Source organism: Notamacropus eugenii, chromosome 1, assembly GCF_028372415.1.
Source record: "Notamacropus eugenii isolate mMacEug1 chromosome 1, mMacEug1.pri_v2, whole genome shotgun sequence".
Lineage (NCBI taxonomy): Eukaryota > Metazoa > Chordata > Mammalia > Diprotodontia > Macropodidae > Notamacropus > Notamacropus eugenii.
Window position 1 is genome coordinate 740420162 of NC_092872.1, and position 135893 is coordinate 740556054.

Consider the following 135893-nt stretch of genomic DNA (forward strand, 5'->3'; position numbering starts at 1 on the left):
TCTATATAAGAAGCCCCATGCCCTGAACCCTGAGTAGAGGGTTAGTCTGGAAAGCTTGGTCAGTTTCACCAGATTATGTCCCTGTGAGAAGTACCACCATTCCCAGAAAATCGTCTCAATGGCTCTGGTCTTGCCTTCTAGCACCCCTGGGAAAGGATTCAGTCTCAGCTGATTTGCATTGGCTCATGCTATTCTCATGGATTGGATACAACCCTTTGGTATAGGGTAGAGGGACTTACCCAAATCAGTCACCAAGTTGTGATTCAGTCCCAGGAAGCTACTGAAGGCAACCACAGAGAGATGGTGACCAAGTCTCTCAATCACATGATCCTCTGTGGAAGCATGGTTGTCACCATCTTCCCTCTACCCCTCCCCATAGATCTGCTCTTAGTACTGCTTGACTTCTTTATTGACTTACTCTAGTAGTTAGGTCTGGCATGGACACCCCAAACCATCAAGTAAATGAAACTTTAGTGATCCACTGTCTACCTAGATACTGGAGAGGGGCTGCCTTCTTCCTTCTTCAGCGTGGGGTTAATCATTTCCCCCTTGCTCTCTCACTTCCCCAACACACACACACACACACACACACACACACACACACACAATTCCAAACAGTTGAGATTACAGGTCTAAGGAAAGAATAGATTAGTCAAGATGCTGGGTATAGAACTCAGGATGTGGTTGAGCCCTGGAATCAGAGTCTGAAGTCCTGAGCCCATGTTTCAACTTAGCCAGTTAGGAGATACATGCCCTTAAGAAAGTTACATAGCCTCTAACATCATATGAAAGGGTAGAACGGAAAGATCTTCAAAGTCCACCTCATTTCTAATATTCTACAATCCCACACCCTTAATTAAGTAAGCAAGTAGTTATTTAGCACTTACTGTATGCCAAGTATTGTGTTAATTACTGGAAATACAAAATATAAGCAGGAAGAAAGATAGTTCCTGACTTAGAAGAGCTTACATTCCTCATCGGGGGAAAGCACTCACAAAAGACAGCTGAAAAGCAGGGGTGAGGGTATCCAGAGAGGGAGAAAGCCCATGAGAGTCAGGACTACAGCCTGGAGAGGAATGCCAGAATGCCTGGCTTGAGTCTTCTCCTTTGAATGGAGGTTCTGGGAGAAAGCAGTCAATTAGAAGGAGAAGCTGAAGCAGCAGAAAGTATTTCCAGTGGATGAGGTCCAAGGCTGAGGTCCAGGGGTAGCCTGAGTTTCCAGCATCTTCCTGGGCATTGTAGCCAGAGACCAGAGGAGTTAGGAGTGCAGATGGAGGTGAAATTTGGACTCAGTATCTCTGACATTCCCCACACAATGCTCTTTCCACTAATGAAAAGCTTGCAGATGGTGGGTAATAACTGCCGAAATCAAACATAGCCCAATGATTTGAGCCCCCACTCAATGTGTTACTGTATATAACAAAGACACACGGATACAATAGCAAAAACCTATTAGGCATGTATAATGTAGAAAAATCAAAAGGAAAAAATTAAGAAGCAAAACATTCTTGATATCCACATGGGAATCTTCTATACCTCCAGTAAATTTATAGGCTAATTCCTGGTCATTTCCTCTGCATTTTTGATCAATAGTGGGAGTTCACATTCAATTTGCTATTCACCGCCAAGTGGAAGGCACTTAGACTGTGGTACAGTTAACTTCTAGGAGTCTTTCCCTGAGTCCCTTGGGTAAGGCTGAAGAATGGCCAAAAGCCCTTATCTTTGTCATTGTAACATTTCAAATGTATACTGGACACCACAACAGATACCCCACACAATCATCTTCGATTATTTGTCCCAAACATAATCCTTGTCTTGCCATACCTATCCATTCACTACCCCCATGGCCCTGAAATTCTATACTATAAAATTTCCACCTTCTAGAGCAGGGGTGGGGAATCTGTCCTCAATGATGCACTTCAGGTTCTTCTCTCCTATTCTAGAGTCTCGTTGCCCATCAGTCTTGTCCTGGTGAAGTCCCTGGGTCATACAGCCCAAGTATTGTAGTGAAGAGATCTGGCGATGTCTCATACACCCAGGATACACAAGTTTCTGACCTATCCCAGTATCTGTCCATCTTTTTATATGAACATGTGGCCTTGAGTAGATTGGACTCAATAGCTGATGAGGTGCCTCCCAAGTATCAAATTTTGGGATTGTGAGATTCTATAAAAGTCATTTCCCTTATTTGGATGTCAGTTTCCTCATGTTGAAAATTAGGAGAGTAGACTCAGTGAAGTCTAAAAATCCTTTCAGCTGTGACATTCAGTAATTCCTCTCCCATTCCCAATCATGTAATATTAGACCATGAAAAGATCTTAGAGATCATATAGCCCAAATATTTCATTTTTAACAGGAAGTAACTGAGACTGCAAGAGAGAAGTGATTTGCCCAAGGTCACCCAGCCAGCAAAAGCAAAGCCAAGATTTGACCCAACTCTTCTCACTCAAAATTCAGCCCTTTTTTCTAGCTTTTGGCCCCAGTTTTTATATAAGATAAGGTCACTCCACTCCCCAGCCTAAGCTATCCTGACCTGGTGATCAAACGCCTTGGCATCATTCACTCCTGGATACAATACCCTATCTATATCCTTCATGTAGATATGGTAAGAGGCAACTTTACTGTCAAAACCCATCTTTTTCAAGACTCAGGGAGGGCCCCTGTATCCCTAAAACCTCCAGTTTCTTTTCCCATTCTCTGAGCTTTATGCCTGCAAACCAAATGACTAGAGAATTCTCCAGTGGAGTTTGGTTCACTCATCTGCACTAACACTCAAGTACAAAAACATTTTGCCTGGGCCTAATTTTAGGCCCTCTATGATATGACCCTTTCTGCTTAACCTACCTTTGTCTTACTGTGTACATTAACCCACTAGTCAAGGTGATCAGTGCTCAGGCTAAAACTGTGGTGTGCTAGAAATGATTATGAGTTACAAAGAGAGATTTATTCCAAGGTCACTTAGGAATTGATGAAGATAAACTTTCTCCCACTACTGAAGGCTTTGATACAGGTGGCTCCCTCAGCCTTATATCTCATTCCAGACCTTAGCTTCCCAATTCTGAGGTCCATAGAAGTGGGCATGATTCCGGGATTTTAAGGCAACTGACTGGCTACCATTCCTTTAATGAATGAGCATTGTCCCTTCACAAGCCCATAAACTTATAGATTTAGACCTGGAACTGACTTTGGAAGTAATCTAGTCAAATCCTCATATTTTATAGATGAGGAAACTGAGGACAAAGATGTCAGGGATATTACAATAGCTTTTTGGCAGTCTCCCTGCCTCAAGTCTCTCTTCACTCCAGTGCAGCCTTCATGGAGCTGTCAAATTGATTCTCCTAGAGCACAGGTCTGACTGTACCACCTCTCCCCCTTATGCAATAAATTCTAGGGGCTCCCAATTACTTCCTGAATCAAATATAAAATCCTCCCTTTGGTTTTTAAAGCCCTTTATCACCTGTCTCCTTCCTACCTTTCCAATCTTCTTACATCTTAATTGCTTCTACATACTCTGCCATCCAGTGACACTGACCTCCTCAAATACACACAAGACATTTCATCTCTGGACATGGACTGCACATTTTCACTGGCTGTCAACCATGCCTGTGATTCTCTCTCTTTCCATCTCCATCTCCTGACTTCCCTGACTTCCTTCAACTTTACTCTCTCCTGGAATATTGGTTGCATCCCTACTGCCTACACACATGCCCATGTCTCCCATGTCCTTAAAAAAAATCTCACTCAACCTGTCCATCCCTATTTATCTATTCTACATGTCTCTTCCTTTTGTTTGAAAAAACAACCAAATTGAAAAAAACCAAAGACAATAGGTGTCTCTTTTGCTTTCCTCTTACTCTCCTCTTAACTCACTGAAGTCTGGCTTCTGACCTCATCATTCAATAGAAACTGTTCTTTACAAAGTTACCAGTGATCTCTTAATTGAAATGTTTCATGACTTTTTCTCAATCCTGTCCATTAAAGAAAATAAGGTGTAAGAAGGTCAGGCTGGTTGTGAAAGCCCTCCAGCTTCTCCCTCCTCGAGGGCATCTTCTCTCAGCTGCCAAATGATCTTCTGCAAGCTAAATCAACTCCGGTGACTTCCAAAGTTCAATGGAAAGACTCCAGAATTCAATATAAAATTCTTAGTTTGGTTTTTAAGGTCTTTCACATCTTGATCCCTTTCTCCTTTTCCAATCTCCTTACACCTCTCTTCCCTGATTCCTTAGTCACCTAGAGACACTGGCCTTGCTGCTGAAATACACACAAGACACCCCTTCCCTGCTCTGAGCATTCCCTAGCTCTCCCCCAGGCCTGGAATACTGTCCCTCCTCATCCCTGCCAAGACTCAGCTCAAAACCTATCTCTGTAAGAAGTCTTTCCCAATGCCTCTCAATATTACTGCCTTCCCTCTGAGATTACCTCCAGTTTTGCAGACACACACACATTTATGCACATGTGTATATCATGTACATTATGTGTATATGTGTACTAGCAGTTTCAATGGAAAGATTGTTCTCATTTATTAATAGACCCAGGTGACCTGCTTAAATCACCTGGAAACCTAAGACACATGTCTTAGGAGAGAGGATGCAGGCAGGCAGGTAGGGCAAGGCTCACACTCATGAGTGTTTGCTTGGAAGAAGGCCCTTGCAGAGGGGGGAGCCTTGGGAATGGCTTTGCCTCCTGTGGAGATCATGTTTATTAACTTCTTAAGCACCATGAAAGATTTTGCTTTCTGGTTCTGGAATCTGGCTTTCTGGTGTCTAAATAAATGTTTTTCTTCTGCCTTCTATGTGAAGAGTCTTTTATATTTTGCGATTGAGAACTATGCTGGCATATTCATAGTCACCTCCTGTGCTGGAATGTTGCCTTGGGGATACAATATGCATATATATTTATATAACATTTCTTTGTACGTACTTGTTTGTGTGTTGTCTCCCATATTAGTATATGAGTTCTGTGGGTAGTTTTTGCCATTCTTTGGATTTAGCGCTATGGTTGGCACATAATAAGTGCTAGCTGGCTTGCACTTGACCCCTGACAAAGAGCCATTTAAGGTGGAAGGAAAGCTCTCAGTTTATACTTTGGCTTCCTGTCCCCCCTCTTTTTCCCAGAGGAAGCATTTGCAAACCCTGAAGATGCAAAGGGTGCAAAGGATATAGACTTCCATTGTCCTATCACTGTCCTAGCCATATATTCTGATTAACTGACAGCAGTATCTACACTGAGAACCAAAGACAGACACAGGCTCCCTGTGCTTAAGGGAAGCTTCTTGAGGACCCCATGAATAGAAAGAAAAGGCTTCCAGCAACATAGAACTGTGATTTGTCCCTTTACCCTAAGTGTCCTCTAAACCTCAGCCCACATTCTCCTGAACCTTTTATGTTCTTGTGGGGGAGTATTTCATACATTTACTTTTCCCAGCTAACTCTTCACTTTCCATCAGCAGTTATACTTGGTTTTGACTCCATGAAATGGTACCCCAGTACCAGGTAGCCCCTGGTGGCCTCCTCCCCAACCACCCTTGAGAGTAGAGACATTTTATGTATCCCCAGAACTTACCATGATGCCTGACACATAGTAGTTACTTAAGAGATGTTTATTGAATTGAACTGAATTAAATTTGGGGGCAGATGTTTTGTATCTAATGTTCTTTCTCAGTAGTCAGTTAATAAGCATTTATTAAACACTCACTATGTAAGATGGAAGATTTTCAGTTTTGTCCTTCTCAAAGTGTTCTGGTGCGTTGTTTCAAACCAAAATGATATTACTATGTTGAGACTCACTGTGGATGGCCACACTAAGATGAGTTCAGAAGATTCTATCAGAGGTCAGGCAAAATAATCCATATGAACATTTGGTAAAATGGTATGGGTGATTTCTTTTGACCTGTGCATAAATTTGATTTAAGTGAGGCATAGCTGCACAAAGTGTTGGTCCTCAATGTCTCTTCCTGAGTCAGCAAAGTCCAATATAAAGAAAAAAACCAAGATAACTGGCAATGGCTTGGGATACAGTGAATGACCTTGACTTCTTTGAAGTCTAACCAAGTTCTGAGCACTCTACAGCGCCTGCTTCAGCCAGTTTCATGAACTTTGGAGCAAACTGTTCTCATCTACCTATTCTGCCAGGGGATATTGTTACATGCTTGAGGTAGACACCCCTGTAACTCACCAATGAGTCTGAGACCCCTTGGTCACTTTCAACCTGATTTAGACTGCTTGTCAAAATGATTTGCCAAGGTGTGGCCACTGCATGTGCAAGGGCTTCTGTGAAGAACAGGTGAGAGTTGGGCAGATTAGGTGGATGCCAAAGGAAGAAAGCAGCCCTGAAAAGAACTAGATAACCCTCATATCAGAGGTACTGCTCTTACGTGAGTACGCTATACCAGGGGTGGAGGACAAATTCTATTATGAAGACAATTTGTCCTTTGACATTTGGACTCAGTCAAAGCACCTCACTTGAGGGTCTAGAGGCCCACATGTGACTTTGAGACCTCATATTCCCCACACCTGTGCCAATACCTTACACCAGGCACTATACTAAGCATGGAAAACACACTTTTCAAAAGACAGCTTAAGAACAGCTAACTAAATGACTCAACTGATTACTTTGGTCAGGGATGGGGAAGAAGTAAACCATGAAGGAACAGAGCTGATGACATTTGAGAATCACCCATGAGCCCTCAGAGATACCCCTAAAACCTTAAGGGGGAGATATAGCCAAGCTCTAACGCCATAACTTGTCTTTAGGAGGGGGAGTCAGCATAAAGATCTCCAGAATGTACATGGACCACGTACATGTGGAGGACAGACAGCACAAAGGTGCACAAAAAAACCAATGTTGCTGACGTATATAGGTGTGGAGAAGAATAAAGGACAAGAATTCTAAAAAGGGAGGAACGCATTGGTTATAAAGAACTTTAAATGCCAAAAAGAGGACTTTTTTATCCTCTACCCATCTCTCCATTCAAACACTCCATGTTCAGGAAGACACCTCTAATCTCTGTGCTCTTTACAAAGCCAGCTCTCTGCTCCAAAGTTCAAGGGTTCTGTCATTTAGAGAATCTGTGCCTACTCAGACATCACTTATGTGCATATTTATGATTTAGAATCGTAGAATCATGGACCAGAAGGAAGATTATATACCTAGATAGGAATTCCAAAATTACAGAATCTCAGGGTTAGAAAAGATCTCACGGACAATGTAGTTCAGAGGTTTCCAAACTTATTTAGCCTATGCCCCCTTTAAAAAAAAAAACAAAATAGTAGCTCATGGGTAGGTGGAGCCAATATAATAAAAATGACAATTCTACCTAAATTAATTTACTTATTTAGTGCCATACCAGTTAAACTATCAGATAGTTATTTTCTAGAGCTGGATAAAATAATATCAAAATTCATCTGGAAGAACAAAAGGTCCAGAATATCAAAGGGATGAAAGAAAAGAAATGCTAGGGAAGGTTGCCTTGTGCTACCAGATCTCAAATTGTAATATAAGGCAGCAATTATCAAAACCACTTGGTACTGGCTAAGAAACAAAAGGATAGACAAGTGGAATACGCTAGGTACTCAAAACACAGTAGGCAATAAATACAGTAATCTCCTGTTTGATAAACCCAAGGACCTCAGCTTCTGGGATAAGAATTCACTGTTTGACAAAAATTGCTGGGAAAACTGGATAACAGTGTGGTGGAAACTAGGCATAGACATGTGCCTGACACACTACACAAGAATAAAATCCAAATGGGTATATGATCTAGGTATAAAGATTGATATCATTCACAAACTGGAGGAGGAAAGGATAATGTATTTATCAGATTTATGGAGAAAGGAAGAATTTTTGACTAAAGAAGACATTGAAAGCATTATAAAGTACAAGATGGATAATTTTGATTACATTCAACTGAAAAATTTTTGCACAACCAAATCCAATGCAACCAAAATTCGGAGGGATGTAGCATACTGGGAAAAAAAAATTTATAGCTAATTTTAGGGATAAAAGCCTCATTTCTAGAATATATAGAGAACTGAGTCAAATGTACAAGAATACAAGTCATTCCCCAATTGATAAATGGTCAAAGGATATGAACAGGCAATTTTCAGAGGAAGAAATTAAAGATATCTATAATCATATGAAAAAAATGCTCTAAGTCACTTCTGATTAGAGAGAAGCAAATCAAAACAACTCTGAGGTACCACATCACACCTATTAGATTGGCAAACATGACAGAACAGGAAAATGATAAATGTTGGAGAGTATGTGGGAGAGTTGGAACACTAATTCATTGTTGGTGGGCCTGTGAACTGATACAGCCATTCTGGAGAGCAGTTTGAAACTATGCCCAAAGGGCTACAAAAATGTGCTTACCCTTTGACCCAGTAATATCGCTTCTAGGACTGTATCCCAAAGAGATCATAAAAATGCAGAAAGGTCCTACATGTACAAAAATATTTATAGCAACACTCTTTGTAGGGGCCAAGCACTGGAAATCGAGGGGATGCCCATCTATTGGGGAGTGGCTGAACAAGCTGTGGCATATGAATGTAATGGAATACTATTGTGCTACAAGAAATGATGAACAGGAAGACTTCAGAGAGGCCTAGAAAGACTTATATGATCTGATGCTGAGTGAAAGGAGAAGAACTAGGAGAACTTTGTGCACAGCAATGACCACAGTGTGTGAGAGTATTTTCTGGTAGACTTGGATCTTCATAGCAATGCAAGGACATTAAAAAAAAATTCCCAGTGGTCTTCTAAGGCAAAGTGCCTTCCACATTCAGAGAAAAAACTATGGAATTTAATCACAGAATGTAGCAGATCGTGTGTCTGTGTGTGTGTATTGTGTTTTGGTTTGTTATATGATTTCTTCCATTTATTTAGTTCTTCTACACAGCATGACTATAATGGAAATATATTCAATAGAAATGTATGTGTAGATCCTACATAGAATTGTATGCCATCTTGGGGAGGGAGAGGGGCGGTGGGGGTAGGTAGGGGGAAAAAAATCTAAGTTTTATGGTAGTGATTGTACAGTATTAAAAATAAACAAAATGAATATAAAAATAAGAAACTTAGTTCTCCCCTGTAAATCTACATTCTTTAACCCTTTAATGTTTTCCCTTAAATGGGCATCATTTCAAAAAACTCATATTTTTTGAAATGATGCATATTACTTTTAATAATTTATTACTAATTTGTGAGGTTTTTCCTGCACTGAAATTTTAATGATGCAATATTGTGTCATGTAACTACATAGCGTCTTATTGTAAACAAGTCATAACACAAATATATTCTTGCTAATGTCAAGACTTTCAGACAATGTGGGGCAGGCTCACCTGCCAACATTTGTTTGTTAAGACCTGTTGGCAGACTTGAGTACTGATGGGTTATAACTTGCATTTTGTGTGTTTATTTGGAAAAATAATGTAATCACTATGACTTTAACACAACAGATGAAACATGTCCAGTTTGTCTCAATTTTCTCATCTTTTCTTCCTTCCTTATGCTTCCATTGCCCCCTTATTTTTATTCAATGCCCCTCAGTTGCACCAGAGACTACAACTATCCTCCTGAATCTTTCCAGTGACCCACAGAGGGTGATATCACCTACTTTGGGAACCTCTGAATTCTAGTACAACACATGCCTTTATGAAAAATACTCTCGATAATATACTTGACAAGCATCACCAAGGCTTTCCCTGAAGAACCCCTCTGATGGGGAACCCATTCCCTCCCAGAGTTACTTATCTGACTCTGGGACACATCTAGTTTTTAGCAAGTTTTTTTCTATGTGACTCTTTACAACTGGAAGGTTGATCAGGGGACTCCCAGACCATTTTGATGGAGTCTCCAATCAACTTGATGAGAAGACATGGTAAAGACCTTCGTGTGAAGGTGAACTCTCATAGAGGTAGACATGAGCTCTGGAAACTTACCAAGAGGGCACAAAGAACTCCTCTAATGGTGTCCAATGCCTGAGCTTCTTGCTAGATGAATGGGGACTAAGACTCATGAGGTCCTTGTCAGAAGTGAGGCCTCAAGATAGATTCATGGCTTCTCCCCTGCCCATTCTCCTCCCCATCCAGCCTTCCCTTGAACATTTCAAAGGAAAGAAATGGTTCTAGCTTTTAGGAAGTTTTTCCTGTGGTAATCTTGCTCTTTGCAAATCCCACCTACAACTCCTGGTTCTCCTCTCTGAAGTCAAAAAGGAGTATTCTAATCCTTCCATAGGCCAATTCAACTCTTTAAATATGGCTAGCATGTCATTCCCAACCCCCAAGTCTAACCTTCTCCAGGATAAATACCACAGTTCCTTCAATCAAAACTCATTTGGTATAATCTTCAGGCCCTTCACCACCCTAGTGACCAACCTCCATGAATCCTCCAGCTTCTGAAAGGCCTTCCCACAATTTCAGTCTCTTTTTGTCTCTGTTAACCTTCTTTTAGTCTCTGAAAGACTATTTTTCTCTCGTGTTTGGGACCCAATCCCTCTGATCCAATCCCTCTGGCTTCTGGTCTAAATTGGCAACCAAGTATCCACCTCCATTTACCAATTTCTCCAGTTTCAGCCAGTGTCTTCCTAATGTAAAGGGTGAATTCCAATCAACTCTTCAAGCTCAATACTTCAGGGTTTAGGAAGGAAACATGTGTTCAAGGATCCACTGAGGATGTTTCCTTTCTTTGTGAACTGAGCCTGCTTGTCCTTCTGTCAAGTACATTTATCTCCATTTGTTTTGCCCAATGCACTCTCAGCACTTTTGGAGATATTTTGTAGTCTTCCATCTGTACAGCTCTTTGTGTTTTTAGGGAATATATTGGGATAACACAGTAGGTTGACATTTTTGAGTCAAAAGGATTCATGGAAGAATTTTTACCCGGGGACAGTGAATTTTCACATCCAAAGGTGAGAGAGAAATTTTCAGTATATCCCAGGTCCCAAAGCCCTATTGGGAGCATTTGCCTCCACAAGTTCTAAAACCTCTACAAGGATTAAAGTTTTTCTCTGAGAAGAGAAGCTCAGTTTTTCTTTTTGCCTGCATTTTTTCACTTTTGTGAGGCTTTTTTTGTTTAATTTCATTTTTTCTCATTTTATTTTCTTTATAGTTGCTTCCATTGGGACAGGAACTTTGTAAATACTAGACACAGTAACTTAACATAAGCCATGAAAAATGACCCTTGTTTTGGAATTTGCATAGCATTCTATGGGGATGAATGAATTAATAAATGAACAAACCAACAGAGAAAGAGAGAGAGAGAGAGAGAGAGAGAGAGAGAGAGAGAGAGAGAGAGAGAGAGAGAGAGAGAGAGAGAGAGAAAGGATAGAATCACAATGACTCAAGACAAAATCCTTTGTATTTAAGGATGATTAGAAGCTGTGGTAATTCTAGCCCCTCCCAGAAAACTTTTTGCTTCTAGCCGTACTCAGTGGGGCACATCTGTTTTCCTTTGCTTCTGGGAAAGATGAGCATAGTGGATTACTTGAGTTCAGAAGTTCAAAACTGAAAGAAGGCTAAAGGCAAGCGTGGGTTTCCACACTAAGAGCATGATCTCTACTAGGCAAAGGGCCACCACGCTGTCTAAGGAGAACCCAGATAACCCAGGTTAAAGCCCATTTGAAGATTAGCATTGGGATCAGGACTCCAAGGGGCTACCACACTTCTAGCCTGGGTGAGGTAAGGAGATACAGTCACCCAAACAACAATGACCATTCTTGTTTGGGAGATTATCTAAGGATGGTGCTTAATGGACTTTCTGGGGTTCGTCCTACTGTCATTAAGAGGTCATTTAGAAAAATGCCAGTTTTGGTTGAAACTCTAGTGTACATGGCATTAGAGGGACATGTTCAAGAGGACAGTGTTTGACTCTTTCCAGAGAACCTTGTGAAATTGAGGATACAGACATCTGTGCCAAATATACCCAAGGTTTTGTGGAAGACAGAAAATACTTAAAGGGTTGGGGGAGAGGAAAGTGTAATGGGTATAAATGTAATCACCATCTAGACCAGGAAAATCCTTATTATTCTCCCTTGAGGTATTGAAAATACAGGATACTCCCACAGTGACTTTTTAATAATAGAACTCCCTTTCTCTGTGATTTTTTCTCAATCCAAAATGATTTTTGGGTAAGAGCTTTTTGCAATAAGGAAATAACCAGTCAAGAATGGCAGGAAAGTCAACAACCTTTAATAAGCACAGCACACTGTGATAGATCCCACTAACAAAACCATGAAGGAATGAGAGACATGGAGAGGTTGGGGTAAGGGACAGTCATGCCTGGGGGGAAAAATCACATTGGTAATGCCAAACTGAGAGGAAACCTAGCCACCAGTTCAAGTAATACCCTGTTTCATGGGATTTCCAAAAGCCAAGACTTTCATAAACTCGGTGAGCTGGGTGATTGGAGCAGGTAGTCTCAAGGACCACTCCGTCGTACCCCTGATCCCGGGCAAACTGCAGCACAGTCCGCACCAAGGTCCTGGCCATCCCTTTGCCTCGGAAACTCCTCTTCACAGACAAGCGGACCAATTCCTGATATTTCCCTCCTCCAATCAGCGTCTTTGCTGGACGGGCACCGATGATGCCCACTATCTGATGCTCAGACTCTGCCACCCAAAAGCTGGAGTCTCTCCCACTCAGAAAGGATTTCTGAATATCCAACAGGTCAGTATTCAAGGAATTATATACATACTGTTTTATAACATGCCTAAAATACAGCCAGAGGCCAGCTAAGAGGCCAAATAAAGACAGGAGACACAAGACAAGGGAGCCAGACCACAAGACCACAGCAAAGGGTACCCCCAGAAATACCAAGATTACTCTTGTCTTCTTCAGTATAGGCCAGAAGTCATAAGACACATTCTCCAGCATTCCTTTAGAGAATAATTCCCTCACAGTCTCCCAGTCATGGTCTTGGTATCTCCTGATGTCATAGGGAGCCATTGGTGTTCCTATCTCCAAATCCTAGAGACCCCATAGAAGAAATCAGATTGAGTCCATAGCACTTCCTCCTGCCCATCTTAGCTACACCACTGAGCTCACTTCATGCCCTTAGAATTGAAATACACCTCTGCCTGAATGGGGGAAGCTACCCCAATTCTCCCCTCTGCTGACCCTAGCTCTTTGTCAATCCATCTGGGAAACAGCTACTTGGAGACTGAAGGAGAGAAGTCACATCAAAGAACCACAGTTAGTGACTATTTTGAGACTCAGAGATTGTTTTTCAGCCTCTTATTTTTTCAGGACAAGAAAATGAAGCAGAAAGGCTCTTAGACAGGCTACCTAGTATAACTCCTTCACTTCATAGATGAGGAAACTGAGACTCAGTGTGGTTAATTGACTCCCCCAGGGTCAAAGAGTTTGTCAGAGAAAAGCTTTGAACCTAGTTCATCGCACTCCTTATCTAGCCTTTTCTTCCTCTGGAGGAGCTGACTTCACCAAAGTAAGCGGGGAAAAGAAGAAAGGACTAGGGAAGCCCAGAAATCCCCTTAGACTACCACAGGATGGGAAGGAGATGCCTTCAGCCCAATCCAGAGGTTCAACAAGCCCTAGGTCGATTGAGCAAGGAAAATATGCCCTAGTTCTGGGCCTTCTTCCTTCTTTTCTCTCTCTTTCATGCCTCCCTTCTCTCTCCCTCTCTCTCCCTCTCTCTCTCTCTCTCTCTGCTTCTTTCCCTGTCTGTCTCTTGTCTTTCCCTCCTTCTCTCTTCCCTTACCTCCCCTTCTCTCCTTGTCTCTTTCTCTGTCTCTGTCTCCCCCTCCTTCTCTTTCTCTCTCTCTCTCTCTCTCTCTCTCTCTGTCTCTCTCTGTCTCTCTGTCTCTCTGTCTCTCTCTCTCTCTCTCTCTCTCTCTTTCTCTCTCATTTTCCCTCTGTCTCTCTTCTCTCTGCCTCTTTCCCTCCCTCTCTCTTCCCGTACCTCTCCCTCTCTCCATGTCTCTTTCTCTGTCTTTGTGTCTCTGTCTCACCCTCCTTCTCTACCTCTCCCTCTCTCCCCCTCCTTCTCTCCCCCTTCTTCTTTCCCTTCCATACCTGCTGTATTTTCAAGTCCTAGTTGTTTGCTGCCAGTCCTCTTCCTAAATCGCTGAGTGTGTTGCACCACATTCTAAGCCCTATAAAACCTAAGAACCTATAAAAGGTTCCATTCTATGATTAAACCATCACGTGTCCTATCAAAAGGACTATGACTTTCCCTTAGGTATACAGTAACTTGCTGATTGAGAAATCCAAGGTTTCACCTTTCATTCTTTTTTAAAGACTCTGTCTCCTCCTCACTGCTTAATAGATATAATCTTAGGAGACAGTATGAACGCTGATTCCCTCAAATGTGAAGATGAGATTGTCTCAATTTGATCCCATTTCAGAGTGTCTGACTATGGCTGATCAAACCAAAATGAACTTGGAATGCTGTGCCATAGGTTGGGCACAGATAGTCTGTGTGAATATTTGGGGTGAATATCCCAAATTTGTGCATCCTGTGTTTACTTTGTGCTGTCTCGATTCTGCTTTGCTCAAAGGGCACAGCATCTTTTCTTTGGTGGGCACGCCATGCTGAAGGGTCCTGTGCCAGTGTCTCCCATGTTGCACAGTCAAATCCAAAGTTCTAGAGAGAGACTTTGAGAGTATCCTTGTATCGTTTCTTCTGACCACCATGTGATGGCCTGCCCCATACAAGTTCTCCATAAAATAGTCTTTTCGGTGAGTGTACATTTGGCATTCGAACAATGTGGCCAGCCCATCAGAGTTGTGTTCTCTGAAGCATAATTTGAATACTTTAACAGTTTAACTCGAGCAAGGACTTCAGTGTCTGGGACCTTATCCTGCCAGGTGATTCTCAGAATCTTCCTAAGACAGTTCAAATTTAAGTGATTCAGTTTCCTGGCATAGCACTGGTAGACTGTCCATGTTTCACAAGCATATAACAGTGAGGTCAGCACAATGGCTCTGTAGACCTTCAGTTTGGTAGTCAGTCTAATATGTCTTCTCTCCCAAACTTTTCTTCAGAGCTTCCCAAACACTGAGCTAGCTCTGGCAATGGCTGCATCAACCTCATTATCAATGTGTGCCTTCCTGGAAAGTACACTACCAAGGTAAGTGAACTTATCCACAACATTCAAAACTTCTTCATTTGTTGTAACTGATGGTTCCACAAACGGATGGTGTGGTGGTGGCTGATGGAGCACCTGTGTTTTTTTAGTGTTAATTATTAGGCCAAAATTAGCACAGGCAGCAGAGAATTAATTCATACTTTGTTGCATCTCAGCCTCAGAGGCTGCATTGAGTGCACAACCATTTGCAAACAGAAAATCATGCACCAACACTCCTTCCATTTTTGTCTTGGCTTGCAACCTTTTCAAATTGAAGAACCTGACATCAGTACAGTAGTTGACCTTGATGCTGTGTTCATCCTCATTGAAAACATTTGTCAACATGGCTGAAAATGTCATGCTAAAAAGCATGGGAGCAATCACACAGTCCTGTTTCACTCCACTGGTGACTGGGAAGGCACGAGAGCTTTCTCCATTATCTAGAACCTGGACAAACATGCCACCATGAAATTGACATACAATATTGATGAACTTCTCTGGGCAACCAAATTTTGACATAATTTACCATAAGCCCTCATGACTAACAGTGTCCAAGGCCTTGATCAGATCTACAGACATTGTATACAGACCTCTGTTCTGCTCCTGGTATTTCTCCTGGAGTTGTCAGGCAGCAAACACCATATCAACTGTTCCTCGGCCCTTTCTGAAGCCACACTGGCTCTCAGGTATATGACCATCTTGCAGGTGAAGGAACAGCTTATTAACGAGGACTCTAGCAAGAATTTTGCCAAAAAAGACTGAGAGATGCCCCTGTGATTGTCACAGGACAATCTATTCCCTTTACCTTTATGGAGATGGACAATAGACACATCCTTGAACTCCTGGGGGATAACCTCCTCTTGCCATATAACCTGGAAAATGTCAGTCAGCTTTTGTATGAGCAGTGGTCCCCCTACCTTGTAAATCTCAACTGGAATAGAATCAGCACCAGGTGCTTTGCCACATGAAAGGAGCCTAATATCCCTCAAAACCTGTTCTTCAGTTGAAAGTTCAGCTAAGGAGGGATTGACTTAGGTAAACGGTCAATGGCCTCAGTATTGATTGATGATGATCTGTTGAGAATACTTTGTCAGTGTTCGTCCCATCTCTCTAAGATCATGTCCTTATCATTAATCAATGTGGCTCCTTCAGCACTGAGTAGTTGTGATGCCCCATAGATTTTTGGTCCATAAATAGCTTTCAGGGAATAGTAAAGTGCTTTGGATTGTTACTATCAGCATAAAACTGAATTTCATCTGCCTTCTTACTGAGTCAGGAATGCTGCATCTCTCTAAGCTTTGCTTGTATTTTCCTTTTGATGGAATTAAATGGTGCCTTCTTAGAGGTGGATGAAGTATCCTGCTGGTAAATCCTGTGGAGTTCTCATTTTTCATTTAGCAGCTTCTGAATTTCCCCATCATTTTCATCAAACCAGTCTTGGTGTTTGTGAGTGTTCTCATCCAGGTTAGCAAATGCAGTGCTGAGAGCAAATCTCTGAGAGCTGCCCACTCTTTTTCTGCTCCACTGTTGTCAACTGTGTGTTGGCTCAACTTTCCCTCCAAGTCAGCAACAAACTGTTCACGCTCAGAGAAAAGCTCTAATTTGTTGACATTAATTCTTTTGGCAGTCATTTTGCCTTGGGGGCAGCACTTGATGAATGGGAATATTTAACTTAGAAAGGATAGGTCTATGATCAGTCCAGCACTCTGCATCACACATTGCCTTTATCACTCTCACTTCTTGTCTGTCTCTTTTCCTTACAATCACATAGTCTATTAGATGCCAGTGTTTGCTGCAAGCTTCTATCCATGAAGTTTTATTGTGTTTACGTAAACAGAAGACAATGTTGGTGATAAGAAGGTCATGCGATGCACAAGTCTTCAGCAGTAAATGACCATTGTTGTTGCTGTTTCCAACTCCATTCCTCCCTAGGACTCCCTGCCAAGTCTGAAAGTCTGAGCCTACTATAGCATTAAAGTCATCCAGAATTATAAGCTTGTCCTCTTTGGGCACATTGACAATAAGTGTCTCTAGGTCGTCATAAAGTTTTTCTTTGACTTCATCAGGGTTTGTCATGGTGGGAGCATAGGCACTGATGATAGTGGCATGGTGTTTTCCTGCAAGTTGCAATCGCATTGCCATGAGCCTGTCATTCGCTCCTTTTGCAGGCATACCAGCTTGCTGATTAGATTAGTTTTGATTGCAAAGCCCACACCAGCTTCACAGTGCTCCCCTTCATTGTGCCCACTCCAGAAAAAGGTGTATCCAGCTCCAACTTCAGTAAGCTGGCCTTCATTTGCCAGTCTTGTTTCACTTAGGGCTGCTATTTGGATGTGATACCTGTTGAGCTCTCTTGCAACAAGAGCAGTTCTTCTTTCAGGTGTACTGGATTTTGTGTTGTCTACTACGATCTATATGTTCCATGTCCTGATGGTGAGTGGAATCATCTTTGCAGATGTTTTCCTACATTTTGTACATTTTTGTGTGTTTTGACCACATAGTGGGATTCCCTGCCTGCCATGGTAATCAGGCCAGGGTTGGGTAAGTAGACAATGTTTAGGGCACCTTTTCTAACCCCCTTCTTCACACCAGGAGGTGAGCAGTGTGATCCCTAAAAGGCTGCTCAGATACCCAGGGGGCTGCCAAGTCCCACTGCAGCTTCCAGTGAGAAACAACCCTATGCTCTGGGTCGCCTGTGTGTAAGGTTGTGGCTACAACTCCCAGCGTATCTGCACCTGCTGCTTCATCACTTGTCTGTCACCAAAGGACTTTGAGGCATAACAGTGAAATGATATGGGTGGCATCTTTTGATTTGTGCATAAATTGGATTTAAGTGAAGCAGAGTTGCACAAAGTCGTCAGCCTCACTCTCTCCTCCAGTCATCAATAGTCCAGTGGCAAGACAGAGTCAAGATGACTGGCGATGGCTCAGGATGTAGTGGATGACCTTGGCATCTTTGGTGTTTAACCAAGTTCTAAGTGCTCCACATCGCCTGCTTCATCTGCCTTCTTGGCCATTGGAACAAATTGTTCTCTTCCACCCATTCCACCAGAGGAAGTCTTCACATGCTTGGGGTAGACACCCTCCTAACTCACCAATGGGTTTGAAAACCCTTGGTTACCCTCAACCTACCTTGGCCCATCTGCCAAAACAGTTTACCAGGGTGTGGCTGCTGTGCATGTTGCAGCTTCTTGGAGCCACAGGTGAGAGTTAGGTGTAACAGTGGACACGAAAGGTGGAAAGAACCCTGAGAAGGGCTTGGCAACCATCACACTAAAGGTGTTAGTCCTCCCTGAACACATCCTTTTTTGGTAATTTAATTGGGATGGAAGTTTTCCTGAGGTCATGTTGCTCTTTGCAATTCCAGCTCACAACTCCTGGTTTTGCCATCTGGGGCTAAACAGCAGTATTCTAATCCCTCCTCCATAGGCCAACTGGACCCTTTACATATAGCTAGCATGGCATTTCCAACCCCCAATTCTTCCCTTTTCCAGACTTAATACCCACAGTTCCTTCAACTTCCCGCAATGGCTTTCCTCCAGGTATCCTCCAGCTCATGAAGGTCCTTCCTACAATTTCATACTCTCTTTTTTGTCTCTGTTAACCTTCTTTCAGTCTCAAGAAGACTGTTTTCCTCTCATGTTTGGAACCCAGTGTCCCTGATTCATTCCCTGTGGTTTCTGGTCTAAATTAACCCCCAAGTATCCACCTCCATTAGTCAACTTCTTCACTGTTATCAGTCAATGTCTTCCAAGTGCAATGGGTGGATTCCAATCAGCTCTTCAGGCTCAATCTCTTGGGGGGTAGGGGGAGGAAATATGTATTCAGGGGTCCACTGAGGACGTTTCCTTTCTTTTTGAACTGAGCCTGCTTTTCCTTCTGTCAAGTATATTTGATCCTCCCTTTGTTTTGTCAGGTGCATTGCCAGCACACCTGGAGATCTTTTCTTTAATTTTACACCTGCACAGCCCTAAACAATTTTAGAGGATCTATTGGGGAAACACAAAGAATTGCCTTTAGTGCTAAAGGGGTTCATGGGGGAATTTCTGTCCAGGGCCAGTCAATTTTTCTCACCCCAAAGTGAGGAGGCATTTTCCAGTATATCCCACATTCAAAATTCTCTACTGGGAGCACTCAATAAATTCTACAAACTCATCTAAAACTAGCATTTTCTCTGAGAGCAGATCATGTTTTTCCTTTCCCTTTTGACTACATTTTGACTTCTGTGAATTGCTTGTTTAATTTCAATTATCTTGAGTACTAGGCACAGTAACCTAGAATAAACCTTGCAAAATGTCTCTTCTTTTTTTGAATTTGCATAACTTTGTAATTGAGGGGTGAATGAATGAATAAACAAATAAACCAAGAGAGATACAGAGACAGAGGAGAGATAGGTAGATTATAGAGTCACATCAACTCTCTCAAAACAAAATCCTTTGTAATTAGGAATGGTTAGAATGTCTAGATCTACCAGCTATGCTAAACCTGTCCCCCTCCTCTGCCGAAGACTGTTTATTTCTACCCATACTCGATGGGGCACATCTATATTCCTTTGCTCCTAGGAAAGATGAACTTGAGTTCAGGAGTTCAGAACTGAAGGAAGGATAAAGGTAAACTTGGGTTTCCGCACTAACAGCATAATCCACACCTGACAAAGGGCCACTAGGCAAATGGCCCAGGTTAAAGCTTCTCTGAAGACTGGCATTGGGACCAGGCCCTCCAAGGGGCTGCTACACTTCTAACCTAGATGAGGTAGAGAGACACACTCACCCAAACAACAACAATGACCAGTATTGTTTGGAAGATTATATAAGGATTATGCTGAATGGATTTCTTAGGGCTGTTCTTACTGTACTTAATAGGTCATTTAGAAAAAATGCCAAAGAGTTTTGGTTGAAACGCAAGTGTACACAGCACTAGAGAGAGACACTCAAAAGGATAGTGTTTGAGCCTTTCCAGAGAATCCAGTGGAACTGGGGATACAGACACGTATGCCAAATACACCCAATGATTTCCTGAAGACAGAAAACATTTAAGGCGTTGGGGAAGAAGAAAGTGTAATGGGTATAAATGTAATTACCATCTAGACCAGGGAAATCCTTATTATTCTCCCTTGAAATATTTAACATACAGGATACTCCCATACTTTTTAATGCATAACTCCTTTTCTCTCTGATTCTTCCTCAATCCTAAATGCTTTTTACAACAATGAAATAGCCAGTCAGGGATAGCAGGAAAGTCAATAGTAAGCACAGAACACTGTTGTGGACCTTGTAGGGGTGTATAGGTCCCTACTAGGGACCTACCCAGGGACTGAAGGAGAGAAGTCACATCAAAGAATCAGCTTTAGTGTGGAAAGAGACCTAAGAGACTATTTTGGCCAGTCCTTTAATTTTTTTTAGGGCAGGAAAATGAAGAAGAGAGGCTCTATAGAGGTCATCTAATCCAACTCCTCATGCAGGACACTGAGGCTCAGAGAGGTTAATTGACTTCCCCATGGTCAAAGAGTCTTTGTCTAGCTTTCTGCTGCTCTAGAGGAAGTGATTTCATCAAGGTAAAGGGAGGCAGAAGGAGAAAGGGCTAGAGAAGCCCAGGAGTCCTCTTAGACTACCAGAGAATGGGAATGATATGCCTTCCTGCCCATTCCAGAGGCTCAGCAAGCCCTGGGTTAGTAGAACAGGGAAGCTATGCTCTGACTCTGGACTAAGGGAGCTTCAAAAGTTCTCTGTCTGTCTCTCTCTCTGTCTGTCTGTCTGTCTCTTTCCCATTTCCTTTCTTCCCTCCCTCTTTTCTTCCTCTTTTCTCTGACTTTTTCTCTCCCTCCTTTTCATTGCTCTCACTTCTTTCTCTTGTCTCTTATTTCTCTCTCTTTTCTCTCTCTCTCTTTCCCTCTCTCTCTTTCCCTCTCTCTTTCTCTCTCTCTCTCTCTCTCTCTCTCTCTCTCTCTCTCTCTCTCTCTCTCTCTCTCTCTTTCCCTCTCTCTCTCTCTTTCCCTCTCTCTCTTTCTCTCTCTCTCTCTCTCTCTCTCTCTCTCTCTCTCTCTCTCTCTCTCTCTCTCTCTCTCTCTCTCTCTCTCTCCCTCACCTGTTGTGTTTATAACCTCCAGTTCTTTGCTGCCAGTCCTCTTGCTTCCTGAACCCCTGAGTGTGCTGCAGCATACTCTCTACCCTCTCCTATAGAAGGCTCCATTCTATGACTCAAACACCATGCATCCTACCAAAAGGACAATTGCCCTTCTTTAGGTGCACAGGTAGCTTGCTGATTGAGAAATCCAAATCTTCACATTTCACTCTTTCTGAAGGTCCAGCTCTTCCCACTCCTTAGCAGACATAATATGAGGAGATAGCATGATACCTTATAACTTCAAATGCGAAGGCTATATTGACACAGAACAACTACTGTCTCTCATGACAGGAGGTCATAGAATTATAGTATCAAAGAATCATAGATGTACACCCAGAAAGGACCTCAAAGGCCATCTGGCCCTATGCTTCTATTTTCCAGATGAAGAAATTGAGGGCTTGCCCAAAGTGACACAGATGGTGTTAGAACAATTATTTGAATCCAGGTTTTCTGAATCTGGAAAGTGCTTCATCCATCCATGAAATCAATCAATCAATAAAAAATGTATTGTTTTTCAGGGGTCATGAAGAGTGTGATATGACCAAAAAAGACTAAGCAACAACAACAACAAAACAGCATAATGATCTTTTGTGCAAAGATTTTTATTGATAGCCATGAAGAAATGGCTTGAGCTACACCCTCATTGGTAATCCTCATCAAATTCCTAGACTGAAGAGAAATAACTTGGGACACCACCTGTGAAATGAGTTCAACTGATGGAGGTACCACCCATTCCATGAAGCAATGTGGAGAGAAGGCATCAGGAGATAGAATCCAAAGCCATGCTAGCATCAGAGTAATGAGCGAGGGAGAATAGGGCAGCACAAGAAGCTTAAGACTGGCATTCCAGACACAGATGTGTTACCATTGTAACAAGTTTCCTTTACCCAATCTCTCAAACTAACTTTTTAAAAATATGTAACAGGTAAAAAGTATGTGGGAAGGGAGTAGGGTAGTTACCTATACCGTAGTGACGCAGACCTCTCATCCAAAGGATAAGGTTCCCTACTCATTCTCTGGACTGTCTTGTTCATTCCAGACTGTTCCATTTTGGCAAATCTAGGTTTCCTGGGAAAACCCACTACCACATTTACACTCAAATTCTTTTGGGGTCTTAGGTATTTCTCTGATTTCCCTACTCATCACTTTAACAATTCAGCCCCCACCAATGTGCTTCCTTGTACAAAAAAGAAGCCATACAATAATGATATTTTTAGATATTAATTATAAAGACATACATAATAATAAGGAAAGAGAATAATAATATTATGGTTTTTCACATACTACAGAAAATGTAGAAATAATAAATGCAGAATAATCTCAACGTAACCCTAGTTCCAAAGTCCATTGGCATGGAACTCTCTCCTCCCTACTTCAGTTGTATGGCAGAGTTATTGAGAGCTATAGACAGGAGAACTCTTCCTCAAGGACTTTGGGCACTTCTAGAGTCTGACTTTGAGAGGGAAGATGGAAGAAGCCAATCTTACTTCAGGTTACTGAAAGAAAAGATTCTGGGAAGACAAAGGAATATCTGTCTCTACCATATCCTTGTTCCCAGATTGTTATGCTAGAGACTTTGGAGAGTTTACCCTTATGGCGCAGTAAAGAGAGTTCCACGGACTGGATTCAAGAAGACTTGAACTAAAATCTGGTCTCAGACATTTGTTAACTATGTGACCTTGGCCAAGTCACTTAACCTTCTTTGCCTCGGTCTTCTCATTATAAAATGAGCTAGAGAAGAAAATGGCAAACCACTCTAGTATCTTTGCCAAGAAAATTCCAAATGGAGTTATGAAGTCAGACACAACAGAAAAAATAATTTCCCTCCTGGATCACTGCCTTGTCATATCAGAGGGACTAGTTTAGCTCAGTGAAACTATGAGCTATGCATTGTAGGGTTACCCAACACAAGAAAGTCATAATGGACAGTTCTTACAAAAGATGATTCACTGGAGAAGAAAATGGCAAACCATTCTGGTATCTTACCACACTTGTGCTTTTTGTTTTCAATTTTTTTGATCTATGTTTTCTTTCACAACATGACTAATACGGATATATGTTTTCCATGACTGCACATGTATAACCCCTGTCAAATTGCTTGCCTTCTCAGTGAGAGGGGAGAGAAGGGAGGGAGAAAAGGAGGGTGGGAGAGAGAGAATTTTGCACTCCAAGTTTTAAGAAACAAATGTTTAAAATTATTTTTACACACAATTGAGGAAAAATAAAATGTTAAATAAATAATTCAAAAAATAAATGATACTTGGTAGACTGGGGGAAAAAAGAAAAGAAAACTCCATGGATATATAAAAATTATCAGAGGTGACACTGGAAGATTAGACCCTCAGGTCAGACATTGTCCAACACTCTACTGCAGAGAAGTGTAAGACAACTCCAAGTAGCTCCAGAAAGAAAGAAGACTGGGCCAAAGCTGAAAGGAAGTTCAGTGGTGTATCTGTCTGGTGATGAAAGGAAAGTCTGGTACTATAAAAATCAATATTGCATGGGGACCTGGGATGTAAGATCTGTGAGTCAAGGTAAGCTTCATGTGGCCAAACAGGAGATGGAAAGGTCAAACATTAATATGTTGGGTGTCAGTAAACTTAAATGGATGGGAATGTGTGAATTTAAAACAAGTGATCAAGTATATACTACTCTGGGCAAGAAATGCTTTGAAGAAATGGAAGAGCCTTCCTACTCAAGACAATGGTGATAAAAGCAGTACTGGGGTGTAATCTCAAAAGTGACCAAATTAGATCTGTTTGAATCCAAGGCAAACCACCCAACATCGTACAAGTCTATGCTTCAACCACTAATGTTAAAGAGGTCAAAGTTGATCAGTTCTATGAACACCTGTAACATTTTCCAGAAATAACACTGAGAACAGAATTAGAATGCTAAAGTAGGAAATCAAAACATAATTGGAATAACAGGCAAGTCTGGCCTTGCAGCACAAATGAAGCAGGGCAGAGACTAATAGAGTTCTGTCAAAATAACTCACTGGTCCCAACAGACAGCTCTGCACATGGACATCACCAGATGGTCAATACTAAAATCACAATGATTATGTACCTTGCAGACAAAGGTGAGGAGGCTCTAGATAGTCAATTAAAACAAGGCCTAAGGCAGACTGTGGCTTAGATCTTAATCTTTGCATTGCAAAATTCAGACTTAAAGGCAGAGCCAAGATGGCAGAGTAGAAGGATGCATATACACTAGCACTTCCCCCACAGCCAAAAAAATACCTGTAAAAAATGACTCTCAACAAATTCTAGAGGAGCAGAAGACAGAGAACAACAGAGTGAAAGAGGTTTCCAGCCAAAGGTAACCTGGAAGGCCAACAGGAAAGGTCTATCTCATGGGACACTGAGTAGAGCAGAGCCCAGCCCTGGCCATGCTGCACTGGGAGGAACAGGACCTGAACAGACCTCCAGGGCAGAATTCTCAGCAGGGAGGGCCCCAGATCCCTCAACCCACAAGCAACAAAGAAAGCTTCAAAGGTCTGTGTGGGAGGTATTTTGTGAGCTGTGGGGGAAGTGCTAGAGTATATGAGTCTTTCTACTCTGTCATCTTCAGCATTTCTATATATTACTAACAAAGCTCAACAGCAAGAAATAGAAAGAGAAATTTCACTTAAAGTTATTGTAAGCACTCTAAAATATTTGGGAATCTATTTACCAAAACAAATCCAGAACTATATGAATATAATTACAAAACACTTTTCACACAAATAAAGTCAGATCTAAATAATTAGAAAAACATCAATTGCTCATAGGTAGACTGAGCTAATATAATGATAAATGACAATTCTACATTAATTTACTTATTCAGTGACATACCAGTCAAACTACCAGAAAATATTTTATAGAGCTAGAAAAAAATAACAAAATTCATCTCAAAGAACAAAAAGTTTAAAATTTCAAGGGAATTAATGAAAAGAAATGATAGGGAAGGAAACCTGGACATACCAGATGTTAAATTGTATTATAATGTAGCAATCATCAAAACTACTTGCTACTGACTAAGAAATAGATTAGTGGATCTGTGGAATAGGTTAAGTACACAAGACACAGTAATCAGTGGATAGTAATCTACCATTTGATCAAACCCAAAGACCCTAACTTCTGGGATAAGAACTCACTATGTGACAAAAACTGCTAAGAAGGCTGGAGTATAATATGGCAGGAACTGGACATAGACTAATATCTTAGGCCAAATACCAAAATAAAGTAAAAATGAGTACACAATTTAGATATGAAGGCAGATAATATAAGTAAACTGGAAGAGCAAGGAATCTGTCAGATTTATGGAAAATGGAAGAATTTGTGATCAAACAAGAGATAGAGAACATGATGAAATGCAAAATGAATAATTTTGATCACATTAATTTGAAAAGTTTTACACAAACAAAGCCAATGCAACCAAGATTAGGAGGGAAGCAGAAAACTGGGAAAGAATTTTTACTACCAGTGTCTCTGATAAAAGCCTCATTTCTAAAATATATACAGAACTGAGTCAAATTTACAAGAATACAAGTCATTCCCCAATTGATAAATGGTCAAAGGATATGAAAAGGCAGTTTTCAGATGAAGAAATTAAAGCTGTCTATAGTCATATGAAAAGTTGCTCTAAATCACTATTGATTAGAGAAACGCCAATCAAAACAACTCTTAGGTACTACATCACACCTGTCAGATTGGCCAACAAGACAAAACAGGAAAATGATGAATGCTGGAGAAGATGTGGGAAAACTGGAATACTAACACATTGTTTGTTGAGTTGCAAACTGATCCAACCACTCTGGAGAGCAATTTGGAACTATGACCAAAGGGGTACAAAAATGTGTATATCCTTTGACCCAACAATATCATTTCCAGGTTTGTATCCCAAAGAGATCATAAAAATAGGGAAAGGTCTCACATGTACAAAAATATTTAAAGCAGCTCTTTTTGTGGTGGCCAAGAACTGGAAATCAAGGGAATGCCCATCAATTGGGGAATGGCTGAACAAGTTGTGGTATATGAATGTAATGGAATAATATTGTGCTATAAAAAATGATGAGTGGTCAGACTTCAGAAAAACCTGAAAAGACTTATATGAACTGATGCTGAGTGAAATGAGCAGAACTAGGAGAACTTTATACACAGTAACAGCCATAGTGTGCAAGGACTGTTTCTGATAGACTCAACCCTTCACAGCAATGCCAGAACCCAAAACATTCCCAAAACACTCATGAAGGAAAATGTCATCCACATCCAGAGAAAGAACTATGGAATCAGAACACAGAATGAAGCACACTATTTTCTTGCATTGTTTTGGTTTAGTTTGGTTTTTCTCACGGTTTCTCCCATTCGTTTTACTTCTTCTATACAACATGACTAGTGTGAAAATGTGTTTAATAAGAATATAAGTGTAGAACCCATCTGGCATTGCACACCATCTCAGGGAGGCAGGAGAGAAGTAGGGGGAGAAAATTTAAAACTTGTGGAAGTCATTGTTGAAAACTGAAAACAAAGAAATTAATTGCATTTAAGAAAATGATGAGCAGGCAGATTTCATAAAAACCTGGAATATATGAAGTAGTGCTGAGTGAGGTGAGCAGAACCAGGAGAACCTTGTACACAGTTACACCCACATAGTGCGATGATTAACTTTGATAGACATAGCTGTTCTCAGCAATGCAAGGACCTAAAACAACTCCAAAAGGCTTATGATGGAAAATGCTATCCACATCCAAAGAACTACAGACTCTAAATGCAGATTAAAGCATACTATTTGCTTTCCCTCTTTTTTATTTTGTTTCATTTTGTTTCTTCTTTTTTGTGATTCACATCCCATTGGTCATAATTCTTCTTTGCAGCATGAGTAATGTGAAAATATGTTTGATATAAATGTATATGTAGAACCTATATCAGATTGCACACTGTTTTGGGGGTGGGGCCAAGCAGAGAAAATTTAAAACTTGTGGAACTGAATGTTGAAAACTAAAAATAAGTAAATAAATTTTTAAAAATTATTTTAAAAAACCAAGTGGCAGTTTGTCTTCCCATTCTGGAAAATACTTTTCATTTTAATTCTTTCCTTTAGTTTTTCTTCAAAGGAAGTAAAATTTGGTTTTAGAGTCACAAACAATTTTGTTTCTTCCCAGTTATATTTGAAATTTTTTCAATGTAAATCAAATTTTTTTATTGGTTTTTGGTGGGGTAACCAGTTTATCTAAACTAGCTTCTTGTCATCCTACTATTAAGAAATTTCTGTATTTATTGATATAGTGCGCTTCTTAAAAGTGTCAATATTACTGTATTTATAATTACTTGCTATATGTTGATACATAGAAAAGCCATTGGTACTGTTTCCGTGGTTTGATTTCGTGTCTGAACGGGAACAGATTCAGTGCAAACTTCTCAGGAATGTGGATTCTTCTCCCAGGGTAAAGTAGACCGAAAGCCTCAGGTTACAATGCCTTCAGAGTCAGGCAATTCCCATGTAAGGATATAAGCTATGTAGTGTATTAGGATCAATGATTGGATAAAACTCACTAACTCTTCAATGCCTAATTTGCATGTGCATGAGCAGTTGGCAGTCCTCGCACAGGTCCACCTCATTTGCATATACTCTCAATGCTTTATTTGCGTATACTGACTTTCACAGGCTTTGTAATGGACAGGGAGTAGGAAATTCGAACCAAACGTAGGATCAGATTGGTTAGATTTCACGCCCAGAATGTAAGACCACGTTTCTCAGCCAATGAGAATAATGGTCAGTGGTGGGAGGGGGCTTCCGCGTTAGGGTCTGTATAAACCACTGTTTTGCGTCTGTGCAGTGGCTTCCCTGCTCCAGACTATGTGGTGGAGGAATTGCCCCACTTCTCGCGAGAATCAAATAAAGGAACTTTCTGTTAACACTTTGAGACGCCTCTGAGTAGTCAATTTGAGTAGGGGGGGTCTTGCCATCCCATACGTGTCTTTAGCTGAACTATTATGCTGTTTAAGAACAGTATATTAATCCAATAGAACATTGTTGCCTCAATATTGTACAGTTACGAATTGCATTAATATTTGCATATTAATTTGATCACAATGGAGCAATCTTTAGAAAAGATGGGACCTAAGATACTTGTTGTATCTTGCTTTTGCAGGTGAAAAGTGCAAAGATCTCCTATTATCAGAGCAAACCCAGACTGAAGACATTTTAAGGATGTTACCCAGAAAAATGAAAGGGTTAGAAGAGTGTACAATGAAGACCACTGATGTTAAGGCAAGCTGATGTTAAAGCAGCTCAGGAAGTTTTTCTAATCTTGCCTGAATATTGTGACCATGGAGATATACCCATTAAGAGACAATAAGAAGCTATCCTTAAGAATTTTAGACTCATCCATCCTTTGAGGATGAGGAACTACTTAGAGTTAGTAGCCCTTCCAATCAAAGGACACATTCCTATAGAGGGCTTAAATGTTACAATTAAACTCAAGAATTTCACTCTATCCATGAGTAAGGTAGAAGCCCTATCCATTGTGGTCGTCAGATACTATTATTGAAAGTTAGGCTAAGTCAGTGAACCATAGCTCCCAGTCCTGCTTGTCAGTCAATGTTGGGAAAGGATCAGTTGGGGAAAGGCAGCTTTTTATTGCCTGCCATTTGTCACATACCTATGATGTTTGTACCCTCCCTGCTAATCATCTGATATCTTCTGCCTTGGGGAGGAGTTGAGTTGCAGTGACCCATGCCCTTTTACTGACAGGGACCTATCTGAATTGTCTTTATCTCATAGCAAAACTTACCAGTAAAAGCTGGTACCATCTAATATTTTGGTATTTTGACATATTTTTAATAAACTCCTTTTAATTAAATTATTTTAACATATAAAAATCTGCCTCCCCATATTCAGGGTCTAGTGTCAATGCTGAGGAACGTGGCTGGCTCCAGTCTGCTAAGCAACTGGCATGTGCTGCTTAATAAATCAATTTTCTTTGCAGGCCAAGTCTTTACTTCCTCAGACCTTTTATTCTTTCACTCTCCACAATTTTTGGCAGAGCCAACTAGACTGAGCCTGGACTCTGGCCCTAGAGGTGACAGTCTTCCAGGAAAGCTCACTAGAGCCCTCTGGTTAACCTTTCACCGAGGTACTTTTCCAGTGGAAGACTGCCTACAAAGGTTGGACTCATCCTCTAGAGCCCTATTCTGATCCGTGGTAAGATTTCCATTTGAGTTTGGAGTTAAGGTTAAATTTTAGCACTAAATTTAAGTTAAAGTTAAATTTAATTTAGTTTCCCCTAGGAATTAGATCTCCAGGAGAGGGGAATTTAGGGTTTAGTTTAGGATTAAGTCAAAGTTAAATTCAAATTAAGGATTAGAGAGAGAAAGATTATGGGTTCCAGTGGTATTTTGTAGAACCAACAGTTAGATTACTGCTCAAGAAGTCAAATCATATTAATCTTAACATTTTCCCTACAAACCAGATGTACAGAGAAAGTCATTAATAGCTAATATGTACATAGCACTTATGTGCCAGGCATTGTGCTAAGTACTTTCTAATTATTATCTGATTTGATCTTCACAATAGGTCTGTGAGGGGGTGCTATCATTATATTCATTTTACAGATGAGAAAACCAAGGCAAACAGAAGTTAAGTGATTTGCCCAAAGTCACACAGCTAGTAAGTGATTGAGGCTGGATTTGAATTCAGGTCTTCCTGACTTGAGGACCAACATTCTATCCACTCTGTCCATTCTATCCACTATCCCCCAGGGGCTCTATCACCCACTTTGGGAACTGATGGTGGACAATCTCAAAATTCATTTCTTTGATAACAACCCCAGCACCCTCTCCACTATGCTATGCTGAGAGGAATGTTTGTTCTTGCCCTGTCTGGTTGAGAACCAGACAGATTCCTCCTCACTCCAAATATGGGAAGAGCAACTTTTTCTCCCAGAGTTATTAGGGTCAGTGTATTTTCTGAACATCTACAGAGTGCTAGGGCCAGTAGAAAACAAGAGAACAAGAGACAGAGGAAAATTAGGTCTGTCCTGGCAGTGAAACTGTGGGTTTCACCTTCTTGGGAAGTAATCTGGAATTGTATCACCCAAGTCACTAAACTATGTACACCCTTTGATACAGAGATAGGAGCACATTAGGCATGTGCTCCAAAGAAGTCAGAGAAAGAATGAAAGAACTGTGGAAACATTCCCAATAAAGGAATGGGATGCTGGTAAATGTTTAACAGTCTTCTCTCTAAAGAAAAAAATAACATGCATGGTACACTTTTCAATCTAATCCGCATTTTAACATTTTCTTAAACCCAGACATGCCCTGGTTTGTAGCATTTGCTTAGTTCTGAGATGTAAGTTTTCACATTAAAATGTAACCACCATCTCCCATGCTGGCTGCAGCAGACTCATGAAATAAGGTCATCTTCTTTATATGGACAGATTAAGAAACAATATTATTTCAGTGTCCTTGTTTTGATATTTTAAAAGTTTGAGAGACATAGTTTCTGGGTAATTAATCATTTCGTTAATAATGCTAGCATATTACCAATAAAATGGGTCAATGTCACTCTCAAAAGCCAGAGACTCCTCATGGTGGTAGGCTCACAGTTTGTTTGCCCTTGAAAGAGTATGTGTTCCCCTAGCGGGCAATCACAAAAAATTGCCCCAGTGGTTAACAATTAAGAAGAATGAATATTACAATAAGGGTGGACCTATTCTAATGAGGGGCTGGGAGAGTGTGACTTTATGTTATTTATCTCCAAATCACCCCCACCGCCTTGGGAAATTTAATCAAAGAATTTATCCCCACCCAAACATGTGTTACACAATGGACTTTTCCACCTGGGTGGGCTCTGAACAAGACAGAGGAGAAAATTAATCTTATCTGCCATCATTAGTCTTTGGAGGCTGAACCTTGAAATGAAGACTGTAGAAAAAGAGGGAGAACTCTGCATCTGCTAAAATTATTGGTCAGTAATAGTCACTTCTCTCATTTTCTAAGGTACCTCATCTATTCAAACACCTAATTGGCATTTGTGGTAGAAGGATCATTGAGGGTCAGGAAAGAATTATGACTCTCTGAAATCGGTTATCAAGGTAGTCAGATGAAGAGCAGGAATAACTATTGATTCTTCCAATTAAAAGCAGTTACTCTTTTGCCATACTGGACTGGATTGAGTAGTTTCAAGAAGATAATTCTCCAGGATTTAAACACACTGACATTTAAAACATTGTTTGACTTGAGCAAAGCAAAACCCCTAAAACTGAATTTTCTGTCCTTTCTGAAAATCTCTGTAGAATTTTGTCTTTTTATTTCTGATCACTCTAAACATGTGATCCAAGCCTACATGGTTTGTTTGGTTCAGAGAGAATTACAACAAAAAAAGGAATTTCTGCCTTTGGTTCATTTGTCTCTCTCTAAAAGTGTCAATGCCTAGATAATAAATCATCTCTGACAGATTTGTTCTAAAAAAGCAGAGTAATCAGGTTTTCTTCCTCATCTAGATGTCAAAAAAGATATTATATTAAAAAAAAGCTTATAGAAGCCACGAGAGCTGTTCCTCTTTGAAACACTTCATATTGAATGAAATAGAGATCAGGGTCCTTTTGAAAATCTGAAGAATTTTTTTCTTCAGAATTTAGATGCCTAATATTGCTGGTTTGTCATATAGACTCCAGGGTCAGTTAGGTGGCACAGTGCGCAGAGTGATGAATTTGGAGTTAGGAAGACCAGAGTTCAAATTCAGCCTCAGACACTTAGTAACTGTGTGATCCTTTGCAAGTTACTTAATCCTGTTTGTCTCTGTTTTCTCATCTGTAAAACGAGCTAGAGAAGGAAATGGCAAACCACTCCAGTGTCTTGCATAGAAACCCCAAATTTGATCAAGAAGAGTTGAACACAACTGAAAAATGATTAAGCAAAAACAACCACATTTAGGCTAATGACACCTGACAGCACAGGGGAATGGTCAGAGCCACTCAGAGGTGATTATTTGTGTTCCTTTCTATGTTTATGTCAGTAGTTGCCTTACCTAAGCCCTACCAGTATCAGTTTTTTTCTATAATGCTGTATTACTAACTTAGCACAGTATTGAAATGGATACAGATATGGCACCCTGGGGGTTAAATAGACCATGGAGGGCTGCTTTTCCAGTATTTTGTGAGGCCCCTCCTGAGTGGGACTCATTCGGTAACTTGAGAGCATTCTAAAGTCCTTTTACCCTTATCTTGAAACACCATATAACTCCTCCTTATCCTGTACCATAATTCCTCCTTGTCTTGAACTACCATAAAATTACATCCTCATCTGGAACATCTATAGGCTGTATGACTTTCTGCCAGAATTTTGTTGTATAAGGCCAGCTCCGTCAAATACCAGTTGCTTTACTTAGCCGTAGCACAGGACCATGGCTTTTGCATCAATGAAGCTCCTGGTGACTAAGACAAAGTCCAAGTGAATTCTTTCACATCAGAACCTGCTCTCCTACATTCCAACCTCATCAACAAGGGCTACAAAAATATAGCTGAGCAGCAGGAATAAGACCAGGTTGTCTCTAACCTGAGTGAGTCTGTCAAGCAGTCAATCAATGAAGTCTAGAAGCAAAGGTATGCTGGTAAATGTTTAACTACCAACTCTTCAAAAATGCATGACATGCTTTGTTATTTACATTTTCTCCACCATTTTCTGAAGTCTAGAGTAAAATAATAAAAGAAACGATTGTGAACATTTATTTTCTAATAAACAATTGATCAGTTTTATATTTCCATGTTTTATGATAAATAATCAATCAATAAAAATTTATTAAGGAGCTACTAACTTTATTAAGTGCTAAAATGATAAATCAAGCTCTGATTTGTAGTGTTTGTTTATTTCTACTGCGTGTCAATCTTCAGGGCTTGGTCTAAGAAAGACAAACAGAATTTGGTTGTATAGCATTTATTTCTCTCAAAGCAGGTGGATATGCATATGAATGCATGGGAGCTGCAGTCAATAACTGAGCTCCCCTTTGGGTTTAGGCTGCAGTTATATCTTCTTCCAGCAGGGGCTGATGTCATTCCAACATCATTTCAACTAGACAGAAAACAGCTCTATACCAGACCATTCCCAGCTATACCCAACCACTCCCAGCCATGGGCTACCTAGACCAGGGTTTCTCGAACTTTTTCCGCTCACCACCCCTTTTCACCCAAGAATTTGTTACATGACCCCTGGGCATACTGGTATATAAAATAGGTATATAAATCAAACATTTATTGATAACATATCATAAGGAAATGTATTTTAAAACAATTCTTTGGTATCATATAATTTTATCTACATTAAAGATGAAAGCAAATTTGCATACTAATGAGATGAATGTGCTTGTTTATTTTTACATAAAGAATTAAATTTTAATGGAGTATTTGATACTGCAGGTCATAGAACATCTTCAATGTTTTTCAGAGTCGATGAATATTTCAATTTTATAATCATCAGTGCTGAGAATGCTCCTTTGCATAAATTTGTTGTACAAAATGACAGAAGTCTGTTTCGAGCCATTTCAGAAATTGTTGGAAATTTTGTCCTAATCGCAAGCCAAAATTTATTTAATGATTTTTTTTTTTTTTTTTTAGAAAACTCAAGTTTTTCCATCACTTGATAACTCAGCAAATTCTTCTTGAACTTTTAATGGCAGATGACGGACATTTTTTTATTTCACTTGAGTATGGTTTATGAACCCAACTTAGTTTTTTAGAATCAAAATTTGAAGGGAAGTATTTCTGAAACTGTGTCTCTAGGCAATTCAGATGATCAATTATAACTCCCATCATTAAATCTTTGGGAAGGTTATTTTCAATTATAAAATCATCTGTAGCTGGAAACATTTCTAAAGAACCATTTTCCACCCTGTTCTTCCATGTGTTAACATTTTTAGTAAAACTAAAATTTTTTTTTATCTTTGAACAATTTTATCTTTTAACATAAATGTTACATTTTTTCCTTGAAGCAATATGTTTAAATCAATGAGTTTTTTGAAGACATCTGACAAATAGTACAGTTTTGAAAGCCATCAGTTGTTACCAAAAAAAAAAAATAACAAAACCAGATTTCTGCTCAAAATATGACTTCATCTTTCAATTTCAACAGTCTGTTTAAACTTTGCCCTCTTGAGAGCCACCTTACCTCTGCATGTAGTAATAAACCTTTGTAATCAGTCTGTGTCTTTCCAAAAGGTTTGAAAACAAACAACTGTTAAGGGCATAGTTTTTAATGAAGTTAATGATTTTGATAGTATCACGAAGCACAACATGTAACTCTGGAGATGTTTTTTGTTTTGGGCTAAGAGTGCCTTCCATGATCATGCAGTGAGTAAAAGTGATATATTTATTGCCATCGCTTTAACTTTTGCTTATAAATCCAACATTCTCACCCATCACTGCTTCAGCACTGTCTGCACAGACTCCAATGCAACTTTTACACTGTAAAACTTCATCTGTGGAAAATTCATTGACCTTAAAATATTTATCTTCCCCTCTTGTGTGCCCTTCCAAAGGGTGACAAAATGTATCCTTATGTATGCTTCCTTAACAAACATCTTACGTAAAATAACTGTACCATGTTAGAAATATCAATTGTTTCAACTAACTGAATTGCAAATTTTGGACTGCCCTTAAGCGTAGTAATAACTTCCTGGATTGGTCATGACTAATTTCAGAAATTCTTTTGGAAATAGTAACATTCAATAAAGGAAGTTCATGAATTTCATCCCCATACTTTTTCCTATGAACGATTTCTGACAATTTAATAGCAGCAGGTAACATGAGCTTTTCTCCTGTTGCATAGGGCTTTTTAGTTTTTGCAGTAAAATAAGAAGTTTCACAAAATTCAAGTAAATACTTTTTATTGGCAGTAACAAATTTCTCAAAACACTGTTTTTCTTTACCAGAAGATTTTAAGAGTCAACCAAAATATTCCTTTGGTTTATTGCAGTACTTTGAATGTTTGGTATTAAGATGCCATTTTAATTTAGCTGGTTTCACACTCTCCACAGTCAAAACTTCATTACAAATTAAGCAAGGAGGTTTTTCCACACCATCATCTTTATTAGAAGCAAATCTATATTGCAAACATGACTAGGCATATTTTCTTTTTCTTGTCAATTTAGGTGTACTACAACCTGGTATTGAAGACTCTGCTGCATAATCATCAGTATTTTTACTTCTTCTGTCTAAATTTAGCCACTTATCCACAACTGAAAAATATTTCCATCCTAAAATATGAATAAATATTGCTAATAATTTCTCAAATAAATACTAACTTCAGTTTATGAAATTACATTTGTTTGTGCTTAATTTTCATACACATACAATGGTGACTGCTGCAATTAAACACTCATGTTTCTGAAAAAGAAGGGGGTAACAGAAATTTTTAAAAGCAAACATTCTAACACAATACAATCCAAAGATATACTAATTTGATACTTCCATACTAAGAAATGACAATAGGAAAATATTAAAAATCTTTATTTTCCATAATTATACTATTATGTTTCTATAAGAGCAGAAAACTTTGCAGGCACAGTAAAAACACTGCAATTCATAACATACAGTAGTCTTGAATCTGAGTGAAGGTGTTTCTGGCAGCGTTCATTGGCATTGAGTGGCATGAAAGCATGCACAATGCAAAGTGCACGTTATGTGTTCAGAATCAAGGTTGAAGTGAAGTCACAAGTACTTGTTTGATTTTGAATTAATTGTTTTTGTTGTTCTGCATTCAGAAACATTTTTACTGATACCAATTTTTTCTCAAACCCCGCCCCCATATTCAGTTATAGGGCCTCAGGAACCAAAGAAGCTTTGATATAGACAAAAGAATCTGTCTCCACCCAAGCTCGTGAAGAACAAAATGAGTTTCCCCACTTTAGAGTAAAAGGTTGAGTCTGACCAGGCTAAGGAGAGGCAAAGCAATCTCATCAGTAATGTCCTTCTGAAGAAAAACCAAACTTAAAGTCAGGACTTTGGAAGGGGTGGGGAGGGAAAGGCTCTGAAATTCCAAGATATTGATTGTTAATAATAATTTTTCACAGTGTAATTTAACAATCAACTCTCATGAGCTGGTACAGTTGGCTCTGGCTTATACCTGTTAGAAGTATATACGTTTGGTCAATAAGATCTAAGGTCAGATCTCCCAGGTAGGTAGAGATCAAATGAGACTTCTGTGGATGGGTAAGATTTAAAGACAGATTTTCCACTGTCTGGGTGAAGTCAGAATGGACTATGTAATGGAAAAGGCTGAAAGAACTTCCAGGGAGGGAAATCAATGCTCTGAGGGTAAAAATAGTTCTGTTCCAAGAAAGGCCAGCATTTTATACAAACCTATTGAAGAAGGAACTTTCAAATTGGCCTATCAAATTATTAAAGTTTTCAAAGGAAGGATCCTTTGACTTTGAAAAAATAGTACACTCTGTAATCTTAAAACACTTTGTAAATGCTAGGCATTATTCTTTTCATCATTATTATTTTAGAACGAGGCAGACAGAAGTTAGAAGGTTGGTTTTTTCTCTCTACCTTCTCCTACTCAATTTCCTCTCCTTGAACTTCCAATATTCACAATGTTGGGTTTTCTCTCAGTAATTCAATTATTAGTATGTTGTTGGTGAGTGATTCTGGATTCTTTGCTGATAATGTTGAATATAAAATTTTGGAATAATCTCTTTGTTCTCTCTGAAGCAAACTCAGAGAATGCCTCTTCCTATGTCAACAAAAGCCAGCCAAGGCTGACTTAACATTCCTTAAGAGACCTTTAATCTAAGATACTATCTTGAGTAATGGGACTTTTTCCATATCTTAATATAGACATATACTATGTTATGGCATATTAATGGTAAAGAAAATACAGACATCTTAGGTCGTAATTTCTATTTGAACTTTGTTTACCCTTTCCTATGTCAGCTATTTCAAATATCTGTTTAGGACAGGAAGTCTGCCACTCACTAGTGGTGGGATTTCCTTTCTTGTCGTATGTCACCGTGACATATGTTTACCCAGCCTGGAATCGCAAGGCTCAACTGACATTGCTCTATTAATTGTCTTGTCTTACTGAATTTATGATTTGTTCAACTAAGAGAGTTCCTTTCTCATGGCAAAATGTATATAAGCCAGAAGATTTCTGCACTGGGTAGCCACATTTTTCTGGCTCCATTATGCATTATGTTACCGTTTTCTTTAATAGGGAATTGATTAATTAATTAATTAAATCCTAAAATGTATGCATTTAGCCTGTTGCCTTTTCTTTAACCAAGTTTTCAGGTCAACATTGTTTAACGTATTAAGTTCCAAAATGACTTTGGTAAAAGCCTTCTTTGCCTAGATCCAGCTTCTTTCAGGACAAGTTGGTTATATCTTCTTTTTGCTAATTTCAAAGGCTTCTCAAAATGCTTACTATGATTGATCACTAAGTCACTAATGCTCACCATAGTTGCTTTTCATTTTCAAATAGAAAATTTTGCTTTCTGCTTAATGATGCATTAGGAAATAAAAACTGTCCCAGTAGAGTAAGTACATCATTGTAAATACCTCTTTACATGGTTTGAATTTCCTTCTATTCTCAGACCACCTGCTATTTTTCTGAGCACCTTCAATCTTTCAGGGACACTTGAGATGACCTTCCAAGATGAGCTTTGGCTTCCTACATTCTTGGAAGTATTGACGGACAATTCCTCCCCTAAATGAACATTTCAGTTCCTTGCTTTGTTATAGACCTCATGCAGGCTGCCATGTCATCATCATACTGGCCAGCTCCGCGAATTTGGCGTCAGGACCAGCTCATTTTTATCATTTACTGAGATTCATAATTTTTCTCTTGGTTCCTCAGGGTCTAGGACCCTCACTCCATCTAGCATAGACAGCATTTCAGCAACATATGAGGTCTATCAAAGTCTACCTTCCCCTTCCTTCTCCTTGCCCACATTTCCTCCTACCCTAACACTTCTCTTACCTTGCCCCTTGCTGCAGTCAAATCCAACTCTAACTACTAAAAAAAAAAAAAAAAAAAAAGCATTACATTTTTCTTTAAAAGCTTTTACTTGATTTTTCTTTTTAATCTCTTTGGGTCACTTCTTTTCCTCGAGGCTCTCTTCTAAGATTTAAAAAGATAAGCCTATTTCTTCAAGGTACAACAAGGGAAAAAAAGTTAAGGAGGTAGAAGGGGAGGAACCAAGCATTTATTAAGCACCTACTATGTGCCATGCACCATTCTAAGCACTTTTTACCAATATTATCTCTGCAAGGTAGGTACAATTTACAGATGAGGGAATTAAGCTGACTGAGGTTGTCATTTTCCTAACCCCTCTTAATTCCAGTTTCTTGTCTGTTCATGATTTCCTATTTCTCCTCTATGTAGCTACACTTCAGAGACCGCATATCTTATAATTCATGGACTTCACTGAGAAAATAACTTGATGCTTATAAGAACCAGAGGCAGACGTTTAGACAAGTTAAGAAGAAAATATGCATTGACCCCAAATCTATACAAAATCCCTTTCAATTCCATTTCCTCAGTTTCCACTTTGCTTCCTTGTGAATCTGCCTGTTAACAGGGAATAAATGACTATTCTGAAATGAAAGATGTATGGTATACACACACACACACATCTCGTTTCACACATCTGTCTCTGTATCTCCACATCTGTATGTGTGCACACATTATTAATTTTTTTTTTCTGGAACAAAACCGAATTTCCATAGTCCATACTTTTCAGACCCCAGACATAACCATCTTATTTTTTACAATCAGGAGTTTTATCATTAGGATTCGCCAACAGCCGTCCCATTGGCTCTGCCGCCTGGCTCCGAGCTAAGCCTGGGCATACTGGAAAGAGCATGTGGCGTCTGGAGTCAGAAGACGTGAGTTCGAATTCAGCCTGGGCCACTCAGTGTCTGCGCAGCTGTTGGAGAGATGCTTTCCAGGCTCCAACCAGTGCACCGCGGAGGCATCTGGGAAATAGAGGCCTTGAGGCGCGGAGGATTCTGGGCATCGTAGTTCGTGAGCCGTCTGCGCAAGCGTGCTTCCTCAGGGAGATGGAGCGCCGGCCTGCTTTGTTGGCTCGAAGCCGGCTCCGCTCGCTCGGAAGGTGAGTCCGGACCCGTGGGGCGGTGCGTGCTAGTTTAGGTGTGTTTGTGCGTGTGTGTGTCGTGTGTGCGAGCTACGTGCTTCTTCAGGAGTGAGCGTGCTTCTTGGGTTTGCGTGCTGGACGGTGCGCGCGCGCACGTGTGGGTGCCTGAGCGGGGGCGCGCCCGAGGAGGCGGGGCCGAGAGCAGAGCTGGCGCATGCGCGGCGGTGGCAGGCGTGTGCAGTTGTAAACTCTTCCCCCTCGCTGTGGGTTGCCAGAGACCCTCTGTCTGTGGTTCCCAGGGCAGAGCGCGTGAAGCCGCCCACGTGACCCTGCGGGATACAGTAATACCTAACACGTGCGCAAAGCCGTGGATAGACAGATACGTTAAGTTATTTCATGCTTCTGCGGTTGGCACTAAGAGGTGATTTTACTTCTTCCCCTTTCGGTGAAATTTCCAGGAATGAGAGCCTACAGCAGACATGACCAGAGGGCATACTCATCGGTTACAGATTTATAGTTTCTCCCTTTTTTTTCACCTGTGCAGCAGTCCAGCCTTCTCATCCTTATTATAAATATTTTTAACAGAAATTTAATTCCACCATGATTCTAAACTTCCTTCAGTATTTCATTTTCAGTCAAGCTCACTGGCCTGTAGTTTGTTAGACTTCTCTTTCCTTTTGTAAAATTGGGACATTTTCCCCTCTTCAGCCTCACAGTCCTTGTCCCACTTTCTATGGTCTTTTGGACGAATGTGACTCAGCAGTCACAGCCAAGGGCATCATGAAGTCCCTGAGTCAGATGATTTGGTGGGAGGGGGAAATCTAAGAGCTCTTATGTTGGGTATCAACTCTCTAGTATAGTCATGTTTGTTCTGTTATTTCCATTGTAAAGGTCATTGTAATTTGTAAAAGAGACAGATACAGAATAAGAAAGGAGTAGCTCTGCCTTCTCTTTTGTGACTTATCATTGTCTCTTCCACCACAGACACATGTCTTAGCCCTTTTTTGATCCTGCTTTTTTCTTCTGGCATAGCTTTAAAAAAAAAAACAAACCTTTTTGTTGTCCTTAACACCATTCACCCTTGAGACTAATGCCTTCCCTCTGCTGATTATCTCCAAAGTGTCCTGCATGTATCTTTTTTGTACTGATAACTCCTTAAAAGCATACTATCTTTTGCCTTTTTCTGTATACCTAGTGCTTGGCACACGGTAAATGCTTTAATAAATACTTATTGACTCACTCACCAGTTTTAGCATTATATACTATTTCTATAGCCATGTGCCACAGTCATGTTTATTCTTCATTACTTGATATTTCCTGCATATCCAACCCTTGTCTTTGCCCTAAGCTCCAGTCTCCCTTAACAAACAAACTTAACAAATGCATATCCTAGAAGCATCTCAAACTAAATTTAATCAAAATACAATGTATCCTCTTTTCTCTTCTCAGTTTTCCTATTATTGTTGGGGACTCCACCATCCTCACAGATACACAGGCATTAAGCTTCAGTGTCATCCCAGACTCCTCACTGTCATTTACCACGTACAGCCATTCTTTTGCCAAATATTGTTATTTCTACCTTTACCCCTCCTTCCAATCACATAGCCACCACCCTAGTTTGGGCCCACATTACCTCTCAGATGAATTACTATACTCTTGTTCCAATTGAGTTCTCTTCCTACAGGCTCTCATCATTAATTCATCTTCCGTTCAGCTGCCAAAGTGCTTCTCTTAAAAACTTATGTCTGACCATGTCACCACCCTCCTCAACAAGCTCCCTCTTACCTTCAGAATCAAATATAAACTCCTTTGTTTGGCATTTAAAGTTCATAATACTTTGGTCCTTTTCTGCTTTTCCAATCTTCTAACACTTTACTTTCCTACACACAAGAACACTGTCCCTCTTATACCTCATTAGATTCCATTTCCCATATCCATGCCTTTTCACTCAACATTTCCATGGCTGACATCCTCTACTTCCTCATTTCTACCCTTAGCTTCCCAGTCTTCATTAGAGCATAATTTAAATCCCACCTATTTCTGAACGCCTTTCAGAGTTTCACCAAATGATAATACCTTCCCGCTCAGAGCATCTTTCATATACCCTATATGTGTAGTGTATCTATCTAGTTTTTTTTTTTTAATGTTGTCTCCCTAATTAGATTGTAAACTCTTTGGGGGCAGGGACTATGTTTGTTGTCTATCTTTGTATCCCCATTGCTGAACAGTGCCTGGCACAAAGTAAGTGCTTAATAAATACTTCTTGATTTGACTTGACATGTCCATTTCTTTTTAAAATTTAATTTAGTTGATAAATTTCCCATGATTCCACATTGCTCTTTTCAAACAAATCCCATTTTTTGTCCTCATTGAAATTGTTTTCCTTTTAGAGTTGCTTTCTTGAATATCTTCCATACCCTTTGGACTGACCAGTATGGTTCTGTACCACCAAAAATGAAACACAGGGTAAAGCCTGTCAAAGAACCCCAGTTAGGAACCAAAATTGAGAAGATGAGTCAGAGAAAATACTGAGCAGGATCAAAAATTGTTGCAAATATAGAGATCTCCCAAAAGAACTGCAAACAGAGGCTCAAAAGAAAACATTATTTTCCCCAAGAACCTAGAGGAAATGAATCAAGAGATAAAATGAAACAAAATCTCAAGAAGAAAGAATTGGAAGGAGAATGAGTAGCTTAGAAGATAGACCCAGTTCCTCAGGCTAACAGCCTAGGCATCATCCTGGACTCCTCACTCTCTCTCACCCTTTCCCTCTCCCCTGCATCCAAGCTGTTGCCAAGGCATGTGGATTGCACCTCTGCAACATCTTTTGGCAATTTCACCTCTACATCTATTGTTGATTTCACCTCTGCAGCATCTCTGCAATATCTCTTGTAGATTTCACCTTTACAGCAGCTCTCCTGTATTTCACCTCTACACCATCTGTCTCTTGTAGAGTTCACCTCTGCAACATCTCTCCTAGATTTCACTTTTGTGCCATGTATCTCTTGTTGATTTCACCTCTGCAACATCGCTTGTAGATTTCACCTGTACAGCATCTCTGCAGTATCCGCCCCCCATCTTTCCTCTGATACTGCTCCCTCCCTGATGTAGGTCCTCATAACCTTACACCTGGGCTATTGCAATAGCTATTGGGAGGTCTGCCCATCTCAAGCCTCTCCCCACTCCATTAAGCCACTAAAGTGATTTTCTTAAAGCACATGTCCAATCATGTCAACCTCATTCCCCTCACTCCAGTGATTCCTTGTTGCCTCTAGGAGCAAATATAGAAATGCTGTTTGGCATTCAAAGCCCTTTATAACCTAGCTCCCTCCTCCCTTTCCAGTCTTCTTATACTTTATTCCCCGACATGTACTCTTTGATTGAATAACACTGGCGTCCTGGCTACTTCACAAAGAAGACTCTCCATCTCTTAATTCTGGACATTCTGTCTAGCTGACCTCTATTCCCGGAGTGCTTTACCTCCTCCACTTTGACTACTGACCTCTGGCTTCCTTTAAGTTCCACTTAAATTCCTGCCTCCTACAGGAAGCCTTTCCCAACCACTTAATTCCAGTGCCTTCCCTCTATTTCCTGTTTGTCCAGTATATAATTTGCTTTGTATATATTTGCAGCTTGTCCCCCTCATTAAATTGTAAGCTCCTTGAGGACAGGGAATATCTTTTACCTTTTTTTGTATTTCCAGTACTTAGCACAATGCCTTGCACGTAAGTACTTAACAGATGTTTATGAATTGATTGATTACCCAAGAAATGGACTCCTTGAAACTAAAATAAGCCAAACAGAAGCCTGTGATATTTAGAAGACAGCAAGAAATCTTGGGGAAAAATCAGATGATTAGATGAAAATGTAAGCTATCTGATATAAAAAACAACTGACTTGGTCAAGGAGAAATAATTTAATTGTCATTGAACTTCCTGAAAACCATAATAATAATAAAAACTCAGACTCTATATATCAAGAAATCATAAGTGAAAACTGCTTAGATTCAAAGGGCAACATAAAGGTAGAAAGACTACCAATCACCTTACAAAGAGGAACTTTAGACGGAAAAGTCTCAGGAAATGTCATAACTAATATACAGAGCTCCTATTGAAAGAAAAAAATATTACAACTATCCAGAAAGAAACAGTTCACATACCAGCAAATTAAAATTAAGATCACATAGGATCTGGAAGCCTCTACCTTGATGAGAGACCTTGGAATACAATATTGGAGGTAAGAAAAAAAAAAAAAACTATGGGAAACATTTAAATATGGAAACCAACAGGAATAAGGGGAAAACACAGGGCTTTCAACCAAGAATACTTTACCCTGAAAAGTCAAGTACAATTTTACAGGGGTAAAAATGGATCTTTAGTGGAATAGAGGATTTTCAAATGATGATGAAAAGACTACAGCTAAATATGAACATTGAAATACAAATGCAGGAATCCAGAGAAACTTCAAAAAGTTAAATTTTTGAGCAACTGGATGATATGTTGCTAAGACTGCATTAGAAGAAACAAGTGTACCTTTTGAACCTAATGTCTCCAAAGAATATTGAGGAAATTGAATAAGAAAAGGTTTCTTGAGATGAATTGGTTCTTTCTGTGGGTTTGAAGAAGGGATAGAGAAAGAAAATACACCAATGTATTTCTAATAATTGTCATTCATGAGAAGAAGAGTCTACAAATGTAGAGGAAAAGTGTGGAGGAAATGAGTATCAGAAGGACCTCACTCTTATCTGAAATAGATAAGGGAGGTTTGAATAGACAAACACACACAAATAGATTATAAAACTCCTCAAACTCCACCTGGCAACACGTGAGGATTAAGATGGGAGAGTGATTCCCGTCAGTAAGTGCATTTACTAGGTGTCTAGCATTTGTGCTAGGGTTGTTGTTGTTGTTGAAGAGAGCCAGTGATAATAGGAAGATGATGCCATGACGTGCAAATTGAGTTTAAGTGAAGCAGGACTATGCAAAGTCGCCACCCCTCACTTTTTTCTCCAGAGCCCTCTGGGTCTGCTGGCCAGATATCCTGGTCAGGATAACTGGAGGTGACCCCCAAATGTGGTAGGAGACCTTGGCTTTTTTAGGTTAAGGTCTTTCCCAGGTCTCAGTTTGTCTGAGGCAACACCTATTCAGTGACTAAGGCTAGGTATATTCTGAATGGAAAGAAAGAGTGAAGTAGCATGGTTTTCATGACGAATGATGAAGCAGCAGACTTAGATAAAGAAGAATGAAGAAGATAAAGTTCATAGCCTAGGATTAGTTTTAAATGACATGGAAAAGTTGGGATTTCATCATGTAAACACTGAGGAGATGTTAAAAACATTGTGTACTAAGAAGAAATTACTGTTCTTAGCAGAACTAAATGATGTTAAATTACTATTCAAGAAAGATCAAACTATTGATGATAGCTACCAGATGAGCCAAAAAGAAATTGGAACCTGTGGTGTTATCACAATTTACAATTATTACAATAATTCAAGAGTGGGGTAATAAGGGCCTTAGGGTAGTAGCAGAGAGCACTTCCAAAAATATTATCCCCTTGTTATCTCAGATATTCTTCCCTGGAATAGCTAAGTGGGACAGTGAATTGAGTACAGAACTTGGAGTCAGAAAGATAAGAATTGAAATCCTGTCTTAGATAATTACTAATTACATGAAGCCAGACAATTCTTTTGACTTCTCTAAACTTGTTTATTTATATATGTATGTATGCACATGTGTTTACATACTTAGACACATATAAACACATATACATCTAGACATACATATGCATATGTGTGTATACATGTACGTATACATACTTTCCTGTATATATATGCTTATACACATACCACTACCTCTCAAGGTTGTCATGAGGGAATAGTGAATTAATATACGTAAAGTATTTTGCAAACCTTAAAGGCTGTATAAATATTACCCACTGGGGCACAATCACTCCCCTCTCATTCTACTTAACCTTGGTTTGTTTTTTTGGTCACTCTTTTCACCATCTGATCTTTTCATTCTCTTTGGTCATCTTAACTTTGGTAGAGGTACCACTCTATTTTCTCACTTTTCCTTTTATATTACCATCCTTCTTATGTGAAAAATGGCCAATGCATATACTCCCTGTAATTTTTCTATTCACTTTCATTACTTGCTCAGTACAACTTCTCAGTTTTCCTAGCATGGAAATGATTTGGTATGTGTATTTTTAAAAAATTCTTTCCAATCATATTTAAGATGCTATTTCTGAAACTAAGACATCATCTCAGATTGTGGTAATAGAAAGATTTACACAGAATGAATATTCCCTGGTGCTCCAAAAGTTTAGAGCAGTTTGATTAACAAAATAATAAGGAAATCTGGAGAGACATTCGAGACAAGCAATAGTCATTACAAGAATATTGTCACTAAAGAAAAAGGTCATCAGCATGGTTGTTTTTGGGGAAAAAAATTTAGTTGAGGCCCATTCTTGCTATGCAGCAGAAAGTTCTTTTAGAAAAGAGATTAAATAAATTTCTTATATACAAAAAAAACCTTCAAATATAATTCAGACATTAAATATTAGGGGAAAACGGGGAAAACTTACAAATGTAGTGAATATGGAAAACATCTTTAGTGACTGCTCAGCCTTTACTCAGCATTATATCATTCATTCTGGAAAAGAAACTCTACAAAAGTAATGATAGTGCAAAAGCTTTCAGCTAGGGCTCATGCACTGATAATCATCAGAGAATTCATGCTGGAGAGAAATCCTATGCGTGTAATGAATTGTGAAAGCATTTATTCAGAGTGACCCTTACTGAACATCTTTTATTGAAGAAAAACCTATGAAAGTATTAAATGTGGGAAATGTTCATTTGCAAGTCCTCTTATTAAACATTAGTTCATTCACACTGGAGAGAACCCTATAAATATAATGAAGGTGGGAATACCATGAGCCAGAGGTCATTTCTGTCCAAGCTTCACTGAAAAAGTCCATTGAATTTAATGACTGTATGGAATCATTCGTGTTTACCTAGGTCCTCATCAAATATCTGATAACCCATACTGTAGGATGCTGCGGGCAATATCATTAGTACAGGGAAAGCTCCATCAGACTTTTCACTTTGGCAAATCCCTGAGAGTCAAGGCAGCACAGATTGCCATCAACTGTGATGTTTTTAGGGGTTTCATCCTCTCTCCTTTACATCCTCCCCCCAACATATCTTGCCCTCCTACAAAACATTGTCATTGTAGGACACCCAGGCCATGGAAGCAGTGACCAAGTAGAGAGCTAGATTTGCTGATGAACATGGATGGCATGTTTGATGATTTTAAAGGTATTCTCCTATTAAACTTTTGTCTCCACTTGTCTTGCAAGCCATATGTGGCACTAAAGAAATGTTAAGATTTTTTTCAGTCTGGGAACAATATGGAGCCCTGCAGCCCAATTTAGCAGATGTTTCATATGCATATGAAGCATCTGTGTGTGTGTTCATCCTTCATTGCTGAAGAAGTCCATGCCATCGGAGAAATAATGACATGACTGGCACTTGACTTTGTTTTGAGTGAGGGAGGGCTGTGCAGGTCACCAGCCTCACTTCTCCTCCAGAGCCATCTGAATCCAGTGACCAGATATTCATCAGGATGACTGGAGATGACCCAGGATGGGGCAATTGGGGTTAAGTGACTTGCCCACGGTCACACAGCTAGTGAGTGTCAAGTGTCTGAGGTGAGATTTGAACTCAGGTCCTCCTGACTCCTGCAATGGTGCTCTATCCACTGCACCACCTAGCTGCCCAACATATGAAGCACCTAGGCTTTTCTTAAAGTTGGAGCCTGTTCCATGAACCTTAGAAGTCACATACAGGAATTTAGCTTCATGAAGGAATCTAAAGCTTTCATTTGCACAAGCTCACTACTACATTAATAAGAAGGTCAAGAAGAATCCACACTAGAAGAACATCTTATTCACTTGCTGTCACAACTGACACCTCACAAAAAGAAACTTCATTTCTAAAGACATCTTAGGTAGGTAGCAAGCAAAAGTAAGCCCAGGACAGGACTGAAAAGTGTAGGAACACATAGAGATCACAGATCTATAAGTCTTGTCAACCCAAATAGGGAAGACTGACTTCAAACAGAAAGGATAAAGGAGTAGAGCTGAGGGAAGCTTAGGTAGACCTTTAGTCCATGTGATCCCTATCTTTGGCACAGATCCAACCATCACACACCTCCAGAAATATCATGGTAACAATACGGGACTGTGAGTTAGGGTGAATAAAACCTTTTTTCTTTGAAAAAATGTTACCATTGTCATGGTAGTGCAATCCTACAAATATCAGAAAGTTATGCTTCGATGAAATACAAAATGGCCAGTAAGTGCTAGAAATGTTAACAGAACTGAAAAAACCAAAGAGTTGGATTGTGCTGCATTGCTCATGTATTCTCTTTATTCTCTTTAATCATCTTCACTTTGCATCAGCCATCACTCCCTTTTATCACCTTTCTTCTTGCCAGATTGTAAAACCATCTAGATGATATAGCGAATGCATATGCTCCTTATAGAAATTCTTTTGAGTCACATTATCTTCTCCTATACCTTTTCTCCGGCATTGGAAAAATTTGCCAACTGATTTTTTTTGTTTTTCAGACTGGGAGACTAGGTCTGAGGTTAATAAATCAACTCCAAAGAAATAAACTTCTGAAAAAGGATCATTTCAGATGGTAGTAATGGAGTCCCAGGATAGTCTGTCTGATTCCAAGTTAGGAGAAACCCAGGAATGTGGTGCTTGGTTAAAGAAGCAACTGGTAAATGAGGAGAGACATCTGAGGGAAGCAGTAGTCCCCCACAATGAAACTCCTGGAGAAAGAAGTCATGAATGTAGTCAGTTTGGGAGAAAATATAGTCTAAAGTCAACCCTTGTTACAACACAGAAAGTTCCTATAGAAAAAACACTATGTGATATATATGGAAGGAGCTTCAAACAAAATTCAGATATAATTAATCACCAGGGAAACACAGAGAAGAAAACATACAAATGTAATGAATGTGAAAAAGTTTACAGTGATCACTCAACCCTTACTCAGCATTATATAATTCATACTGGAGAGAAACCCTACAAATGTAATGATTGTGGAAAAGCATTCAGTCGGAGCTCATCCCTTAATAAGCATCAGAGGATACATACTGGAGAAAAACCCTACGAGTGTAACGAATGTGGGAAAGCCTTTCTTCAGAGCACACACTTTATTCAACATCAGAGAATTCATACAGGAGAGAAACCTTATGGATGCAATGAATGTGGGAAATCCTTCAGTCAAAGCTCCTATCTTAATCAACACCAGAGAATTCATACTGGAGAGAAACCCTATGAATGTAACGATTGTGGGAAGACATTCAGCCGGAGCGCACACCTTACTCAGCATCAAAGAATTCATACTGGAGAAAAACCATTCAAATGTGATGAATGTGGAAGAGCCTTCAGCCGCAACTCTTCCCTTTTTGAACATCAGAAAATTCACACTGGAGAAAAACCCTATGAGTGTAGTGAATGCGGCAAGGCATTCAGCCAAAGCACACTCCTTACTCAACATCAGAGAATTCATACTAATGATAAATCATATAAATGTAATGAATGTGGAAAAGCATTCAGCCGGGGTTCATGCCTTTCTAAACACCAGAGAATCCACACTGGAGAGAAACCTTATAATTGTAATGAATGTGGGAAAGCTTTTAGCCAAAGTTCATGCCTTTCTAAACATCAGAGAATTCATACTGGAGAGAAACCCTATGGATGTGATATATGTGGGAAAGCCTTTAGTCAGAGCACACACCTTACCGAACATCAGCTTATTCATACTGGAGAAAAACCTTATGATTGTATTACATGTGGGAAAATGTTTAGTCGTAAGTCATCTCTTCTTGAACATCAGTTTATTCACACTGGAGAAAAACCTTATGAATGCATTAAATGTGGAAAAACATTTAGCCGAAAATCATCTCTTATTGAGCATCAGTTTATTCACACTGGAGAGAAACCTTATAAATGTAATGAATGTGGGAAAACCTTTAGCCAGAGGTCATGCCTTTCTAAACATCAGAGAAGTCATACTGAAGGAAAGGACTGTGAATTTAATGATTCATGAAATTGATGTGTAGATATAATCTCATAAAATTTCAAGTAATTCACATTTGAGAATAACATTGGGAATCCAGTAACTGTGGGGAGTACTCAGTTAGACTTATCATTTTGTTAAATACCTGAGAGTCCAAGCAGCACAGTTTGTTACCAACTGTGATGATGTGTAGAAGTGTGAAAAAAGATAAATGTTCTTCTGTAAAACATTAGCTGTCATTTCATGGTTAATCATTCAACTCTAATTGAGCAAAATGCAAAATAGCAACAACTAAATACCAAGCTATCTAATAGTAAAATTTAAAAGATTCAGTATATTTAATTTTAAGCAAACTAATGAAATATGAAGAAAGCCCTTTGTAGTGAAAGAAATATTAAACACATTCAAGTCTGTGTTCAAAACATTGTGTTTCTATAAATCTACCTGCTTATCCTCTCTAGCATTAAAGCCTGTCTATAGCTTTTATGTATATATGTATTCAACTTAAAAATATACCAACTCACTCCGGGCTTATCTTTGGATTCAGAACTGTAGCCCTTTGTTTTGTGTAAGTTCTTGTCCTTTTATTCCAATCACACCTTCTAAGCAGTATTTTTAAGCCATGCAAGGTTCAGGAGACCCTCATTTATTCTACGTGAATCCTAACTCATAGTGCTCAAGGTTTTCCTACGCTTCTTACTTTTCCCTCCTTTTCTTATCTTTTTACATATAATGAGATGACTTGAAGCATCACAGAGCAGAAAATTAATGTTATGTTAAATTGTCCATATTAAAGACTCACATTTTTTCTGATTTTTGAAGTTTTGCTGAGCGCTCTCTTCACACCTCCCCTGTCAGATAGGACATACAATATTACTGTTCATCAGAGTGGTGTTGCATACACTTGTCCCAATAATTACAGAAGACTTTCTTGGGGCAGCTAGATGGTGCAGCGGATAAAGCACCAGTGCAGGAGTCAGAATTACCTGAGTTCAAATCTCACCTCAGATACTTGACACTCACTAGCTGTGTGACCTTGGGCACGTCACTTAACCCCAATTGCCTCATCCTGGGTCATCTCCAGTCATCCTGATGAATATCTTGTCACTGGATTCAGATGGCTCTGGAGAAGAAATGAGGCTGGTGACCTGCACAGCCCTCCTTCATTCAAAACAAAGTCAAGTACAAGTCATGTCATTATTTCTCTAATAGCATGATCTTCTTTGGCAATGAAGGGCAAACACACAGACACACACACACACAGACACACACACACACAGACTTTCTAGTTGAATGAATCAGAGGTATGAGCAAGACGTGGATATTTTTATTGAATCAATCATCCCACCTTATTCAAAGTGAATACCTTAACCAGGTGAGAATACCTATTAATCAGTCAAGGGCATTTGATTATGTTTGAGAAGTCAGTTCATAGGAGTGAAAGCCACTGGACACAAAAAAATCAATGCTGCATAGGAGTATTGGGGTTGGCTGAAGAGACTCGGTTATACCCTGTGAATCCTATATAAAAGAGCAAACCAGTTTCAACCCAGGATTTGAGTGTCTGGAAGCATAGAGAGGAATTATAACCAAGTCTCTGAGAAAGAATTATTGTGGGTGGGGGATAGGGGGAAGATGATGTTGGAGAGTGAAGGAAAAGGATCCTGTTTCCTCCCTCTCCCATAACTTTAACAAGAGGAAGACCTTGTGAACTTTGAAAGATTGGAGGACATGGGCATCCTACACAATATACCCAGAAAATCAATAACTGATGGCAGTGTCTACTTTGGAGATAACCACAAACTAGACTAGCTTCAGGACTCTATGGGATGCCTAGCAAAAAGATACACCATTCTTACAAACCCCCTGAGGCCATACAGAGGAGAAAGTACTTCCATGAAAATTACTCCAGACCTGTGAGATTTCCCTTTTCTGTGTCATGTGGTCTTGCTCATTTTCCCCTGGTTCCATGTGTGCTTATGATAGTGTACCCCCACTCAGAGGAGCTGTTTTATACCAACTGCTTTTAATATACCGCCTTGCAAATACCTGTTTCTAAAAGCTAATTACATTTGTCTGGCTGATTGATATTAGTAACCAATGGAAAGCTACTGTTAGGGGTTTGAGTTCTAGTACAAGAGAGACACAACAGCAGCACCTCCCAACCCTTCAGTATGTCTTAGAATTCCTAGTTGAGCAGTTGCCCTCTGGAGCCCAGCCCACCAGTGGGAGTGGGAGTGAGAGTTTGACATAGTAGCCCAAGAACATGTGCAATAATTCCCATTTTACCCCAGCTCTGAAGAGTTGAGACTTACCTAAGGTCACACAGATAATGTCAATGAGCAAATCTTTAAGTTTCAAAACTGAAAATAACTAAAAAGTAAAGAATTTTTGTTCACAAAAGGTGGTATTTGAAATTGTTGAAATGTTTGAAATGTTTAGAAATTCTAGGAAACCCAGAAGATTCTGGGAAGCAGTTAAATTAAAAGAACAAAGAATAATCTATTGTATTGGAGTGCTTCCTATTAAAGAGTCTGTATGAACTTAAAACATTTTCACCAAGGGACACAAATCTCAGTCCAAATCTTTCAGTTTTCCCAAACCTCCTCCAGGCTCCTTAAAAGGGCCTCCAAGTGACTGAAGCTACTTCTTAATATAAGAGTTTACATGCCTTCCAGTACCTGTCATATATATATGTATATATGTATGCATGCATGTATGTATGTATGTATGTATGTATGTATGTATGTATGTATATATTCAAGGACCTCATTCCTTGGTTGATGAAGGTCCGTCTTGAATAGTGAATTTTTCACAGAGGTGCTGGTCAGAAATCCTGCCAACTGTGCCAGGATGTTGAAGTTAGTCTCTTCTACCCTCCCACTCCTTTTTGAGGATTGGCCCCTTCACTCAAATGTCTCCCATTTCAGGTTTTCATATGACAGTGTTTTCTCTGGTTGTTCCCTTAGTGCTTGAAAGCACACCACCACTTTCACCCTGCCTGTCTTTCTTCAGCTTTTCTTGCTTAGACGCTGTGGTTCGAGTACACATTTCGGCTAAAGCGATGTGCATAAATTGTTAAGAGTAAATTGTGAAGAAAGGGCCTCAATAAAATGTTGAAACTCATTTGAATAATTTAATGTTTTTATTTATTGTTTACGTGTTGTTTATTTAATGTTGCTCAGTCCTTCAGTTGAATCTAACTCTTTATGGCCCCGTGGACCATACTGTCCATGAGGTTTGACTGGCAAAAATACTAGAGTGGTTTGACATTTCCTTCTCCAGTGGATAAAGGCAAGCAGAGGTGAAGTGACTTGCCCAAGGTTACACAGCTAGTAGGTGTCTGAGGTTAGATGTGAGTTTACGTCTTCCTGACTCCAGGCCTGACTCCAGGATAGTACTCTATCCTCAGAGCCATCTAGATGCTACTATATATTTAATGTGGGTGGGAAGTTTTTTCTCAGCATTTTACTATCCTACATATCAAATTTTGCTAGATCATATGGCTTTAAATGCAAATTGTTTTTACTGATCCACTGTTAATAAAAAGGGATTAATTTGGCTTTAATGTAATGAACTACATTGTTTTCAAAATTTGTTGAATTTTTCAAGTTATCCAATAATGGGAAGACTGAATGGCCTTTGCAATTTTGGAGAACTACTTCTAGACCCCAATTTTCAAAATTGTCTAACAAAGAGGAATTGAATACAATTTCAGTTGCTATGAGGCAGTTTAGTTCCAAATGGATATATTTATCAAGCTATAACTGGGAAAATGAGATTTAGCCTGATTTTAAAGATGAAACTGAAAGAGGAGAAATTAAAATTACCTAGGTCCATGAGGGGACAGTAGTTGATCAATATAGCCATTCATCTTTTTAGGGACTTCTTGCCTCTAAATTCCTTGACAAGTGCCAGGAGGATAATCTTGGGGTGTTCTCTCCACTGGAAGCCAAAGACTTTATTATTAAAGTCCAGAATTATAGGCCTTCCTCCCTTTAGATTCTATATTAAACTGAGATTGTAACTGAGATTCTATACAAAAGGGAGAAATAAGCTTCCAAGACACAAAAATTGTAACATGAGGGAAGAGATGAGTGAGTAGTTATAGCGATGCCAAAAAAAAAAAAAAAAAGCAGCAAAGAAAAGCAGCAATGAAACTTATTTTTTTTTTTTTTTTTAGTGAAAGCAGAAAATGGTTCATAAGGGGATCCAGATAAACAGGGCGGTGTTGGAACTATTCAATTAAATTTAAAAAGCAGAATCCAACAATATGTTGTTCAGAAGAAACACACCTGAAACATCAACGATTCAAAAAGAGTTAAAATAAAGTACCAGGGCAAAATCTATTATGCTTCAGCTGACGTGAAAAAAAAATGTGGGGGAGGTAGCAATCATAATATCAGACAAGAAATAGCAAAGATAGATGATTAAAAGAGATGAACAAAGAAAGTACTGTATGCTGAAAGACAATAGGCAATGAATTAGAAGATGGAAACAATGAATTAATGTCAATATTTTACATCTTTTTATAGTCATTTTAAAAATTTTGAATTTCAAATTCTCTCCATCCTCCCAGCTCCTCTCCCACCCGTTGAGAAGGGAAGCAATAAGACATCTATTATATACTTATGTTGTCATTCGGTCACGTCTGACTTTTTGTGACCCCGTGGACCATAGCACACCAGTCCCTTCTATCTTCTACTTTCTTGAAATCTGTCCAGATTCATTGTTTCCATGACATTATCCATCCATCTCATCGTCTGCTGTCCCCTTTTCCTTTTGTCTTCAGTCTTTCACAACATCAGGGTCTTGTCCAGTGAGTCCTGTCTTCTCATTATGTGTCCAAAGTATTTAAGCTTCCAGTGAATAGCCTGAATCGATTTAAGTATTGATTTGTTAACTGTATATGTGAAGTCATACAAAACATAGTTCCATATTAGCCATGTTGCCAGAAATAAAGAAAATGAAAAAAATGCTTCAATATACATTCAGAGTTTCTCAGTTCTGTCTCTCTGTGTCTTGTTCTCTCTCTGTCTCTCTGCCTGTGTGTATGTGTATGAGAAAACATTTTTATTGCGAGTTCTTTGGAATTTTCATGGATCATTGTATTGATCAGAGTATCTAAGTCTTTCACAGTTGATCATTATAACAATATTGCTACTTAACATTTTTCCAACGAATGGCATAATATCTAAATATTTAAAAGGAAAGCTAAATGAATTATAGACGGTAAACCTGTAATAACAAAGGACTTCAGTGCATCCCTTTCAGATGTAGATGAATCTAAACAAAAATTTTAAAAATTAGCAAGAAGACTACAGAATGATATCACAAAGATTATATGCTATGCCTATGTTAAATTTATACCACAAATATAGAATTGTTTCAACATAAAGAAAACTATCGATATGATCGATTATATTAACAATAAGAACAAAAAACATCATATGGATGTATCAGTAGATCAGACAAAACTTTAGACAAGCTTCAACACATTCCTGTTCATTTTTAATGGGAACTTCCAATATTTTACTAAGGAAAAAAAAGAATAAATGTATTTTATTATGATAAGTAGGATCCATCTAAAACCAAGAGCCAACATTATTTGTAATGGGGATAATATGGAATTTCAGATAAGATTGGAGCTAAAGCAAGGATGCCCATGGGCATATTATTATTTAATATAGTACTTAAAATGCTACCTATAGAAATAGGAAGAAAAAGAAATTGAGGAAATAAGCATGAACCAAGAGAAAACATTTTCACATTTTGCAGGTGATATGATGGTTTACTTAAATGACTCTAGAGAGTCTACTAAAAATTAATTGAAATATTAACTTTATCAAAGATAAAGGATATAATTGTCAATATTTAGTTACATACATATTTCCAACTCAGGTGAAAGAGATAAAAGAAAAATTGTATTTAAAATAAGCACAAAATATATAAAATGTTTGAGAATTTACCTGCCAAGACACACACAGGAACTATATGAACATAACTATAAAGCACTCTTTACACAAATACAGACTTACATAATTGGAAAAAATATTATTTGCTCATGGGTAATATAGTAAAGATGACAGTACTACCTAAATTAATATATTTATTGTCAAGCCAATCAGACATCCAAAAGATTACCTTATAGAAAAATATAAAACAATTTTTCTAGAAAAAAAATAATTCTAATTTGGTTCTAAAGGAACCAAAAATGTCAAGAATTCGGTAGATTAAAAGAAACACAGAAAATCGTTTAATTAGCCACTATTGAACAGTGATTTAACTGTCAGTTTATTGCTCCCAAACAAGAAGAAATGCCATTTGTTTTCTAAGGGCTTGAACAGATATTAAAATTATTTTGTATTTTGATATCACTTCAAGCTCTATCCTCACACTACTCTGTAAGGATTATGGTTGTTGTTGAGTCTTTTCATTTGTGTCCAACTCTCTGTTACCCCATTTGGGTTTTTCTTGGCAGAGATACTGGAGTGGTTTGCTGTTTCCTTCTCCAACTCATTTTATAGAGGAGGAAATGGAGGCAAGCAAGATTAAGTGACTTGCTGAGGGTCACACAGCTAGTTAAGTGTTTGAGGTCATATTCGAACTCAAGTCCTCCTGACTCCAGGGCTCGATTAGTATCCTCAGTGTCAGAGAGGGGAAGTGATTTGTCTTGAGTCACAGAACTAGCAGAGTTGACCTGGGAATCATGTTCTCACTCCCAAACCTGTGCTCACTCCTGGACTGTGCTCTTTCTGCTACAGCATAGTCTTTCCTTGAGGACAGATTACATCTTCATGAATCTCCACTGATGACAAATCATGAAGCCAGCCTCCATCTATAATCCCAGTGCCCATCAGAGATCATTTACAGCTCAAACTGTTCAGGACAGAAGCATTCTTCCAGTCACAAGGCTCATCCTTGCGTCTTCACTCTCCCTCACCTGTCATATCCCATTTGATGTGGCTTCCTACTTAGTCTCCCGGTCTCCAAATTGCCCCACCCCTTCTAGCTCATCCTCCCTCCACCCAAGGATTTGTCTTGATATGTGTTCTCTCACCGTTACCCACACTAGCTAGTTATGTCCACATTCAGTTGTGGGACTGAAAACTGCTGGTTTGGCTGCATTGTCATTTCCAAAAAGCCATTTAAAACCAAATCATTTACATAAATATGACTCCCTTCGAGATGGGATGTAGAAGGTGGGGAGCCTTTTCAGGAAGCCACCCTCAAAGCAATTGGAAGATGATGACTAGTAGCCCTGCACTGGCTGCACTCTGCTCCATTCCCTATTTCAGTCCCTCTTGGACCAAATCCAATCTGCACTATTTTCTCTGCTGAAACCTGAAAAATTACTCCCACTCTCTACCTCTGCTCTTAGCCATGTGCTGCTGAATAAAGTTGGGGAAAAAAAATCACAAGATGGAGTTGACTGAGTCCATTACAAGTTTACATTACCTAATCTTAACTGGGCCCTTTTACAGGAAGGCAATCATTTTATTCCTCCCCAAATCCAGTCTCTATCCAGCTCTCCCCAGTGGCTCTTCTCATCTTCCCACACACTCTCGTCTGAAATACCTGAGTCATTCACCAACACGTTCACCAAGAACTCTTCCTCCTTTTCCTGTCTCTCAGCATTCAGACATCTACCCCCACTATCTCCTTCTTCATTCCTTTCTCAAATGAAGTGGTGTTCCTTCTATTTGCCAAGACTCACCCTTCTACTGCCTCCTTGATCCCATGCACTCTTATCATCTCCAGCAGCTCAGCCCTACCATCATCTCTGTGTGTGTGTGTGTGTGTGTGTGTGTGTGTGTGTGTGTTCACTCATTTTCGGTAATATCCACCTCTTCCTGAGCCTTTTGGGGTTTTCTTGGCAATAATACTGGAATAGTTTGCCATTTTTCTTCTACAGTTCATTTTACAAATGAGGAAACTGAGATAAACAGGGTTAAAGCATTTGCGCAGCTAGTAAGTATCTGAGGCTGGATGTGTAGTCTTCCTAACTACAAGGCCAGTACTCTATCCGCTGAGCCATCTGGCTGCCCTGTTATCATACCTATTCTCTCTTTTGTCTTAAATCTCTCCCTCTCTCCTGGATCCTTCCCTGTTTGCTACAAACATGCTTGTGTCTGTCTTATCCTTAAAACACCCTCCCTGGAAGTTACCATGCCTACTAGCTATCATCCTACAGCTCCCTTCCTCTTCTTAGCTGATCTAGGGAGAGCTATCTAAACATGACCTCCATGTCTTCTCTCCTCTCCATTCCTCTTGTTTAAACCTCTGCAGTCTGACTTCTGACCTTACCATTCAGCTGAAAATGTTCTCCCTAAATTTATCTCTTAACAGCCAAATCTAAGAAGGAAATGGCAAACCCTTAACTGCAACAAAAGTGGTCTTCTCTCAAACTTCATCCTTTCTGACCACCAACAATCACCTTCTCCTTTCTCAGCTGTGCTGATGTTGCTGTCTCCTGGCTCTCCTTTCTGTATGTCTGCCTCTTCTCAGGCTCCTTTGCTGGATTTTGGCCCAGGTCAGGTCCACTAATGACACATTGCCCTGCAAGACTCTGCCCTGGGACTTCTTTGCTCCCTCTGTGCTATCTCCTCTGCTCCTCAAAGATCATCTCTATGCAGATGACTCTTAAACATATATATATATATATCTCATATATTATATAAACATATATTATAAATGTATATTAAATATATAAATATAGATATAGTTAGATCTCCAACCCTAGTTTCTCCTGACCTCTAGTCTTGTATCTCCAACAGCCATTTGGACATAATAATTGTTGAGGTTGTTCAGTCCCTTTTCAGTCATGTCTGACTCTTCATGACCCTATTTGGTGTTTTCTTGGCAAAGATACTGGAATGCTTTGCTAATTCCTTCTCCAGCTCATTTTACAGATGAGGAAACTGAGGCAAACAAGGTGAAGTGATTTGCTCAGGGTCACACGGTTAGTGTCAGGTTGGACTTGAAATCAAGTGGATGAGTCTTCCAGACCAAAGGTGTGACACATTTTGCACTATGGTGCCACCCAGCAACCCTCAGACGTATTAATAAGCAACATTTATATAGTGCATAAAAATTTGCAAAAGGCTTTACATATATTATCTCATTTGATGCACATAAAAACCCTATGCAGTATGTGCTATTACCCCATTTTACATGTAGAAAACTGAGGCTGAGAAAGATAAACTGACTCCAGTCTTCCTGCCCCCGAGTCCCACAACCTGATCTCTACCATCATGTTGTAGGCATCTTTAACTCAGTGCATCTATTCCACAAAACCCTTCTCTCTTCTGAATGGAATTCCCTCTTGCCATGAGGGGCCCTGCAATCCATCTGGTCCCTTACAAACTCATTGCCATCCTCACCTCTTCACACAAACCCTCCCTATAAACCTAGATTATCATTAATACCTGCATAGAATCTTTCCTATACACCTCCTCCTCTGCTCTGGCATGGCTACCACCCTAGGACAGGATGCTGACCCTCACCCCCTCACCCTTAGATCACTGCACTGCCTTTGGTTGGCACTTCTGCCTCCAGGCTCACCCTACTTCAATCTACCCTCCACTCAGCTGGCAAAGAGATTTCCCTAAAGCACAGAGCCCATTCATTCCCCATTCAATATTCTTCAGTGGTTCCTTATTAGGGATACCTTGAGGCAGCAGGGTACTTCCGCAAGTAGCATGTGGGACTGGAGTCAGAAAGAGCTGAATCGGAATCCAGCCCTACTAGCTTATGACCTTGGACAAATCACCGAACCTCTGTTTCCTCATCTGTTATACTAGCAAGCACTGATGTGAGGATCAAATGAGTTAACGTATGAAAAGTACATTATACAAGCTCTGTCTGTCTTCTACAGATGCCAGCTATTCTTATAACTGTCCCCACAATCAAGCATGAAGTCCTCTGGTTGGCATGGAAAGCCCTTCCCTGCCTATTCCCTTTCATAAGGGTTCTTATGAACCAGGCTTCTCACACATCATGCCTCCGCAACAAACTGTGATGCATCCATGTTGGTCTCACTTGTCATTCCTTGCATGGGACACCATCTCAGTACTCTCTGTTTTGGCATGGGCTCTCTCCTGTGCCCAAAATGTTCTCCCTCCTGTCCTCCTCCTCCATGTCTCTGTCTTCCTTCCCAGCTCACTTAAAATCTCGCTCCTAACCCTCCCTCCCACCGCCAAAGAGATGCTGGTGTCTTCCCTGCAAAGATCACCTTCCCTCTACCCTCTCTGTATCTAGTTTGTACCAATTTGTTTGCAAATTGTCACCCCACCTGGACTGCAAATTCATGGAGGACAGCGGCTCAGTCTTTCTTGGTAAGTCTAGCAAAGTACCAGTCAATTCCAAATTTGAATTGATTGTGTGACATGGGAGATGCCAGCACAGGACTGCCCAGCATGGAATGCCCTCATCACAGAAGGTGCTGTCCTCTATGAGCAAAACAGAATCTAAGAAATTAAGTAGCTCAAAAGAAACTCGAGATGTGCAAATTCAGAGAATCCACAGGGGCAGTTAGGCAGTGTAGTGGATAAAGTACTCACCCTGGAGTCAGGAGGACATGAGTTCAAATACTTGGTGCGTGACCCCTGGCAAGTCACTTAGCCCTGAGTGCTTCACCCAAGGGAGAGGGGGAGAGAGAGAGAGAGAGAGAGAGAGAGAGAGAGAGAGAGAGAGAGAGACAAAGAGAGAGAGTCCCAAATGTGCACGTGGACTATTTGTGCCTAACCTGTGGTAGAACTTTTGGAACTTGTATTGGTCTGATCAGCCACAGTTGGACACACTGTAACTTGACTCTAACATCATGATGTCATTTTGGTCCTCTTTGACAACAAGGAACCAGCCAACCAGCAGAATACCGGGAGCAGAGTGGGCACTTAATAAATGCTTGTTGACTGTCTGAAAGAAGACTGTACTTAGATTTCATCACTGCTAATGTATAAATTGCCCCATTAACACTAGAGTCTGACCCTAACGAATCATCTAGCTAACCCAGAAGAATCACTCCTCTGAAAACTCTTAGAAACAATGCAAGCTGAGGAAAACTTCCCCAGGCTAATTAGACCTTTAGATTAGGAACCTAAAATACATACCCAAATGAGTATTCATAAATCCTTACATCTTGCAATGAAGCCATAAATGGAATAGGATTGGACCTTCCTTTTTATTTTTTGATTTAAAATTAAGCAAAATTCAAATTTGGCAGCAACACATTTTCCTAATGTTCTGGGAAACAGTTGGGAAAGCTAGATAAAGAACTATCCTTAAAAAAAATCTTCTGCTATGTAATGTGGGAGGGAAGGGGGAGGATCCAGGATGGGGGGAACGGGTTTAGCTAGACCAACCAATAAACCTCCATTAGTCAATTTGGGAAGAAAAGAGATGTGGAGAGAGAAGATAGGGAAAAAACAATTTTCTTTACAACCTATCAGTTTCTGTAAGATAGAAAGGGCAACAGGGAAGACTGATGAATAAGGATTATTATTGGGTGCTTGTATTGTTTGGAAGAAGGAGGACAGTAATAAAATATCATCTTTGGGTCATTTGTGGGGAGCTTCAACAAATTCCTGGGAATTTGAAGTCAAGTTGTTGACCTGGCAACCCACAACCGAAAAAAGGGATTAACATTCCCTTGGAAATGAAGGGGTCATCAGAGCACCCTTACCCTCAGCACCTAAAAATAAAGCAGGTGGAGTGGTGGTCATTAGACAATGCCTAGAAATGGAGGCTTCCTCTGGAAGCCCTCTCTCCCAAAGTTGCTAGTGATGCAGTTGCATACATGTGTGTGACATATGTGTATGTGTATATATACAAAAATGTTAATATGTATCTATACATACATGTCTCCTTCAATAGAAGGTAAACTCCTTCAAAATATGAACTCTTCCATTTTTGGTTTTTTCTCTCCCAAAGTTTGGCACAAAGGAAGCATTTGACTGTTGATCGATTGACCTTACTCACTTCCTTCTCTGTACTGTACTTAGCCCCACGTGAGGGGATCTTGGAGATACTATTAAGAATATGCTGCCTTCATTCTTCAATTTTCTCTTAATTATAAAAATTTTTTATCAAATTTAAAAAGCTTTATATAGTCTAACACTGATCAAACTTCCTAATATCAGTGGCAAAATTTCAGATGATTATTATATTGCCCCAACTAATCTAGCAAAAAAAAAAAGTTGCTAATTCTATATAGAGTAGAAAAAGGTCTACAATATCAACAGAGAGTAGGAGATGACTCCCAGAGAAAGTAAAGGGGGAATCCCAGATTTTAGGCCTATGGTGTGCTCAATTTAATACCCGGGGTCTGTCTGACAGCTATTTAATGTCAGGTAAGATTAAAATCCTGCTCTGATTGTAAACCTTGCCCTCCCTGCATTCTATGATCCTTCCTCTCCTCCAGATCCTATAGATCTGTCATCTCCTTGATGTGGATCCACAACCCCCACTGCCTGAAGGAGGAAACGTGAAAGGGAGATAATCTCTCCAACTGGCCAGCCACAGAAACACTTCTCCCCTTCAAGCAGAGATTCTTAACTTGTTCTCCATCTCCCTTCTCAGAAAAAATACATGAAATATATGGGAATCAACCATATTTAAATGCAGTTATCAATTGTTTTTTTAACCCCAGACCCCACTCTAAGAACTCTTTCTTGCCCTAGAGGGATCAAAATGAAGGTAACTGAAGGAAGGTCTTGTGTGAGAAGAAAGGTAGCCATATATAATGAATAGAGTGCCAGCCTCTAAGCCAGGAGGACCTGGGTTCAAGTCCTACTCTGTGACCCTGAGGATATCCCCTTACTTCTCATTGTCCAGAAGGTACACCCTAAGGGCACTGGTGGAGCTTCCTCATCCAGGGCCCCCAACCTGTGAAATCAGAGACCCTAACCCTGTCTTTATGGTTGGACAGCATCAAATCCATTCCTCAAACCTATATGACAAGTACCGGACGTTTTAGAAATAAATTAATGTCCAAAAGGTCATCCCAAACATAAACGTATCCACTTGGCCATAAAATCTAAAATCTTCAAAAATCTAGAGAATGAATTCATCTCACTTTGTCAGATGGTTAGAATTGTGCAATACTCATTAAGAAAGAACGGAAAAAAAAGAGGAATGTTCAGGTTTGAATACCTACAAATTAGGCACTTTATTGTAATGTTTATCCAGGCAACAGACATTTTGTGACATCAGGATTTCATACTAAGCCACCAAGAGCTCAAAAATTCTTTTGGAATTACAAATATTGATAGCTGGATAGGGCCAAGCGCCCCAAAGGTATTGTTCCTAAGTTACATAAATGCCTTAGAGACGTGTCAATATGTCAGGCTCCAACTAAAGATTTCAGACAGAGAAATGTTGCTCACAAGCTGGATAGGACCATTTGTCAATACACGTGGTTTGGTAGCTCACTAAAGTCATCTTTGAACATGTTACTGGCAGGATGATCCCATATGAATTCTTTAACTTCAGCAAATAAATGGTAAAAGGTATATACAAAAAATAAGGTACATTTTACACATGGTAAAGAAATGTTGGCAAAGAAAACTTCAAACCAAGTCCGTTACTGTATCTACTACAGTATCTACTAATGTATTCAACAAAAGCTCAGCCCGGCTGACCTCAGACTCAGCCAATGCATCTCCAGTCCAAGCCTCCTTCGATAAGACAAGCTGGCATCACAGCTCAAGCCACCTTTGCACCGAGATACCAACAAGCATTGCTCAGAACACGGAACGTTCTTGTGAGATTTATCAGCAAAAACAAAGATGCCTGCGGAATGGGCTATTTAAAGCTGATTCACATCCTAAAGAAACACCAAAAACAGAGTAAAGAGGGTGATGGGCACAAAATAAGACCAGCAGCCCGTGGCCCTGCTGGGCGCGAGGTGTCTGCCGCCCTCGCTCGAAGCGCAGAGCCAGGTCAGGGGAAGCAGGCGTCGGGCACGCGGCAGGCCAGGCGGGCAGCCCTGGCACAGCTGCGCATGTGCACCGTCAGGCTGCCCCTCTGGGTGAAGGTCTTCTCGCACTGGCCGCACTTGTAGGGCCGGTCCCCCGTGTGCACGCGGAGGTGCTTGACCAGGTTGCCCCGGGCGCTGAAGCGCTTCCCACACTGCGCGCACTCGTAGGGCTTCTGGCCCGTGTGGATGCGCAGGTGAACCACGAGGCTGCCCTTCTGGCTGAAGGCCGTGCCGCACGCCTCGCACTTGTAGGGCTGCTCGCCCGTGTGCACACGCCGGTGCACCGAGAGGTTGCCTCCGTTCCGGAAGCATTTGCCGCAGTCCAGGCACACGTAGGGCTTCTCCCCTGTGTGCATTCGCTCGTGGACGGTCAGGCTGCCCTTCTGCTTGAAGGTCTTCTGGCACGCGGCACACTCGTAGGTCTTCTGGGCATAGCGCTCCTGGAAGTGCACGCTGAGGCTCATGTGCCCCTGGAAGGGGCCCACGCACAGGTGGCACTGGCAGTGCACCGGCATCACCGGCAAGGCCGGGGCCCCGGCGGCCAGCTCCTTGGCGGGGGCCGGGGCCTGCGGCTCGGGCTGTTCGGGCTCCGTCTCCTCGGCCTCTCGGGTCAGGACGCGATGCCCGCCGGCCTCACCATGTCCTCCTCCCACCGTCTCCGCACCGAGGAGCCCTGAAAGAGGAAAAGGGGCCAGAGCTGGTTAAGTGTACTGCCTTGTTATTACAGGCAGTCAGAGACACCTGACTTCAAGTCCAGCCTGGACAAGTCGCCGTACCTCCGTCTGCCTTGGTTTCCTCATCTGTAAAATGGGGGTAATAACAGCACTACCTCCCCAGATTGTTGGATCAAAGGAGACGATATTTGTAAGATGCTCTGTAAATGCTGGCTGTCATTAATTATCCTTGTTATCTCCTTCCTCTGAATGCTCCTAACTTCCCAACTTGGACTGTCCACTCTGCTCACCCTAAAAACCCCTTTGTCCCAAGCCAGGCGTGAAAGCTAAGGCCCTAAGCCACCAAATCTCCAACCAACTTGGCCCCCCCTCCAATTCAGTTTTACATGCCTATGGGAAGCCTTCCCTGCCTCTAACCAGCTCAACTGATCCCTAGCTGGGCAACACTGGACAACTGCTCTAACCTCCCGGCCTCAGTTTCTCCTTCTGTAAAATGGGAAGCTTGACACCCAAGCCATCCTCCTAACAACACACCTCATAGAGCGTATTCATCATCATCATCAATAAGCATTTATTAATGCTTTCTCCACCCACCAGGCGCCCTGCTCAGGGCTGGCCGGGTAAATATAAGTTAAGGACAGACATGGAGCACTTGCACATCCTAAAGTGCCATAGTCATGGAAGCTGTTACTCATTCATTTTCTGGGCTATTATTTTTGTTCTGTAAGTGTGGCTGTAGTGCAGACTGCTTGTGAAAAGTAAATGCAGAATCTGTCACAAAAAGGGAAATTTCCCAAATGAGATTCCTCTAGTTCAGTGATTCTGGAGGACACCTCCTTGGTCCTTCTGGATCTGTAGAGCCCAAAGGCCCAGTCAGGTTTGTCCCCAGTCCCACAGAGCAGGGACGCTGAAGGGGCTGGCTCTTCTCTAGCCCCTAACTGTTCATTCCTGTGACATTATTGTGAGTCCTGAGAGTGAGGAGGGAGGGGTGCAGGTGGCCCCTCAGAGACAGGCTGACAGACACAGGGCCAGCCCCTGAGGAGGGCCCCAGGAGCAGAAAAAGTGCTGACCCATGTATGCAGGCAGTACAGATGCAGGCCACATCTTGCTGGAGGCAGGGCAGGGGACACCAGCCAGATGTGGCAGCTCTCTCGGCAGCAGCACCAGCCCAAAGCAGTCTACAGACACAGAGGCAGCCAAGGGCACAGACCTGACCTTTCAGGCCTCAGTTTCTTTATCTGTACAAATGTGGGAGCTGGACAAATGTGGATCTCCTCCAGCTCTAAGTCAATCAATCAATCAATTCACCAAGGAGTGTGGATGAAGTGCCTGCCACAGGCTAAGAAAGAAGCAAAACACCTCCTGCCTCCAGAAATTTATATTCTAAAGCAATGGATAAACTTGGAATCTGGGAGACCTGAGTTCAAATCCCACCTCAGACGCTCACCAGCTGTGAGACTCCGGCTAAGAGTCTTGGCCGCTCTGTGACTCAATTTCCCCATCTGTAAAATGAGGCATCCTGCCACGTATCCCTACCTAGAGATGCGGTATGACGTCACAGGATTCCAGTGGGCGGGAGGTTACCATGGTGACACCCCTCCCACCTCGAGAAATGACGTCACGTAGGGGTCGGTTATTATGGTGACCGTGAGCAAACCTCCCCCGCCACCTCCATATCAGAACCTCCCACCCAGACCTGAGCTCAGATCGGAGGGGGGCGAGGGGCGCCCCGGACTCACCTCTTAGACCGAACAACCTACGGATCCAGAGACAGGCACTCTTCTGGTCGCAGGGACGGAGCTGCGCGCGCATCTCGTTCCTTGCACCCTCCCCCTCAGCCCAAACTACATTTCCCAGGCTCTCCCGGCCGATACCGGCCCAGACCTCCGTCATCGCGAGGCGCTCCGGTCCCAACCCCGCGGACCCGCTCACAGGAGTGCAGCCTAGGGCCTCGCGCACCTTCAGCTCTAGCTTAGTGGCGAAGCGGACTACGTTACCCAGAGTTCCTCGGGGGCGGTGCCAGGGCCAGCGCTTACTGAGCAGGCGCGTTGCGTAAGTCCGCCGCGGAGGCCTCTGGGAAAGAGCCTGCGCGTCAGGCGCCGCGGCCTGGGGCGCTTCGGGGTTCTGTCTATCTCACCATAGTTTCTTGCGCATTCGTTGCTCTGATCCGGAGGTGAGTCCCGCCCCTCTTCCCTCTTCCCTCCGCCCCATCTTTATGAGGAGGAACACCTGCGAACCCCGAGGCGGGCGGGAGCTGAGAACTGAATGGAAGTGGTTGCGCGCGCGCTCGTTTTCAACGTCTCCATGGCAACGTCCCTCCTCAGCCCCCGCGCGGGGCTCAATGCGCATGCTCGGCGCTGGAGTTCCGCAGGACGCTCGGAGCTCAGCGAAGTGGGGGCGGGGCCGGGGGCAGGGACGTCACCCCCCTCCCTTCCCCGGGTTCTTTTGTAGCGCTTACCGAGTGACGCAGCGCTCCTCGCTCTCGGCCCACCGCGGCTCCTCATCATACAGATGAGGACGCCGAGGCCTGCCCGGCGAGCTGGGCGCAGCTGCCGAGGTGGAGGGGGGCTCGCCGGAAGTCACAGAACAGCCCGGGGGGTCAGCCAGGGGGAGGGGCGGCAGAGCCCCGGAGAGGGTGCAGCGGGCAGCCGCTGGTCCAGCCCCTCCGGGCGCTCCTTTTACAGATGGGGAAACTGAGGCCCGATCTGAGCTGGTCCTGCGATAGCATGCAGGCGATGGGGATGGCCCGCAGGTCCGAGAGGGACGGGCACCCCGGCTCCGAACAGGGCTGAGAGCATTGAGCTCGGGGAGAGGAGGGCCTGGTGCCTGGGCTCTCCCCGCTCCGCAGTTAAGGAGGCAGCCAGAACTGGATTGGACACAGGCGGATCTGGCTGTCCTGGGGTCCAAGTGTGTGCAGGCCTTTGTCGGGTGGTGCTTGGCCCATGGCAGGACGGGAGGGCGAGGGTCCGGCATCGGAGGCAGTGCCTCGTGCAGCCCCAGCCCCGTGGCCTGGGCGGACACCGTCATCAGCCTAGAAAGGCCGGTGCGGTTCCCCCTGGATCCGGGCGGCCCCAGAGCTGTTTGAGAAGCTGGCACGGTCAGAGGTGGGCAGCAGCCTTGGGAGCATGGGTGAGGGTCCTGACCACGTCCAATCCCTCCTCTCCAGGCACTTGTTCCCTCTCAGGGCCATCTCTCAGAGGGCGAGAGGGATTGTTCTCAAATGCTGGTGGGAACATGTGGCAAGGGGGCCAGTACACGCGAGGGCCTCCCAGTTTTCTCCAGGTCCAGAGCTTTGTAACCTGCAGTGAGAAACTTGCTTTTTAAATGTTTTGATGACAGTATCTCAGGTTTCCTTTGTTATCCTATTATGGCAAAATGAGTAAGATCTTAGTGCTTTAAGTCAGGAGGATCTGAATTCAAATCCAGCCATAGATACCTACTTAACTATGTGACCCAGGGCAGGTCACTTTCCCTCCCTCCTCGTCACTCTCCTTATCGGTAAAATGGGGAGAATAGCAGCAACTACTTCTCAGAGTTGCTGTGAGGGTGAAATGAGATCGTATTTGTAAAATGCTGGTTGTAATGATTAGATGATGCATTTAAAAAACATTATTCTGAGAAAGACTCCATTAGTGTCAGCAGACCCCAGAGGAGCCTATCATCCTAAAGATATAAAGAACCTCTGCTCTAGGATAAAAGATCAACACCTCAGTTTGGATTTTAAAGTCATTCATTACCAGACCCCACCCTGTCTTTGCAGCCTCATTCTACAACGCTACATACAGTCTGGCCAAGCAGGACTTCTCTTTGGTTCTGACACTGCATGAACTCCCTCATACCTGGAAGGCCCTGCCCTGGCCTCTGCTCATGGAATCCCTCACTTCCTCCCAGACACCACTCATGTACCACCATGGATCCAAGCCTTTTCTGTTCCCAAGCCCTCCCCACTAATTGCTAGTGCCTTCCCTCTCCACCACTTTTATTTAACTATGTTGTCTTTATTTTGTAAAATTCATTCTGCAGTATGCTTATTTTTAATGCATTGATATGCTTTTTACATCACCACAATTTTTTCCAGTATCTTTCCCTCTTCCCCATCACAGAGGGCCATCCTGCCTAAAAAATAATACTTTTAAAAAGGTGCCTCCCATTGCAGGGCCTCCTCTTGGCTGGGCATGGGTCTTCTCATGTCCCCCCTCTTTGAGACTGGCGTTTGATGGTCTCATGAATGCCAGCCCCAGGATTTTGTGAGGGACCACATGGATATATGCAGCATATGCTGGGCAGAACCCATTTTCTCGGATCACTTGGAACACACAGTTCAGTTCCCATGATGTGGTTTCCAAAACTCCATCCCCTGGAGCTCAGTGTTGTCTCAACCAGGGTGTAGGTGCTGCTGCAGCACCATTGGCCTTCTGGGGTAGGGGTGAGGGGCACTCTCATTGCCTAGGAAGTCTGAAGCTACTACCCTTTCATACCCCCTTTCTTTTCTCCCAGCTGTGCCTTCTTAAGATTGTCCTTCCATCCAAAGAGGTGGATATGGCCACCATCAGCCTCCCTGCCAAGTCCCAGGTGAGTGAGAGTCTTCTCTTTTCCTGAAATGCCATCTCAGTCCTTTGACTTTGGGGGTAATAGCCCGTAAAAGCATCTTCTGGCATTTTCTTTATCTTCTCAATAGCTTTTTCCATTGCCAGGAGAAATGCCCATTAGGCATGCTTTTTGGTGGGTACCACTGAGCCTTGACTTGAAAGCATTTACAGCTTCTTCTTGAGATTCTACATGGGGACTCTGACCTGGATGGGGAGGTGAGTTGGCCAGAATCCTAATGTTTGGGAAATGGAGGTCTTAGCTAGTGCTCCCATCTTCCTCTTCTGAAATGAAACCTCAGCCTTCCTGGAAATTTCTTGCTCATCTAACTAAAGCCTCTATCTCCACAGAGCTTTATACCTGTAGACATCCAGGTGTAAGCAGCATCAGGTCATTGCTCGTTACTGTAGAAGGAGGCATTTGGCAGATTCAAAAACCTTAAGGAGCCAGGGCATCATTATGTGCAAGCATTTGGGATCATTGATGAGGAGCCATATGCCCCAGGTATCTTGGGGCAAAGACAGCTTGAGGCCACCGACCTCAAGGCAACCAGTGAGAAAAAGCAGGCTCAAATCAGTGTGGAAATAGTCAGAGATAAGGTGAAAGAAGGTGGGAGGGTCCAGAATGTGGTGGGCTCCACTTTGGATGCCCTTACATCAGGCCTTCTCTGGGACCTTCCCCTTGTGGTGACAAACTTGACAAGTTAATGAATTACACCTGTATAAAAACTTCTTCCCCATTGCCAGGCCTTTATAAGATAAATAAAAAGAGTGACTTTGTAGCATTGTTATTACAGACAGATGTTTTATTTTACAAAATGGCCAGTCTGACATTGGAATGTTATCTTACAGTCACTTGTAAAGTTGAGCTAATCTGTTTGTGTCAGTCAGATGATTGTAAAATAGCATAATTCTGATTGTAAAGTACACTTTAAATACTATGATAAGTAGATTCAGCTCTGCCATCTCATTTGATCTTTGTGACCGCCCTGAAGGAAGGAAAGTTTCCGTTGGGGGGAGGGCACAGGAGGACACAATCACTGTCTCCACATAGTTCATGCTCTCGTGTCTCGTGGTGTAGACTTTAGACTTAACTATGTCTGCTCCCAGAGGCGGGGCTCCAACTAGTGGCGAGAAGTAAAAGAGAGAGAGAGGTTTCAATTCTCCAGAAGGACAAGCTTTGTGAGAAGTAGAACTCTCCAGAAAAGAAATGGATCACTCTACAGGGCTCTGGGATGGGGTCTTTCCTCAGGGAAGCTGCCTGTTTTCCATCTTATTTCATAAGATTATTTCCTCATGCCTAGCACAGTGGCCAGTAGAACACAGGTGCTTAATGTTTGATGGTGGTGATTTGTTCCTGCATCATTGTCTTTCCTTTCAACATGTATGTCTGTGAAACATTTGCATTTTCATGCACATGACCAAGTGAACAAAGAGCCCCCAAGGCAAGAAGACTCGAGTTCAAGACTTGCCTCAGAAGCTTCCTGGCTTGTTGTCACTTTACTCAGTGCCCTTGGCCAGTTCCTGAGACTGTTCATTCCAGGGCAGGGGCCTCACCTGTGTTAGGACAAGGAGTTGGGAGGAGGGGAGGAAAGGGCTTATACTGATGAAATAACTAGTCCTGACCCTCCCCACCTCCTGCCCCCAAATTACGGTTATTGTTCCTTGATGACATTTTTCCTTGGATGCTTCCTAATGATATATAGGGTGAGTCTTTATCCTCATAAATAAGTTATCTCCCAATTCCCCTTGGAGAAAGGGATGGCTTCTGGCATACCTTTCTTATAGAAAGCTAACTCCGTATGACACATGATGCTTGTCGGTCACCACTACAAAGGGCTCCTCTCAAGATTTGAAGGAGCCATCCCCACATTGACTGTGCCAATGGGCAGTGATTGACAGGAAAGCTTGGAAGTGGGGGGAGGATCAAATAAAGAGTTCAATCTCATTGGAAGGGAAGGTGATACATGGCCATGGAGAGCCCTTCTGGACCTATAGCAGGTGGATATGTATGAGTGAAGTCCTGTGGGCATGGGAGGGCTGGACATGGGGCTTTGGGGCCAGAGAAGACCACAGCCCTCTCCTATTCAGGGGTTTGAGGAAAGGTTTGGCCATCCTTAAATCAAAAATCAGGAGTCATTTTGTTCAGTGGTATTGATGGACAAGTGAACATATTTGAAACCAAGAGATCTATGTCCTAACTCCCCCCAGGGACCTCAGGGCTTCCCTTTTCTCATGTGTGTCACTAAGAACTGGGATGTGGGGACCCCCAAGCTCCCTCCATTTCCAAAAGAGTTGGGAGTTTTTAGGAATTGAATTAATTAAACATTTAGCTTTAGAACTATGGACAAGGCACCTTTACTTCTCAGCCTCTTTTCATGAATGATCTCATACCAATGTTCAAAAAATCATTTGGCAAATTAAGGCCCTTATCTGTGTAAATGTGAACCAGGCATGCAACTAGATGTGAATGAGCATTGATACCAGCTGTTGATCAGATCCATGAGCATTTCTGACTATAGAATTAGAATCACAGAATCACTGCTTCCTCTTTTTGTAAGTCAGGAAATAAAACCCAGACAGGGCTTGTGACTTGTGTCACATTCCAAGGTAGCATAGTCTAGGTTCCTCACATTCTCTGCTACAGCCGAGAAAGGAAAATTGCATGCAGCCAGCTGGACCCTCAGGCAATCAATCAGAAGCATCCAACCATTAGTTTCTGATAGGCCAGAAAGACAACTTAGTGACATCAAGTCCTGGCAAAGCCTGGGACTTTTCAGTACTCAGATCAGCACAAGTGAGGAAATATCAAGGGAGGTGATGGTTGGTTTTTGTTTTGTTTTGTTTTAAGTAGCAGGAAAATTAGGGTAAATTAAATATCAATTATTGGCAGTTGAAATTTAATGAAATAGGTACCAAATTTTTTCCAGGTGTATTATATTCCAGATGGCACTATCTCATGTTGTAGAAATGTGGCTTTTAGCAATTGATATGCTTATTAATAAAGAGTTTATTCTTATACACAAGCATAACAGACCTGTTCTTACTCTCCACTGACCCTCGCTGGTTGGCCCAGGCCACTCACCAAGCACCACAGTGGGCAGCTGGTCACATTGCAGGACAACACCCCCTCCATGTAAGTGTACACCAAGGCAGTGCTTGAGGATTTAAAGTGCTTCCCTCACAACCATGTATAAGGCCGGTCATTGTCTTGATTTGAATGATGAAGAACCTGAGGTCATAGGGAGGTAAATGGCAGACCCCTGACTTTGTGTCCACCCAGCACTCTTGCTGGCAGTTATTTGCCAAGCACTGTGCTGGCCACAGGGAGTGAAACCATCTCTACTTATAAAGAGCTTACTGTGTCCTAATGGGGAAACATTAAGCATGTGTGCACACAAACATATACATGTGCACTCATGCTTAAGGACAGAAGTGAGCCACTATTTGGTGGATAGACTGGAGAAGGGAAAGACCAGTTAGGAGGCCATTGCAGAAACGTAGGTGAGAGGTGAAGTGATGTGAGATGGGAGGGGCTGTGTGAGGAGAGAAGAAGCTTCAGATTCAAAAGCTGTTGCCAAGATAGAAATAGCCAGATTCGGCAGCTGCTTGGATACATGGGCTGAGTTAAAGTGAGGAGTCCAGAATAATGCCAGCGTTACAAACCTCGTGACAGAAATATGGATGTTTGGAAGAAGGCTAAGCTTAGGGCCACAGTCAGGCATCCTGTTTTGTACATGTTGAGTCTGAGATGCCTCTGAGGTGTCCAGTTTGAATTGTTCAGAGAGCAGTTAGATTGGAGCTCAAGATCTTTGAGTCGTCTGGGAACAGAGAGGTCACTGAAAGAGGGTGGAGAAGAAACCCAAAAACAGCCTTGGGAAATGCCCATTTTATTGGGCATGACATGAAAAATAAGCCAGCAGAGGAGAGTGAGGGGTCAGTGAAAGGGCCAGAAAAGATTGGTGCCATAAGAGCCTAAGGAACAGAGAGTATTGGGAGGATAGGACCGCAGCCCACTGGAGGGGAGAGCAGAGCAGGGTAGGTGCTTGGGAGGGATAAAGTTGACTTCAATAGTGAGAATGTTTGAGGAACTGGGAGCTTAGGGAAGACATTGATCCATGTGCTACATTCCTTGAGAAGTAAAGGAAAATAACCTTGTGGCCAGTAGAAAACCACTACCATGATTTGAGTACGGTGAAAAGTATTGGTACTGTACATTTCAGAGGAGAGGCTACTGAATCATAATAGCAAAGGCAAAGTCTAAAAGTAGCAATGGGCAACCCTCCCTTCCATGGGCCTAAAATGGCGGGATTGAGGTGGTGATAAGATACGGTACAGCCACAGTGGAAAGAATGGCCAAAGATGCAGTTTTAAATGAAGGAAATCAAGTCTCAATAAATGGAGACAGAGAAAAGTAGTGTGGGAACAATCCAGAATGGAAGACATTTTATTCATCGTGGAACAGGAATCCCAGAGGGCAAGGTGGAAGGGCATGGGCAGTTCAGGCAGTACCTGGACTGAAGAGGGTTGAAAAGGATGCAAAAAAGAACTGAATGTAGGTGCTGGATATAATTCGATCTTCCTGTTAAATATGCCACATTGCTTCTGTATTTACTTTAGAGTTTACTGAGGACTTTATGCCTGTGGGTTAAATAATATGCAGATATTATCCTGATTTTGTAGCTGAGGAAACTGATACCCCTTGTACAAACTGGAATATAATTTAAAAGGAATTTTTCAAAATATATTCGAATTGTTTTCATTATAAGCTGTGATGATCCCCTATGAAGATGCTTTAGAACAAAAAAGAACCAGGGGAACTTTGTTGCCTCCTTCCTATGTATCATATGTGGTATGCCTCTGCATGAATAGTGATACCTACTCAGTATAGTAATCTGGTGATTAGGTTTCTTCAGGGATGTTTAACAAAAATTACAAACTGATTAGAAAATCAACTTAAGTTGTAATACCTTAGAAAAATACAACTTTTTAACAGAGAAATTAATCAGTTTCCTAATTATTGTTGAGAAGTATCCAGATAGAGCAAGGCTGCAGAAGAAACAGAAAAACTTCTTACAAAAGGTTATTTTCTCTTCAAGCTGATCCATGAATAGCGGTGTTAGTTGCACTCACTGACATACTCTCTGACCTTATTTTCTTCAAATAAACACTGCCTAACCCACAAAATTCAGACTGTTCCATTCCAATCGCTGATTGCCCTTGCCCCTGCATGATCCATTCACCCTTTGTCCTCTTCCCACCCATTTCCCCCAAATGGAAGAGGATATCCTGGCCTTATTGCCCCAGTGACCAGTCTCTGAGACAGGAACACTTCGACTCCCTTTTACACTAAAACTTTGATTCCTATCAAACACAAGAGATGGTTATTGCACTAGCATGTATATGAAAGAACATTTCCAGTAACATAGTTACAGTAAAAAGAATAGTTGACATTCTAGAGTGTTACAAAATTTACAAAGGCTTTACATGGGTTTTCTCATTTGGTCCAACACCCTCAACTGTCTTCAATATCTATAAACTTAAAAGATAACCAAAAATATTTCCAGCTATAAGCAGGCACAGAAAGGACCCAAGGGGAACCTAGAAGGCAGAGGGAGACAAAGCCTATAATATGTTTGCTCAGTTTGCTACCCAGAGGAAAAGTTGTTTTGTTGGCTTTATGTATTTATGAACACAGCCCAGGATCAAAACTTGGGTGTGTTTGATAAGTGGGAGAGAGAATCATGAAGAAAGAACAGCAGAGAGGAGAGTAGGAATGGTTCAGCAGAGAGCCAGAGCTGGGTCAGGGGAAGACAGAAATGGGGATGCTGTGGGCGAGAGAAAAATACAGCTGGGGGCCCTGGGCACAGCCAGCATGATGTCTGGGGTCGAGTCAGGACCCATGGACTCTGTCGAGGACATTGGCATCAACAGCACAGTACAATCATTGCAGTTTGTTTTGGCATCCCTTTGCTTACTGAAAAAGGAAAAAAGGGAAACGATTAATTTAGAATGAAGGCAATGAAAATTTCATTGAATTTTCTAATAGTTAAGTTGATAAAGACTATGAACAAGTTTTCAAAAGAAGAAGTGAAACTTTGAGCAAGCCCACCAAAAATGCCCAGAGTCACCAGTAAGAGACCAGAGCTTCTACCTTGCCCTGGAGGGGACCCCTTCATTTCACAGAGGAGGCTGGTGAGGCCTGGGCAGGGTCAATCACACTGGCAGGAAAGGTTCAAGGCAGCATTTGAACCCTGAGCCCCTAACTCCACAGCTGTGCTCTCATCTTTCACCTCCCACTCATCAAATTGGCAGCGGTGTTAAGAGAGACTTTGTTTATGTGTTGCTGGAGGAGCTCTGAACTGGTCCAGCTGTTTTAGAAAGTTCTTTGTAATGATGTGAGCAAAGTGAGGTACCCCAAGGAGGTCGAAGAGAAAGAAGGGGCCATAGGAAAATATTCAGCAGCAGCATTCTGTGGTGGCAGAAAACTGGAGGAGTAGTAAGTGGCCATTTATTGGGAAACAGTTAAAGAAATTGTCTGCAAGAATGTAATGAAACACTGTGCCTGAAGGCTTGATAAATAGAAACGATTGATTGAAACAAGAAGACTTTTATGAACTGAGGCAGAGTGAAGAGAGAAAGAGCCCCCAGAACAAACACATGCTACAGCCACAATGCTGTGATCAAAACTCAGACCCATCTGCACCTGGCCCCAGGAACACAGGACATTTGGGGCCCCTCATCCAGGAGAGGCACAAAATGGTGGACAGGCGTGTCAACTGGGAAGTGCAGGGACTTTGTCTTTGTTACAAGGGAAGATTCTCGAGGGGGCAGTATATTGGAAAATGACTGAGAAACACAAGTCACACTCTCTAATTGGAATGACTAAGCTTGACCAGAGGAGACTGGAGAAAATGCACCTCCCTTCTTTTCTATTGTGTTAGGGAATGGAGGGGGAGGTGGAAGCATCTTTGTGCTGGTTGGTTTTGTCAAAGTGCTTTATTTTTCTTTGTGGCAAATGAATATATATGTATTACAAATGGAAGGCATCAAAATAAATAAGATAAAAAATTTAAAGTTAAAATAACTGGTACTTCAAATTAAGCACTTCTCTCTTTTCCTTGCTTTAGTAAATCCATGCAAATGAGAACTTCATCAGAACCAATCTAATATGATGTTTCACTTCAAAAACTGATTTCTCAGAAGATGTTTTTTAAATTAAGGAATTAACTAAAAATTATTTTGAATTTTAATTTTTTTTCATTCTTAAAAACAAATAATGTAATTAGAAAAAAATAAAATATTATTTAAAACAAAAAAACATAAGTAACTACTGGGAAAGCATGAACTACAACCTTTTTTTGACATTAATGACTTCCTTTTTTTAAAAAATGGTTAAAATAAGACTTTCATAACTCAAAGTGTGGTTCTTAACCTGAGCAGAGGGTGGGGGGAGAGCATAGGTTAGTAAACTTGTATTAGAAAAAAATAACATTTTTAATTTCACTAGCTTCTAACTGAAATTTAGCATCTATTTCATTTGGATTTTTTTAAAAATCATCATTCCAAGAAGAGATTTAAAGGTTTCACCAAACTACCAAAGGAGTCTATGACATACAAAAGTTTAGAAAACTGACTTAAAGAATGGTCTTTGCTTAATTGGAAACTTGGCTCCTCCCCAGCCATTGCAGGTGATGGAGATGTTTCTGTGCACAGAATATACAGGCAGTATATATGTCTAGGACAAAAAAAAATCTTCAAGAATATGTAGAAAATTGGAATAGGAAGATCCACCTCCCCAACAGAACCTGCCCTGGGCTCGGCAGATGAATTTAGAGCCAGGGAGGGGTCATAAGGATCACGCATGTGACCTAGACCTGTCATTCCACTAAATTGCTCTTCTGCTCTCCTTTCTCCTCTTTGTCTGTTGAAATGTTAACCATGATCCATTCCAGTGTGGCTTTGATTGCTCCCTTTGTCTGAACAGTCCTAAAAATTATGCCAGGAATATCACTATTGGATTGGATATTGTAGCCTTGTGTAGCCTTTGGTTGTTTCACTTGTGTAAGTCTTTCCTCTATAAAAAATAAATTGACTCCTATTGGAGGCTTTTTATGTTGTCCAGAGTCTAGCCCAACAATTTGGTTTACACTCAGAACCCTGGAAATTATTAGGGTACATGTTGCTAAAACTATAATATGTGATGCTTCTTCGACAATGAGGCCAACTCCAGGGCCATTGCAGGGGAAGGTTCCTGGGCCCTGGCAGGTGTGTGTGTGTGGTGTTTCAGGACTCAGTGACGTTGGAGGATGTGGCTGTGGACTTCACCCAAGATGAGTGGGAGCGACTGAACCCTACTCAGAGGGATCTGTACAGGGATGTGATGCTGGAGAACTATAGGAACCTGGTCTCTCTGGGTAAGGACAGTTTCCCCTGTGACTTAAAACTGCCTTTTGGACTTTGTTCAATCACTGTCAGCTGTGGGACCTTGGAAGTGCTCAGCTGAGGGTCAGGGGTCTGATGGCAATCCCTTTGCTAATCTTTTCATTTAAAAAATAAATAACTGTACTGGGAAAGTATGAACTAAAACCTTTGACACTGATAACTTCATTTAAAAAAGCTGGTTAAAATAAAACTTTAATTACTTAAATGTGAGTTCTTAATCTTGGGGATTGTTATTTCTTCTTCTGTGCTCTGTGTAGAGTTTGAAATGGGAAGCTTCTTTCCATGTGCAGGCCTAAGGCTGATCCTTTCCAATCCTCATCACCTAAAATGCTCGGGACACATCACTCTATAGGCATTCTCATCGTCTTATGTGAGAAAAGGGCCGATGAGCTAATGCTTTGTGAGCCCTTCTAGATCTAATCCATCATTTATTAAGCACTTACTGTATGCTTGGTACAGGGATACAGAAGGAATTCCTCAACTTTTTATTTTACAAAGGTAGCAGTATGTGTCCTTCAGGGATCTTTCCTCCCTTCCTTGTCACCTTACTGTTTTATCTTCACTTCTCAAGACCAAAGAAGTGGGACAGTGCTTTGAGATGGTTATTTATCCCTGGCACAATCAAGTCCCATTTATTTCCCCACGAACAGGACTTGCAGTTTCCCAACCTGATAGACTCTTCCAGCTGGAACAAGGGAAGGAGTTGTGGATGCTGAAGAGAAAAGTCCTAAGAAGTGCCCATCCAGGTGAGTGAGTGAGAACCAGGTGGACCAGAGCCATTGAGGCTGTATGGAAAGGTGCTGGTGTTAGAAGGCGAGTTTGCTCAGACTGCAGAAAGGAGGCTAGTTCCTGAAACCCCCTTTCTCTAAGCTGTAGTCTTTGCTTCATATATTGTTGCCCTGCCGTTGCACCTCTCACACTTTATCTGGTCCCAAGAGGTAACCCTCCTGCCCAAAGCCAGCTGTCCTCTGAATCCCAGCCCTTCTTATCTCCTGTAATTGCACTGTGACGATTATTGTCTTCTTCTCTGCCATCTTCAGTCTCCTAGTTAATGCTGGCATCCTTTCCCCAGGCTTTATCTTCTTTGGTCTCCTTGTCACATTTAACAGTTTGACCCTCCTTGAGACTCTAGCCACCTCTGATTTGTCGGACCTGATGCTCATGGCACCCTCATTTTTCTCCCAGCACTGACTGCAGGTGCCCCACTAAGTTCTGTCCTCTTCCCTCAAGGCCATTGAGTTATAGTAGATGGAGTTCTGGGCCTGGAGCCAGGAAGGCCTCAGGCACTTTCTAGCTCTGTGACCCTGGGCCAAGTTACTTCCCCTCTGCTTTGCCTCAGTCTCTTCACTGTAAAATGGTAGTATTAACAGCACCTACTACCTGGGGAGTTTGTGAGATTTAAGTGAGGTCATGTTTGTAAGAAGCCCTTAGCCCAGTAGCTATGCACATAGTAGGCGCTTAATAAAGATTTCCTTCCTTCCTGCCTCTCCCTCCCTCACCAAATTCATTGTCTCCAAGATCTTATCTGTGTACTATGTTCTAATTTCATCATTCACCCTAACCACTTATCTAGGCCATATTTCTACCCATTTAAATCATGTCATCTTGGAGAACCCCACTTGCACTGCAAGTTCATCAGAGTCACTGTCATCCCTTTCTTCATTTAACCATTTCCAGTCGAGGTACCATTGCTCTTCCAGAGGCTTTGGATGCAGGCCCTGATATGCTGGACCAACATACTTTCTCCTTTGTGGTTCTCTGGCTCCCAAACCAACTGTCCCACCAAGGTCCTACAACTGAGGTGCTCTTCCCAGGGCTCACCTTCCACCTTCCCTTCCCTGCTTCCTCTGTCCCTTGTCTGGCAGAACTCTATGAAGAGGAGAATGTTCCCAGTGCTTTCACCATTCTCAGAGCACAGGATCCCTAGTTGTAGCCTCATCCTTGTAAACTATTCAGGGCAGGGTAAATGAAAAAGCTATTTCAGCTCTTTGTCAACTTCACAAGTTCCTATTGAGTCTCCCTTTAAACCACCTCCTGCATTTGGTCTTATTCTCTGCAGTTCCATCCCCATTCAGACCTTGATCATCACTGCAACAGTCCTCTCCTTCCCTTTATCCATCCTGAATGTCATTGCCAGACTCATCTCCCCAAAGCCATGTTCATCACACCTTTTCTCCTTTCAAGAACTTACCATGACCTCATTTTGTCCCCCTCATTATATCTTAAACCATTTAGCATTCATTGTCTTCCATTTGCCACAAACATGCTAGTTTTTGCCCTCCTCTAATCAGGCCACTCTTGTCCCTGTCTCCCATCACCCTGCTCTATGACCACCCAGCATGTCCTCCCCATCCTCTCTGGTTATCTAAATAGACATCCCTTGAAGCTAAAATTAAGTTGTACCTAAAATCAAGCTTTTCTTACTTGCAGACAATGATTTCTCTCTGTAATTCTGTTGTCCTACTAATAGTCTTGTTCTGTGTGGTCATTTCTTTGATGATATAGTTTATAGTTTTATGTTTGCTACTCTTATGTGTCTTCCCTGTCCCCAGCTGGAACACCTTAGAGGGAAGGGTCTGTCTTGCATTTATTTTGCATTTTTAGTGCCAGAAACAGGTGTTCAATGAATATTAGATTGGTTGGGTTTTATAGTGACAAGCATGGGGAAGGCTTTCTCCTCCTTCTTTGGGTTAGGGGTCACCTCCTTATTTCTTTGACATGCTTCATCCTGACCATTCATGCATTTAGTAAGTTTGTACTGAGTTTCCTACTAACTGCTAGACCTAAGGATGATTCAGATCAAATACAAAACATTAGTAATTTAAGAAAATTCACATTTCATGGGAGAGAAAACTTTGGAAGCATAAGGGACAGTGAAATAACAGTGCAAGGCAATATCTGGATGATGCTTGCCAAATGTGGAATAAAGGACAGTTCCATCAGGCATATCAGAGAGATCCATACAGACCAATTTATCTGGGAAAGACTTTGGGGAGAAAATGTCCCCTTGAGCTGGCCCTCGATGGAAAGGACATCCATTCTTCAATGGATAGGAAAGATTCTTTCATGTAGGGCTAATGGCATGAGCTAAATCTTGGACATGGGCATAAACTAGCATTCAGGACTGATGTGAGAAGCAGTGGTAACTGAAATGAAATAGGTTTGGAAGGAGAAAAAGAAAGGATTAATTAGGCACTTCCTATGTGGAAAGCATTGTGTTAAACATCAGGGATAGAAATATAAAAAGAGGCATCCCCTGTCCTCAGGGAGCTTATATTCCAGTAGAACAGAGTGAGACCACATATAGAAGGGCACAATGACCAGTATTCTGGGGACGAGTTCACAAGTAACTGTGTTGGTTTGACTTGGCTCCACCTTACGCTGGTTCCACCTACTGGACACAGTAGAGCCAAGGAGAGTCACTAAGAGAGTGGATGAGATGTGAAGATGAAGCATGAAAGGGACCAGCTAGTAAATGTTATGGGCAAGTTTGTACTTTGTCACTAATTATCTCAGCTGGGCAGTAGGACAGGAGCTCCAAAGATAAGTGAATTAAACTCCCCTGGTGTTGGGGTCATTAATTCCAGAGGTCAGGGTCCAGAGAGAGAGTTGAAGCACTAATAGTCCAGTTGTGGAGGATAAAACTCCAGCACAAAGAATTGGACTATATCCTGTCAAACTTCCAAAAATGAAAGGCTTTCTAACAAGGAGGTAATATGTGACATTTGCGTGTAGAGAAAAAAAAAAGCTGCCATTAATATGCCCAGTGAATTAGAAAGTAATAAAACTAGATTGGGGAGCCCTGAAAGGAATCTTTCAACAATGCAAGTATAAGGTCATGAGGGCCTGAGCTAGGGTGGTAATAGTGGGGCATTTCTTCTTCCTATGATACCAGTCTGATTCCTGGAATCCTTGCTTTACTATGGTATCTGTGTTAAACTCTCCTGAGGAGGCTGTCTTCTTTCCCTGTTTTTACCTTTGCCACTGTTTCAGTCTCACTTCCCCCAATTATGGCCCCATGTCATCTCTTCTTCCATCCCTCTTCAGCCCTGACTGCCCAGCTGCATTTGAGAACTGTGAAAGTCATACTTTTATTATAGGGATGCTTGTCATTTCCAGCATCCGAGCCCTTCAATAGGAAGTTTTCTTTCTCCTAGTTTGAAGCAGAGGAGACATTTGCATTTTCATTATGTTTCAGCCCAGAAAACTAGGCCTGAGAACAAAATGGCAATGCCAAACAAGGATGTCTCTGAAGAAAAATTATCCCATGGAGACAAAGTGGCAAACTTTGGAAGGAGTGATACTTGGGATTCTAATCCAGGCGAATCTGCCTGCTTAAATGGTGGCAAGTTGGAGACAAAACCAAAAAGTAAGACACATTTGAGGGATGTGACAGTCACTCACAAGAAAATTCCAGCTGGACAAAGAGGCCGAAAACTCAAGAAAATTGTTGAGAAATTTCAATCTAAAGTCATTTCCTATAGAAAAAAGAGCTATCCTTCAGGAGAAAAACCCCATAAATGTGATTCACCTGGAAAACTCTTCAAACAGAATTCATGCCTAAGTAGACATAAAGAGATGTATTCAGGTGAAAGGCCTTGTGAATGCATTGAATGTGGGAGAAGCTTCAACAACAATACACACCTGGAAAACCATCAGAGAACTCACTCTGGGGAGAAGCCATATAAATGTTGTGAGTGTGGGAAAGCCTTCAGTTACACTTCTTCCCTTACAAAACATCATAGAATTCATACAGGAGAGAAGCCTTATGTATGTAAAGAATGTGGGAAAGCCTTCAGTGAGAGCTCAAACCTTATTCAACATAGAAAAATTCATACTGGAGAAAAACTCTATAAATGTAATGAATGTGGGAAAGCCTTCAACAAGAATTCATCCCTTACTCAGCATCTCAGAATTCATACAGGAGAGAAGCCCTACAAATGTAAGGAGTGTGGGAAAGCCTTCAGTGAGTACTCAAACCTGATTCAACATCAGAAAATTCATACAGGAGAAAAGCTTCATAAATGTAATGATTGTGGAAAGGCCTTCAACAAGAATTCAGCCCTTACTCAACATGTAAGAATTCATACAGGAGAGAAACCCTACAAATGTAAGGAATGTGGGAAAGCCTTCAGTGAAAACTCATCCCTCACTCAACATCTAAGAATTCATACTGGTGAAAAACCCTATGAATGTAAGGAGTGTGGGAAGGCCTTCAATCGGAGCTCATCTCTTAATAAGCATCAAAAAAACCATTCTGGAAAGAAGCCCTATAAATGTAAAGAATGTGGGAAAGCTTTTGGCCAGAGAACCCATCTTTCTCGACATCAGAGAACTCATACCGGAGAAAAACCATATGAATGTGAAAAATGTGGGAAAGCCTTCAGTCAAGGTACACATCTCACTAAACATCAGTTCATTCATACTGGAGAGAAACCTTATGAATGTAATGAATGTGGTAAAGCCTTCAGTGAAAACTCATACCTTATTAAACACCAGAAAATTCATGTGGAATATAAACCCTGTTAATTTGATAGCTATGGAAAAACCTTTAGTCTTTAGAGTTATCTCTTCCCTAGTCAAATAGAGGCTAAACACTAGAGAATAATCCTGGAAATATAATGAATGTAGTATCAGTTACATTTATCACATCAGAAATTAGCATGAAGCTTAATTGTCATGATCAGCCATGATCCTAAGAGGAGAGATGAGAAATGTGCCTCTTTTTTGGAGAGGTGGGAGAACATGGATGCACCATGTTACATGTGCTGTCAGACAAGGCCACTGAGCTATTTCATTTTGTTGGGATGCTTCTTCTTTTACAAAGAAGGATTACTGGGTGGGTAGAGGTCACACCTGGAAAGGACTGTTTAAAGAAAAGGCACCAGTAAAACTTTAGTGATGGAAAAATAGATAGTGATATCACAGTTTGTCACCAACTTTTACATGTGTGTTGGTTAAAAAGAAGCTTCAAGATGCAGAGAAATGAGAAACTTCTCCCTCCCTTCTACAAAACCAAAGGATGGTAGTTTAGCAGAAACCCAAGCTGGGAGCACCCTGGTTAGAGATCTTGAAAAGCCACTCCAAGGGCTTTGAACTCCAAGGTGGAGTTCAAAAGAATCATTCCAATTAACCCACCCTATTGGATAGATGGATACAATAGAAAGGTGAGAAGTCTCAAACACATGTTCAGATTACCTGAGGAAACTTTATTCCCTTTCTCAGGGTCCTCTATGAACTATCAAACTGGTTTGGGCCTAAGAGTGATTTGGAATGAAGCAAACATCTGGCAAGGGAGAGGAGAGGAAGCTGCTTCTGAGAAGGAAAGGAATTAGGCAGAAAATGACCTTGTGAAGGGTACAGAGGATTCTGCACTTCTCATCTTCCCATCATGCTACCAGCCTCATTCCTCAGGAGAGCAGCAGCTGCTAGTGGGATCTTTGTTGGAACCTGATTACTGTAGAACATGAAGAAAAAGACTTCCAGCAATACAGAGACTGAGTTCTGAGTTAGCCCTTGGTTACTCATGCTCTCCAAGCTTGAACCCTCTTTCCTCTGGACCCCACAGACTCAGGGAACAGTATATCACTGTATCACATAGAATGTGTATCACAGGGAACAGACTGGGTGGGGGGGAGTGTTTGTACAAACCATTCTTACTTGAAACATCTTAGTAAACACCCCTTTCTAAAAGTTACTTAAGTCTGGCCGACTGGTTCATAATCTCTCTCTAATCACACCACTGGGGACTCATAAGCTATGACATTAGAAAGGCATCCCCAAAAAAGCTCCTCAGGGCCAACCCCGAGAATTCTCAGTGGAGTAGTGGCCACACTTGGGGACCTGCCTATAGCTTACTAGACTCATCATTATGTCTAGGAGCTGTGAAAATTGGCTTAAAGTCTATGCTCCAATAAAAAGCAAAAAAAAAAAAATAATCATCATTGAAACCTGAGAATCAAGGGAAATAGTGAAACTTAACAACATTTTAGGTAAAAGAGTAGAAGAAATATACACAAGAGCTGGTATTTTTCCATCACTAATTCTCTTTCTGCACTACTTCCCAATTACTTTGCATGGCTTTTGTTTAATGACAGTCATTCTATTTCACTTATCTCAGTGCTGAGTGCCAAGAGCTCTGTGGTTTTCACATGCACTTGGCTTCCCCAGGCATTTCTGCACTCACCATGATGTGCTCAGCTCTTCCATGACACTCTCTGCTTGCCCTCCATCATTTATTAAATACCATCATATGCCAGGACATTGTAATAATAATAATGTCACTACAAGGGAGGCAGTTTTGTGTAGTCACTGGAGACCCCATCTTGGAGTCAGGAAGAGCTGGGTTCAAGTCTTGCCATGGATACATACTGACCCTTGACCTTTCACTGTCCCAGATGCCTCTGTTAAGATCATAAGTTACAGCTGAATTTATTTTGGAGTTCTCTTTCAAAATTAAATCACAGATCGAGACCAAAAACAAATAAATAATAGAGATGAATAGTAATAGCACATTTACAAGTGAAAGTTATACCCTAAATCCATGTCTGTGAATCCAAATGCTGTTTGTGATACTGCTGTGATTCCTGTGCCTTTCTTTTAAAAGTGTGTATCCATCATTTGAGATCCTTTGTGAAGCAGATAAATCTGTTTCAGCACACAGACAAACACACCCGAAATGTGGCCACATTCTGCATGCTTCTGGATGTCCTTGTTACAGATGCATCTGTTAGTAAATGCATCTTTTCTGTATTCATCTCCACCTGCATACACTTCCCAGGGGAGATGCCTTGACATGGGAGTGAGGATATGATTGGACTCTGCTCTGGGTATGGAAGGTTACAAGCTGGCATCTTCCCTCTGGCTTCTCATCTGTCACCAGGATCCAGAGGTCACTCTGATCCTGGCATTCCCACCACAGTCATGATCACTGTCTAAGACAAGGCCTGGCTATTTCTTCCCAGTCTGTGCACTCTCCTTGGCCACCAGGAACCCCAGTGACAAAAGAAGTGTGCAAAATGGCCTCTGAAGAACCCTAGAAAGGCGGCAGAGTAATGAAAGTTTAAAAAAAAATCACTGGTAGTAAGTGAAAGATTCTCCACAAAGTAAGTCCTTAAAAATCGCCTGTCCCTCATGTTCCTCATGCCGCTCCCAGCCTTCCACCAAAGGGCAGCTTTTGACTCTTGTTGTAGCTACAGCGTTAGGCATGTAGGTTTGGATATTAACTTCATAGTAAGGCAAGAAGCGTTGCACTCTCAGAACTGTCACCTGCATGCGCTGTACTCTCGTATTTTTCTTCCCACATCACAGTCTGCATCTTTTGAAGTTAATACTATTAGTGTCTGGGGGAACCACGTTTTCAGGGGTGTTGAAGTTCATGCATCAGAAAGCCCACAACTAAAAATGAAGGAAAGGGACAACAGTGAATGAATATAGAGCCTGGGAGATAAGAAAGTGGAGGAAGAAGGTAATTAGAAGTGCACCACCGATTAAAAAGTAATATGGCATGGAAGCAAATGGTTACCCATTGAAAGAAGATAGAGAGAAGCAACTACAAAAATTTCCCAGAGCATGCCTCTCAGTATTGTACTGGGAGACCCTTCTCTGACCTTTCCATGACCATGCTTCTGGGGCACTGAAGAAAACTAGGTATAGAAAGGACCACTAAGCCTGGAAGAAGGGGACTAGTGAAAGGGGAAAATAGGCTCCCTATGTTCTAGCTGCAGTGGTATCCCAGCTGGTCACCCTCATTCTCTAAGGGAAACAGACTTTAACCAACGTGGGAGCCGTAGGGGATTCAGGGTAGCTCTGGGTCTTCCAGAGGGAAAGTATTAGCAAATAAGCTCATTTTCAGTAAGGGAACCATAGAAAAATCAGCCAAGTGATTAAGGCAAACAAAAAGTTTCTTTAGAAATGAGTAAACATTCGAAGGAAAGATCTGCCCTAGTGGGTAGGTGCTTCTCAACAAAGTAAACGAGTCAAAATCTGTGGAAGATTAAGCCAGCATAACATATTCTTGAAGACCTCCCTGAAATAATTCAAGAATGATTCAGATAAGCAACCAAAGCATTAAGGGAAGATATTTTAGGACGAAAATTAGAGCTTATATAGGAAATCAGCAAATCAGATGAGATTAGAGAGTTTAGAACAAAAGACAGATACCATGTCAATATGTTCTCTTACGAAAAAGAATTGGAATGAAAAAATCAGAAATGGAAAATTATGAAAACTTTTCAGAAGACAAGATTGAAAGAATTTGAAAATGCTACGAAACATGAATACTCAATAGAATACAGAGAATCATAGGATTTGATAGTGGAAAAGACCTCACCCACCCCACCCCACCCCCTGTGCAGCTCACACAAAAGAAATCCCATTGTAACATACCCAGCCTTGCTTGAAGCCCTCTCAGAAGGTGGATCCTATCACAGTTTAAGGCAGCCCATTCCACTTTGGAATACTCCTAATTCTTAGGCAGCTTTTCCCAACATCAAACCCAAATTGGCCACTTTGTATCTTCCAAAGGTATGACAGGAAAAATCAGGTGGCAAATAGGTGAGAAACAGGATATTTAAGAACATAAAACTCCTTCACTAATAAATCAATAGTATGGTTGCTATGATAAATCAAAGGAATGCCTTTTGCATGGATAGGAGAAAGATTGATATAGGAGAGCCCAGGTAATGATTGTTCTCTGCAAAAGGGAAACAGTGTATAAAAGGCTTTATTTCTTCCTGCACCTTCCTGCCTTTTGGGTACTGGGAGAATAATGATAGAAAATGGAAGAACAGAATGAAGCAAGAAGTGGGAATTAGGTATAACTAGCAGAAAAGGAACAGTTGGAGAGGAGCATGGAGCTTTACATGCCTTAAGATGAGTCAATATGGAAATGAAACCATGAAACTTCTGGGGGCAAGAGTGGACAGTGGACACTAAAGACGATCATATCTTATGAAGTAGGCTAGTGTATTTCAGTCTGCCTCCCATTAGTATGAAAGAGATGCTTGAGTATTTCGTAAATCATATCTTAGAGGAGGCAGAACAGGGGTTCATAGATTCAAAGGGACGGTAGTGTGATGAAGGATAAAAGACTAGGTCATTCTCCTTGGGCCAGGGTTATTTACTTCCCATTGCATCCTGCTACCCCAAATAATTCATTTTCCTGACACTAGAGTCTGGGGAATCCTGAATGGGTTAAAAAAATCAGAAGTGGGTAGAAGGAAAACACTGCTTAGAAAAAAACATCACAGAGTAACATCACTGAGCAACAGAAACAGGGAACTCAGATTCCCTGGCAGTCTAGTAGTTGAGATTTGGACAGCACCACTGTGCACATAGGCTTTTTCCTGACCAGAGATTTCTTTGTTAGGCTGTAGATTGGTGTAATGGATAGAGCATGGGGTAGACCTGAGTTTGAATTCTCCTCAGACAGTAGCTAGTGTGTGACCTGTTCAACTCAGCTAACCTTTCTTGGCTTCAATTTCCTCATCTGTAAAGTGAAGGAGTTGAACTCAATGAACTCTAAAGGCCTTTCTGATCCTAAATCTGTGATCTATGACCCTATAGGAGAACGTCAGGGAGAATTAGGTACCATACTTTTGACTGAGCAAGTAAGGGGAAGAAGTAAACAAGAATGAGGGACAGAGAGAAGAAAAAGAAAAGTAAACCAAAGGAGCTAGGGATTGGGCTGAGTAATAGGAAGGAAAGGAGAGGGTGGGAAGCAGGAAACTTGGTTTAGATTACTATAATAAAACAAACTACAGGTCATTCCCTGACTACTTCTTAAAGAGGCCTATTCACTGAATGGGTGTTACCTCACTTGAAGTGAGTACCAGAGGCTAAGATCTCCCATTGCATCCTGGGCCATCTCTAGTCATCTTGATGAATATCTGGTCACTGGATCCAGATAGCTCAGGAGGATAAAAGTGAGACTGGTGACCTTGCACAGCACTCTCTCACTCAAGTCATGTCATCATTTATCTGCTGTCATGGTCTTCAAAAATGAAGGACAAATACAACAATAATCTACTTACATTTGCCTTCTTACATCCTTTGGACATGATCCTCCATCTCCTTACTCTGCATTTTCAGTGATTGTGCCTCATGCCTGTAATGTTCTCTCTTCTTGTCTGTAACGCCTAGCTTCCTTGAAGACCTAGCTGAAACCCATACTCTGCAGAAGGCCCCATGACCTTCTATCTACTCCGTGTATATATTGCATGCACAAAGCTGTTGGCAGTTATCTTCCACATGAATGTGAGCTCCTTCAGGGAACTCACAATGTTTTTGCTTTTCCTTATGTCTCCAGAGCTTAGCCTAGTGCCTGACACGTAGTAAGCATTCAATAGCTATTTTTTGGTTGATTGACAATCATCTGATGTTTGTTTTGACAAGAACTACTCGGGAAGCTGAAGTGCATGTGGTTGGTTGTTGTCCTTCATTCTTGACACCACTATGCTAGAGTCAAGTTTCAGTATGTCTGACTATGGCTTATCAGACTAATATGAGCTCAGAAAGCTCTACCACAGATCGGGCACAAATAGTCTGTGTGAACATTTCGGGTGGATACTCTTAATTTGTGCATCCTGCATTTCCTTTGAGCTGTTTCAGTTCTGCTTTGCCCATACAGCACAGTACCCTCTCTGGTGTGGGCATGGCATGCAGAGCAGTCCTGTGCCAGTGTCTCCCATGTTGCACAGTCAAATCCAAAGTTCTTAAGAGAGACCTTGAGAGTGTCCTTGTATTGCTTCTTCTGACCACTGTGTGAACACTTGCCCTGTGTGAGTTCTCCTTAAAATAATCTTTTTGGCAAGCATACATTTTGCATTCGAAAAACATAGCCAACCCATCAAAGCTGTGCTCTCTGAAGCAGATTGTGAGTGCTTTGCAGTTTAGTTCGAGTAAGGACCTCAGTATCTGATACCTTATCCTGCCAGGTAATCTTCAGAATCTTCCTAAAACAATTCATATGGAAGCAATTCAATTTCTTGTCATGGTACTGATATATTGTCAAGGTTTCACAGGCATACAACAATGAAGTCAGCACAACAGCTGTGTAGACCTTCAGTTTGGTAGTCAATCTAATACTTTTTCTCTCTCATACTTTCCTTTGGGGTCTCCCAAACACTGAGCTAGCTTTGGAAATGCCTGTGTCAACCTCATTATCAATGTGTACATCCCTGGAAAGTACACTACCAAGGTAAGTGAACTTGTCCACAGCATTCAGAACTTCTCCATTTGCTGTAACTGATGGTTCCATGTATGGTTGGTGTGGTGGTGGCTGATGGAGCACCTGTGTTTTCTTGGTGTTATTTGTTAGGCCAAAATTAGCACAAGCAGCAAAGAATTGATCTATACTTTGTTGCATGTCAGCTTCAGAGGCTACATTGAGTGCATAATCATCTGCAAACAGAAAATCATGCACCAATACTCCCTCCACTTTGGTCATGGCTTGTAGCCATTTCAAATTGAAGAATTAACCATCAGTGCTGTAGTTGACCTTACGCCATGTTCATCCTCATTGAAAGAATTTGACAGCATGGCTAAAACATCATACTAAAAAGCATGGGAGCAAGCACACAGCCTTGTTTCATTCCATTGGTGACTGGGAAAGCACAACAGCGTTGTCCATTTTTCAGAATCCAGCAAGCATACTGTCATGAAATTGATGTACAATGCTGATGAACTTCTCTAGGCAACCAAATTTTGACATAATTTTCCATAAGCCTATGCTCCCACCATGACAAACCCTGATGAGGTTGAAGAAAAAATTTTATGAAGACCTGGAGTCCTTTATCTTCAATGTGCCAAAAGAAGATAAGCTTATAATTCTGAGTGACTTTAATGCTAGAGTGGGCTCAGACTACCAGACTTGGCAGGGAGTCCTGGGGAGGAATGGAGTTGGAAACAGCAAAAGCAGTGGTCACTTACTACTGAAGACTTGTGCATCTCACCACCAACACTGTCTTCCATGTACCTAAATGCAATAAGACTTCATGGATGCACCCTTGCAGCAAACATTGGTATTTAATAGATTGTGGTTGTAAGGAGAAGAGACAGACAGGATGTGAGTGACAAAAGCACTGTGTGGTACAGAGAGCACTCTTGTCATAGACTTATCATAGACTTATTCTTTCCAAATTAAATATTCACACTCAACAAAAGTGGCACCTCCAAAGCAAAATGACTACCAGAAGAATTAATGTCAACAAATAGGAGCTATTTTCTCAGTGGAAACAATTTGTTGCTAACTTGGAGGGAAGTTGATTCAGCACGCAGTTGGCAACAGTGGAACAATGCATCTGATAGAAAATAGGGTTAGACCAATATCTTATGCCACATAACATAATGAACTCAAAATGATTATAAAACCTGAATATAAAATGTCATGTCCTAAAAAAAATAGAATGAAATTCAATACTTTTCACAGCTATGGGTAATTGGGAGAATTCTTATCCACACAAAGGTTAGAAGACGATAAAAGAGAAATAGGAACTTTCATATAAGCAAAATTTAAAAGCTCTTATAAGAATAAAATCAACAAAAGACAAACAATGGAGTCAGAAAATATTTACTTCAAATATCACCAATAAATGTCTGATATCCAAGGTGTATAGGAAATTTGTATAAATATATAAGACCAAGAACCATTCTCAATAGGTAATCAGTGAAGGAATTTTTGAAAGAAAATTTGTAGACTATAAATAACTATGTGAAAAATGTTCCAAATCATTAATAGATAAATGCAAAATAAAACTGCTGAGACTTTCCCTCACTCCACAAAAAATGGCAGAGATCAAAAAAGATGGAAACTGTTAATGTCCGAGAAGCTGTAGGAAGAAAGACTTCCAGGCACAGTGTTTTTTGGTAGAGCTATGAAGCACTCCCAACTGTTCTCAGTTTTAATTTGGACCTGTGTTAGAAAGGTGCTCTACCTGTCCCTGCTCTTTTATCCTGAAATTCCATTCCTAGGAATATATCATACGGATATCAGACAGAAGCAAAGGCCCTTTATATACTAAACCATTCACAGCAATACTCTTTGTGTTAGTAAAAACAAACAAAAACCCCTAAAAACAAAGAGGGTGCCCATCATTTATGGAGTGACTGAAAAAAACACTGTGGTATATTAACATAATGAAATGTTATTGTGCAGCAAGAAGTGAGAGATGCAGAGAAACACTATTGTAGAGCAAAATAAGCAGAACCAGTCAGTAAACATGTATTAAGCACCTATTGTGTGCCAAGCACTAGGGATTCAAAGAAAGATAAAATAATCCCTGCACTGTGGAAACTCACAGTCTAATGTGAGAGAGCATACAATCAACTCTGTACAAGCTTTATATCAGATAAATTGGGAGAAATCCTCAAAGGAAGGCACTATAATTAAGGAGGACCAAGAAAGGCCTCTTGGAGAAAGTGGGTTTATCTAGGAACCAATGGAAGCCAGGAGTCAGAGATGAGGAGGGACAGTACTCTCTTCCTGAGGTGCAGCCTAGGAAAGTGCCTGGAGTTAGGAGATTGGGTGAGTGTCTATTTACAGGAATAGCAAGGACTGTCATTAGATGAAAAAGCACATGGAGGGATATCAGAAGACTCAAAAGAGAAGGGGAGGCAGGTTATGAGTGTCTTTGAATGCCAGAGGGTTTGTATTTGATCTTCAAAGTGTTAGGGAGCCTGTGAAATTTATTGAGTGGGATATAATGAGACCTGCAGTTTAGGAAAATCACTTTGACTGATGAATGGAACATGGACTGGAGTGAGTTGAGACTTATGGCAGCTAGACTAACCAGCAGGCTATTGCAATGGTCCAGGACTGGGGGGATGAAGGACTGCATCAGGGCAGTGGTGACGTTAGAGGAGATGAGGTAGCATATATATATTCCAGAGATGTTAAGAAGTAAAATCAATGAACCTTGACAACAGATTGGATGGAGGGGAGGGGCAGGGAGTAATGAGGAGTGGATATCTAGATTTAAACACTAGGTAACCTGGGAGGATGGTGGTGCCTCAGTAGTAATAGGGAAGCTTGAAAGGAGGGAGGATTTGGGGAAAGGGAGTAACAAGTTCACTTTGGATGTGTTAAGTTTAAGATGTCTACAAGTCATCCAGGTTGAGGTGTTTTATAGGCAGGTGGAGATAGGAGACTGGAGGTCAGCAGAGAGGTTTGGGCTGGATAAGTACTTTGAGAATAATTACATGAATACCCATGGGAGCTGGTGAGATCACCAGGTGAACCAGTATAGAAGGCGTAGAAGAGAGGGCCCAGGACAGAACCCTATTGGACAACCAAGGTTAACATATAAGACCTGGATAAAGATTCAGCAAAGGAGACTGAGAAGAAGCAGTCCAGTAGGTAGGAGGAGAACCAGAATTAGTGTCTCAGAAACCTAGAAAGAAGAGAGTCTGGAAGAGGAAAGGGTGACTGACAATGTCAAAGTCTTCAGAGAAGTCAAAAAAGATGAGGATTAAGAAAAGACCATTGCATTTGACAACTAAGCAATCACTGGTAATTTGGGAGACAGCAGTTTCATTTGAATGATGAGGTTGGAAGCCAGACTGTAGAGAATGGGAGGAAAGTGGAGGTATTCATTGTAGACAACCTTCCAGAGAAGTTTAGCCATAAAAGGAAGAGAGGTATAGGAAAATAGCTAGTGGGGATGGATGGCCAAGGATGGTGAAGACAAGAGTATATTAGTAGGCAGTAAGGAGAAAGCCAGCAAATAGGAAGAGACTGAAGATGAGTGAAAGTAGGGGATCCCTTGGGCATGTCGAGGAGTTAGCTGAGAGAATCGTATGTGCAGTGACCATCAATGGAAATGAACAGATTTCAAAAAGAAAGCAAAGCACATGGTAGGTGTTTAATTAATCCTTGATTAATTTGGGTAGTAGCAAAGAACTGTGGAGGGGGAGGTAGGTCATCCAGTTATGAAATGACTCAAACAAACTGGGGTATCTGAATGGAATGGAATATCACTGTACCATGAGAAACAATGAGTGTGAAGAATTCAGAGAAGCACAGGAAGACACAAGAATTGATGCAGGGTGAGGAACACAGAATCAGGAAAACAACATAGACCATGACAACAAAGACAACAATGATGATGACAACGTAAAAGGAAACAGTGATGATCAAAAGTGCATGATATGTAATCATAATGGCCACTCTTGGCCACCAGAGTAAATGAGGCATGTGCCTGCCTTCTTCGCAGAGGTGAGAAGAGACTTCAGGCAGGGTACACTACGTGTATTGTCATTTTGCTGGGTTTGCTAGGAGGGAGAGAGATCTAATAAAAATATAATGATAAAATGAAATAGAGAAAGGCTCCAGTAGTGCTTTCTACTATTTGGGACTACACGAACATTCTGACCAAAGGAAACCTCCCTCTGGCATTTCCAGCCTGACTTGCAAATACTTTCAGTTAACTCAAGATGTAAATAATCTTTGGTCAGTCATTCTGCACCATCTATGTATCCTCCTTCTGTACCAAGGGAAAAGCCACAGAAATCTCTCCTCTCCAGGGATGAATTACTAGACTATGCCCTGTATGTTCTGTCATTTTGCCAAAGCCACACAGAAACAGAAGGGACTGAGTGTGGGGAGTTGACCAAGATTTACAGTGCATTCTTGGACCCTAATCCCACTGAAAGATCCCAGAGCAGGCAGAACTGTGGCTTCAGCCTCATGCCCCCCAGCCCTCCAGTGACTTTCCTCTGAGTTTACCTTCCATCTATAGCTACTACTCTCTGTCTCTCTCTCTATGCCAAACACGCAGAAATTACCTCCTAGGTTTTAAATTTAGAAGTTTCTCTAAGGTCTCCTGTTTCCTAGTATAACCTAAAGCCCAAATAGAGGGAAGAATATAAAAACTGGTTTTAACATGACTTCCCAGGTTGTAAACAATGGAAATAGTTTCCCCTCTGAGAAACCATAGGAACATCCTTCTCTTACATACAATCTTAGGTGATTGTATGATTGATCTCCAGCCAGAGAGGTGGAAGAGACCTTAGAGGTGATCCAGTCATACACGCCCTCCTTTTACAGATCAGTAAACTGAGGATCAGATGATGGTGTCTCTAGGGTATGCACTCATCCTCTGGCTTCAGGTCTGGACCTCTCTACTTCTCCATTGTCTTCTTCCTAGGTAATAGGATAAACCTTTCATTTTCATTTCCATCAAGTGAATGGTGTCCTTGCAAGGCTTGAGCCTTTAATATTCATAAACCAAATTCTGAGAACAGATTTTGTCCTGTTAGAACATACCTCTCTTAGAATGGGATTGTTTTTTTCCTGGCCAGAGAATTTCCTGCTCTCAATTGAGGATCGAGCAATTGAGGAAGAATTTTCCCACTGCCTATAAAGGCTTTGGGACATAGCATATATTTCACAATTAAGTGATGATACACCCTTCTCTATGAAAAGGAGGGAGTGGGGGTAGATCATCTGATGAATGACAGACTCCCCAGTAACTCCCCTCCCCCATGTGAGTAAGGGTGAGAGTCCAAGAGTGGACCCAATTTCTGTCTCCCTTCAACTTGGCAGAGTGTAGCCATTGTGGTCTTGTCCACAAGCTACTTAATGTTAATGGATCTTCTATAAAGGACCAAGTCTTAATGACAGTTAACAACAGGAGACTCCCAACTCCAAAACTGTAGAACTGAGGGTTAAGCATCTCCCTGGAGTATTTAATTCTGATCAGTCCTGGACTTTTGGGGGTTTTTTTGTTTTGTTTTTAAAGACTGGGTCATCCTATATCAATCAGGGTAGAAATCCAATCCTCCTAGCCTGGCAGCCTCTACATCTGGGCTTTCACCATATTAATGTTGAGCAATGTGGACATTTGGTCAGTATTGCCCTTTGCAAGTCAGAACTGTGAGCTCAAGACATGCTAAGCTTCAACCTCTTGGGTAGCTGAGATTAAGGGCTTTCTCCCCTTGGCTATGCACTGACTGAGTACTGCCTGGTCACTGCTGTTGAATGTTTGAAGTTCTATAAAATGAATCTTAAATCCCCAAATACTGAAATTCAAATTGCTTTCCCCAACCTCACCTCTGAGGATAAGGCATAACTATCCTAGTTTTACATGAGGGAGTAAATGTACGTTCTGTACATTAGTGATTTTCAGAATTGTGACAGTGAGAAGGCAGAACTCAGTGGCATGTAAAACCCATGGCCCATGGTCCAGAGTGTTCAGAGATAGAGTTGTCAGCATGACCTCAGGCACTGAGACTCTTCTAAATTATCCAGCTAGGGGTAAAGCAAAGGTTTCCTGAGGAGAGGGAACAGGAAGGGACTGAGTGTGGGGAGTTGACCAAGATTTACAGTGCATTCCCAGACCCCAATTCCACTAAAAGATCCCAGATCAAGCAGAACTGCATCTTCAGCCTCATGCCCCCCAGTCCTCCAGTGCCTTTCCTCTGAGTTTACCTTCCATCTACAGCTATCGCTCTGTGTGTGTCTCTCTGTCTCTGTCTCTCTGTCTGTCTGTCCCTGTCTCTCTTTCTCTCTCTCTGTCTCTGTCTCTCTCTTGGCATATGTATATTCCAGAGATCTTGGGGGGGGGGGGGGGGGAGAGAGAGAGAGAGAGAGAGAGAGAGAGAAAATGTGTATGTTATAGTATATTTACCTTGTTGACCTGAAACTTGATTAAAGAAAAGGCAACAGGCTAAATGCATACATTTTATGATTTAATTAATTAATCAATTTTCTGTTAAAGAAAACAGTAACATAATGCATTATGGAGTGAGAAAAATATTCTGAGTACCCAGTACAGAAATCTTCTGGCTTATATACATTTTACCATGAGAAAGGAACTCTCTTATTTGGACAAATTGTAAATTTAGTAAGACAAGAAAATTAACAAAGCAATGTCAGTTATGATCCCAAGCTGTGTAAACTTCCTCTCTGTAACATATGTCTTTGTAACATAAGATAAGGAGAAAATCCCACCACTCTAGTGGCAGGCTTTTTGTCCTAAACAGGTACTCAAAATAGCTGACACAGGAAAGGGTACCTTTAACAAAGGTTCAATTGAAATTACAACCGAAGACATCTGTGTTTTTCCTTATTGCTAAGATGCCAGGAGAAGGGTCTCCTAAGGAAGTTACTGTCAGCCCTATCTGCTTTGCTGACAAAAGGCATTTTCTGAGTTTACTTAAGATAACAAAGGAGACTATTAGTTCCAGATTCTTCTTAATTCAAGTTTTGGCCCTTATTAAAATCCAAAATTTATATTAAATATTATCAACCTGTATATTGGAGAAGAAAATGGCAAACCACTTCAATATCTTTGCCAAGAAAATCCCAAATGAGGAAGTGTAGAATGTTGTATGTGCGTGTGTGTTGAATACACCTAGTTATTTACATGCTTTCTCACCCATTAGAATATAAGCAACTTGAGGGCAGGAACCATGTATTTATTTTTTATTTTTTTCCCCTTTGGGGGGAATCCCCAGTGCTTAGTATAATGTCTAGTATATATTAAACCCTAAATAAATGTTTGATTGATTAATTGGTTTACTTACTGCCTGGGGATTGTTCATCCTCTAAGCCTTGATCCCTGTTCCTAGCTCTAGAATATGTGACACTGAACTCTGAAATTAGGAATCCTGCCTCAGGATAGTGATAAATCAAAGGAGAAACCTCTGTGAGTACAAGGTGGTGAACCCTTTACAATCCTCACAATTGACTCTTTGCTTTGGATTCCCATTGAGCCTATACAGCTACATCCCTCCTCCCGAGAAGATAGGTCATTTTAATTCCTATCGCAGAGACAATTGACATCCAATGAATGAACTACAAATATTACATAGGGGGAAATAACAGTGATGAGAAGAAACCAGACCTGGAAATATTATGCAAAGTCTGTTTAGAGACCTTGAGCTCACTGGATCCAATCCATAGTTGATGTCCATCTGCAAACAAGCCAAGGTCCTTAAGAAGCATTTGAGTACTTCAAAATAATCCTTTTTGTAACTAGCTAATTTATGTAGACTAGAAATAGAGATCCTGCAATATATCACAGACACAGTCAGATGAGTTAATAATCATCAAGATAGTAGACAGGAGACCTTGTAATCAACAGCTGTTGGAGCGTTGTGCTGGAACAGAGAGAAGGCATGGGAGATGGGCAGGAAGGGAGAAAAATGAAAGTTCAACACATTCAGTCCTTGAGAAGGAAGGAGTGCCCTTCTATGACTGAATGACTACAGTTTTGTAAAGGATGTGTAATGGGGGAGGGAGAGAGGTGGCCCCTGTCTTTTGAAGTTCACTTCCAGGTCAGCTTTGGTTTGTCCATGGTCAGACATGGGCAGAATTGTCTTTCCCTCAAGAGTCAGGCTAGAGGGTCACTGAGTGACATGAAGCTTCTCTAAAAAGCAGGCTCTGAGCTGGAGTGGCAGAGAGAAGTCAGAAGGCTGGAGTGGGAGACAAAAAGAGGAAAAGAAAGCATGAGCTGCATTGAGGCCATGATGAGGTTAAAGCTAGGGCAGAAGTGATAGTAGGACCCTCCCTCACTGCTGCTCCTTCAGGTCCTGAGAGAAATTAGCAAATGTCTTCACATCTGGTGTGAAAAAATAACACCATCAAGACCTAGAGGCTTTAAACATCCTTAGAGTCGCCTTCCCTACCTTCTGATATGACTGAAGTGGGTGGGTCTTCCTCTCGTGTACAAGAATCAGGGGAAAACGCAGAAGAACTAACTCACTGCGTCTGGTCCTTTCAAGAGTGGGAGGTAGATAGCCTTAGGAAATGGGTGATCAGACTGTTTCCCGCTTCGTTTAATTCTTTGTTATTTGCATGGAATTCAGTATTTAAAGTAGCTGTCCTTTCTTTGCTGTCTAATCACCTGTGTTTCATTCTGGTTCAAGCAGAGAGATTCCTTGGAATTAAGGACTTCTGAGCTGTGCATTGTAACTTGTGTTGACTCCTTGAGTGCCATGGACTCAGCAGTGGTTAAAAAGTGGAACGGGTTGCAAATACATATGGCCTTTGATCTTTGCTCCTTCAGGGATGTGCCTAGATCCTGAGATAGAGTTAAAGCATTCCCCCCCAAACCCACAATCTTAATTCTGTATCTCAGAAGCCAGTCAGCTGCACTTAGGAGGAAGGCATCATCTAAGGGGAGGTAGACATGAAGGTCTTTGTTGAAAATACTCAGACTCCAAGGTTTACTCCAGAAACAAAAGAGACTGAGGTCTCCAGACTGCCATATTCTTGGTCCCGAAGGGGAGGCGAGTCTCGGTCGATAGATGCTGCCCAGTTTTCTGAGTTCACGCTGAACGCCCATACTTCCGGTGCCCCAGGAATTCTCCCTTCGTGCTCTAGGACGCTCCGTTCCCCTCGTGCTCAGGAGCATGACCACACGGGCAGCTTCCGTCCCCCCTGGACCGTCCTCCACATCCGACCACGTCAAGCCAAGTGTAGCCTTCCCCGGCGGGCCGTGAGCTCCTCCAGGGCTTGATCAGCGCTGCTGAGCATGATTCTGAATGCAGGGAACTGAGGCCACAGATTAGGCCGGACTGGGAAGCGCTGCTCCAAACCCCGAGCCCGAGCCTAGAAGCCAGCCTCCGCTCCCCGGACAGATGGGGGCGGAGACTACCCGGAGGTTGCCATGACGACGGACGCCCGAACCTGCCGGCCGGAAGGGAGGGAAACAAAGGAAGGGAGAGGAGACAGACCGAGAATGCGGATCCCATGATTGGTGGAAATGCACGCTGTGTCCCGCCCCTCCTCAGAAGACGACCACTTGGGAAGCGAGGAGAACCGTGGGAACTTAGAGGAGAGGGGCGGAGCCCCGGGCGCCTTTCGTGATTGGGCGGCCGCGTGCCCCGTACCCTTCTGGGAATCGTAGTTCTGCGGGCTCGCCTGAGCTGAGGATGCGCGCGCAGCCCCGCCTCCGCTCCGCCTAGGTCTCGCGCTCTGGGAGCCGGCCGGCGGTTCAGGTGTGTCATGGCTCCGGACCCGGTGAGCGACTGTCCGCGCTCCCGGCCCTCGTCTGTACTGCCGGACCTGGGCAGGGGTGACGGGAGGGGGACCCCTCGAGATGGAGGGAGGGACCTCAGGGATGGGAAGGGGCGGCTCCTCTGGCAGGTGGGGGGTCCTGGGTTTGCGGGGGCAGCCCATCTGGAAGGGGGTTCTGGGGGAGGGAACCTTGAGAGAGGCGAGTCATAAGGACCCCCCTTCCCCCGGTCCATCGGGTGATTTCAGGCAGGATCTCTGGGAGCAGGGGCACGACTCTCCTTGGGGGGTCTTAGAGGCACAGATCTAGAGCTTAAAGGACATGCCAGATGGCCTTCGTGTTCACAGACGGGGAAACTGAGGCACAGAGATGAAGCGGCATGTGACCACCCACCCAGCCCGTGGGAAAGGCCGCCCCCCTCCCCGCCCCCCACACCTTTCCTGTATCTTTGAGCTGAGCCCCCGCCCACCAGGACTCGGACTCTGACCCTTCCTAGGGTGCGCCACAAGCGCCCACCTCGCCCCCTGACCTTCTGTGTTCTCCTCTGCAAACTGCTCACTAACCCAGCACAGGTCTCTTGTGGAGGATGGAATGCGGGTTCTTGTCTGTCTCAAACTCCCGTCCCCTTCCTGGTATGCCTTGAGCAGCTGAGACATTCTCCAGCGAGAGAAGTGGGCTTAGCTTGGTGCCTGGGACGTGCCCCTCGCTCCGTGGCCTGGTGGGCTTGCCACAGCCGGGAATGGTCTAAGTCCTGAACCTGGCAGCCACCTCGAGGTGTTGTCTAGTCCAGCTCCTTCACTTTACAGAGGAGCCTGGAGAAGGGCATGGACAAGCCCCGGGCCACGTATGAAGGAGTGGCTGGGCTGGAGCCAGAGCCCAGGATCGACCCTTTAAATCACTCCGCCCCCTGACATAGAGACAAGATCAATCAGTGTAGGTCAGGAAATACTCGAGCAGACTCTGGACTTCACATGCGAAACAAAAGGATGACTATCTGAACTACAGGAACCATGTTGTCTGCTTTTACGCAATTCTGGCTCTTTTTTCTTGATTATCATAAAGAATTATTTCAGATAATAACAGCTCAAAACTCTATGCTCTTTTCCTGTTGTCAGTAAAGAAATTGAGTCCTCAGGATTTGACCCTCGGTGGTCAGGTTTCGACCCTCGGTGGTCAGGTTTCAGACCCAGACCTCCTCTCCTGTGACCTCTGTAGCATAAACAGTTTCTTTCCTAAACATTGGGCAGGGACAGAAGGAGGGGAGGGAAGACTCAGCAAGCCAGCATAGATCGTGTTAGTTTGGGGTTAAGTCATTGCTTTCCCATCAGTTCCTGCCGTTCTCTCACAGCTCCCTTTCTGGCTAGATAAAGTGAGAGTGGATGACTTTGGCAGTGAACAGCTCTGCATCTCTTTCTGTTTGTGCAAACTTTGTTAGGGTAGATACAGTGTGTGTGTGTGTGTGGGGGGGGGGTGTATGGGTGTGGGTGTGGGTGTGTATCTGGGCCACTTTGAAAGCCACTTTGGACCTCATTTAGCAGCAGGACAGAGATGTTACTTGGGAATGGCTTTTTGTCCATTTGTATATCCAAGAGCCTTGGTAGTTTCTTCAGGAACTTAGAATGAAACTGTGGCCAGAATTACTGGATACGTTTTGCTGACCCCATAACTTCTTTTCCCACAGCAATGCTTAGTAGAGTATACAGGTGCTCAGCCTGAGTCTGAAGGGGATGGGTCCCCTGGTGGGGAGAAAGCTTTGAAATACAGAGTAAAATATACTACTGGAGAGTTGCTGTCCCCAGGGGAAGTGGTGGCTGTGGTCGTCCCAAAGCCCCTACTCCTTTCTTTGCACAAACAAGACAGTGTCCTGAGACTGGATACCCCCGTGAAACAAGAAACCATGCTGAGTGAGGAACCCTTAGACCCTGAAGCTTCTCGTCAGAATTTCAGGCAATTTCAGTACACAGAAGTGGCTGGGCCCCGCAAGGCCCTGAGCCAGCTCCGAGAACTCTGCCTGCAGTGGCTGAGGCCAGAGATTCACACAAAGCAGCAGATCCTGGAGCTCCTGGTGCTGGAGCAATTCCTGACCATCCTACCCTGGGAGATCCGGGGTTGGGTGAAGTCACAGCACCCAGACAACAGTGAAGAGGTAGTGAGCCTGGTGGAGAACTTGACTCGGGTTCTTGAGCTGGGAGGTGAGTAATCAGGAAGCATGGGCAGTCAGGGGGATAGTTTGGAGAGTGAAGAAAAGAGGACTAATTCCTGGCAGGGAGGCCAGCCATTGACAGTGTTTGGAAGCTGAACATGGGTTCACTCTTTGAAATCATCCAGCCTAATCCTGCAACTTTTGTATGCACAGCCACACGAAGCTCTCTTTTCCAGGTTGGCCCCTTCCTTTTGGCCAGAGTATGGATCTGTAGCTGGAAGGAGCCTCAAAGGTCTTCTAGGCAGGACAGCTGAATCACCTGCCTTAAGTGTATATAACCCTGGAGAAGAGAGTCTTTCCAAAAGCATGTGCTGTCATCCCACCTGTGAATAGATGCTCTGAAAAAGTGGCTTTGACTCTATGTTATATTTATAATATGTTTCATTTTTTTCTCCCCGGAGCCCTATGAATAGGTTGTCTGTAGTTGTCCTCATTTTATAGCTGAGGACACCGAGGCACGAATTGCTGCCAAGAGCTCACAGTCACATACCTCCTGACTAATTCGGGATCAGCAACTAGATGCCCTGTTTCCCATGCTATCACTGCTAAACCATATTGCACTTCTGTTAATCTTCTGCATACATGTAGTTGTTCTCTCTAAACTTTGCATATTTATTCTACACTTATTTTGGAGATTAGTTAAAGGACTTGACCGAGAAGTTATGTGAAAGTGACGGGAATGCCAAAGGCTACAGCACATCATATTGAAAGCAGCGCTGGGCTCAGTCATCAGGAGACTTCAGTGCGAATCTCGCCCCAAATATTTACTAGATCTGTGACCGTGGTCAAATCACTTAACTTATTTGTCTCTGCCTCAGTTTCTTCATCTCAACAATACAAACAGTAATCTTGGTAGTGTCCACCTCACACAAATACCATGACGATCAAGTGAGATAATGTATATCAAAGCCATTTCCAAACTTAGAACGATATACAGATGCCAAATATCATTATTACAGATCACTCAGCATATTTGGGGATAGCACTGTGAATGATCCCCTCTACCAACCCTGATTCTTAGGCCAAAGATCACTGAAACCTGTTAATACCACAGGGAAAGAACTGGGACCCAGGAAGGCAATTTGTATATCTCTGTAATCCTAGGAGAAGACAGAGTTGCTATTCTGGGCTTACTAGTTTCTCAGGCTGTAGGAAGTGGGGAAGGGATACCTGATCTGGGGAGATTTCTGGCTGGACTAGGCTTCTTCACAGCTCTTTTTCTCTCCTTTAGCTCAACCTTCTCAAGTCTCAGGCCTTTCCCACCAAGGGACCACAGAAGATGAAGAAAAGCCCCGTATTCTGTTGCTCACCACTTCTCAGGTAAGTTTTCATTTCTTCACTCCCTCTCCCAAAATGTCTCATCCACTATCAGGTTGTGAGTCTGTTCCTTTTCCTCACCTGTAGGCTCTCTGTCTAGCCATCTCTCCAAGGGAGTGGGTCTGAGCCCCAGGAGACCTGGGGAGGGCCAGAGTGAAGGATGCTCCCTGTTCATTGAGCCTCTAACAGCTAATTTGTCACCATGTGATTGCTGACCAAAGTCTCTGTGGCCTATGTGCTTGAATGAGTCTGACTGTGACATGGTGCCTGAGCTCTGCTGCTACTGAAGACGAAGGGAAGACTTGATTTGTCATCCCTGTAAAGGGTTTGGGAGGCCAAATTCCAGAACCCAGGAGCTTACCCAGCCCCAGGGCTGGACGATACAACACAAATTCTTTTTTTTAAAACATTTTAATTCTTATATTCTTTCTTTTAAAAATGTTTATATTGATGTCTTTTGTATTATATCTCATTTCTGAATACATCCCTTCCTTTCTCCATCCAGAAAGCCTTTCTTTGTAACAAAGATTAACAAGGTAAAAATAGATAGCAAGAGATAGAGAAAAGCAAAACCAACATACATGTTGACTGCTTCTGACAGCGTACGCAACATCCCCACCCAGCTTCATACCCCCCAAACTACACACACACACACACACACACACACCCGTGCACGCACACACATGCACACGCACACACACGTGCACGCACACACACACATGCACACGCGCACACACACACACACACACACACACACACACACACACACACACACACACACACACACACACACACTGGTGAAAGGGGGTGCATCGTCCTAAGTCTGCTTGGGAGCCAGGCTTAGTAATTATCATTCCACATTGTTCAGTTTTGCCTTATTATTTATTATTATTTCGGTCTACATTTTTGTAGCTCTGTGTATTGTTTTCCTGATTCTGCTTTAGTTTATATAAAGCCTCTCATGCAACAGAAACTGTTTAAGCCAGTCAGGCCTGAGTCAGCATCCTTCTTTTGATGGGTACAGTAGAATTTAAGTCCCTGGACCATCATCTCTTCCAAAGAAATAGAAAGTTCTCCATCCATTCTTTTCTCAGACTTCTTGTGCTGCCTCATAGGCTGGCCTGTTACCTCAGTTACGATTCTGGCCTCCTGAGACCTGTTCCTAGCCTTAGGACTTTAGGGCCAGGATGTTTGGAGGGTTTGGCCATCCTGGGACATCCCATGGGAGGTCCTCACGTATTGGGTAATGGAATAGAAAGCTTCCTTCTGTAGGGCCTACCATCTTTTCCTTGGCACTTACTTTCCAGAAAGCCCTTATGTCTGCATGGTATCTTCTACTTCTGTAATATTCAAGGATGTGATGATTTATTTCTCCCAGGATGAATGGGGACAGATGAACTCTGCTCAGACAGACACGTACAAAGATACAAAGCAAGAAAAATGTTGGAACCTTGTGTCATTGGGTAAGAAAGACTTGCCCCAGGGTTTATAATATAACTAGTGGATCACCTTTAATTTCTCAGTTTTTTAATATTTTTAGAACTGGTGAAATTCTTAGTTGAACACATAAATGCTCCATTCAGCAAACCTCAGGGGTAATCCCAGGAGTGGGGAAGAGTACCAGCTGGAAGGCTCTGAAAAGGCCTGGTGAGGTTGGTCCTGGAGCAGAGCCTTGCAGGAAGGAAATAAACAGTTACTAAGCACCTGCTGTGTGCCAGGCCCTGTGCTAAACCCGTTACAGACATTGTCTCCTGCAGGGTGGGTGCTATTATCCCCTTTTACAGGTGAAGAACCTGAATCTGATAGGTTCAAGAACTTGCCCTGAGTCGCCTATCTAGGAAGTTTCTGAGGCCAGACAGGCCCAGTGCTCTGTGCTCTAGGGTGCACTCGGCTGCTTCTCTGAAGAAGCAGAAGTGAGGAGGAGGATTCTAGACAGGAGAAAAGAGCCCATGGAAAGGCCTGGAGATGGGAGAGCCAGTCTGTTCAGGGCCCAGTTGGTGGGACAGTTTGGCCAAAATGTAGAGGACATAAAGGCAGGTGCTGTGAAATGAGTCTTTGAAGACACTGTTAGTCAGCATTTATTAAGTAACTACTGTGTGCTAGGTACTGTGCTAAGCACTGGGGTACAAAAAGAGGCAAAAGATAGTCCCTGCTGTCAGAGAGCTTAGAATTGAATGGGAGAGACATACAAACAAATACGTATAAATCTCTGTACAGAATAAAGGGGAAATAATTAAGATGAAGGCACTAGAATGAAGAGGGGGTGGGAAAGGCTTCCTATAGACAGTGGAATTTTAGTTGAGACCTAAAGGGAGCCATGGAGGTTACTATGTGGAGATGTGGAGGGATAGGATCCAGGAATGGGAGACAGCTCGAGCAAATGTCTGGAGTCAGCAGATGGAGGGTCTTGTGTCACCAGATCAAAGGAGATGGATGGGGAGGAAGGTGTAAGAAGCTAGAAAAATGGGAGGAGCAGGTTATGAAGGGCTTGGAAGGCCAAACGGAGCATTTAGTCTTTGCACCTGGGGGCAAAAGTAAGCCATGGAGCTCATTGAGAAGAGTGTAATATGGTCAGACCTGCCTTTTAGGAAGCTCACTTTAGTGGGGGGAGATCGGAAGCAGGCAGGACCTCCCAGCCACCAGCAGCTACTGCAGTAAGCCAGGCAGGAGATGTTGAGGGCATGGACCAGGATGAGGGCAGTGTCAGAAGAGAGATGTGGCCGAGGTGAAATCAACAAACTTTGTCAACACTTGTGTATGAGGGGTGGGGAGGTAAGAAAGTGAGGAATCCAGGAGAGAAGCCTGAGGATCTGTGAGGATGGGGTTGCTTTAGTCTACAGTCATAGGGAAGGGTGGGGGTGGGATTAGGGAGAAAGAGAATGGGTTTGGTTTTGGACCTGTTGAGTTGAAGATGTGCACTGTCCATCCAGTTTGGGGAATCTGAAAGGCAGTTGGAGATGTGAGACTGGAGGTCAGTGAAGAGACTGGGGCAGGAAAGGGAGATCTGAGAATCAGCTCCGTAAAGATGGTCATTAAATCCATGGGAGCTGATGAGATCAGCAAGTGAAGTAGAATAGGGAAGAAAGGAGGACCCAGGACAGATCCCTGAGGGACACCTGTGGTGAGAGGACGTGACCTGTAAGAGGATTCAGCAAAGTAGTGGTCAGAGAGGTAGAGGAAGAACCAGGAGAGAGTTGGACACGTACAAATGTCCTGAACAGAGAGAAGAGCACATCGAGGAGGAGACAATGATCAACAGGGCGATCGTCTGCAGGAGGTCAAGAGAAGGAGGACTGGGACAAGACTGTGGTCTGGGCAGCTAAGAGATCAGATGGTAACTTTGGAGAACTTCTCTTGGGTGGAATGGTGAGCTTGGAAACCAGATTGTAAGGAGTTAAGAAGAGCATGAGAGGAGAGAACATGGAGCCTCCTGTTGTAAATGGGCTCTTTCAGGAATTCTGCTGCAAAAGGCAGAAGAGAAATAGGATGAAAGTTAGCAGGGAGAATCAAGAGAGGGTTTTTTTCAGCATGAGGAAGCCATGGACATGTTTGTAGGCAGTAGGGGAGGAGCCAGATAAGAGAGACTGAAAAGAAGTGAGAGGGTAGGGGTGACTGGGAAGGGGAACAGTCTGCTGGAGGATATGAGATGGAATGGGATTACCTGAGCAAATAGAGGGGTTAGCATTCATTGGTAAGGAGTAAGGCCATTTCATCACATGGTAGGAAATGAGGAAGAGAGAAGAGCTCATGGTGAATGGCCTCAATATGAGGCAAGGGTCTCAGCTGAGAGAGGGGGAGGAAGGGGAACCATGGAAGATTTGAGAAGGACTGAAAAGAACTTCCATGGAGAGTAGCAGAATGAGTTGATGAGGGAGACATAGTAGAATTGCCTAGCAGCAGTGAGGGCCCAGTTGAGGTTATATGACATAAATTTTGTAGTGAGTCAGGATGGTTGCATGATTTTCTCTACTGTTGTTCAACAGTACATATAAGAGCAGACACCACAATGGTGGTGGTGATCTAAGGCTGAGTTTTGGCTTCATGTAATCAGCCATTTGATGGGGCCTGGGGATTCAGGAGGAGGGCAGCGCAGAGTTAGATTGGTTTACCAAGGAGTCAGGATAGGAAGAAGAGGAGAGAGTGGCTAGTACAAGGGAGATAGCCTGGGAAGAAGTGGAGGGGTCCAAGGATTGGAGGTCATAGTGTGGCTGAAGAACAGGGTTTGGTAGGAGAAGGAAGAAGTGCAAAGCCAAGAGATGAAGGCATAGGAATTCTTGAATGTGGAGGTGATGGCACAATCAAGGGTGGGACTGTGTGTGTGTGCTGGAGGTGAAGAGGAGGAAGAGCTCATGGGAAGTGAGAAGGTTGTGGGTGTTTGAGGGAGAATCAGGATGTACGATGGTCTCCCAGTCTGGGGGCCAGAGTTGGGGAAGAGAGAAAAATTGTGAGCCAGCAGGGAAGGGGATGACTTGGGGGTCTGCAGACACCAGCTCCCAGGATTTCCTGAGTGGTAGATAGAGAAAGAGAGGCTGCTGAGTGAAGGAGAAAGGGAAGAACCAAGTAATGAGGAGTGAAGGGCATTCCAATTCCTCTGCCTCAGAGAATGAAGGGAGGTGCTGCTGGTGCTATGAAGAGTGGCCAGGTGGAGGCTGTGTGAACAGGGAAAGCCAGGCTTCATAAGAATGAGTAGATGGAAGGAGTGGGAGAGGAAAAGATTTAAGATGAAGGGAAATTTGTTGCCTATGCGTTCCAGAGGGCACAGTGAAAGGTCTGGGTGCAGTTCAGTTGAAACTTTGTAATGGGAGGGTTATCGGGGATAAGAATGAGGAATCAGGTGGTAGATGGGTGTGGAATGGGTTTGGATGGTGATTTACAGGAATTCAATGTTGCTGGAATGTGAAGGGTATGACCAGGGGTGCCAATGTTCATCACTGAATAGAGGGAAGGGCACCACTCCTCCTATCCTCAGAGGCATATCTGGAGAGGGGAGCCCTGGAGTAGAAGGAAGGGTTGCTCCTCTGTGCCCCAGAGTTCTCCACATCCCAGTTGGGAGACTGGGCTGGAAGCTGGAGGTGATAGATAGAAGATGCTTGGCCCAGCCAATAAAGTCTTTCATCAGGGGACCCACTGTGCCCAGCAGGAGGGATGGAAGGCCCAGGGCACTAGCGCAGGGTGTCTGAGGACACTGGTTATGAGGCAGCAGCAGACATGTTGGAGTCCCTGAGTGGCTGGGAAGGAGGTAGGAGTCAGACTGTGGCTGCAAAGACAAATCGGTATTTTACAGATAGGGAGGGTCTCGTTTGGTCCTCACTACAGCCTCAGGAGGCAGCTGCTATTGTTGCCCCCATTTTACTAATGAGGAATCTGAAGCAGACAGAGGGGAAGTGACTTGCCTAGGGTCACCCAGCTAGTAGGTGTCTGGGGCCAGATTAGAACTTGGGTTTTCCTGACTCCAGGCCCAGCCCTCTCTGTGCTGCACCAGAGATGAGCCATTGAGATACTCAGATGATCGTAGGAGACAGTCCAAGAAAAGAGCCAGAGCCTCAGCCCCAGGGATCAGTTGCCTCTGCCTGGGTTACAGAGTATGGCAGCAAACAAGATATTGAGGTGCTCACTGACGAGACAGAGCAACCTCAGTGCAGAAGAACTGGGTATGGGCATTGTAACCTGGGATCTCCCCAAGATGGCCTGTTGGCCACATGAGCTGAGTGGACTGTGTCCTCGGGCCCCCAGACCAATTGTGCGGAAGTGTAGAGGTTTGTGAAGGGCAGGGGGGACCAGACTCGTACTGCTTGACTCTGGCAGATGAAACCAGGAGATGAATTGGAAATTGCAAAAGGGCTCCTGGAGGCTTGATTTCAGGAAGAGCTGCCCAGCAGCTGAGTGGCATCCTTGCAGGCCTGGGAACAGAGGTTAGTAACAGGTGGCTTGTAGAGTCTGATGGAGAAAGAAGGTCCAAGTTGGACTCTCACCTCCAGGGTCCCTTCCAGCTATGAGAATAAGGATGAAGGAGCCTCCCTTTCAGCCCAGGGTGGGCAGGAGCCAGGATGGCATCATGGAGGAGGTGGCAGCTGAAAGGGAGGTAGAAAGGATGGCTGTTTTCTGCTGATTTTCACTTGGCATAGTGCCTGGCACAGAGTAAATGCTTAGTAAGTGCTTGATTGAACCTCTCCCTGCTCTTTCCCACACCTAGGGGTGATGGGGAGCCCCACTTCCCTTAACTTCCTGGCCTGTCTTCTCCAGAATCATCCCTTCCCTTCCCCTACCCCCACCCCCACTATGACGTTGAGGGCAGGCAACTCTGTGCTCACATGACTATGCTCACTTCCTCCTCCAGGAGTCCCAGTTCCCAAACCTGATGTTATCCCTGAGTTGGATGGAGGGAAAGAACCACGGATCCCTGCTGTACAGGGAACTGAAGAGCCCCTGGGCCCCAGGGGCAGCTGCCCAGGTATTGGAGTGAGGGCTGATTAACATTCATGCAGTTTAGAAGTGATAGCCAACATGACGGCATCTCTGATCTACCAGAGACCTCTCCTCATCTCGCCAGCATCCTGCGGAGCCAGAGGTGGCCCTGGAGATGCTCAGCAAAGGCCCTTGTCTGTCCTCACCCTTCCTCAGGCCTCGTGTCTTTGCGTCAGCCAACAAACATTTATTAAATGCTTACTGTGTGCTGTGCACTGTGCTGAGCACCAGGGGTACATACAGGAAAAAACATCCTTGCCTTCAATGAGCTTATAGTCTAGCATGGAAGGCACACAGCAGGAAGCTGAAAGTGGGGTGGTGACGGGGGAGCCCCAAGGCCAAAGGTGAGCCCCCAGGCCTGGGGGAGAAGTCAAGAAAGTCCCAAAGGAGGGCTGTCTCTTTCTTTACCCCCTTCCCAGCATCCTCAACTCACCTTATTCCACTTTCTCCAGACCCCTGCTTGTTCTTTTATGGGCATCATCAAAGCCTTCATTTTACTTGTGTACCCACAGCCTTCCTGGAAGGATTGGCATCCCCAGAAGGCCAGGCCTGGCCCTTTGCTCATTTTCTTTTCCTCTCCTGTCCCTGTGGGACGAGGTCACTGTGACCTCCGGAGGTGTGGTTTTCCATATCATTCTGTCATTTCCACTAGAGCAGTTTCCCTTCTCCCAGTAAAAGGCTAATTTTTTGTTTCTTTCAGCCTGGGAGACTAGAACAGAGTTTAAGGGGCCAGCTGTTCTGGAAGATGTTTCTGAAGCAATAACACACTCAGGATCAGTAACCAAAAGACCCAGAAGGAATATTGCCCCCATTCCCACATTAAGAGAGGGGGGTGAAAATGAAGACAAGTTAGGGAGACAGAAGGTAAGCCCTGCTCGAGTGAGTCCCAGGAGGGCTTTGTTCCCAAGGAGTTTCAGGAAAATGACATTTCCCCCCAAGATCACCTGTGAGGAGAGTAGTCATGAACTGGATACAGCCTGCAGAACCTTCAGTCCAGACTCAAAACTCCATCTGCATCAGAGGGTCCCAGCAGGAGAGAGGCCCTGTACACTCAGTGCACGTGGGAAAATCTTCAGGCAGTTCTCAGACCCAATCAAGTGTAAGAGAATTCGTGTAGGTCAGAAAGCTTATAAGTGTAAGGAATGTGGGAAAACCTTCAGTGACTGCTCTACCTGTATCCGCCATCAGAGAATCCATACTGGAGAGAAGCCCTACAAATGTAAGGAATGTGGGGAAGCCTTTACTCGAAGCACCTCCCTTATTGAACACCAGAGGACTCACACTGGAGAAAAACCCTATGACTGTAACGAATGTGAGAAAGCTTTCACCCGGCGCTCATCCCTCATTAAACACCAGAGAGTTCACACCGGGGAGAAGCCCTATGAGTGTAGTACATGTGGGAAGGCCTTCAGTCATGGCTCAGCCCTTATCATCCATCAGAGGATACACACTGGAGAAAAACCCTACAAGTGTAACCAGTGTGTCAAGGCCTTCAGTAACAGCTCTGCTCTCATCAGGCACCAGCAGCATCACAACATATAGCACAACCCTGTTCTTGCCACATCTGTCCCAGATGCCAACCCCCATACATGTTCCAGACTGGGAACATTGCTGCTTCTGCCAGGCCTACAACGGGCCTCCCCTCCAGCAGAAAGGGAGCAGGAAACATGTTTGCTGCTGATCTTTTGTCCCTGTCCTCATCGGATTTCCCCAGCTCTTTGTGACCTACCTGCCTTCCAGGTCGCCCACTTTGGGGATTAGTTATTCCCCTGGACTGAGTTCCCTTCTCTGGCTTATGTTTATAGATGCCTCCTCCCAATGTTTGTGGTCCTTGTGGTCATGGGGGAGTCTCTTTACTCAAGAATTACCCAACCCTAAATCTATTTGAATCTCCTGCTTGATGGTACCTCCCATCCTATTTCTTTTCTTCTAAACTTGGTCATTGTTGTTCCATGTGTCTCAAGCTTGGCCACTTGGCTCACCATCATTCAGTGATCATTCTATAAAGGGGTTTAGTGGGGTGGGTGTGCATGTGCACACATCATGCCAACCTCTCTCCTAATATCTAGTCTTGCAGTTCTAGCTGCCTCCTATACAACTCCACATGAATGTTCATGAAAGCCTCAAAAACATATTTTCAAAACCCAAACCACCTTCCCCTAGAGCCCCGCCCCATTCAGAGTTCTCTTTTTGTTTATAATCCTACCATCCCACCAGCCTTGCAGCTTTGAAGTCTCAATGTCTACACTGCATGGTGGAGAAAGTGCTGGATTTGGAATCCAGAAGGCCAGAATTCACATCCTGCCTCTGATTCCTCCTAGCAATGTGGTGGTGGACAAGTCAGCGATAAAAGTTGAAAACGATCCTGAGGCGCGATGAGATGATTAGAATCCTGGATTCAAAGCTGGAAGTGACTTCAGAGACCTTGTAGGCCAAGGATTTTTAACCAGAGCCATTCTTTTAATATTTTGATAAGTGTGTCAATATAATTGGTTTCCTTTAAAATACTATACATTTTAATGATTTTAAAACCTTATTCTGAGGAAAGACCCAATTGCAGAAGGGGTGCAGGACCCTCAGAGAGCTGCAAGCCTCAGTCTGCTCCAGCCTTCACAATTGAAACTGAAGCTGCAGGCCCAGGAGAGTCGAGGGATGTGTGTAGAAAGTGTGTGCAGGCTGCCTGTTGTGTCCTTGGTTCTTTCTACAGAATCCCCAAGTGGGAGGAGCAGGCCAAGCACAGCTGCACACACTGTGGACTCCAGGAAGGGGCGTATCCCTTCTTTGAGATTTTTCTTCCCCATATTAACTAAGCAGAGCAAAACAAAGTACTTTTCCTTGTTCGTCACTTTCTTGTGTGTTTTGGCGTCTTCAGATGCATTCACAGCCCTGATACTCCTCTCCCAGGCTGTCCCGTACTTTTGTATGTATGATCATTGCATCTTTTATTGAAAGCTGCAGGGGACCTCTAAAGATCTCCTCGGCTAACCCCTTCATTTGACAGCTGGGGTGGGGAAGCAGGGCCAGAGATGTGAAGTCACTTACCTAGAGCCACACAGAGAGTAAGAAGTATTCAACTCCAAGTCCCTTTGACTCCAAAACCAGTGTGCTTCTCAAGGGACAGTAATGCCGCTCCTGTCCACTGGCCATTCGTTTTTCAGTGCCAAGGTGGTTGGTAAGTTTCCTGGGCATCCACCTCCATCTCTTTATAGAGAAGGCTCCCTTTTTCCTCAGAACAGTTTCTGTTTGTTTCTTCAAAATTTCATTCTTGAGAGCTTCCCATGCCTTCTGGGCAAACTGGTGTTGAATTTGAGTCTGTGGGATCCTATCCATTCTTTGAATGTGCTCTCCCCAAACCTGGAGTCAATGGCAGCCTCTACCCTTCCTCCCTACCCTGCCCATTGTTGGTGAGGATCACATCCAGAATAGAATTTCCCCTTATTGCTCCCTCTGCCTTTTGAAGGAGGAAACTGTCAATCATCCAATGAACGCCTGCTTTGAATTCAAGCAGAGAGACATCCAGGGAATTGAAGTTGCCTTTCTGTGCTGCAGTGTCCCTACTACCCACTCCCTTCTTTCCTTCTGTCCAGTGCCATCTGGGTAACCTTTTTCTGCTTCTGACAGCCTTCACACAGATGTGGTTGACCTTCCTTCCCCACACACTGGGCTTTCTGGATTACCTCCTTCACAGAGACTTTCTCTAACATAAAATGTAAGCCAGTCCCCTTTAATCTACTTTTTTGGGGGGGGGTTAAGGTGCAGGTCTTCTCCCATACAGTCTAGTGAGGCAATGTCACATGTGACTTCTTGCTGGGATCTGTGGTTCATCTTACTCATTGACAGTAGTTTGTCAGTGTGTGTCCACACATTTCTGATAGACTTCCTTCTTGGTATCTGCCAATCCTGTTCCTTCTGGCTGGCTGAGTGCACAGAGTCGCTTTCCTTTTCAGTAGCAACGCCCTTCTGAGTGGTGGATTTGCAAGACTTTAGGCAAACATATTCTTGTCTTTACCTTTTTAATTTTTTTATCCTAAAGTTAATGGACACTAAATTATGAGAACATTTTCAGATACAAAGTAAAACAGAAAGAGGATTATGTGTAAAGCCATGAATCTGTTCCACGTAGCATGCTTTGTTAAAGGGACAGTACAAATGCAGCTGGTTCCGTTCCACGTTGTCCTGCTGGTCTTCATTTCCCTCTCAACTTGCTGCTCTTCTGGGCATTTTTACCAAATACTTCAGGGACCCTCTTGGCTGTTTTCCTGTGGCTGTCCCATGGCTAACTCCCGAACCTCCCCCTCTCACCCCAAGATGAAAAGACAACACAATTCTTGTAACAGACAAGCCTCGTCAAGCAAATCAGATCCACATGTATAGGCAGTCTATTCTCTTCAGCCCATATTAACTGGACTCCATCCCATTCCTCTGTCCACAAATACAAATCTTGGTCTCAGATGCCAGTTTCTTATTCAGTCCCCCAATCTCCTTATCTCTTCTGAATGAATTCCTCACCTTTGGTAGGTAGCAGTGATAAATGAACCACCTGTTACCCCTAAGACTAGCCAGGTGGCACAGTGGATAGAACACAGCCCAGAGTTAGGAATTCCTGAATTGAAATATCAACTCAGACATTTACTAGCAATGTGACCATTGGCAAGACTCTTAATCTACCTCAGTTTCCTCATCTATAAAATGGGGATCATAATAGAGTCTGCCTCCCAGGGTTGTAAGGGAGGATCAAATGAGAATATTTGTAAAGCACTTTGCAAACCTTAAGGTGCTATATAAATGTTAGCTGTAATTATTTTAATTAAGTACTCAGTTTCTTGCCCAAGACTTGGTAATTGTTGGCACTGCTTTCTGAGTTCCCTTTGGAAGTACAATTTGTGCTTTGTGAATCACCAGAAGTCAGCATCAGGCTTAACGAATCTTGGACCTTGACAAGTTCTCACTCGCTCCCAGCTCCCAGAAGGGAAGCCTCTTCATGAACAGATTGAGAAATAGCTGCCTCAGAACCTTTGGTGTTCTCCCACTCACTGCCACCCCCTTAGCATGGGCCCGCATTGTCTCTTGCCACAATCACCTCCTAACAGCTCTGTCTCTAGCTTCCCCTCCAACCTTGCCCTTCCCCCAGCTACCCTTCCCCCTACTCGAAGGTCTGGTCTTCTCAGAACCCTTTGGAGCTCTCAGAATTGCATCTCCAGCTTTATGCTAGTGCATTCCACTGTCCTCTCCATTCCAGCCAGACTTGGCTCCCGATACTCTCTGCCCTCCTGTGCCTCTCTGTTCTTTCTCCTCCCCACCTTGGCCTCCACCTCCATTAAAGAAGCTTTGCCCCTGTGTCTGAAAGTGATCTCAAGTTTTCTTACAGTGTTTACTTAATCTCTTTTACCTGCATACCTCCTACACTTATTGCTATAGCTTTCTGTTACCCACATGTACACACAATTACTGCTCAAAAACCTTCTTCTCCATTGGCATATACAGATATCGTATAATCACACCTAAGGGAGTTTTATATTTCTGATGTAAAACTGATGTAGTCATCGGACTTTGAGTACTTGGGCCAAACCCTAGAGTACCTTTGGTACCTCCATGGACTGAGCAAGGAAGGCTCTGAGCAAGGCTGCTGCCTCTGAAGCTCTGGTCCTGAGGGTCTATTGTACTAATTGGTGAGAGCTCATGATATCTCACCAGCCCCAGACCCAATGCTTCTATACCTTGTCCATTTTCAGCTCTGCCACAGAGTATATATCTCTCCACCCCTAGGCCCCTCACTTGTACCCCAGCTCTCTCAGATCAGCACAGTTATTGATTCTGGAAAGAGGTGTGTCAATTAATTTTCCACTCACTATCCTTCCTTCCTAGACCCAAACACTTTCCTGGCTATCACCCCCCCCCCATTTGTGTTGTTCCTCACCCCATTCCACCCCCATTAGACTCTGAGCTTCTTGAAGTTAGGGACTTTCAGTTTTGTATTTGTTCCCCCAGTGCTTGGCACAATGCTTGACACTTAAGTATTTTAATAAATCCTTTTTCACTCATTTTACTCATTCACTTATCTATCTGGAGGTCCCAGCAGGTCCTCCCTTATTTTAGGAGTATAAAAATGTCAATCATACTGGACTGACAAGGAGGGAAGCACCCCAACCCTTTCTACCTGCCTTGGGAGTCCTCCACACCTATCCAATCACATCTCTCCATGGTTCTGACCCTTATCAGAGCTCTCCATGGTTCTGGCTACTGCTCTGACGTGCTTCCTGGCAACCACTGCCTTCAAAGCTTAGTTTTACCATTCCTCAGTCATTCTGACAACTCTGCCACCAGTGCTGAAAAACTATTTCTTCCTTAGGTCCTTGCAATCTGGCTTTGTCCCACCACCCCTAACCCAGCAAGACGCTCCTTTCCAAGGCCACCAATGATTCCCTTCTAGCCAAACATTTTTTTTAACAGTCCCAGCCCTGAAAACTCCCTGCAGCATTTAACAACTATTGACTCATGTGTGGGGGTCACAATTGGCCCTGCCTCACCGAGAGGCTCAGGAGAAGAAAGTGAGGTTGGTGACCTTGCACAGCCCTCTCTCACTCAAATCCAAGTCAACTGCAAGTCAGGTCATCATCTTGATGTTGTGGCCCTCTTCGAGAACAGAAGTACAAACAGCCTCACCTATAGCATTGTAGATTCTTAGGAGTATCAACAGAACATTCACCTACCTCCAATATGTGCATAGTGTTTTCAGCCTGAAGGAAAAATGAGAGATTATCTACTCCAATCCCCCAAGCCAGTTTAAGAGATGAGTAAACTAGGCCAAGCTGGTTAAGTAATAGGATCAAAGGTCTATTTAGTGATGAAGTTGGGCCTAGAACTGGTTCTCTCAAGAGCCAGTCCAATATACCACCTTCTGCAACAAGGTGCATCTTTCTCTCGGCTCCCGGGATACTCACTTCATACTCATACATCTGCTCAGCTGTGTTTGCTTTGCGTTCTCTTCCACAGGATTCTAGATTCTGAGCTGGAAAGGGGTCTACACATTGTCTAGGAGAGAATGGTCATTTCCTCCTTCAAGCATATTTGTGTTATGGTGGAGATTTATTTCCAGTATAGGTTGGGCTAAAGAGCTGCTGACATGCTTTCCAGCTCTGAAATTCTGTGTCTGTGCATTGGATAAAAGTCTCAATGTGGTGGGGAATCAAGGAAGAGGTATTTGACTTCTCTGTCCCATTGAAGCAGTCCAAAAGAGACATGACATGACCTGGAATAAAATGAGAGAAATTTGCCTTGACGAAGCTGTTCTTTGATTTCTTTGTCTTATCTGTACCTGATCAACAGTAACAGATGGTGGGTAAGAGGCCAGGGGATCCAGTTGCCTTTATATGAAGCCGTGCAGTTGGCCAAGTGGTTTCCCTACAATATCAGTTATGTAAAAGGAGATAATTTGTGGATTAAGACAACTCTGCAAACACAGCAGCTATCTGTGAAGGTCAGCTAGGGATGATAGTTGATTCTCACCACAATCCTGTTACTGGATATGGCTGGGGCTACAGAGGAATCTGTACTGAAGATAGTATAAGAACCATTTTATGAATAAGGAAACTGAGGGCCCAAGAGGTTGTGACTTCTTGCCCATAGTCACAGAATTAGGAAGTGGTGGTGGAAGTGTTGGCAACAGGATTCTAACCCAGGTCTCTCCTGCTTCCAAGTTCAGGGTTGGGGTCTTTTTCCCTATTACACCATCCATGCAGCTTTCCAACAAGTGAGTCCACAGCTCTGTCAGTACTGAGCCCAGTGGGTGGGCTTCCCAATATGGAGCCATGGCTGACAGATCAGGGCAGGGAACAAGGGGAGTAGCCAGCAATCAAAGGGATCCAAGTGGAACCAGGGGTCTAGAGCGGCCAAAAAACGGTAGACAGAAACTAAACAGTTGTGTATCAATGAGAACTTGGTTTCAAATCTCACCAATTACTATTGGGATGACCTTGGACAAATCACTTTACTTTCCTGGGCCTCAGTTTCCTCATCTGCAAAATGGGTCAGCCTAGATTGTCTCTGGGTTGCCAGCCATAGATCTTACGAACGTGGAGCCCAGAGCGTGAGGGCTGGAAAGCACCATACAGAGAGCCTAGTCATTGCACAGATGAAGAGACTAAGAGAATGACGGCCAGAGAGGCTGTGACCCGCCTAAGTTCACACAGCTAGTAAGTGGCAGAGCTAAAACACAGGCCTCCTGAAGCCTAGTCTAGGGCTCATACCGACCCCATATTGCTGTGTGCGCCTGTGTGCTGTGTGTCACCATAGAAACTTCACACAAAAAAAGAAGAGTAGCATGGGGAAGGCTTCCAATGTGATTGGCCCTGCCTCTGAGCTTCCACACCACCTCAGGCCTAGGCTTGGCTCAGATCATTCCTTTCCCATCCAGATTCTTCAATGATTTCATTACAGATGACACTGGGGAGAACTCTGGGTCCCTAGACTGAGACTTGCCTCCTACATTTTGCAGGAGGAGGAATCCAGGCTTTCCTCCTTTGAAAAGAGGAATCTGGAGAAGATGCCATCAGCAGGATGAGTAGTCTCAGAAGAAAAAACTCATGGTAATCCTTGTTCAGGTTTGCCTATTCTGGAAGGGCAGCATTAATAAAGGAGTTTGATCATTATGTCTCATCAGTTTGGCCCAAAACAAAACCCAGAGCATGTTCTGTTACCTCTTCTCCCTGAGACCCCCACTCCCTTCCCAGAAGGCTGCTTGTCAGTGAGGATAAATTCAGAAAGCTTAAGTCAGAAAGCCCGAGTCAGAAGCCCTAGGGTCACTTTCTGCCAGTGCTCTTTGGGAGGCTGAGGTACAGGGCAAAGAACAAGGTTTCTGGAGTCAGAAGACTCATGTTCAAACCCTACCTGTGACTCTAACTATCTGAGACAAATCATTTAATCTAGATGGACCTTGGCTTGCTCATAGGGAAAATGAGGCGCTAACTGGGTTCTGAGTTTCCTACTAGTTCTGTCACCTCTTGATGCTTCCACAAAACACTTTTAAAACTGTCATAGAGGCATATTCACACCATAGAGTTCCACACACTGATAAAATCACAGGTCCAAATGGAGAAAAACCTCACCACAACTCTATCTGAAAAAGATGGTGCTTTTTGAGGTGGGTATGGAGGGCTCCATGCTTTTTTTCAGAGCACTTAATCATGGCCAGCATGGCGTAGGACTGGTACACTCAGGAGAGACTGGGGTTTGCATCTTGCCTCTGACACTAGCTGAGTAACCATAGGCAAGATATTTTACATCACTGAGGCTCACTTTCCTCATATGTAAAATGGGAATAATAACCCCAACTGTATCTACCTCTCTCCAGGAGCTGTTGTAAAATTCAAAGGAGAAAGTATATGTAAGGTATTCTAGAAAAATCAATAACATCCCAGCTTAAAATATGAGAATAACAGACTCTTGACCAGAGATGGAGTGTACGTAATGAAGGCTACTGAGGATATGTGTACCAGGAGGCAGTGTTACATAGTGGGTAGAGGGCTGGTCTAGGAGTCTGGAAGACTTGGGTTCATGTCCTTACTTGGTCTTTGTTTCCCGGGGCAAGTCACTCAATCTCCCAGAGCTCCAGGCAACTGTGTAAGACTGCACCTTGAGTCAAAGTGCCAATCTTCATCTGTCCATCATCATGCAAATCTAAGCAAAAAGGCTTTCCATTGAAAAGGAAGTGGGGAAAGAGAACACTGCCTAGACATCTTCCCCAAGATAGGAGATTGTAGAAAGTTATGGTATAGGAAGAAAAATGGGGGCATAGGCACCCAGAAATTCACAGGAGACAATCCAAGAAAAAAGTCAGCAATGAAACCTGTGTATGGCCCTCAATGCCCATCCACAAATGCACAAAAGGCAGGTAATTAGCAAAGTGAGGCAAACACAAGACAAAGGGCTAGTGGAGGGACAGAAGTTTCTACCCCTCAATACACCTCAGTTGTCCTTTACCTAATAAATCTTTGAACAGGGGACCCAGTTACCTACCCTCAGCTCCAGCTGGAGAGGTCAAATGTAAATACATGAACACTTGGCTTCTCCATAAATTTTTTTTTAAATGAATAGATCAGTGCTTTGCCTAATCTTTCCTCACCTCTTTCTCTTTTCTTGTGCAGCGCCTGGGTACTCCTTCACTAATGGATTCCCTGAAAGCTACCCCCGGCTCAAAGCACATCATGGGTCAAAATCTTTCTGTGTGTCTTCCTTCATTAGGCCAACCAGAGGACATAACAGTTCAAAACAAAAGACCTTTAAAGAGCCCTCCTACATTCAGGGCTACCTCTCTCACAAACTGTTACCATGTTACCAGAGAGACAGGGACCCAGGAGCATTCAGCATCAAGGAAGAGGTGGTCAGGGCAACTCACATTCCTAAGAGATCATCCCTCTGCACGCTTCTGTGCCTCTGAAGCTGCTGTTTGGTGCCCTGCAGTCCCAGATGACTTCAATCAACAAGCAATTTATGAAGCTCCTACAATGTGCTTGAAACAATCTCTGTTAAGAGTTTATGTTCAGCTGGGTATACAGGAGGCATGCCTATAACACTTCATTTGTTCCTTAGAAGGACCTTGTGAGGTAAGTGATAGTATTAGCTTTCATTTTGCAGGTGAGGGGAAACTGAGGCTGAAGGAGTTTAGGTGACTTGTCCAGGGTCACATGGCTAGTAAGCCCCTGAGGGAGGATTTGAACTCAGATCTCCCTGACTACAAGTCCAATGTTCTTTCTGCCACCCCTGGCTGCCTCTGAAGACTCCTGTTTGAATGACCAGGAATTGAGTACTCTGTAATCACAACTCTGTTTAACCCCTGCTTGGAAGGAAAGGATGTGACTGAGTGATTCTGACATCTGAGGCAAGGGGGAGTTTAACAGAGTTGTCCTCCAGTAGCAGGGTTTTGTTCAAAAGCCTTCTTTCTTCTCCACCTAACCCTTTGACCGTGGTAGAAGCCTGATCTGAAGGTCGGTTGGCAGAGGAGCGGAAGGCTGATGCTCCCCAGTACACCTGTGGATCTCCCTGGATGGTATTTGTGACAGACCCTTTTAGGGACCTCCTCAGTGTCTCTGGCCCTTTAAGATGGGCAGCTAGAACCCACAGAGCAGCTGGAGGCAGTTGGTCTCCTATGAGCTGAGTGACAACAGAGGGTTTGGGGCTTTGCAGGGAGGTGCTAGCCCTTCCCCTGCAGGGAGGCAGGGCGATGAGACAGATGGACACGTCAATGAATTAGGACACACAGAGATCAGCTGTCAGCCTGGTAAGTCCAGTCTCTCTCTTATGGTCAATTCACTGAATTGCAAAAGGCAAAAAACAGTCTGCTTTCAGGGAACTTATATTCTACTACTGCCTGACATTTTGGTACCCCCTGTCCCCCTTCCTCCCCACCCCCATCTCTTATTCCCTCCCTTACCAGTCACTTTTCTCTTTATTTTCTTCTTTTCCCTCCTTGTCTTATTTACTTATTCTCAGTTCTCGAATTTCCTTCCTGTTCCTCCACACCTGGCGTGGGGTAATGGAAAGAGCCAGGGTTTGCCTCTCCCTGAATTCAACTCATTAGTTATGGACCCTTGGATCATATAAGCTCTCTGGGCCTGTTTTCTTCTCTGAAAAAAATGAGATTCTAATAGATGACTTTGGAGGCCCCTTCTAGCTCTGGAGCTAGGCTATCACTGGACCATCTCTAAATTCCCCTCCATCCCCTTGACAGAATTTTTTAGTTTCTCTTCCTTCACCCTAGGCTGTGATGTAGAAATGGTCCTTCTCCTCAATAAGGCTAACTCCTCTAATATACTCTTGATCCCATCACCTCCTATCTTCTCCAACAGATTCCAGCCTCAATCATGTTCCCATTCTCTAATCTTTAGTCTGTCCCAATCTACTAGCTCCTTTCTTGCTGTCTATAAACATATCCATCTCGCCCATATTTAAAAAAAATGCTTACTACTGTCTTCTTGAAATATTGTCTTCAGTCTCTCCTTTTCATAGTCAAACTTGTAGAAAAAGCTGTTTACACTTCTTGTCTATGATTCCTCTCCTCCTTTTTCAATTTTTTGCAATCAATCTAATCTTCTATTTCATCATTCACCTGAAATTGTTCTCTACAAAGCCACCATTGATCTCTTAATTCCTAAATCTGATAGGTATTTTTCAAACTTTCTCATTGATCTCTCTGCAGCATTCCATCCTACTGACAACTATCTCATCTTTCATAACACTGTACTTTTAGATTTCTCCCTACCTATCAGACTGCTCAGTCTTCTTTTCATGCCCCCTAACTGTATGTCTGCTCCAAGGCTCTCTCCTGGGCCCTCTCCTCTCTATGCATTCATCCACTTAGTGACCTCATTAGCTCCCATGGGTTTATCTTCTCTGTGTAGGTGACTCTCAGATCCATGTGTCAGCCCTAACCTCTCTCCTGAACTCTGGACCCAACACCTCCAACTTGATATCCTGAAGGCATTTCAAACTCAGGGTGTCCAAGACTAAATTCATTTCTCCTTTGCCCCTGACCCAACCAAAGCCATCTCTCTTCCAGACATCCCTATTTCTGTTGGGAGTATAACCATTCTGTCAGTCTTCCTAATTTAAGAGTCATCTTCACATTTTAGAATCTGAGAACTGAAGAGACTTTGGGGACAGTGGGGATCACATTGCCTATTCTACCTTCTCCAGTTTACAGATGAGGAAACGGAGGGTTAGGGAGAGCAAGGGGCTTTTCCAAAGTCCACAGAGGTTGCTGGTGACAAAATCATAGAAAATGATCTCAAAGGTCATAAAATAGTTGAGGCTTATATAGCACTTAAGGTTATACAAGGCATTTTACATCGATACATTAATTATATTAATAGCTAGTGTTACTTTATCTGATGCCCTCAGGGACCCTGGAAGTAGATCTCATTATTACCCCCCCAAATGAGGAAACTGAGGTAAACAAAAATTAAATGACATGCCTAGAATCACACAGCAAGGAAAGTTTGAGGCAGGATTTGAACTCAGGGCTGCTTAATTCCAGGCCTGATGCTCTATCCATGGCACCACATTGATTATTTAGGTCTCTCAGTAATCCTGTGAGGGGCAAGTAATATTCCTATTTTGTACTTGCAGAAACTGAGACTCAGCAAGGTTTCCCCATGATCACACAGGAAAAGGGGAAGGGAATAAGCATTTATACTATGTGTCAGGCACTGTGGGAAGAGTTTTGGTTTTCATTCATTGTTTCTTTCATTTGTTATTTATTTATTTATTACAAATCATATCTCATTTGATCCTCACAACAACCCTGGAAGGAAGGTGCTATTATTATCCTCATTTTATAGATGAGGAAACTGAGGCAACCAAAAGTTCAGTGACTTGCCCAGAGTCACATGGCTAGTCAGTGTCTGAAGCCGTATTTGAACTCAAGTCTTCCTTTCTCCAGGCCCAGAGGTCTTTGCGCTGGATCACCTAGATGCTTCTCTAAGACATGGCTAGTGTCCTGGGTTTAAGTGTACTTGAAGGACAAGTCACTATTGGCTGCATGACGCTCCATTGTCCCCATATTTTTAACAGCTACATTTTGACAGGCAATGCATACCACCTCATGCCCTTTGAACTAGACAAATGCCAGCTGTCTTTTCTAAATTCCTCGAACTTAAGATTTCCTGTCTTGAGGGTTTCATGGAATCTAGGGGGATGGGAGGAAGGGTGGGGAGAGGGAACTACAAAATCAAAACAGCAACAATGAAAACTCATAAACCCCCAAACACAGGCAGGTAACAAACAGGCCTTAACAAGCCAGGACCCTTAGTGCTGCCGAGCTAGCTGGTACTGTAGGACCCCAAGCCCTAGCCTTCTTGTAAACTCCCCTGCTCCCAAATACAGACCACACCTCCATCTTCTTGCTAATAGAATCTTTTTAACCCACCAGACCCTCTGCATGAGGCTGCCTCTTCTTATATGGTTATGGAAGATTTAGTCAGTCAACAAGCATGCATTAAGTACCTACTATGTGCCCGGCTAAGCACTAGGGACACAAAGAAAGCAAACAAATGATCCCTGCCCTCAGGACGCTCACATTCTAATAGTGAAGATAGCATGCAAAAACCCCCCAACTATATACATACAAGATACTTTCTATAATACAGAAAGAAAGTGAGAGCTGATCTCAGAGGGAAGGTACTAGCAGGTGTGGGTCTGGGGCAGAAAGGCCTTCTGTAGAAAGTGGGATTTGAACTAAGTCTTGAAGGGAACCAGGGGAGCTGGAGATAAGGAGGGAGAGCATTCCAGGCCTGGAGGGACAGTCGGTGCAAAAGCATGGAGTAGGAAAGATGGAGCTCTGGAAATAGCACACGTCTCTGCCTTAATAGTCAGGAGAAGGATCACAGCTGCTTTTACTTGTCAGGTTTAGCTCTGTGAAGTTCACTAAGTGCCCCTTGAGCCTCACATCAATCTTGTGAGGTAGGGACATTCTACATGTCTATCACCCCCATTTTACAAATGGGGAAACTGAGACACAGAATGTTTCAGTGATTTGCCCAGATTCACACAGCTAGTAATTGTCACAGGTGGGATTAGAAGCCATCTTCCTGACTAGAAATGCAGTTTTCTGTCTACTATACGATCATGCTCCTTTTTTAGCAAGGAGGCCTTGGAATGAATCACAACTTCTTTCAAAAAGAGGCTTCGATGAACCCACCTAAGATCCTGGGCACTTAGTGAACCTCACAGAGCTAAACCTGACAAGTAAAAGCAGCTGTGATCCTTCTCCTGACTATCAAGGCAGAGATGTGTGCTTTTTCCATGTGGAATTTCCATTCCCAGAATACTTTGACACATGGTGTGGCAAAGGGCAGAGCAAGGAGCCTGGGGTCAGAAGGACTCTTCTCCCTGTATTCAAATCAGTCTTCAGACACTTACTAGCTGTATGGCTCTGGACAAGCCACTTAACCCTGTTTGCCTCGGTTTCCTCATCTGTAAAATGAGTTGGAAATAGCAGACCATTCCATTATCTTTCCTAAGAAAACACTGATTGGGGTCACAAAAAGTCAGACACAACTGAACAACAAAAACAGGATAGATGGGACCTTAGAGGTGATCTCCACTTATTTTACAGATGAGGAAATTGAAACACAAAGGGAAAGTGACTTCTCCAGGATTACTCAGCAAGGTCCCAGCAGAGCAAGGTAGCATTATACATTGGAAAGAACCCTGGGTTTGGAGACAGAGGTCCTGAGTTTGAGCCCCAGAGCCCTTTGGACAATTCACTTTGGCCTCAGTTTCCTGGTCTATAAAGTGAGTGTCTTGCGTGAGAGAACCTATGAGGTCCCTTCCAGCTCTAGGTACCTATGAGTCTATGTACTACAGGTTCAGAGGTGATCTTGAAACAATGGAGCAACATTAAGGACTGCGTTTAGTAGCTGGGATTGACCAGACTTTTCCCCCTGTGTGAATGTCTATCTGTATGTCTAACTTTGCTGTCTCTCTGGTTAAGAGTTTAAACTCCTTACTGGAGGAGAGTATTTCACTCTGTGACCTCACTACCTGGCACATAATGAGACTGTAAGATCCTTGAGGACAGGCATTGGTTTTTGCCTCTTTTTGCATCCCCATTCGCTTAGCACAGTACCTGGCAAATAGTCAGCCCTTAATAAGTGTTTATTGATAGGTTATCGCTTAATAGTTGTTTAATAAATACTTTACTGAGTCGAGGGAGCGTGGGTTTGAATGCTGGGTCTGTGTGACCTCGGGCAAGTCACTTCTCTGGGACTCAGTTTCCTTAGCTGTAAAAGGAGGGGGGGGCCCTCTCGACTCTAAATCTACGATCCTGTCATGTCTGGAGGAAAGCCGGGAAGCGCAGGGAGTGTTTGGGGTGGGATCAGGTGGGGGTGCCTGGAACGGCTTCAGTTTTCTTTTCTGTAAAAGGGAGGGCTTGGACGAGGAGCGCCCCCCTAAGGTCGTGGCCAGTTGGGAACCTCTGGACGCGCCTCGTTGCCATGCCTCCCCCGGGCCGCGGGGTGGAGCTGCGGCCCCGCCCGGGGATTTGGTTTGTTTTTTTTTTTTTTTAAGGGTAGGGAGGGGCGAGTGAGGGAGAGGAGGCGGCTCAGAGGCTAGGAGTGAGCGCAGCTCCGAAGTCCGGCCGCGGTGAGTGTCCCAGGACTCGGGGGCAGTGGGGGTAGGGAGTGCCGCGCCCTGCACAAAGTGCCTGGGATGGGGGTGGGGGTTACCTGGGAGACCTCTGCCCCCCTCTCAAGTTCACGTCCTTGCTAGGGGTGGGGAGGCCCGCGAGGGAGCGAGAGTGGGGGAGGAGGCGGCGCTGCCTCCGGGTGCGTCCTCCTGGCTGGGACCCTGGAGTCCCGGGAGAGCGTGAGCGTCCCCCTCCCTCTCCCAGCGCCCGCGGGACCCCTGGCTCCCGGCAGCCCCCTCCCCTCCCTGACTGATCTAGGACCTAGCTCATCCCTTCTCCCTCCCTCTCCCCCCGCGGGGCCCTGCGGTGTAGCCCTGGACTACCTCCCGCGGCTTCCGGATGGAATGGGAGTGGCACCCCCGTGGGGTGCAGCTCTACTGGGTCATAGATGGAGATCCGATTGCCCAGAGGTCACCTAGTGCAGCTCTGCATTTTACAGAGCAGAAGTTCGAACTTCGATTGTCAGAGCTGCCAAGGGCCAAAGGACGTAGGACGTTAGAGTCACGTTGCTGTAGGATGTAAGATCTTAGAAGAGAACGTAGGATGTTAGAGTGTGGAACCACGTAGAATGTTACAGTGGACCGTAGACTGTTAGAATAGATAATAAAATGTTAGAATAGGACGTAGAATGTTACAGTAGACAGAAAGTTAGAATAGAACACGGAATGTTAGAACATAAAATGTTACAATAGATTGTAGAATGTTACAGTAGAATGTAGAATGTTACAATAAATAGAACAACATACAATGTTACAATAGAACGAAGACTTACAATAGAGACCTAGGAAGGTAGAGGAGAACTTGGGAAGTTAGAATAATCAGAGCATGCTATGTTAGACTAAAACGTGGGATGTTACATTGGACAGAATGTTAGACTAAAAAATAAATGTTAGAATAAGTGTTAACAATAGCAGTCTCTAGGTGTTGAAGAAAGTAGTTAACTAGACCTGGAGTCTATAAAATGGGACTGATAATAGTATCTACCTTGCCTGGTTATTATTAAGATACCACGAAATAGTTTTTTTATACATTAAGTCGTGCAAAACATTTTTTATATGAGCCATGCTGCAAAAGAAAACACACAAACACAAACAAGAAACATTTTTTTAAAAGTGAAAAAAATATACTTCAGTCTGCACTCAGAATTCATCAGTTCGATCTCGAGTTGGATAGAATTTTTCATCATGGATCCTTTGGAATTGTCCGAGATCGTTGTTTTGATCAGAGTAGCTAAATCTTTCACAGTTGATCACCCTTACAGTGTTACTGTTACTGTGTTCACTGTACCACGACTCATTCAGCCATTCTCCAGTTGATCAGCATCCCCTCGATTTTCAGTTGTTTGCCATCATAAAAAGAGCTGCTATAAATATTTTTGCACAAACAGACCCTTTACCCTTTTCTTTGATGTCTTTAGGAAACAGACTTAGTAGTACCATTGCTAGGTCAAAGGGTATGCACAGTTCAATAGCCCTTTGGCCATAGTTCCAAATTGTTCTCCAGAATGGTTGGACTAGTTCACAGCTCTACCAACAATGTATTAGTGTCCCAATTTTTGCACATCCCCTTCAGCATTTGTCATTTCCCTTTTCTGTAATGTTATCTAATCTCATAGTTGTGAGGTGGTATCTCAGAACTGTTTTAATTTGCATTTCAATGAGATAATGTTTGTAAAGCACTTTTCAGACTTTAAAGTGCTATACAAATACTAGCAGTTATATATTAATATTATTGTTACTAGAATACAGTGATTCCCCTGGAAGCATCCTGGAATGGGAAATAGAATGTCAGGGCTGATGGGGAACTTAGTAGTCCTTTCATCCAACCATCAGTTTACAGAAGAAACTGTAGACTGTAGGATGTCAGAGTTGGAAGAGGTCTTACAATCCGGAATGTTGAACTGTAAGAAATAGAATGTCTGAGTTGAGAAACCTTAGACGACCTCTAGTGGTAAAGTCGGTAGAGTGCTGTGCAAACTTGTCCTTTTTCCATACCTTTGTACTGCCTGTGCTCCATGCCCCAGACAGACACATACACTATCCTCTCTGCAAGAAGTACTTCCTGGACTCCACCTGCTAGTGTCTGTCATCCCTCCCCAACTGCCTCCTCTTTCCGGTGTGTTTATACCCACATCGTGACTCCCACAAGAGAGTGTTAGGAATAGGGGTTGTTTCATTTTTGTGCATCTCTCTCCCCACACTTTGCACCCCACATAGGGCTTGGCACATAGTTGGTACTTAATATAAGCGTATCAATTAATTGGCTTGAAATCAGGGGATGAATCTCCTGCCTTAGACACTTCTCAGCTGGCTCACCCCAGACAATTTGACCTTTTCTGTTCAAATGAAAAGGTAGAATGATATTCATTCCAAAGTGCCTTTCAGTTCCAAATTCATATTCCCAGGATTCCTCATTTTACAGAGGAGGCATTAAAACAATTGGATGTCAGATCTGCAAAGAATCAAACTCACAATGATATAACAAAAGATTAAATGTCAGAGCTGGGGAGGACCTTAGAGGTCATTTAGTCCAGTGTTTCTTCAACTTTGGGTCTAGGCCCCATATAGGATTGTTGAAAAATTTGGCAACAGTAAAAGGTTTTGGAATGCACAATAACCAAAATTAATTAAAAATCTAATGAGTAATGAATCTGAGGTGTTTCTGGCAGTGCTTGCCTGTGTCCCATCACACAACTTCAAGGTAGTCTTGGTTCTGAACACACGGCATGCACACGTTGCACCACACATGCTGTCACACTGATGAATGCTGCCAAAATGTGGAAAGGGGTCACGAGCAGAAAAAGTTTAAGAAGCCCTGATCTAGTCCAGGCTTCTCATTTTATTAAAAATAAACTCAAAGGAGTTTAAGCAGTGTGTCTTAAGTCACATAGCTCCTAAGTAGCAAAGATCATTTGGAAGCCCAGGTCCTCCGGCTTCAACACAAGTGGGGTAGGGGTCAAGGGGGGGAACAAGCATTTGTTAGCACTCACTATGTGCCAAGCACCATGCTAAGCACCTTTACAAATATTATCTCACTTGATCCTTTCAGCAGTCCTGAGAGGTAGGTGCTGTTATTATTCCAGTTTTACAGGTGAGGAAACTAAGACAGAGAGGGGTTAGGTGACTTGCTCAGAGTCACGCAGTTAAGGTTTGAACTCAGGTCTTAGACTCTAAGCCCAGTGCTCCGATAATAATATTATAATGACATTTGCTTGACCTACCTCACCCGTTCTTTTTGAGGATTAAATGACATTGGAGATGAACACACTTGGTCACCATGGTAGGTGGAGGCAAGGCCTAGGTGAATTCCACTTTGCTTCCAAGCATGTGGCCAGACATCAAACCCAGTCCTCCTAACTCTAGGCCAGAACTCACCGCCAAATCCCAGCAAGTTCTGTAGTATGGAGGTACTTGGAGGTTTTGTATGCAAAGCTGTTGGTGGCAAATGTTCCATATAGATTTGGACTGTGGTCATAGGCTGTTGGCATCATAGTTCTAGGGACATCAGAGGCCATTGATCTCATTTTACAGATGGAGAAGCCAGAGGTGAAGTAACCTGCCCCATATCAGGTTTTTTTCCTCAGTACAGTAAGACTGATGGTCCTTTCCTTCCCCCTGGGGCTTCTTGGAAGGGAGAACTTGGATCCTTTTTCTCATCATTCTCGAGTTCATTGTCTTTTGTTAAAATTTCTTGGTCTTTTGTGCAGGACTCCTCAGAGTTCACCCTGGCACTTCTCAGCCTGGATGGTGTCATCCTCTCCCCAACAGAGAATGACTTTGTGCTCCGTGTCAGAGAGGAACTGGACCGATTCCTCCTGCAGAAACAGCTGTCCAGGTGAGATAGCTTGGGGGCAGAGAGCCTGGAGAAGTACTGCTGCCAATCCACTTCCCTCTCAGCATACAAGGTGGTGCTTGATTTCAGTATCTGCACTCACCCCTCCATTTCCTCTCACCCAGATCAGTTCACATGTAGGAAGTAATTAGCTACAGTTAAGAAGGTGTTTTCTGTAGCCACATTAAATAAAAGGAAACCTTGACCCAGAGAGGGTTCAGGGTCGAGAACCTTGACCATCTTTGCCCAAGAGAGACAGCGTGGCATAGCTGGAGTGTTGGCTTTGGAATCAGGAAGAGCTGGGTTTGTGTCCTGCTGCTTACGTGTGTTAGCTTTGTGATCATATGAGTCATTTAGACTTTGCTGAGGCTCAGTGTCCTTGTCTCTGAAATGGGAGTAATAATACCTATGGCACTCATCTCACAGGGTGGCTGTAATTACAGTAGCTAACATTTACACAGCGTCTTACAAATATCTCATTTGATCCTTGCAAAAACCCTGTGAAGATGACTTGGTGTCATTTATGTACATGTACGTTATAATATAAGCTTCTTGAGACAGGGACTTTTCTCTGTATCCCCAGCACTTAGCAGAGTGCCTGGCACATAGTGAATGTGCTTCGTGGATGCTTATTGATGGACTAAATCAGTCTCCGATCTCCTTATCAGATGAGATAATTTACATAAAATACTTTTCCACCTTTAAAGCAGTATATTTTCAGGGGCACAGTAAATAGAGCACTGGACCTAAGTCAGGATGATGCGGGTTCAAATCTAACCTCAGACACTTCCTAGTTGTGTGATCCTGGGCAAGTAATTTTACTCTGTTTGCCTCGGTTTGCTCATCTTTAAAACTGGGATGATATGACACCTACCTCTCAGGGTTCTGGTGAGGAACAAATAAGAATTATTTACCAAAAAAAATGTGCTTAGCTCAGCACCTGGCTGTTATTTGCCCTTTTTTCTCAAAAAGGACCATGACATCAGGGAGGTGATGCTGTTATATGCAAGTGAATTTGATGTAAGTAAGGGAGGACTGTGCAAAACCACCAGCCTCACTTTCTCCTTCAGAGTTGTCTGTGTCCAGTGTCAAGATAGAGATCAGAAAATCTGGAGATGGCTCTGGATGCAGTGGGAGACCTTGGCCTTTCTAAGCTAAGGTCTTTAACTGGTCTCAGTTTGACTGGGTAACACCCATTCAGTGATTAAGGCTAGGTAAGAAAGGAGACAGAGTGGCTTCTTTAACGTTGTCAAAAAAAATCAAAGTGGGAGGGGAAGACACTGAGGGTTTTTGGCCAAAACAGAAACAATTGCTAATTACATTCACTCTGAGCCAGTCAGGGCCCAAACTATGACCAAGAAGGACTTGACCTGGGGCCTCTTGTTGGCCAGTCAATGAGAGCCAGGGTGATTGGGTTTAAGGTCTGGTCCTTAAGGGAAAAAAGGGTTTCAGTGGTCAAAATGTGCATTCCTTTGGGCAGAATACCCTCAGGTACGAGTATGATACCCTGTGTGGACAGAGGAAAAAGAAATAAAGGAAAGGAGGAAGGGAGAGAAAGAAGGGAGAAAGGAAGGAGGGAGGCAGAGAGGGAGAGAGGAAGGAAGGAAGGAGCAAGCTGTGTTGCCCAACTGGCCAGTTCCAGTGGGGTCTCCAGTGGGACAGCTCTGATTCCTACTCATAGAGGTTGTGGTTTGTCCTTGGTTCTCTAAGAGGACCATGACATCAGGAAGGTGATGCTGTCACATACAAGTGAGTTGAATTTAAGTGAGGGAGGGCTGTGCTGTGCAAAATCACCAGCCTCACTTTTTCCTCCAGAGCCATCTGGGTCCAGTAGTGAGATATAGATCAGGACAACTCACAGTGCCTGGCACCCTTTAAAACACTAGCTGTCTAAGTGGATTATCACCATTATTACTGATCAGGGGCAGGTAGGTTGTGTAGTGGACAGAGTGCCTGGCCTAGAGTCAGGAATACCTGAGTTCAAATCCAGCTTTAGACACTTTCTTAGACACGTGACCCTGGGCAAGTCACTCCCCTGTTTTCCTCAGTTTCCTCATCTGTAAAATGAGAAGGAAATGGCAAACCCCTGCAGTATCTGTGCCAAGAAAACTCTCAATGGGGTCTTGATGATATTGATCTGTTCATCTTAACCCTCAGGATCAGGACTTTAGATCTGGATGAGACCTGAGAGGTCATCCAGTCCAACTCCTTGCTTTATAGTCAGTCAGTCAACAAACACTTCCTTTGTCCCAGGCATGGCTGAGCACTCAGATGCCCAAGACATTGAATTGCCCAGGGTCAAACAGTTAGTATGTGTCTGGGGCAGGATTCAAACCTGGCCCTCATGAGTCCAAATCCAGTGCTCTGTTCCCATCCCCACCCCAGCCCCAGTCTCACTGACTGCAAAGCCTGATTCAAATGAGTCCCAAGTGTTCTCAGTGCCCTGTGCTGACTGTGATCAAGCTCAGCCCAGGTCCTAATAGGCTCGGCCCCTCTCATCTCTATTTTTTCCCCTGCCACTGATGAGCCTTGTGACCACAGACAAGTCATTTCTCTTGTCAGGGCCTCACTTGACTCATCTGAGAAGTGAAGATGTCAGATGAGGTGGCTAGATCCCTTTCTAGCTGCACTATTTTGTGCGTGTGGCATGGTGCAGCAGACAGACTCCTGTATTTAGGATGCCAGCTGTTGCGCTGGTGATTTCTGAGCCTCACTGTGACCTTGGGCAAATAGCATGGCCTCTCTCAGCCTCAGTTTCCTATCTGTAAAATGAGGGGCATAGACTGGACAACTTCGGATGGCCCTCCTGGGTCTGAGTCAATGCTAGTACAATGGCCCACCTCCTTGGAAAGATCCTAGGTCCTCTGCTCTCTCCTTCCCCAGCCCTGATGAGAACAGCAGATCCTTACACAGTGCTTTCTTTTGAACCTCTAAACAACCCCATGAGGTAGCTAGTATGGTCATTGCTCTGCCCATCCCACGGATGGTGGGACTGAGGTTCAGAAAAACAAAGATGTGCTCTGGGTCACACAGTTAAGAAGAGGGACTGACCTTGGAGCGAGAAAACTCAGGGTTCAGACCCACAGTAGCTGCATGACCTCAAGCAAGAAACTAATCCCCTCTGGGCCTCAGTTTCCTCATTTACAAAATGAAGGGTTGTACCAGATGACCTCCCAAGGTCCTTTCTTGTGCTGCTGTGTGTGTGGGGGTGGGGGAGGGTGGGGGGGTGGGAAGCCTTGTATTAGCATTGCAGAGATGCTCAAATGTTCCCAAGGTCTTAGAATTTGAGAGTGGGAGGAACCTTGGAGGCTGGTCAGTCCTGACAAGTGATCTTAGGGTCTCTGTGTGAAGACCTTCAAAGAGGGGGAGCCAGCACCCCCCCCCCCCATGCTGCCCTGCAGCTTAGGCTTGGTCCATATAACAGGCCCTCAGGGACTTGAAGATGGTTCTTGTGTTCCTGAGGCTCTTCTCCACACTCAACCTCCTAAGTTCCTTCAAGTAGCCACCAGATTATATGAACTAAAGACCCTTCTTTGCCCTGGCCTCCCTAAACTGTAGTGCCCAGGAATGAGTCCAATATGGCAGATTTGGGCAGATGCCAATAAGACAGTCACCTTCTTCTTCCTTGAACCTATGCCCCTGAAAACTGTGCTCTAAAAGTGGCCTGAGTGAACTAATAAATGAAAAGGCACTTGTGAGCACCTACTCTGTGCCAGGCACGTTACTAGGCATCAGAAATGCAAATAGAAAGGTGGGTTGGCCCTGCCCACAAGGAACTTCTGGGGGAAACAGTGGAAAAGGTGATGTGTCTGGGGAGGTACAGAGATTGTGGGGAGAGACTTTCATATGGCAGTAGTGGTGTTAATTGGGCTGGGGGGAGTTGCAGGGGGTGGGGGTGGGGGGAGACAGGCCCCAGTACCTCAGTGAGTTGGTTCTAGATGGGATTTGAAGTATGGGGCTGGTTGGATATAGTGGGTTAGGAGACAGTGAAGGATCAGGAGGTGGGGTGGGATTGGGGGGGCTTCCTCCTCCTTCCCTTTCAGTCCTCCTGAGCTCCTTCTAATGGTTCTCAGGGCTACTGCTTTGGAGGGAGCCGCTTTGCTCCCCTCTCCCTTCCAGCCCAGGACAGCACTAAGGGATCCCCCAGGGATGGGAAGCAGCCTGACTAATGCCCTCACACCTTCCACAGAGTGCTTCTTTTCCCACCCGTCTCGAGTCGCCTCCGGTACTTGATCCACCGAACGGCGGAGAATTTCAATCTTCTGAGCAGCTTCTCAGTTGGGGAAGGTTGGAAGAGGAGGACAGTCATCTGTCACCTGGACAGCAGGTGTGAAGCCCGGCTCCCCAGGGCTGCAGTCCTGGTGGAATGTGGCCTCTCCCACTCTGCTGGTGAACTCTGGGACCCAGCTTCTGAATGGAGAACACCTTTGGGGGCCTGGGAGCCAGGGACCCTTTGGGACATGGCCCCTGCTGTGGTCTTGAGCCATTTTCTTATCAAAACAGGCACTACATTGGCTTTGTAAACCATGTAAAGGCTGCTGGCCTCTCCAGCAGGAGCCAGTCTGGCATGTATTGACTGTGTGACTCCAGGCAAGGTCACAGGTTGCAAATCAGAAGACCTGACTTTGATCCCCAGTTTTGCCTTTCACTATCTCAGTGACTTTGGGCAAGTTACTTCAACTTTCTGTACCTCAGTTTCCTCATCTGTAAAAGGAGGAGATTGGACTTAATGACCCCTAAGGTCCCCATCAACTTCAGATCTGTGGTCCTATAATCCTATTACATCACCTTTCCAGGCTTTCATATTTTCGTCTATAAAATGGGAACAAGACTGCCTTCCCTCCTTGAATTTCAGGGCTCTTTTCCTTCCAGTGCTACAGAAATGAGAGTTATTGTTGGAGTGACGTGGCCACATAGAACACTTCTTCTCCCACTTTGCTTCTAGGTTACCGAATTTGGATAACTTCTCTCCTTCCCAGCCGATCCCTGGCCGCCAGGGCAAGCCCCGAAGGCCTCGGGCCAGCTTTGCCCAGGAAGCAGCCCCTGGATCCCGGGCTCCACGGCAGTTCCGGAGGCAGCGTGGCCGCAAACCTGACCAGGCCCTGTACGTGCCTCGAGCGCTGCGCAGGAAGTCTGAACAAGCTTCGGACCTGGCCCCGCTAGAGGCAGATATTGGAGATGGCCTTGGGAACGCAGCTGGCGTGATCCCAGATGAATCCAAAGACATGGGCAGTAAAGACCAGGATGCTGACCCTGACCCTACACTCCCCCATCAGGCAGTGCCCGGAGTGGCAGGAGATGTAAAAGACCAGAACCAAATGGCGACAGGTGAGCCTAAGCCAGAGGACTCAGTTGAACTGGCTCCCCCTGGCTCTAAGAGCCAGTCACAGGAGGCAGACTGCCAGGAGACAATGGATCAACTCAGCTCCAGTCTTCAGCTCTCTCTGGAGGACAAGAGGAAGACCCTCCTAGTGAAGAGTGTGGAGGAGGATGGCAACTGTTCAGAAGATGAGTGTGATGAGTTGATACAGGAGGTGAGAGGCCCCTAAGGTCCTGAGATGGGCTATCATAGACAGGGTGGCTGGGTGGAGGGGGCAGGGCCATAGGCAGGAGGTCATGGGATGGCAGCTTGTCAGTGCTGGGAGGGACTCTGGGATGTGGATGAGAAGGAAACTGAGGGAGATGTCACTTAAGTGACTTGGTCAAAGTCGCACAGCTAGGAAGTATCTGAGGTCAGATTTGAACTCAGGCCTTCCTGACTCCATGGCAGCACCCACCTGGGTGGCCTAGGGAAGAGCCTAGGGTGGAACAGGTGGCATTCATGTCCGTTTTAGATAGGGAAACTGAAAGGGTTTTATGACTTGCCCAGTTGGGATGGTTGAAGTGGGACCCAAATCTCTCTCAACCCAGCTCTCAGTTTACCCCCATGCTAGGGAAGGATCATATCATTAGCCCCTTCCTTCTAACCCATATACATCCACAAAACAAACCAACCCACTCCATTCCTTCAAAAGTCCCTCCACAACTGTAAGAAATTGCATCCAGAAACTCCCGGAGAGATTTTGGTGTGACATATTTGGGACAAAAATAGCCTCCTCAGTCACTGACTCCAACCCCCTAAGGCCCAGGACCATCCAGGCGGTACGTGCTGGAGGGACGGTTTTGAGCCCAAGGCTCCTGACTCCATGGCCAAAGTGTGTTCTGCCCCACCCCCACCCCCACAGGGCTATTGCCCCTCATGTTCATCTCAAGTGTCAGAGGAACATTGGGAGGGACTTGAAAGATCAGTGGGTCCAAGCCCAATGGGGAGAGCTAAGAGCCGGAGCTCACCCAGAGAAGGGCAGGTGTTGTAGTGGGTGGGACCAGCCTCTGAGCCGGAAAGAGCCAGGCTATGTCTCACCTCAGACACAGCAGGGGTGCCTCCAGCCACTCCCTTTGACACAAGTTGCCAGTCGTTGTGGATTTGCCTTCATGGAGGAAATGGCCCAAACTAGGAGTCCCTCCCAACTGTAAGTCTAGACTAGTCCACAGACATGTGTACATGTCTCTCACACTGTGCACATTTGTAGCACTATACACAGTCATACATACCGGTTGGGCATGTGTGCCTACTCATGCATATGATACATAAGACACACTGTACCACACTCATATGTGAAGTACTTGTATGCCTACCATGTGCATGCACACACATACATATACACACATACTCATACTTGCACATACAGCACACTCATATGCATGAACACTCACTTCTACATGCTTGCACACATATACTCAGCCTACATGTACATACAGCACATTTCACCCCTACGTGCTTGCACACACATTCACCTATGCACACTAATTCACACCTACACACATATAGTCCCCAT

At 43.1% G+C, this 135893-nt stretch overlaps 5 protein-coding genes and 1 long non-coding RNA gene across 9 annotated transcripts in view; 3 read left to right on the forward strand and 3 right to left on the reverse strand.

Moving 5' to 3' along the window:
• Window positions 1-12163: 12163 nt before the first annotated feature.
• LOC140528769 (N-acetyltransferase 8-like) lies at window positions 12164-14134 on the reverse strand. Its single transcript, XM_072646913.1, has 2 exons — window positions 14028-14134; window positions 12164-12962 (listed from the first exon to the last, which is right to left on the reverse strand). The coding sequence occupies exon 2, from the start codon at window positions 12939-12941 to the stop codon at window positions 12270-12272; it is 672 nt and encodes a 223-aa protein (XP_072503014.1). The 5' UTR covers window positions 12942-12962; window positions 14028-14134; the 3' UTR covers window positions 12164-12269.
• A 24263-nt stretch (window positions 14135-38397) lies between these two features.
• Window positions 38398-82606, forward strand: LOC140519820 (uncharacterized). 3 transcript variants are annotated; one of them, XM_072633448.1, is made up of 3 exons: window positions 38398-49348; window positions 66484-66493; window positions 81632-82606. In XM_072633448.1, exons 1-3 carry the CDS (start codon window positions 47986-47988, stop codon window positions 82590-82592), a joined length of 2334 nt encoding a protein of 777 aa, XP_072489549.1. In that variant the 5' UTR covers window positions 38398-47985; the 3' UTR covers window positions 82593-82606. The 3 variants fall into 3 exon arrangements, with proteins under 3 accessions (XP_072489549.1, XP_072489475.1, XP_072489399.1); XM_072633374.1 differs by lacking the exon at window positions 66484-66493 and having other exon boundaries at window positions 38398-49369; window positions 81640-82606; XM_072633298.1 differs by lacking the exons at window positions 66484-66493; window positions 81632-82606 and having other exon boundaries at window positions 39164-39301; window positions 47915-52506.
• LOC140519961 (uncharacterized) lies at window positions 62518-66356 on the reverse strand. The gene is made up of 2 exons (XM_072633564.1): window positions 65772-66356; window positions 62518-64031 (listed from the first exon to the last, which is right to left on the reverse strand). Exons 1-2 carry the CDS (start codon window positions 65923-65925, stop codon window positions 63322-63324), a joined length of 864 nt encoding a protein of 287 aa, XP_072489665.1. The 5' UTR covers window positions 65926-66356; the 3' UTR covers window positions 62518-63321.
• On the reverse strand, window positions 68030-99190 carry LOC140520025 (uncharacterized). Of its 2 annotated transcripts, none has more exons than XR_011972383.1 (2): window positions 97692-99190; window positions 68030-69742 (listed from the first exon to the last, which is right to left on the reverse strand). It is a non-coding gene; the product is annotated as an uncharacterized lncRNA (long non-coding RNA). The 2 variants fall into 2 exon arrangements; XR_011972369.1 differs by lacking the exon at window positions 68030-69742 and adding an exon at window positions 95738-97478.
• Window positions 99191-99914: 724 nt separating this feature from the next.
• On the forward strand, window positions 99915-116286 carry LOC140519766 (zinc finger protein 287-like). Its single transcript, XM_072633175.1, has 5 exons — window positions 99915-101214; window positions 102457-102545; window positions 103921-104005; window positions 108880-108993; window positions 109708-116286. Exons 1-5 carry the CDS (start codon window positions 100920-100922, stop codon window positions 110547-110549), a joined length of 1425 nt encoding a protein of 474 aa, XP_072489276.1. The 5' UTR covers window positions 99915-100919; the 3' UTR covers window positions 110550-116286.
• An 8695-nt stretch (window positions 116287-124981) lies between these two features.
• The window catches only part of R3HCC1 (R3H domain and coiled-coil containing 1), a 13792-nt gene continuing 2880 nt past the window's right edge, over window positions 124982-135893 (forward strand). The window contains 5 exon segments of the mRNA XM_072633786.1: window positions 124982-125047; window positions 125050-125148; window positions 128894-129021; window positions 133208-133345; window positions 133964-134552. Coding sequence (XP_072489887.1) covers window positions 124997-125047; window positions 125050-125148; window positions 128894-129021; window positions 133208-133345; window positions 133964-134552 — 1005 coding nt within the window. The 5' untranslated portion in view covers window positions 124982-124996.

Bases quoted from the DNA above. Each gene is read 5' to 3' on its own strand.
- LOC140528769 (XM_072646913.1), bottom strand. From the start codon at position 12,941: ATGGCTCCCTATGACATCAGGAGATACCAAGACCATGACTGGGAGACT.
- LOC140519820 (XM_072633374.1), top strand. From the start codon at position 47,986: ATGGTAGTAATGGAGTCCCAGGATAGTCTGTCTGATTCCAAGTTAGGA. The intron at 49,370-81,639 runs GTCATACTGAAG...GTAGACATAAAG, and splicing joins CCTTTCTAAACATCAGAGAA to AGATGTATTCAGGTGAAAGG.
- LOC140519961 (XM_072633564.1), bottom strand. From the start codon at position 65,925: ATGACGGAGGTCTGGGCCGGTATCGGCCGGGAGAGCCTGGGAAATGTA. The intron at 64,032-65,771 runs GTGAGTCCGGGG...TTCCTCTTTCAG, and splicing joins TAGGTTGTTCGGTCTAAGAG to GGCTCCTCGGTGCGGAGACG.
- LOC140519766 (XM_072633175.1), top strand. From the start codon at position 100,920: ATGCTGAGTGAGGAACCCTTAGACCCTGAAGCTTCTCGTCAGAATTTC. The intron at 102,546-103,920 runs GTAAGTTTTCAT...TATTTCTCCCAG, and splicing joins TGTTGCTCACCACTTCTCAG to GATGAATGGGGACAGATGAA. The intron at 108,994-109,707 runs GTATTGGAGTGA...TGTTTCTTTCAG, and splicing joins CCCCAGGGGCAGCTGCCCAG to CCTGGGAGACTAGAACAGAG.